Source organism: Balaenoptera acutorostrata, chromosome 1 (assembly GCF_949987535.1).
Source record: "Balaenoptera acutorostrata chromosome 1, mBalAcu1.1, whole genome shotgun sequence".
Taxonomy (NCBI): domain Eukaryota; kingdom Metazoa; phylum Chordata; class Mammalia; order Artiodactyla; family Balaenopteridae; genus Balaenoptera; species Balaenoptera acutorostrata.
Genome location: NC_080064.1, coordinates 164,847,399 through 164,991,577, shown reverse-complemented (window position 1 = coordinate 164,991,577; position 144,179 = coordinate 164,847,399). Strand labels below are relative to the sequence as shown.

The 144,179-nt window shown below is 39.8% G+C and overlaps 1 protein-coding gene and 2 pseudogenes across 1 annotated transcript; all 3 read left to right on the top strand.

The window, feature by feature from the left end:
• Nucleotides 1–13,423: 13,423 nt before the first annotated feature.
• Nucleotides 13,424–16,507, top strand: LOC103006141 (exosome RNA helicase MTR4-like; annotated as a pseudogene).
• A 15,612-nt stretch (nt 16,508–32,119) lies between these two features.
• Nucleotides 32,120–32,853, top strand: LOC103006421 (homeobox protein CDX-1-like; annotated as a pseudogene).
• A 35,718-nt stretch (nt 32,854–68,571) lies between these two features.
• On the top strand, nt 68,572–110,016 carry LOC103006613 (homeodomain-interacting protein kinase 3-like). The gene is given in 4 exon segments (XM_057529502.1): nt 68,572–68,688; nt 69,005–69,276; nt 69,612–70,454; nt 109,776–110,016. Coding segments are annotated over 4 exon segments (1,473 nt in total).
• The last annotated feature ends 34,163 nt before the right edge of the window (nt 110,017–144,179 follow it).

The window sequence follows — 144,179 nt, the reverse complement described above, 5'->3', positions numbered from 1 at the left end:
TCACATAAACACTTCAGAAGGTTTTCACTGTCCTCTTCACTCTTCACGTACATGCTTCCCTCTACTCCAACTCCTAGGCTTTGTTGAGATAATTTAGTACTCTTAGCTTAAGACTATTAAGGGAATTTTTCTTGTAGTATGACTCTTCCTCTTAAATAATCTATATTTAGCACTTAGACTACTCACCCTCAACCATTTATTATCCATTTAGATTTAATAATGTACTGAAAGGCTTACCAATATACTGCTCACCACAGTTTCTACTTCTTTTCGTTTTCCTTTATTTTGTGTCTCTATTTTGATATATTTGTACATAGTATAGATCTTACTCAAGCATTTTCCACAGATAGAGAGCATGAATTATATATTATCTAGGTCCTAGCTGATATGCAAATATCCTTCTTTTATCTTGACAAAGTGAATGACATCTTGGCTGCGAATAAGATTCTTGGTATGCAGTCTTAGTCTCCCAGATTCTCTAGATGTTATTCCACTATCTCCTAGCTAGTGACGTAGATGATAAGTCTAAATGTCATCACTGTTCTTATAAAACTTGTCTTCAAAGCTTGGAGTTCAGGAATTTTCCAGCTTATGCCCAAATGTATGTCTTTATCACAACTCTACCTGAATTAGTAAGGATTTTCAATCTGTAAACTCAAATCTTTAATTAGTTAAGAGACAATAAAATAGATTTCTTCTTAGTTTGTTTTTTCCATCTATTCAATTTCCTCCTCAGGAATTCATATCACTTGAATGTTAGGGGTTCCCTTTAAATACCTTCTTAATTTTTGCCTTATGATTTCCATCTTATTGTAGCTTTCTTCCTATGCTCTGAGTTATTGCTTCTATTTGATTTTTCTAGCCATTAACTCAAGTCTCAACCATGACCATTTTTTCCTTCAATTCTTCTACCTCTTTTTTTTTTTTTGGCTGTGTCAGGTCTTAGTTGCAGCACGCAGGGTCTTTGTTTTCATTGAGGTGTGCGGGATCATTTGTTGTGGCGCAGGCTCTTTGTTGTGGCACATGGGCTTCTCTTTAGTTATGGCACACGGGCTTCTCTCTAGCTGTGGCATGTGGACTCCAGGGCACGTGGACTCCAGGGTGTGTGGGTTCTGTAGCTGTGGCGTGTGGGTTTTAGTTGCCCTGTGGCATGTGGGATCTTAGTTCCCTGACCAGGGATTGAACCCACATCCCTGGCATTGGAAGATGGATTCTTTACCACTGGACCACCAGGGAAGTCTCTACCTCATTTTTTTTTTAAGTTCAAAAATCACGGTGTGTGTATACAACTACAATTTGTTGATGAGAATACATGGAGACTATGCACTAATTAACACCTCTTGCCACGTGTGTGTAAATGAGTCACGCCAAAACACAGTGATGCTGGCCCTTTTTGTGTGATAATACATAATCTTTGGAGATAGTTTATAGTCATAAACTGAGCTAATAAGACAAAAATAAAAATTCCATAATTTGGAAAAAGGCAAAACACATTATCTTTTCAATGTCCTACTGAAACATTGTCTAACATGCTCATTTAAGGATTATTAAATACGTCAGGAGTATCTACTTTTGTTTTGACTTACTATTTACTATTGATTAGAGCACTTTACAACTCTGTGAGAGTATATGCTAACTTATGGAAAACTTTTAGCCCTGTATCTGTTTCTTTCTGATAACAATGCAAATGAAATTTTGTCCTGTAGAAATACAAATGGTTTCTGGCTCATAAAGAAAATTACAACCCAAATGTTACAATTTTATTGCTTGTAGGGCATTTACCAGTTTTATATGTAATTTGGTAATCATATTTCATTACAATATCTTTCAGTAACTATAAATATTTCTGTTCTCTTATACTTTTTAAAAAATAAATTTATTTATTTTATTTATTTTTGGCTGTGTTGGGTCTTTATTGCTGCATGTGGGCTTTCTCTAGTTGGGTGAGCAGAGGCTACTCTTTATTGCAGTGTGTGGGCTTATTGCAGTGGCTTCTCTTGTTGCGGAGCACGGGCTCTAGGCACGTGGGCTTCAGTAGTTGTGGCACGCGGGCTCAGTAGTTGTGGCTCACAGGCTCTAGAGCGCAGGCTCAGTAGTTGTGGCACAGGGGCTTAATTACTCCACGGCATGTGGGATCTTCCCAGACCAGGGCTCCAACCCGTGTCTCCTGCATTGGCAGGCAGATTCTTAACCATTGCACCACTAGGAAGTCCCTCTCCTATACTTAAAAAAATCAGTTTAACCATCCTGCTGGTTCTTTTATCAATGAGTTAAAAAAATATTTGACAAGTGCTCATTTAAAAAAAGTGTGTGTGTAAAATGTGTATGTGCATGAGCATTTGTATCCTTATGGGCTCTTATAATTTTCTATTTCTTGTGTTCTTTCTCTCTTTGTCTATGGGATTTTGTTAGATATGTTATTTTTCCTGGTCTTGTCTTTGGAGCTTAGGTCCAGGTTTGGGGGAGCTTTCAGTGGTGATAGCCTTACATATGGTGGAAAATATATTGATGTTTAGTCCTATGGGTTGGTAGATAGCAACAGTCAGATTGTCAGTCCCCTGAGGAAACTCTCCAAGTTGCCTGACAATAAGCTGGCTGGGCCTGGAACTCCCCCTAGTGGGAGGAGCTGTGTCCAAACTCAACTCACTGAACCAGAAGTTCCTACTTCCTTAATGAGAGGGCTGTGCATGAATCCAATTTCCCACAGTTTCAAGGTGCTAGCATTTGGAATTTCTAGACAACTCCCTGAACATCAGGTACCAAAACTCAGACATCTTGGCACCAAGGCAGTCTCTTTCCCACTGGCAATGATGCTCTCACATTTGCCACATTAAAGGGGAGAACAAAGGAGGGGAAGGGTATTTCTTTTGGAGAGCAGTGCCATGATGTAACCAGCTGCTTCTGGCTTAATGAATCCTCTCTGCCAAATGCCAAAAGGAGAGCAGCATCCTGTGAATTCCAGCCTGCACCAAGTGATGCTGCTGGTATTCACCCAAGCTCTTTGCATGACAAAATACCCTGCCATCACCTGGCCATTCATAATCCTCCATTTATTATTTCCCTTGCAGATGGTTTAGTATATATTGAAAAAAATATATACTATAAATATATGTGCAAAAATGAGATCATACTATACATGTTCTGTTATAACCCAATTTTAGTAATCAATCTTGTAAATGTGACTAACTTCTTCTATATCAATAATAACAGGAATTCTTTAAAGGCTTTTGAAATATATTATCAAATTGTCTTCTGGCAAGTTAGGAAAAATTAAATTCTCTATAGCAGTATGAGATAGTGCCTGTTTCTCTGCATTTTTTAAATTTATTTTTTTTAATAGTTATTTATTTAATTTATTTAATTTTTTTGCCTGCATTGGGTCTTCCTTACGGCATGTGCGGGCTTCTCTCTAGTTGTGGTGTGCGGGTTTTCTCTTCTCTAGTTCTGGTGCACGGGCTCCAGGACGTGTGGGCTCTGTAGTATGCAGCATGCAGGCTCTCTTGCTGAGGTTCACAAGTTCAGCAGTTGTGGCACTAAGGCTTAGTTGCCCCACAGCACGTGGGATCTTAGTTCCCCCACAGCATGTGGGATCTTAGTTCCCTGACCAGGCAACAAACCCGCATCCCCTGCATTGGGAGGTGGATTCTTTACCACTGGACCACCAGGGAAGTCCCTATTTCTCTGCACTTTTGTTTATTTTAACCACTGTGGTAGTGAAAGGTGGTATCTCATTGGGGTTTTAATCAACATTTCCTTGGTGATTGTATTTGGCAGTGTTCTCCAGAGAAACCGAACCAATAGGCTGTATATACATATAGAAAGAGCTTTATTATAAGGACTTGGCTCACACAATTGTAGAGGCTGACAGATCTCAAGATCTGCAGTTGGCAGTGGGAAATCCAGGAGAGCTAGTGGTGTAGCTCTAGTCTGAAGGCCAGCAGGCTCGAGACCCAGGAAGAACCAATGTTTCAGTTCAAGTCCAAAGGCAGGAAAAAAGACCAGTATCTCAGTTCAAAGGCAGTCAGGCAAAAGGATCTCCCTTTTTGTTCTATTTGGTTCTTCAACTGATTGGATGAGGCCCACCCAGTTTAGGGAGAGCAGTCTGCTTTACTCAGTCTACTGATTTAAATACGAATCTCATCCAAAATCACCCTCACAGACACACTCAGAATAATGTTTGACCAAATATCTGGGGATCTTGTGGCCCAGTCAAGTTGACACATAAAATTAACCATCACAATAACTGATGAAGTTGAGCAAGTTTTCACAATCTTATTGCCTTTTTGTATTTATATTGTGAATTGCTTATATTATAACCATTTGTCTAATACATGGTGCAAGTATTTCCTCCTCAGTATATCATTTGCCTTTGCTTAAGCTTTGAATAAGGTTTGGACAGACGTGTGCTTGAGCTCATGTTCCTTGACAAATACCCAGAATGCAGCTGTTTCATGTTATGTTCTGGTTACGTGCAGAAGCACATACTCTGATAGGCAGTGTGGCTTGCAGTGAGTATGACAGCCCCTTGTGAAAACTGAAAAGCATAACGCACACGTAGGAGAGATGGAAGGGTACCCATCTAGGGTGGGTCTAGGAGATAGACACCCAGAGGCAGAATCAAGATTTTCCTCAGAAAGTTTCTTTTGGATCTGCCCTTACATGTAACTGAGTGGGTAATCAAGGCAATGTTCTGCACTGAGAGCACCACTGCAAGAAAATTAACCTGGTAAAAATTTAAGCAGGTGCTACCCATGTTTCCTTTAGCAATAAAGAAAACACCCTGCTATGGAGAAAAGATAACCCTCCTCCACTGTTGGTGGGAATATAAATTGGTGCAGCCACTATGGAGAATGGTATGGAGGTTCCTCAAAAAGCCATATGATCCAGCAATCTCACTCCTGGGCATATATCCGGACAATGTTAGAATTTGAAAAGATGTGTGTACCCCTATGTTCATAGCAGCACTATTTACAATAGCCAATGACAAGTGAATGGATAAAAAAGATGTGGTATATACGCACAGTGGAATACTTCAGTCATAAAAAGAATGAAATAATGCCATTTGCAGCTACATGGATGGACCTAGAGATTATCATACTAAGCAAAGTAAGTCAGACAGAGAAAGACAAATACCATATGGTATCACTTATATGTGAAACCTAAAATATGACACAAATGAACTTATCTACAAAACAGAAACAGACTCACAGACATAGAGAACAGGCTTGTGGTTGCCAAGAGTCGGGGGCAGGGGAGGGCTGGATTGGGAGTCTGGAACTAGCAGATGCAAACTATTATATATAAAATGGATAAACAACAAGGTCCTATTGTATAGCACAGGGAACTATATTCAATATCTGGTGATAAACCGTAATGGAAAAGAATATGAAAAAGAATAGTATATATAACTGAATCATTGTGCTGTACACCAGAAACTAATACAACATTGTAAATCAATTATACTTCAATTAAAAAAAAACAGCCTGCAATATTAAACACAAATAGAGGGTTCTATATAGAGAAGAGTGAAGAAAGGCTCTTAAGCTAAAGTTTTTCCCCTACAATGGGTCAATGTAATCTTTCTTGCTTTAAATGAATAAGTAAAAACAACAAACACTTTTGTGGTGATTTATATGTATCAGACACTGTTCTAAGTGCTTTGCCTCTATTGACTAGTCTGACTCTTATAATGCCCTTTGGCCTAGGTACTTTTTTGGCCAAGGAAACTAAGACCCAGAGAGGTTAATAAGCTTGCTCAATGGCTTTTAAATCCTTGTTCAGCTACAAGCGGAGGAGCTGTAATTTGATTCCCGAAAAGAGGCCTTCCAAGTCCATGCTTTAAATGTTAGCCAGCCCTTATTGCCGAGTTACAGAGTTCATTATCTTAGAACCATGAAAAACACTTAGTATTTGTGTAGATACACACTAGGCTTTTCTGTATCTTATTGTTATTTATTTGTTGTTATTATTGTTTAAGGTACCACACTTACCTCCAAGTCTGAAGAACTAAACGTGTATGCAAAATTCCAGCCCAACATTCCATAAATTTTTCTTTCATTGATCAGAGCATTGAAGAAACATAAGCTGAATAAAAGTTTTTTCCACCATGGTCCACAGTCTGGTTTTTCAAATATCTCCTCTGTTACCTCTCCACTCCCACTATATCCAAATGTCTGAAGTAAATTACTTTTCAACCCCTGGGGATTTTCCACTGCAATCTTTAAAACAGATGTGAGTAAAAATAACATGTGAGGACAGATACAGGCACTAGGACTAGGGGGGACTCTTCTTTGCATAGAGAACTACCTAAGAATATAACTGTTTTTAAGATTCAATGGCAAATCGAAAATCCTGTGTTATTCTTTTCCCATTTGAAAACTTCTGTAAAAGGATTGTATCAGATTTCCTATTGCTCCAATTCATACCTTAAAATAAGTACAACATTGTCATTAAAAGCACTCCTGTTTGCTGTGGAAGCCCAGCATTTTAGAAAGTTTGACAGTGAAGAGTTATTATATTCTAAATGCTCAATGGCAGCTAAATGGCTGTAACAGAATCAGGGTTGCATGGCCTCAGCAAGGCAGCAGATAGAGGGGGCTCCAAATTATAGGAAACGGAGAACTCATGGAACCAACAAAAGTATCTAATCATAACAGATAATTTGGTGTGTTACTAAAGTGTTCTGCTTGAATTGAAAATCACTTTGATTGATTTTTTAACTAGGAAAGTTGAAGTGAGGAGGTACAGGAGGTGAACTGGGGAGAGAATCACTTGGAGGGCTCTTTTTTTAAGAGTGTGGCTGTAAGTCCGATCTGGCACACATTCTGCCTATGCCATTGGTGGGTTTTCTTTGCTATTGACTCCATTTTTTGGTCAGCTGGACACTTGTTTAACAGAATCGACCAAGTCTTAGTATTTATTCAAATTTAATGGTGGATATGATTAGAAGTCACAGATAATTTTTAATTAGGACTTTTTAGTCAATAGTTTCAACCTGCTTTTTTGCCAGACCTTTTTCAGAGAATTAATAACAAATTATGAAACAGTTAGGGGGGGTCAGAGACAGGAAAAAGCTAGAGAAGCAAAGGGCAAGGAAAGGACACAAATTCTATACTCTGTACTCTGGTTTATAAGAGTTGGAAGCCTAAGCATCCTTGTTTGAGAAAACAAACATCTAAACTGTGAATCACTTGAAAGCAAGGACCTTGTCTATACTTTTGCATCCTTCCTGGTCCACAGTGCAGGGCTGAGCACAGCAGAAATTTAGCATACTACAATTAGCACTCTCTTCTTAATTCAGAATTATGAATGCAAGATAATTTACATTCAAATAGTGTTTCTGAGTCAATATTAAAATCTGTTATACCTTTTCCTTAGCTTTAAATTCTTTCGAAGAATAGGAATTGGGAAAGAACTGTCTGATTTTGAGCTTAACCATAGCCTAAACCCAGGCTCTATTGTCACATTTGGACTATTAAATCTGCAAAATAAAAAATTCATAACTATTTTAATGTGAAAAATTTAAATGAAACCAACATGTTCTAAGAATCATAGTTATTTTAATGTTTGAAGTGGTCTTAGATACGCTTTTAATAATCAAACCATAAGAACTTTCATGTTGCATAAGAATTTGCATAAGACCCATTAATTCCCATTTTGAAAAAGTAGTTTTCCCTCCCTTAGGTACAAAAATGATATAGGCTTATTGCAAAAAAACTTGGAAAAAATTACAAATTAAGGACAAAATGACGAGTTCTACTGGTTAAATCTGGCACAATTGAACATCATAATAAACAATGATGGTAAAAGTTTATAATCCATTGAATACAATAGAAATCCATGAGTCCATGCTGTTATAAATAAACAAATAAATAAATGGGGAGAAAGAAAATTCCCTTATAGTAGAACATAATTTAATAAATTTAGAAGGAATTGTGGAGTTAGAAAGTTACCATTTGGCAAATAATTCAGTAATAATTCAGTCAAAAATTATCAATGGAAGTGAAAAGTAGTGGGTGAAAGTTTGAGATGTACAGATCATCTGAAAGTCCCTACAGTTGGTAGATACCACTTTAATTAAATGATCAAAATTAATATTCTATACTTCTATAAACCAGAGTATAGAGTATAGAATTTGTGTCCTTTCCTTGCTCTTTGCTTCTCTAGCTTTTACCTATCTCTGGCCCCCCTAACTCTGTCCAGAAGTGGGACAGATTGACGTCTTGTGCCTCTTGCTATGATGTACCAAGAAGGATACAACTTCACTTCTGTGGTATTCCTGCAACACTGCATAACCTAACTCTAACCATGAGAAAATAGCAGACAAATCCAAACTGATGGACACTTTACAAAATAACCAGCTTGTACTTTTCACAAAACGTTAAAGTTGTGGAAGACAAAAACAGACTGAGGAACTATTCTAGAGCAAAGGAGATTTAAGAGACATGACAGCCGAATGCAATGAGAAATCCTGAATTGGAACCTGGACCTAACTTTTTCTTCTTTTGCAATAAAAGATATTATTGAGACAATAGGCTAGACATGATTAATTTCTGTTGATTAATCAGTATACACGCTGCAGTACTTAGAGGTCAAGTGGCATTATGTCTGCAACTTACTTTCAAATGATTCAGAAAAAATTACATATACATGTATGTACATATGAAAGAAATGAGAGGTCAAACGTTAACAATCATTAACTCATTTAAAGGAAGAGAGGTTAAGGGTATAGTTTGTGTATCATTCTTGCAATTTTTCTGCAAGTGTGAAATTATTTTTTTAATTTAAAAAACAAACCAAAAACAACAAAAGCAAAAAAACACTTAACAAAAAATTAAACAGAAAAACAAAAACTAATCTGAAATTCAACAGAGTAGGTGTAAGTATACTTTTCTCTTTTTTCCCTCTCTGTCTGCATCTCTCTCTCTTTCTGTCATTTTTAAAATAAAAATACACTTTACATACATGTACTTTACAGGCTACATATTTGTAGCCTGCTATTTTCCTCTAATACCTATAAGGTATAATTTTCAGCACTATTAGTAGTGGATTGAACATTAAAACAACATTACATTTCAAATGTTATTAAAAATCAAAACAAAATATATACTATTTAATCTGCAAGCAAAATATTTCCTTTTAATAACCACTCCATCATGAGAGTGGGAAAGAGAACTCTGTGTCATGGTCTGTTACATCACTACTCAATGTTGGGATTATATATCAACATCTTACAACCCTTTTAGAATTTGGATTCCATGAGAGGGGGTTTCAGGTCTCTTCATTTTCAATTACATATGTGAGCAACCACATCCAAAGATCTTACCTAAGCATGATTCTGACTACTCTATTCATTGTTTTCTATACCCAGCCCATTTTCTACCTTTACCCCAATTTAATGGAGGCCACCATGAGGCCATCTGAAACAACAGATTTGGTGGCAAGGCAACACCTCAATCTGATTACCTTTGTTGTTGACCTGGCTCCTATCTAGAAGAAAGCATTTAATGTGAAGCTCCTGAGAAAAACCTAAGGCCACGGTCTTATCTTCTGATGTTTGGGAGAAAGAAATAGCTAACATTTTTAAAACTGTGAGAGCCCAATTTAGTGGACTCTCAATTTAGATTGTAGGCTTAAAGTAGAGGGAACCTCCTTTACCAGAGTGATTATTTTTCACCTTTGCTTACAAACTAGTTTTGTTTTTTTTTAATCACAGTTCATCTCTCTCTTATAGGACTTCAGTAAAAGTGGCAAAAAATCCACACCAAATTTCTGGCCACATTTCCTAGAGCTACATGCTTGGTAAGCATGTGGTCTGCTTCCAAGATATCACAGGTAACAGTTTTGCCAAGTGGTTAGCCATGGCATAACAAGGGTCATCAGCATTCAAGTCTTTAACTTGAGTCCTTACTGCCATCATCTGACTTTTAAGTCGGTGTCAGGTATTTTAGGATTTTTTTCATGTCACTGCCTTATTTATAGGTACTAAAATCTATATTAATTATGATACAAGTTCTGTCTGCTCTAGCAAAGATACAAATATAACAATGGCTTTTAAAAGGTGGAATTTTATTCTTCTCTTACGTAACAGTCCAGGGCTTATATGTAAGCTCCACAGTATTAGGAACCTAGGCTTGGCTTCTTTTATCTTTTTTCCTGCTATCCTCAACACGCACTTTCCATATCTAGGCCCCAGATGGTTATTTTAGGTCCCTGGGACTCCCTGAGCCTCAGTCCCACCTACCAGCAGGCCTAAATACCAGCTCCAGGAACCCTGGGCCCTGTTAAGCCAGAGACCTCGAGTTCTGGCATTGCCCACCAGAGGGCCAGCATGTGACCAGCCTCACACACCAGTTGGCTGGCATCAGAGCCAGGACCACTGCAGTCCCACAGCCTGCCATGGCAGGACCCAGACAACCCGCCAGTGGGCCAACACCAGCCCTAAGACACATTGGGCCCCTCAGCCAGCTGTGTCAGGTACCAACCCTGCCTGCCAGCAGGCCAACACCAGCTCTGGGACACTTTGGGCCCTTCAGCCAGCAGCCCCAGGATCCAGTCCCACCTACCATCAGGCTGACACCAGCTTCAAGTCCCCCAGGACTCTACAGCCAGCCACCTTGTGACCCCAACCCACCAACAAGTGGCCAGCAACCTCTACACAAGGCAGGGACTGCCTGGCAACCAACCAGGCCAGCGGCCAGCCACGCCTACTAGACCACCCACAGTAGTCAGCTCATCACAACATAAGGATTCATGCCGCCCACATAGGGGGCACCCCTAGACAATACAGCTCTGGTGACTAGGGGCAGGCTCTGCTGGGATACACAGGACATCTCCTACAAAAGGCCACTTCTCCAAAGTCAGGAAATGTAACAAACCTACCAAACACGTGAAAATAAGAGCAGCAAGTTAGGCAAAATGAGGAAACAGAGAAACATGTTCCAAACAAAGGAACAAGATAAAACCCCAGAAGAAGAACTAAATGAAGTGGAGACAGGCAATCTACTCGAGAAAGAGTTCAGGATAGTGATCGTAAAGATGATCAAAGAACTCAGGAGGATTTTGGATGAGCAGAGTGAGAAGTTAGAAGTTTTTAACAAAGAGTTGTAAAATATAAAGAAGGACCAAACAGAGATGAATAATACAATAACTGAAATGAAAAATACACTAAAAAGAATCAACAGTAGACTAAATGATACAGAGGAACAGATCAGTGAGCTGAAAGACAGAGCAGTGGAAATAACTGAAAAGGAACAGAAAAAGAAAGAAAAGAGGACAGTTTAAGAGACCTCTGGGACAACTTCAAGCATACTAACATTCACATTGCAGAGGTCCCAGAAGGAGAAGAGAGAAAAAGACAGAGAACATATTTGAAGACATAATAGCTGAAAATTTCCCTAACTTGGGAAAGGAAACAGATATCCAGGTCCAGGAAGCAGAGAGAGTCCCAAACAGGATGAACACAAATAGGACCACATCAAGACACATGTAATAAAAATAGTAAAAATTAAAGATAAAGAGACTATTAAAAGCAGCAAGGGAAAAGCAACACGTTACATACAAGGCTACAAGGCTATCAGCTAATTTTCAGCAGAAACTCTGCAGGCCAGAAGGTAGTGGCATGATATAATTAAAGTGATAAAAGGGAAAAACAGGAATAATCTACTTGGTAAGGCTTTCATTCAAATTTGATGGACAGATCATAAGTTTTACATACAAGCAAAAGCTAAAAGAGTTCACTACTACCAAACCAGCTTTACAAGAAACATTAAAGAGACTTCTCTAAGTGACAAAGACCACAACTAGAAACATGAAAATTACAAAAGACAACATGTCAAATCAGTGGGAAAAACTGATCTAGAAAAAAAAAAGATCACATGGGAATAAAATGAAATTGAATATTTCCTGATTCACACCAAATATACAAACAAAACAAAAAAAATTTTAACTCCAGTGTAATTAAGTACTTAAATGTCAAAATTAAAACTTTAAAATATATTCGAGTATTTTTCTGGTTTGGGGGTAAGGAAAGATTTATAAACAAGAGCACAATATAAAAGTCTATAAACTGAATTGCATTAAAATACTTTTTTGCTAAAACCTCACATTTAATGAAGACAAGCTGTATACTGCGAGATATCTGAAAAATATATGTGGTACATAGTCTCCAAAGATAACCACCATTAATTCCTTCCCTCCTTGTACATGCATGCCTCTCTACTCATCACAAAATGGAGTCTATTTCTCCTCCTCTTGAATCTGAGTTGATCTTAGTGACTTCTTTTGACCAACAGAATGCTGTCAAAATAACTTTATGCCAGTTCCAAGCCCAGCCCTTAAGAGCTGTCAACTACAAATTGGCACTTGCCATCTACCTCTACAAGGATTAAATCAGGTGCCACTGCAGCTGCTGGCCTTCAACACCCCCTGAAAGGGATTCAGGGTGGAGATCAGGAATGAGGCACTCTGTGTTCGAGAAAAACTGGCAGAGCAGGTCTTCACATAGACATTTTCAGGAGCTGATTTTAGGAGCCCAATTCTTGCATCTCCTCATATCTAGAAAAGCACTAAACTCCTTCATGGTGACGACTGCACCTCGTGACTAGCAGAAATCTTCTGCAAAAAAATATGTGCTTGATTGCATATACTCCCCCCTCACCAAAATCACATGTATACTGACCTTCCCCCCTGCTTCTCTGGAACAGTTTCTCAGAGCTATCTGAAATGCTGCCTCCCTGGCTATAGTCTTCATTTTGCCCCAAATAAAATTTAACTCGTAACTGTCACATTGTACATTTTTTTACATCGACAGAGCCCTGCCAGCTTCCACTTTCCCCCTTGAAGCCAACAACTGTGTAAGAAATCCAACTACCCTGCTGAGACAACCATGCTCCAAGTCAGCCACGTGGAAAAGCTCTGAAGCGCCAGACATGAGTGAAGACATTTTGAACCTTCCAGCCGAGCCCAGCCATCAAATAAATGTAGTCAAATGAGTGACCCAGGGCCCCATGAAGCAGCAAAAACACCCAGCTCAGCCTAGAGCCTAGAGAAATAATAAATCATTCTTGATTTAAGCCACTGCATTTTAGAGTGGTTTGTTAAACAGCAATAGATAACTGAAGTGACGTCTAACATACATATCACAAAGGATTAGTCTCAAGAGCCTGAAAAGAACTCCAGCTGCCTGCTGGGAACCCTCACTGCACTCTGTCTTCAGCCAAGGAGCTGCTCATCCGCCAGTGATTGGGAAGGTAAAAGAAAGGTCGGAGGAGGAAGAGGAGGCAGGGAAGAAGTCTCAGCGGCTGTGTGACTCCAAAAATTTTGTCTCCCACAGGCCCCTGTTGAGGCTTCACTTGGCGGCACTGTCAGTGCGGTCGTGGAGCATCGTGGGTGGGAGGGAGATTTGGTCTCGCAACTCCGAAGGATGGAGGACGGTTTCCGGGATAAGCTCTTCAGCATGTTTGGGGACGACTCGACCACTGCGCCAGCAGCCAAAAAAGACAAGGAAAAGGAGAAGGGGAAATGGAAGGGGTTGCCAGGGGCTGCGGAAAAGGCTGGAAAACGTTTTGATAGTAAAGTACAATGAGTCAACTAATATTGGAAAAAAAAGAGAGATGCAGACTTCGAGGGCACAGATGAACCCATTTTCGGAAAGAAGCCCAGGGTAGAAGAGTCAATAACTGAAGACTTAAGTTTGTCAGACTTGATGCCAAGAGTCAAGGTACAATCAGTTGAAACTGTAGAAGGGTGTACACATGAGGTTGCACTTCCTGCAGATGAAGATTATCTACCACTTAAACCTCGAGTTGTTAAATCTGTAAAGGAATACCCATCCATTCTTGATGCTTTTCAAAGAGAAGCCATTCAGTGTGTTGATAATAATCAGTCTGTTTTAATATCTGCACATGCATCAGCAGGAAAAACTGTAGGCACTGAATATGCCATTGCATTGGCCTTAAGGGAGAAACAGCGTGTAATATTTACTAGCCCAATTAAGGCCCTGAGTAAGAAATACAGTGAAATGTATGAAGAATTTCAAGATGTTGGTCTGATGACTGGAGGTGTTACTATTAATCCTATGGCATCTTGTCTTGCTGTGACCACAGAGATTTTGAGATGTTTGCTGTACAGACGTTCTGAAGTTATGCGAGAAGTTGCTTGGGTCATATTTGATGAAATTCATTACATAAGAGATTCAGAATGTGGTGTCATATGGGAAGAAACTATTATTTTGCTTCCTGATGATGTTCACTATGTCTTTTTTTTGGCTACTATTCCAAATGCCCGACAGTTTGCTGAGTGGATTTGCCACTTACATAAACAGCCTGGACATGTAATTTACACAGATTATCTGCCTACTCCATTACAGCACTACATTTTTCCAGCAGGGGGAGATGGTCTGCACCTTGTAGTTGATGAAAATGGTGACTTCACAGAAGATGATGCAAATACTTCGAGATGCTGGTGATTTGGCAAAAGGAGATCAGATGGGGCGAAAAACAGGAACAAAAGGACCATCAAATGTGTTCAAAATTGTGAAGATCATTATGGAAAGAAATTTTCAACCTGTAATTATTTACAGTTTTAGTAAGAAAGATTATGAACCGTATGCACTTCAAATGACCAAATTAGATTTCAACCCAGATGAAGAAAAGAAGGTGGGTGAAGAAGTATTCAGTAATGCAACTGACTGCTTGTCAGCTGAAGATAAAAAGCTCCCTCAGGTTGAACATGTACTTCCTCTCTTGAAGTGAGAGATTGGTATTCACCACGGTGGTTTACTTCCTATTTTGAAAGAAACTATAGAAATTCTCTTTTCCGAAGGATTGATAAAGGCCTTTTTTGCCACTGAAACTTTTGCTATGGATATTAACATGCCAGCAAGAACTGTTTTATTTATGAATGCCCAAAAATTTGATCGGAAGGATTTCTGATGGATTTCCTCTGGTGAATACATTCAGATGTCTGGTTGTGCTGGAAGGAGGGTAATGGATGATAGAGGAATTGTAATTCTTATGGTAGATGATTGGAAAACAACTACTTAAGGGCTCAGCTGATCCTCTAAATAGTGCTTTCCGTTTGACCTACAACATGGTTTTTGAACTTACTACGAGTAGAAGAAATTAATCCTGAATACATGTTGGAAAAATCCTTCTACCAGTTTCAGCACTATAGAGCAATTCCAGGAGTAGTAGAGAAGGTAAAGAACTCAGAAGAACACTAGAATAAAACAGTAATACCAGATGAAGAAAGTGTAGTCATCTATTACAAGATTAGACAACAGCTTGCCAAATTGGGTAAATTGAAGAATATATTCACAAACCAAAATATTGTTTACCATTTCTATGACCAGGTCGTTTGGTAAAGGTAAAGAATGAAGGAGATGATTTTGGCTGGAGTGTAGTGGTGAATTTCTCAAAAAAATCAAATGCTAAGCCTAATTCTGGTGAACTGGATCCTTTATATGTAGTAGAAGTACTTCTGCACTGTAGCAAAGAGAGCTTGAAAAATTCAGCTACTGAGACTGCAAAACCAGCTAAACCTGATGTGAAAGGAGAGATGCAGGTTGTTCCAGTTTTGGTGCATCTCCTGTCTGCTATCAGCAGTGTTAGGCTTTACATTCCTAAAGACCTTCGACCATTGGACAACAGACAGTGTTTTAAAATCAATACTGGAAGTTCAGAAACGTTTTCCTGATAGTGTTCCCTTATTAGATTCTATTGATGACATGGGCATTCAAGATCAAGGACTGAAAAAAAGTCATCCAGAAAGTAGAGGCTTTTGAGTGTAGAATGTATCCACTTCACAATGATCCAAATTCGGAAACTATGTATACACTTCGTGAAAAAAAAGCACAGATTGCAATAGACTTCAAATCTGCAAAGTGAGAACTAAAGAAAGCAAGAACTGTCCTACAAATCGATGAATTCAAATGTCGCAAACGTGTTTTAAGGAGGTTGGGATTTGCTATGTACATCTTCTGATGTCACAGAGATGAAAGGATGAGTGGCTTGTGAAATAAGCAGTGCTGATGAGCTCCTTCTAACTGAGATGATGTTTAATGGCCTTTTCAATGACGTATCTGCAGAACAGGCAACCTAAGCTGCTTTGTGTTTCAAGAGAATTCTAGTGATATGCCCAAATTAATAGAGCAGTTAGCAGGACCACTTTGTCAAATGCAGGAATGTGCTAAAAGAATTGCAAAAGTTTCAGCAGAAGCCAAATTGGAAATTGATGAGGAGACTTACCTAAGCTCATTTAAACCTCACTTAATGGATGTAGTATATACCTGAGCAGCTGGAACTACATTTGCCCATATCTGCAAAATGACGGATGTCTTTGAAGGCAGCATAATTCATTGCATGAGGCACCTGGAAGAACTACTTCGACAAACGTGTCAAGCAGCAAAAGCCATTGGAAACACTGAGCTGGAAAATAACTTTGTAGAAGGAATCACCAAAATCAAGAGGGATATTGTGTTTGCTGCCAGCCTCTACTTATAAAGAGTCAGCTAAAGGAACGTGGGATTTTAAATTGTTCACCACCTGTCTGATTACAGTTGACTACAAATGCAAAAAGTAAAAAAAATAAAATAAAAATAACTCCAAAGAGTAAATCCACTAAAAAAGGACTAAAACAATTACACAGATAGGCAAATGACATGTACAGGCATTTCACAGAGGAAGAAATAAACATAAGAAGAGATGTTCAATATCATTACTAATCAGAATCATGCAAATTAAGATCACAAGTTAACCATTCTGTAATTCAACTGGCAAAAGATAAGAAGTCTGACAGCATCAAGCAGAGAGGAGGTACATCAGTAATATCTCTTTTATTGCTGGTAGGAGTGTATAACCACTCCAGAAAAGTTTGCCATCTTCTTTAAAAACTGAACATTAGCGTACCCTATAAATAAGCAACTACATTTGGATATACCTACATACACAAAAAAACTTTTCCACATGTGCAATAGAAGAGACACGCATAAGACCTTCCACAGTAGCCTTGTGCGTAATATCTAAAAGCTGGAAACAACACTAAAAGCCCATCACTAAGAGAGTAAACAAATTATGATCTAGTAATACAATGAAATTTTATACTACACTGAATATACAAGATTAATCTTGGTAAAATATCATTGAGGGGAATTATTAGAAAACTCATTCAGAATATTATTCTTTTTTGTAAACTTCAAAAACAATTAAGCTTAACAATATACTGTGTAGACATACATATGCGTGATTTAAAAATTTTTTTAATACTGCAAGATAATTTGAAAGGAACTGGGGGGCTGGGAGAAGATGGCGGAAGAGTAAGACGCGGAGATCACCTTCCTTCCCACAGATACAGTAGAAATACATCTACACGTGGAACTGCTCCTACAGAACACCCACTGAACGCTGGCAGAAAACGTCCGACCTCCAAAAAGGCAAGAAACTCCCCCCGTACTTGGGTAGAGCAAAAGAAAAAAGAAATAACAGAGACAAAAGAATAGGGACGGCACCTGCACCAGTGGGAGGGAGCTGTGAAGGAGGAAAGGTTTCCACGCACTAGGAAGCCCCTTCGCGGGCGGAGACTGCGGGTGGCGGAGGGGGGAAGCTTTGGAGCCACGGAGGAGAGCGCAGCCACAGGGGTGCGGAGGGCAAAGCGGAGAGGTTCCCGCACAGAGGCTCGGCGCCGAGCAGCACTCACCAGCCCGAGAGGCTTGTCTGCTTCCCCGCCGGGGCGGGCGGGGCTGGGAGCTGAGGCTCGGGCTTCGGTCAGATCGCAGGGAGAGGACTGGGGCTGGCAGCGTGAACACAGCCTGAAGGGGTTAGTGCACCACAGCTAGCCGGGAGGGAGTCCGGGGAAAAAGACTGCAGCTGCCGAAGAGGCAAGAGACTTTTTCTTCCCTCTGTGTTTCCTGGTGCGCGAGGAGAGGGGATTCAGAGCACCGCCTAAACGAACTTCAGAGACTGGCGCGAGCCGCAGCTATCAGCGCAGATCCCACAGTAACAGGGGCACAGAGGAAAAAACGGAGAGATTCCCGCACACAGGCTCGGCGCCGAGTAGCACTCAGCAGCCCGAGAGGCTTGTCTGCTCCCCCGCCGGGGCGGGCGGGGCTGGGAGCTGAGGCTCGGCTTCAGTGGGATCGCAGGGAGAGGACTGGGGCTGGCAGCGTGAACACAGCCTGAAGGGTTTAGTGCACCACAGGTAGCCGGAAGTGAGTCCGGGAAAAAGTCTGCAGCTGCCGAAGAGGCAAGAGACTTTTTCTTGCCTCTTAGTTTCGCTGCGTGCAAGGAGAGGGGATTCAGAGCGCCGCCTAAATGAACTCCAGAGAAGAGCGCGAGCCGCGGCGATCAGCGCGGACCCCAGAGACGGGCGTGAGACGCTGGGGCTGCTGCTGCCGCCTCCAAAAAGCCTGTGTGCGAGCACAGGTCACTCTCCACACCGCCCCTCCCGGTAGCCTGTGCAGCCCGCCACTGCCAGGGTCCCGGGATCCGGGGACAACATCCCCGGGAGAACGCACTGCGCGCCTCGAGCTGGTGCAACGTCACGCCGGCCTCTGACGCTGCAGGCTCGCCCCGCCTCCTCTGTACCCCTCCCTCCCCGCGGCCTGGGTGAGCCAGAGCCCCCGAAGCAGCTGCTCCTTTAACCCCGTCCTGTCTGGGCGGGGAACAGATGCCCTCAGGCGACCTACACGCAGAGGCGGGTCCAAATCCAAAGCTGAACCCCAGGAGCTGTGCGAACAGGGAAGAGAAGGGGAAATCTCTCCCAGCAGCCTCAGAAGCAGCGGATTAAAACTCCACAAACAACGTGATGTGCCTGCATCTGCTGAACACCTGAATAGACAACGAATCAGCCCAAAGTCAGGAGGGGGACTCTGGGAGCAGGAGATATTAATTCTTCCCCTTTTCCTTTTTTTTGTGAGTGTATATGTATATGCTTCTGGGTGAGATTTTGTCTGTATAGCTTTGCTTTACAATAGCTTTATTTTACTTCACTATATTATAGCCTCTTTCTTTCTTTCTTTCTTTCTTTCTATTTTTTCTCCCTTTTACTCTGAGCTGTGTGGACGAAAGGCTCTTGGTGCTCCAGCCAGGCATCAGGGCCGTGCCTCTGAGGTGGGAGAGCCAACTTCAGAACACTGGTCCACAAGAGACCTCCCAGCTCCACGTAATACCAAACGGCAAAAATCTCCCAGAGATCTCCATCTCAACATCAAGACCCAGCTTCACCCAACGACCAGCAAGCTACAGTGCTGGACACCCTATGCCAAACAACTAGCTAGACAGGAACACAACCTCATCCATTAGCAGAGAGGCTGCCTAAAATCATAATAAGGCCACAGACACACCAAAATACACCACCAGACGTGGACGTGCCCACCAGAAAGACAAGATCTAGCCTCATCCACCAGAACTCAGGCACTAATTCCCTCCACCAGGAAGCCTACACAACCCACTGAACCAACCTTAGCCACTGGGGACAGATACCAAAAACAACGGGAACTACGAACCTGCAGCCTGTGAAAAGGAGACCCCAAACACAGTAAGATAGGCAAAATGAGACAACAGAAAAACACACAGCAGATGAAGGAGCAGGCTCAAAACACACTGGACTTAACAAATGAAGAGGAAATAGGTAGTCTACCTGAAAAAGAATTCAGAATAATGATAGTAAGGATGATCCAAAATCTTGGAAATAGAATAGACAAAATGCAAGAAACATTTAACAAGGATGTAGAAGAACTAAAGAGGAACCAAGCAATGATGAAGAACACAATAAATGAAATTAAAAATACTCTAGATGGGATCAATTGTAGAATAACTGAGGCAGAAGAAAGGATAAGTGACCTGGAAGATAAAATGGTGGAAATAACTACTACAGAGCAGGATAAAGAAAAAAGAATGAAAAGAACTGAGGACAGTCTCAGGGACCTCTGGGACAACATTAAACGCTCCAACATTCGAATTATAGGGGTACCAGAAGAAGAAGAGAAAAAGAAAGGGACTGAGAAAATTTTTGAAGAGATTATAGTTGAAAACTTCCCTAATATGGGAAAGGAAATAGTTAATCAAGTCCTGGAAGCACAGAGAGTCCCATACAGGATAAACCCAAGGAGGAACACGCCAAGACACATATTAATCAAACTGTCAAAAATTAAATATAAGGAAAACATATTAAAGGCAGCAAGGGAAAAAAAACAAATAACACACAAGGGAATCCCCATAAGGTTAACATCTGATCTATCAGCAGAAACTCTGCAAGCCAGAAGGGAGTGGCAGGATATACTTAAAGTGATGAAGGAGAAAAACCTACAACCAAGATTACTCTACCCAGCAAGGATCTCATTCAGATTTGATGGAGAAATTAAAACCTTTACAGACAAGCAAAAGCTGAGAGAGTTCAGCACCACCAAACCAGCTTTACAACAAATGCTAAAGGAACTTCTCTAGGCAAGAAACACAAGAGAAGGAAAACACCTACAATAACAAACCCAATACATTTAAGAAAATGGGAATAGGAACATACATATCGATAATTACCTTGAATGTAAATGGATTAAATGCTCCCACCAAAAGACACAGGCTGGCTGAATGGATACAAAAACAAGACCCATATATATGCTGTCTACAAGAGACCCACTTCAGACCTAGAGACACATACAGATTGAAAGTGAGGGGATGGAAAAAGATATTCCATGCAAATGGAAATCTAAAGAAAGCTGGAGTAGCAATTCTCATATCAGACAAAATAGACTTTAAAATAAAGACTATTACAAGAGACAAAGAAGGACACTATATAATGATCAAGGGATCGATCCAAGAGGAAGGTATAACAATTGTAAATATTTATGCACCCAACATAGGAGCACCTCAATATATAAGGCAAATACTAACAGCCATAAAAGGGGAAATTGACAGCAACACAATCATAGTAGGGGACTTTAACACCCCACTTTCACCAATGGACAGATCATCCAAAATGAAAATAAATAAGGAAACACAAGCTTTAAATGATACATTAAACAAGATGGACTTAATTGATATTTATAGGACATTCCACCCAAAAACAACAGAATACACATTTTTCTCAAGTGCTCATGGAACATTCTCCAGGATAGATCATATCTTGGGTCACAAATCAAGCCTTGGTAAATTTAAGAAAATTGAAATCGTATCAAGTATCTTTTCCGACCACAACGCTATGAGACTAGATATCAATTACAGGAAAAGATCTGTAAAAAATACAAACACATGGAGGCTACACAATACATTACTTAATAACGAAGTGATTACTGAAGAAATCAAAGGGGAAATCAAAAAATACCTAGAAACAAATGACAACGGAGACACGACGACCCAAAACCTATGGGACGCAGCAAAAGCAGTGCTAAGAGGGAAGTTTATAGCAATACAAGCCTACCTCAAGAAACAGGAAACATCTCGAATAAACAACCTAACCTTGCACCTAAAGCAATTAGAGAAAGAAGAACAAAAAAACCCCAAAGCCAGCAGAAGGAAAGAAATTATAAAGATCAGGTCAGAAATAAATGAAAAAGAAATGAAGGAAACAATAGCAAAAATCAATGAAACTAAAAGCTGGTTCTTTGAAAAGATAAACAAAATTGATAAACCATTAGCCAGACTCATCAAGAAAAAAAGGGAGAAGACCCAGATCAATAGAATTAGAAATGAAAAAGGAGAAGTAACCACTGACACTGCAGAAATACAAAAGATCATGAGAGATTACTACAAGCAACTCTATGCCAATAAAATGGACAACCTGGAAGAAATGGACAGATTCTTAGAAATGCACAAACTGCCAAGACTGAACCAGGAAGAAATAGAAAATATGAACAGACCAATCACAAGCACTGAAATTGAGTCTGTGATTAAAAACCTTCCAACAAACAAAAGCCCAGGACCAGATGGCTTCACAGGTGAATTCTATCAAACACTTAGAGAAGAGCTAACACCTATCCTTCTCAAACTCTTCCAAAATATTGCAGAGGGAGGAACACTCCCAAACTCATTCTACGAGGCCACCATCACCCTGATACCAAAACCAGACAAAGATGTCACAAAGAAAGAAAACTACAGGCCAATATCACTGATGAACAGAGATGCAAAAATCCTCAACAAAATACTAGCAAACAGAATCCAACAGCACATTAAAAAGATCATACACCATGATCAAGTGGGGTTTATCCCAGGAATGCAAGGATTCTTCAATATACGCAAATCAATCAATGTGATACACCATATTAACAAATTGAAGGAGAAAAACCATATGATCATCTCAATAGATGCAGAGAAAGCTTTCGACAAAATTCAACACCCATTTATGATAAAAGCCCTGCAGAAAGTAGGCATAGAGGGAACTTTCCTCAACATAATAAAGGCCATATATGACAAACCCACAGCCAACATTGTCCTCAATGGTGAAAAACTGAAACCATTTCCACTAAGATCAGGAACAAGACAAGGTTGCCCACTCTCACCACTATTATTCAACATAGTTCTGGAAGTCCTAGCCACAGCAATCAGAGAAGACAAAGAAATAAAAGGAATCCAAATCGGAAAAGAAGAAGTAAAGCTGTCACTATTTGCAGATGACATGATACTATACATAGAGAATCCTAAAGATGCTATCAGAAAACTCCTAGAGCTAATCAATGAATTTGGTAAAGTAGCAGGATACAAAATTAATGCACAGAAATCTCTTGCATTTCTATACACTAATGACGAAAAATCTGAAAGTGAAATTAAGAAAACACTCCCATTTACCATTGCAACAAAAAGAATAAAATATCTAGGAATAAACCTACCTAAGGAGACAAAAGACCTGTATGCAGAAAATTATAAGACACTGATGAAAGAAATTAAAGATGATACAAATAGATGGAGAGATATACCATGTTCCTGGATTGGAAGAATCAACATTGTGAAAATGTCTCTACTACCCAAAGCAATCTACAGATTCAATGCAATCCCTATCAAACTACCACTGGCATTTTTCACAGAACTAGAACAAAAAATTTCACAATTTGTATGGAAACACAAAAGACCCCGAATAGCCAAAGCCATCTTGAGAACGAAAAATGGAGCTGGGGGAATCAGGCTCCCTGACTTCAGACTATATTACAAAGCTTCAGTAATCAAGACAGTTTGGTACTGGCACAAAAACAGAAATATAGATCAATGGAACAGGATAGAAAGCCCAGAGATAAACCCACACACATATGGTCAACTTATCTTTGATAAAGGAGGCAAGCATATACAGTGGAGAAAAGACAGCCTCTTCAATAAGTGGTGCTGGGAAAATTGGACAGGAACATGTAAAAGTATGAAATTAGAACACTCCCTGACACCATGCTCAAAAATAAACTCAAAATGGATTAAAGACCTAAGTGTAAGGGCAGACACTATCAAACTCTTAGAGGAAAACATAGGCAGAACACTCTATGACATACATCACAGCAAGATTCTTTTTGACCTAGCTCCCAGAGAAATGGAAATAAGAACACAAATAAACAAATGGGACCTAATGAAACTGAAAAGCTTTTGCACAGCAAAGGAAACCATAAACAAGACCAAAAGACAACCCTCAGAATGGGAGAAAATATTTGCAAATGAAGCAACTGACAAAGGATTAATCTCCAAGATTTACAAGCAGCTCATGCAGCTCAATAACAAAAAAACGAACAACCCAATCCAAAAATGGGCAGAAGATCTAAATAGACATTTCTCCAAAGAAGATATACAGATGGCCTACAGACACATGAAAGAATGCTCAACATCATTAATCATTAGAGAAATGCAAATCAAAACTACAATGAGATATCATCTCACACCGGTCAGAATGGCCATCATCAAAAAATCTAGAAACAATAAATGCTGGAGAGGGTGTGGAGGAAAGGGAACACTCTTGCACTGTTGGTGGGAATGTAAATTGATACAGCCACTATGGAGAACAGTATGGAGGTTCCTTAAAAAACTACAAATAGAACTACCATATGACCCAGCAATCCCACTACTGGGCATATACCCTGAGAAAACCATAGGTCAAAAAGAGTCATGTACCAAAATGTTCATTGCAGCTCTATTTACAATAGCCAGGACATGGAAGCAACCTAAATGTCCATCGACAGATGAATGGATGAAGAAGATGTGGCACATATATACAATGGAATATTACTCAGCCATAAAAAGAAATGAAATGGAGGTATTTGTAATGAGGTGGATGGAGTTAGAGTCTGTCATACAGAGTGAAGTAAGTCAGAAAGAGAAAAACAAATACAGTATGCTAACACATATATACGGAATCTAAGGGAAAAAAAAAAAAAAAAAGGCCATGAAGAACCTAGTGGCAAGACGGGAATAAAGACACAGACCTACTAGAGAATGGACTTGAGGATATGGGGAGGGGGTGGGGTGAGATGTGACAGGGTAAGAGAGTGTCATGGACATATATACACTACCAAATGTAAAATAGATAGCTAGTGGGAAGCAGCCGCATAGCACAGGGAGATCAGCTCGGTGCTTTGTGACCACCTAGAGGGGTGGGATGGGGAGGGTGGGAGGGAGGGAGATGCAAGAGGGAAGAGAAATGGGAACATATTGTATATGTATAACTGATTCACTTTGTTATAAAGCAGAAGCTAACACACTATTGTAAGGCAATTATAGTTCAATAAAGATGTTTAAAAAAATAATAATAATAATAATAATTTGAAAGGAACTAAATCAGGAATGATGGAGACCTGAGGACCTCCATGTTCGCTGCCCTTGCTGAACTCTTGCTGAACACTCTAAAATAAAACTGCTGAACAGTTGCTGAGTTGCCAAAATAATGCTGAGAACTGGACTTCTTCTGAACTAAAGAAAACATACCTTTCCCTAGTAACAGATGAGATATGCTCAATAACCCAATCGTATATATAGAACAGATGGGTCTTCCAATTCAAATTGTTGGTAAACAATTTGTTTAAACATGCAAGAACTTCCCCTTTTTTCCCATAAAAATCCCTACCCATTTTCCTCCAGTGGGACACTCTTCTGGCTTCCTCCAAGTCTGTGATCCCCCAATTGCAATTCTAAGACTCCCAAATAAACTGCCTTTTTGCCTCTTGATAGTTTGTGGTCCTTCCGGCTGACAATAATAAACACAAAATTCATGAGGAGGTATAGGAGGCAAGGAGATAAAATAAGGGAGATATTTGTAGACAAAAGTTGCTAATATCCTAATTCTTGTCTTACGTGGTGAATTTGCAGGTGTTTGTTTTATAATTTGAACATATAATTTATTAGTTTTAAAAGGCCCATGCAAGGATCAATGATGACAGGGTGTCATCAATACAGTACAATACAATACAATCTGGTGCATATGAAAGTCCTACCCATTCTGTCAAAAAAGAGGCCACAAGTTTATCAGTTTACTGGTTTGTTAGAAAAGTTGCCAGAAGACAATAGATTAATATCTTAAAAATGCTGAGAAAAAAAAAACTGCCCCTCAAGAAGTTTAAAGTATTGTTCAACATATAAAAAGATTGAGATTATCATCCACAGACCCTCAATAATAGAACAACTAAGGATGTACTTCAGTACAAAGAAAAGTGACACAGAGATGAGGTATGAAATAATACTAATAATAGTGTAGACTTATACAGGGTGGTAGACTAAACAATGGCCTCCCCAAAGATGTCCACATCCTAACCCCCAGAACCTGTGAATATGTTACCTTACATGGTAAGAGGGACTTTGCAAATGTGATTAAATTAAAATCTCAAAATGGGGAGATTATCCTGGATTATCCAGTGGGCCCAACATAATCAGAAGGATCCACCTAAGAGGGTGACAGGAGGATCAAAGTCAGAGAAAGAAGACGTGAGGATGGAAGCCGGGGTCAGAGGAGAGAAGATGCAATGCTGCTGGCTTTAAAGATAAGAGAAAGGACTACAAGCCAAGGAATGAAGGCAACCTCTGGGAGGTGAAAAAGGTCGGGAAATGGATTCTCCCCGAGAGCCTCCAAAAGGAACGCAGCACACACATTTTAGACTTCTGACCTCCAGAACTGTAAGATAATAAAATTTGTGTTGCTTTGAACCACTAAATCTGTGGTAATTCCAGTAACAATAGGAAACAAATACATAGTTACATATATCCACTTATTAAATCCTCACAAAGTCTGAGTTAGGCACTAGTCTTAAACCCACTTTACATGAGTAAACTGGTATTATACTCACTCCACATGGGGAAATCAAAGTACAGAATAAATGGTGGACATGGGTGCAAATCCAGGGTCCACACCTTTAACCATCATAAAAGTGGTCTTTTAAAAGAAATAATGCTGTATTAGAAAAGATTACAAAAAAAAATTTTTTTAAATATGTATTATGTCAGTAAACATAATGAACAATTACATTTTAAAAGTTAAAATTAAAATACTAAAACAATAACAGGATTGGGCGGGAAGAAGTTCAATGAGTATTGTACATAAGATCCTTGTTACAGGCAACAGAAACAAATACTAAAAAAAGTACTGACTTAGAAAAATTTATGGACAAATATGTATTAAGGGTACACAGTAAAATAACATAATCTATGGGGCCTAAACAGAGGTGGAAAAATAAATAATACATAGAATGATTGACTGATAGATAGACAGGAGGGGTACAGATGACACAGAAAATTGTATCAATCCAACAGAAGACAGGGAAGTGTGGTATACAGAAAACACAAAAGAGAAGTAAATTTGGCCTGTTTCTTCAGTAATCACAATAATACAAGTGGATTCATCCCATTTATTTAAAGACAGATTGAACAATCAAACTAGATGATGTAGCTATATACGCTGCTTACAAAATACATCCATAAAACAAAACCATATCAAAAAGTTAAAAATAAAGAAATGGATGCTGGTGAGAATAGAAAATGGTGCAGTTGCTATGGAAAAGAGTCACAGCAATTCCTCAAGAAATTAAACAGAGAATTACCACATGATCCAGCAATTCCACTTCTAGGTATATATACCAAAAGAATCAAAAGCAGTGATTCAAACAGATATTTGTACACCAATGGTCACAGCAGCATTATTCATAAAAGCCAACAGGTAAAAACAACTCAAATGTCCATGCACAGATAAATGGTTAAAGAAAATGTGGTATATACATACAATGGAATATTATTCAGTCTTAAAAATGATATTCTGACACATACTACAACATGGATGAACCTGGAAGACATCATGCTAGGTAAAATAACCCAAACACAAAGGACAAATATTGTATAATTCCACTTGAATGAGGTTCCTAGAATAGTCAAATTCATGGATACAGAGTAGAATAGTGGTTATCAGGAGCTGGAGGGAGGCAGTAATGAGGAGTTATTGTTTAATAAGCACGGAATTTCAGTTTCAGATGATGAAAGTTGTGGAGATAGATTGTGGTAATGGTAACACAACAATGTGAATGTACTTAATGCCACTGAAATGTACACTTAAAAATGTTATGTTATGCATATTTTACCACAATTTAAAAAAAAAAAAAACAAGAAACAGAAAACACTATACCATGCCAATAGTAATCAAAAGAAAACTGGTGTAACAATATTCTATCAGACAAAATAGAGTTTAAAGGAAAAGCATTAATAAGGAGAAATTGAGACTCAACATAATAGAGGGGACAATCCATCAAAAAGCTACAATACTTGTAACTTTCATGCACCTAAGATTGCCTCAAAATATACAAAGCAAAACCTGACAGAATTACAGAAAACTTGACATTTCACAAAAACAGTCATAGTGAGATATTTTAACACACTTATCTCAGTGATTTATAGATCAAGTGAACAAATAAAGTAGAATGTATGCACAAGATTTGACCCTCAAAATGAATAGGCTTGACCTAATAGATATATAGAGAGCCCTGTACATCATAAATAAGGAATTTACTTTCTTTTCGAATCACATAAAATATTTATAAAAATCGACCACATCCTAGGTAACCAAAGACAACACATTTCAAAGAAACAATATTATGCAGACCACATTTTGTAATATAGTGCAAATAAATAAGTCAACAATAAAAATACATTTTTTAAAACCGCCTTGTTTGGAAAGTTGAAATAGCACTCCTAAATAAACCATAGATTAAAAATGGAAATTACTCTCCAGTTAGAACCATCCGAAAATTAAAATATCACGTATTCAAAGTCAGTGCACTTACTTCACTCTGTATAACACACTCTAGGTCCATCCACATCTCTACAAATGACCCAATTTCACTTCTTCTTATGGCTGAGTAATATTCTATTTATATATATGAACCAGATTCATTCATCTGTCGATGGACATTTAGGTTGTCATACAGAGTGAAGTAAGTCAGAAAGAGAAAAGCAAATATCGTATATTAACGCATATATGTGGAATCTAGCAAAATGGTACAGATGAACCTATCTGCAGGGCAGGAATAGAAATGCAGACATAGAGAATGGACGTGTGGACACTGTGGGAGGGAAGGGGAGGGTGGGATGAATTGGGAGATTAGGTTTGACATAAATACACTACCATGTGTAAAACAGATAGCTAGTGGAAACCTGCTGTATAGCACAGGGAGCTCAGCTCAGCTCTCTGTGATGACCTAGATGGGTGGGATGGGGTGGGGAGGGAGGTCCAAGAGGGAGGAGATAAAGGTATACATATAGCTGATTCACTTCATTGTACAGCAGAAACTAACACAACATTGTAAAGCAATTATAGTCCAATAAAAAAAAAAAAGTTGGTGGTTGCAGCTTTAGCAGTTCTTAGAACTTAGAAATTAAAATTTAGAAGAGCATTAAATGCATTTAGTATTTTAAAGACTGAAAATAAAGTATTCAATAAAGAAGCCAGAAAATGAACAAGCTCAAAGGAGGAGAAATTAATAGAAAACAATCAAGATCAATAAAACTGCTGAAAGCCGATGAAGGAAAAAAAAGAAACAGTACACAGAAGGCTCTCACTTACCCCCAAAAAGTAAAATACACCAGGCCAAAAGAGTTTTACAGGTGAGTTTTATCAAACATGCAAAGAACAGAAAATCCTTATAATATACAAACTCTTCAGAAATAAAGAAGGAAAGCCACTGAACTCTTTTCTTGAAACTACAATAGCAATGATTCCCGAAGCACACGAGTACCGTATACTGCACAAAAAAAATTATAGACAATAATACTTATGAACATAAACACAAATATCCTAAATAAATTATTAGCTAATCAAATCCAACGTGTCAATGTGCATATGTGATGCATACACATATATATGTACATATCTTAGTGGAGTTTATCCCATGAATGCAAATTCAATATCTATGTATGTTAGTAATGTAATTCAATATATTAACTTCTTCGAAGATAACAGCTACTTACATAAGATCACATATCTACTCATCTATATTTGTGTCGTGTGTCTACACATATGTGTTATGTATATTTTATGCAATAAATGGTGTCAACTAAGGAGTTCATCACTCACTTACTGGGGAAAAAAACGCCAAACTCTCATTGAGGTGGGAATAGAAGAGAGCTCACTGACAAAGAGCCACCAACAAGCCCTGCGCCAGGAAGGCAAGCTCCTGGAGGGCAGGGACAGCTGTCCGACTCGTGCCTGGGCAGCGCGGTGCTCAACCACTACCTGCGGCGCGAATACTGAAGGCGGTATTCAGAGGATCGGAGCTGGGGAACTTCGAGGCCCTCCGTTTCCAGGCAGCCCAGCAAACCAATGGTCAGCGGCCCTCTCGGCCCCTCGCCCGCCGGTGCGTAAGGGGGGGGGGGTCCCCGTGTGAGGGGGGGGGATCCCCGAGGCCCTTACCTGCTGCGCTGTGGTCCGATGGCCACCTGGGCCCGTCTTAGGGCTCAGCGGCGAAGGTTCGGCCTGCACACGCTGGAAAGCGACAGGCGAGGACGACCCTGAGGGACGGAGGAGGGACGGCCACACTGCGCCCGGCCCATTCCCTTCCCTGCTGTAACCACCCCACCAAGCCCCCAAGCCGCCCGAGCCGCCTCAACCCCGGCCTGCAAACTCTAGGCCCGCTCGGCCAACAGCTTCCGGGGGCGGGGTTTCATGGCCCGCGCAATGGATGCTGGGGGCCTGGGGCGGGGCCAGGGCACGAATTGAATCCGCAGACGAGGAGGTGGCCGGCCCTTTCAGTAGGGCGTCGCCAAAGCCCCAAAGGGTATCGTGACACTGACCGTACAGGAAGAGGGGTGGGGACAGAAATGTGCACCAAAGGCAGATCTGATATCTTGCACAAGTTAAAGACCCCAGTCTAACATAGCTACCACTTGCACAAGAAAAACAGGGACTTTGCAGAAAGAGTGCCTCTGGGGGCCTTTGAAAGGAACGACTTATGTTTAATCTTTTCACAACCTGTGGGCATAAACTTATCATTTAAAAGTCTCAGTTATGAGTAAAAGGTTATATATGGAAATATAATATGAATCTAAGAGTTCGTGGACTGAAAGAAATGCACAAACTGAGAGTTGTGATTTAAGTTTTACTTGGGGCCTTATGAGGACTGTAGCCCAGGACACAGCCTCTCAGATGGCTCTGAGAAACTGCTTGGCGGATTATGGGGGTCTGGGGGAGGGCATATATATGTGATTTTGCTAAAGGTGGATACTTGCAGTCAAGCACACATTTTGGCAGAGGCTTGCTGCTAGTCACGAGAAGGTTGCTGCTAGTCACGAGGAGCAGATGTCTCTGTTAATGATTTTAGTGCTTTTCTAGATGTGAGAAGATGCAAGAAATTGGGCTCATAAAATCTCCTGAAAATATCCAACTATCTGAAGGCCTCTTCTGCCAGTTTGTCCCAGCGCACAGAGTGCCTCATTCCTGATCTCCGCCCTGAACTCCTTTCAGGGGGTGTTGAAGGTCAGCGACTGCTCCATTCTTGTAGAACCAGAGGGTGAGCAACAATTTTTAGTTGGCAAGCTATAGGAATTCTAAGAAATAATTGTATGTTTGTGTGTCTATGTAAAAATACCTCGTTTCTTTTTAAATGTCTTAGTAGGTGAATGTCCTATTATGTTACTCACTCAACAACTATTTATCGAGCACTTACTATGTGCCAGGCACTGAGCTAGGCACACAGGACACATGGGTCCCTTCTTTACATTTCTTGGTAGGGGCCGCAGAAGAGAAGTAATATAGAGTTTTGCTGGATTCTACTATAGCTAAAACTGTGTTTAATTTAAGAATAAACTTCCCACTTTTTATATTAATAAGCTTGAATATATAATCATTCAGCATGTCACAATAAAATTTGAGTATGAATTTGAGTCTGAGAAGCTGTTTGTTAAGAGTTTGAGTGTCAAGGGTGAGGAAAGATATCACTTTAAAAGGGAAAATCATTTTGGAAATAATGTTACCTTATGTGCCAATAATCATTTCTATTTGATAAACTTAGCCAAAAAGTTGAGAGTTATAACTCAATAAAATACCAGTCAACAAACTGTCTAAAACAAAATAAGATAAACAAAAAAACTATGAGGCTATTTTCTCCACCTGTCTTCTCTGTCTCAACAAATAGCAGCTGGACTGTGGAGTCTTCCTTGACACTTCCCTCTCCCTTACTCTCTACCCTAATTCAATTTATTATCAAGTTATGTGGATTCTATCCCCAAACTATGTTTTGTCCGTCACTTTGCTCCACCTCTACTGTTTTGCCTATAGACAAAGAAATGGTCTTCAAACCAGAACCCCCAGAAGAAGCACAGACTTTCAGGAGTGTGAGGCTAGTGATGGTTTTAAAGGAATCCATTTATAGATCCAGATCTTTATATATACCCTTTGCTAATCGTCATGAAGATTTGCCTTTCCTAACCTTTCTTTCGAAATCTTTCTTCACCCACTTTACAAGAAAAGACAAGCCCTCTCCCATCTGGAATCCCACTGTGGTGCTTTCCAGGTGTAAAAACTCTCGAGAACACCGCAGGGCCAATGCAAAAAAAAAAAAAAAAAGAAAAAAAAATTTAAAGGAAGGAGCACTTCTTTCAATGATTAAAGCATGTATAAGGGCCGGAAGTTCACGTGCGCAGTGGCTCGTGGGCTCCAGGACCCAGCGTGCGCACGGGGGCAGGGCGCGCACACCATGTACGCGGGCGATGTGCTGGACGAGGATCCCCCCGTGTACCCCGGCCCCGCCAGAGCCACCAGTCTCGGCCTGGGCCCTCAAGCCTACGGCCTCCCGCCCCCACCCCCGGGGCCCCCGCAGTACCCCGACTTTACCCGCTACTCACGTGGAGCGCGCCCTTCTCTGCGCCGAAGGACGAATAAGCCCCAGCCGCCAGCCTGGCCCTGCTGGCATTCGGGCCCCCTCCGGACTTCAGCGCAGTGCCCGCGCCCCCCGGGGCCTGACCCTGGTCTCCTGGCGCAGCCCCTCGGCTGCCCAGGCACACCGTCCTCACCCAGAGTGCAAAGCCGGACACCCTGTGAGGGGATGCGGTGCAGCCTGGCGGCCAGAGGCGGCGTTGGCAGCGGTAAGACCTGGACCAAAGACAAATACCGCGTGGTCTGCACTGACCACCACTGCCAGGAGCTGGAGAAGGAATTCCACTACAGCCCAGCCGTTACATCACCATGCGGCAGAAATCAGAGCTGGCCGCCAACCTGGGGCTTACTGAACGCCAAGGGAAGCTCTGGTTCCAACGTCGGCGGGCAAAGGAGCGCCAAGTCAACAAGAAGCAGCAGCAGTCACCCCTGCCAACCCATGATGTCACCCCCACTCCAGCTGGGCCGCCCCTGGGGGGCCTGTGCCCCTGCTCCGCCAGCCTCCTGGGCGCCTCCTCCCCAAAAGTGCCTGTCAAGGAGGAGCACCTGCCGTAGCTCCCTGACCAGCCTTGTGGGCTGGGGACCTTGGGGACTCAGGTGCTGGGAATGTGGTTCATGTTGGGGCCCAGGAGGCCTTGTCTAAGTCCCAGCCCTGCCACTGACCTTCTGAGTGACCTTGGACAAATCACCCACCCAGCCCCCGCATCCCCTGGGCCCATCAGTGCAGTAAGCCTTCTGGATAAGGACCTTTTCCAGCTCTGGTGTTCTAGGCCTCAGGGGGATTAGGGAGCCTGGGGTGGGAGGTCTTAATCCCTAGGGGGCTAGGGCCACCCAGCTCCTCTTCCATAGGCTCAAAGATGGGAGGCCCCTGTAGGGACTAGACCCCTGGAGAAAGGAGATGGAACCCAGAGAAGATGGAAGGCTTGCAGACCATGACCTGAGGTGGAGGGGGAGGCGGTAGTGTGAGCTTACACCTGCCTTTTCCTGCAGCCTCACCTCTACCTGCCCCCATTGTAACATGCCTTGAACCCTCTCCAGGATGCAAAGCACAAAGCCCGCAGGATGGGCCTGAGCAAGAGGCTCTGATGACCGTCCTTTCCGCATTGCAGAGCCATATCCCCTCACTTGCATTCTCAGTGGGGTCTCCATATTGCAGGGGAGGCCCCTGAAGGGGGACACAGGGGCAGAATCCACCCTGCCAAGTTTCTGCTACCTCACCAGGCTGTCACACAGGGCCCAGGCCCCAAGGAACCCCCAGAGGACTTTCTCTGGATCGAGCAGACCTCACAGCTGGGCAAGCATTCCACAAAGAGTGGAATCTCTGGGATGCAGCTTCAAGAATAAATTTTTTCCTCTTTTTTTAAAAATAGATTTTTTAGCTTCATATGCTGTTCTCTCTTATTAAATTCAGGGATTATTTTGACCTTGATGTATATGACATGAACAGAACTATTTCTGAAGTAGTGTCTATGATTCTTACTTTATAGCAAAAGCTGACAACCAGCTTTCAATACTAAGGAAATATCATGCTTTTAATCACACACCTTCCTTCATATACAATTTATATTTTAACTACATATTACATTTCATCATTACAATTTAAGTAATGAGAAATGTATATAGGTTTATTCTTATTTAACTTATTAAAATGAATAAATTATATCTACATTATTTATCATGATTTGACTGGTTTTATTAATCCATTTTAAAAATGCCTTCATAATTTCTTTCCCAGTGCTTTCTATAGCTTCTGTAATGTTTATTAATGAATTTATTTGAATTGAAAGACGAAGTCAGATTTTATGATCAGAAGTCAGTCTGATTTAGCTAATTGATTTGGCAATGCTAATTACTCAGCTGACAGAATTTCCATTAGGATTCAGTGAGCTAAATCCACAGATACATGGTTTGACAAAAAATATTATTGAAAGACATGAAAATAGCAAGAGTCTTTAAAATTGTATTGGCAAATGTGTATTAAAACTTTAAAAAATACTTCCATTTTCCTAATCCTTTCTGAGAACACTGAGGTGAATAAGGTGCCTATTAGTGGGAAAAAAAGGTCTAATTAAGTAATTTGATAAAAAATCTTGGTAATATTTTGGGGAGAATACTTCTCAAAAATTGAGAAAATGAACAATTCTAATGACTAGGTGATCAGCACCATCTTTATATCTCCCTCTTCCACTGCACTGCTCGCCAAGGAGCAGGGAGTCCATAGGGCCAAGCTTGTGCCCTTCTCTTTTAGACTGGCCAAGCTGAATGGACTCTTTTCCTGCCACACTCTTGTATAGAACTCCAAAGAGTCTGAGAATTTTAAATTTAAATCTAGCCTTCCATGTCATTATGAAAGTAGATATAGCTATCGATAGATAAATTGACAGATATCAATAGAACATATTTTATTTAACTATGTATTAACTTGATTTACAGTCAATCCTCATTCATGGATTTCATATATATGAATTTTCTCACTAACTTAAATATATTTGTACCCCCCAAATCAATACTTGTGGTGCTTTTGAGGTCATTCATGGACATGCCCAGAGTGGTGAAAAATTTGAGCACATTCCCAGCTGAGGTTGAACAAGGAGACTATCTGCCTTCTCATTTCAGCTCTCATATGGTAAACAAGTAATCTTTCATGGTATATTTAGTGCCATGTTTTTCTCAATTTTATGCTTTCTGGTGGTGATTTTGTTGCTTGAATTGGTCCCCAAACGTCGTGCTGAAGTGCTGTCTAGTGTTCTGAGTGCAAGAAGGCTGTCATGTGCCTTATGGAAAAAATAGATGTGTTAGAAAAGCTTAGTTCAAGGCATATGTTGTGGTGCTCTTGACTGTGAGTTCAGTGTTAATGAATCAAAATATATATTAAAAGGTATCTTTAAACAGAAGTGCACATAAAACAATTTTATGTATTGATCAGTTGATGAAAATGTTGTGAGTAAAGGCTCACAGGGATCTAACCCTATATTTCCTCTAGGAGCAATGGTTCAGTATTCACCAAGTCAGTGTTTGTGATGACCTTGTAGAACTTAACTACTGCAAATAGCAAGAATCAACTGTTTATTTTCAACAGAGTGAAATATGTAGTATTGAGCCTTCTTCAGTTCTCTTGCCCCAGCCCTGCAAATGTTAGGGCCTCTATGGTTTAAATCAATCTTTTTCAATTCTTTGCTTTCAAAAATAATTGAAGGAAGATCTAATAGAATTGTTATCTGATAGGTTAAAAAAATAATTTTTATGATAGATTACTATTTGGATTTTTGCATGTAACTCAGAGGTTCAAACAATTATGACAACAAAACTCCTTTCATTCTTACCTGTTGTATTTATCTGAACATGATGTCACCCCTTTCACTGACAAAAATGAAAAAAGGGACCAGAATTGTTGCTGACCCGTCTCATTCCATCAATAATTCATATAAATCATATTTATCTATGGAGATGTGAAGTGCTTTAAAAAAAAAAAAGAACCCCATTTATCTCCTTAAAAGTTGATTTCCAAAACAATTTTATCTTGTTTAATAATTATTTATAAAAGTCTCTATTGGACCTAGAAACAAATGACAATGAAAACACGATGACCCAAAACCTATGGGATGCAGAAAAAGCTCTTCTAAGAGGGAAGTTTATAGTAATACAATCCTACCTCAAGAAACAAGAAAAATCTCAAACAACCTAACCTTACAACTAAAGCAATTATAGAAGGAAGAACAAAAATACCCCAAAGTTAGCAGAAGGAAAGAAATCATAAGGGGCCAGATGGCTTCACAGGTGAACTCTATCAAACATTTAGAGAAGAGCTAATGCCTATCCTTCTCAAACTCTTCCAAAATATAGCAGAGGGAGAAACACTCCTAAACTCATTTACGAGGCCACCATCACCCTGATACCAAAACCAGACAAAGATGTCACAAAGAAAGAAAACTGCAGACCAATACCACTGATGAAAAAAGATGCAAAAATCCTCAACAAAATACTAGCAAACAGAATCCAACAACACATTAAAAGGATCATACACCATGATCAAGTGGGGTTTATCCCAGGAATGCAAAGATTCTTCAGTATACACGAATCAATCAATGTGATACACCATATTAACAAACTGAATGATAAAAACCATATGATAATCTCAATAGGTGCAGAAAAAGCTTTTGACAAAATTCAACACCTATTTACGATAAAAACTCTCCAGAAGGTGGGCAAAGAGGGAACCTACCTCAACATAATAAAAGCCATATATGACAAACCCACAGCCAACATCATTCTCAATGATGAAAAACTGAAAGCATTTCCTGTAAGATCAGGAACAAGACAAGAGTGCCCACTCTCACCACTATTATTCAACATAGTTTTGGAAGTTTTAGCCACAGCAATCAGAGAAGAGAAAGAAATAAAAGGAATCCAAATTGGAAAAGAAGAAGTAAAACGGTCACTGTTTGCAGATGACATGATACTGTACATAGAAAATCTTAAAGATGCCACCAGAAAACTACTAGAGCTCATCAATGAATTTGGTAAAGTAACAGGACACAAAATTAATGCACAGAAATCTCCTGCATTCCTATACACTAACAATGAAAAATCAGAAAGAGAAATTAAGGAAACACTCCCATTCACCACTGCAACAAAAAGAATAAAATACCTAGGAATAAACCTACCTAAGGAGACAAAAGACCTGTATGCAGAAGACTATAAGACACTGATGAAAGAAATCAAAGATGGTACAAACAGATGGAGAGACATACCATGTTCTTGGATTGGAGGTATCAACATTGTGAAAATGACTATACTACCCAAAGCAGTCTACAGATTCAATGCAATCCTTATCAAATTACCAATGGCATTTTTCACAGAACTAGAACAAGAAATTTTAAAATTTGATTGGAAACACAAAAGACTCGAAATAGCCAAAGCAATCTTGGGAAAGAAAAACAGAGCTGGAGGAATCAGGCTCCCAGACTTCAGACTATACTACAAAGCAGTAATCAAGACAGTATGGTACTGGCACAAAAACAGACATATAGATCAATGGAACAGGATAGAAAGCCCAGAGATAAACCCACACATATATGTCACCTTATCGTTGACAAAGGAGGTAAGAATATACAATGGAGAAAAGACAGCCTCTTCAATAAGTGGTGCTGGGAAAACTGGACATCTACATGTAAAAGAATGAGATTAGGACACTTCCTAACACCATACACAGAAATAAACTCAAAATGGATTAAAGACCTAAATGTAAGGCCAGACACTATCAAACTCTTAGAGGAAAACATGGGCGGAAAACTCTATGACATAAATCACAGCAAGATCCTTTTTGACCCACCTCCTAGAGTAATGGAAATAAAAACAAAAATAAACAAATGGGACCTAATGAAACTTTAAAGGTTTCGCACAGCAAAGGAAACTATAAACAAGACAAAAAGACAAGCCTCAGAATGGGAGAAAATATTTGCAAACGAAACAACCGACAAAGGATTAATCTCCAAAATATACAAGCAGCTCATGCAGCTCAATATCAAAAAAAAAGACCCAATCCCAAAATGGGCAGAAGACCTAAATAGACATTTCTCCAAAGAAGACATACAGATTGCCAACAAACACATGAAAGGATGCTCAACATCACTAATCATTAGAGAAATGCAACTCAAAACCACAATGAGGTGTCACCTCACACCCGTCAGAATGGCCATGATAAGAAAATCTACAAACAATAAATGCTGGAGAGGGTGTGGAGAAAAGGGAACCCTCTTACACTGTTGGTGGGAATGTAAACTGGTACAGCTACTATGGGGAACAGTATGGAGGTTCCTTAAAAAACTACAAATAGAACTACCATATTACCCAGCAATCCCATTCCTGGGCATATACCCTGTGAAAACCATAATTCAAAAAGAGTCATGTACCACAATGTTCATTGCAGCACTATTTACAATAGCCAGGACATGGAAGCAACCTAAATGTCCATCAATAGATGAATGGATAAAGAAGATGTGGCACATATGTACAATGGAATATTACTCAGCCATAAAAAGGAATGAAGTTGAGTTATTTGTAGTGAGGTGGATGGACCTAGAGTCTCTCATACAGAGTGAAGCAAGTCAGAAAGAGAAAAACAAATACCATATGCTAATGCATATATATGGAATCTAAAAAAATGGTACTGATGAACCTAGTGGCAGGGCAGGAATAAAGATGCAGATGTAGAGAACGGACTTGAGGACATGGGTGGGGGGCGGATGGGGAAGCTGGGATGAAGTGAGTGAGCAGCATTGACATGTATACACTACCAAATGTAAAAATAGATGGCTAGTGGGAAGCTGCTGCATAGCACAGGGAGATCAACTCGATGCTTTGTGATGACCTAAAGGGGTGGGATGGGGGGGTGGGAGGGAAGCTCAAGAGGGAGAGGATATGGGGATATATGTATACATATAGCTGATTCACTTTGTTGTACAGCAGAAACTAACACAACATTGTAAAGCAATTATGCTCCAACAAAGATGTGAGATATATATATACATATATGCCTATACTAGAAAAGAAAAAAGTCTCCATTGGATTTGTGTTGTTTTGATCAATTGTGTACTGGTGATAATTGTAATTACTCAATCCTTATTGAACTTATAGCCTTTTGATAATTTACATGCATATTTTTGTTACAGAGACACATAATAGGTGACTCAGTGAAAGATCTCAAGCATAATAATATAGTAAATTAGGATAGAATTTTGTGGGGAATTTGGAATGGAATTGGAAAAGAAAAGGAATGATATAAAATTTCCACTGTTAAAGAAAAGCTACTTCCTGGAATTTTTAAATGGATATTGGTGAGCATCAAATAATGACAGTTTTTAGATTCTCATTGAACCCATTTAAATAGAGATGTACCATCAACAGAGTGAAAAGACAACCTATAGAATAGGAAAAAATATTTGCAAACCCCATATCTGATATGGGGTTAATATCTAAAATATATAACTCAATAGCAAAAAACAACTAACCCAATTAAAAAATGGGCAAAGGACCTGAATAGAAATCTCTCCAAAGAAGACATACAAAAGGCCAACAAGAACATGAAAAGATGCTCAACATCGGTAGTCATTAGGGAAATGCAAATCAAAACTACAATGACATATCACCTCATGCCTGTTAGGATGTCCATCATCAAAAAGACAAGAGATTGGGGCTTCCCTGGTGGCGCAGTGGTTGAGAATCTGCCTGCCAATGCAGGGGACACGGGTTCGGGCCCTGGTCTGGGAAGATCCCACATGCCGCGGAGCGACTGGGCCCGTGAGCCACAGTTACTGAGCCTGCGCGTCTGGAGCTTGCGCTCCGCAACGGGAGGGGCCGCAATAGTGAGAGGCCCGCGCACCGCGATGAGGAGTGGCCCCCACTTGCCGCAGCTGGAGAAAGCCCTCGCACAGAAGCGAAGACCCAACACAGCCATAAATTAATTAATTAATTAATTAAAAAAAAAAAAAAGACAAGAGATAACAAATGCTGATGTGGATGTGGAGAAAAGGGAACCCTGTGCACTGTTGGGATTGTAAATTGGTACAGTCACTATAGAGAACATTTTTTCCTCAAAAAATTAAAAATAAAACCACCATGTGATCCAGCAATTCCCCTCCTGGAAATATATCCAAAGGAAATGAAAACACTAACTTGGAAAGATATTTGCATCCTCATATTCATAGCAGCATTATTTATAATAGCCAAGACATGGAAACAACCTAAGTGTACATCTATGGATGAATAAATAAAGAAGTGGTGGTATGTATGTATGTATGTATTTATATGTTATTCACCCTTGAGAAAGAAGAAAATCCTGACAATGGAAGGACATTGACAGCATTATGCTCAGTGAAATAAGTCTGACAGAGAAATACAAATACTATATGGTATTACTTACATGTGGAATCTAAAAAATAAATAAATAAACTCATTAAAAATAGATCAGAATTTCAGAGGTGATTTTCAGAGGTGGAGTTTGGAGGGGAAGGGAAATTGCAGAAAGGTGGTCAAAAGGTACAAATTTCCAGTTATGAGATAAATAAGTACTAGGGATGTTATATACAACATCATGACTATAGGTAACACTGCTGTATGATATACAGGAAAGCTGTTAAGAGAGTACATCTTGTGAGTTCTCATCACAAGGAGAAATTTTTTTCTTTTTTCTTGCTTTTTTATTGTATCTATATGAGAAGATGGATGTTAGCTGAATCTATTGTGGTAATCATTTCACAGTATAGGTAAATCAAACTATCATGCTATATAACTTAAACTCATACAGTGACAGATGTCAATTATTTCTCAATAAAACTGGAGAAAATAACAAAATTTAAAAATAAACAAAATAAAATGAAATTGTAACTTTCACATTAGAAAATAAAATAAATTAGATGTAACAATTCTATTTTAAACTATCAATAATTAAAATACAGCAGAAACATATTCTTTGTAACTATTAAACATGATGAAAAATGTAAATGTTATCTTAAAAATATGTGCGAGGACACATCATTTTTCCAATAATTTGGGGGAGACATGAGAGAAAAGTTGGAAGATGACTGGGTCATTATCCCTTATCTTGGTCTACTGAAACATCCTTCTGATTTGTTCTCCTGTGTCCACCTTTGCCCTCCTCCTGCCCATTCTACCCGTAATTCCAGAGTAAATAGAATCATGTCCCTCCTCTGCTTATAAATCTTTGAGTGCTTTCTATTTAAGCTATCTTAGGTAAAATCCACAATCCTAGGGGTGCCCTAAGCCCAGTGTGGTCAGACCTGAGCCTTTCTCTCCAACATCTTCTTGGTCCACTCTCCCTCTCTCAGCTAATCACAGTGACCTTCTTTAGGCTTCTCACATGGGAAGTAAGTTTCTTGCTACCTCAGCCTCCGTGCATGCTGTTCTCTCTGCCTGAGATGCTCTTACCCTTAGCCTTCACCTCTTTATTTCAATTGCCCTTCAGGGGACAACTGAAATGTCATTTCCTTAAAGAAGCCTTCCTTGGTACCCCAATGTAAATTAGGTCCGTTGGCAAATTCTCTCATTAACCCCCTGTAATTTTCCTTTATGGTGCTCATCACAACTTATAATTATACATTAATTGGTATAATTATTGGTTTAATGTCGGTCACCCTCATTAGACTATGCTCCATGAGGGCCTGTTCTCTGTCTTATTCAACCCGGTATTCTCAGCACAGTGCCTAACACATAGTTGGTTCTCAACAAATATTTATTAAAGAAATGAAATAAGATAGCTAAATAAATTAGCATTTTTTTTCTGGCAAAGATATCAGAACCCATGTTGGTCTCATACTTTTCTTCCATTTTTTAGCTCTAATTTTTAAGACCAAAATTCATCTATTTTTGAAAAGTTCTCCTTATTCTTCTTTGTTAATTCCTACTTCACCACAATCTGAACACACCTCAAAACTCACCTTTTTGTTTAAATCCACAGCAGTGGATTACATTTGTAAGTGCGCTCATTTGTTTATTTATTTATTTATTTTATTTTTGACTGTGTTGGGTCTTCGGTTCGTGCGAGGGCTTTCTCCAGTTGCGGCAAGCGGGGGCCACTCTTCATCGCGGTGCGGGGACCGCTCTTCATCGCGGTGCGCGGGCCTTTCTCTATCGCGGCCCCTCCCGTCGCGGGGCACAGGCTCCAGACGCGCAGGCTCAGCAATTGTGGCTCACGGGCCCAGCTGCTCCGTGGCATGTGGGATCTTCCCAGACCAGGGCTCGAACCCGTGTCCCCTGCATTAGCAGGCAGATTCTCAACCACTGCGCCACCAGGGAAGCCCAAGTGCGCTCATTTGAATTATGTTTTGTAGATGTTAACTCTTTTAAGTGTTACTGTTGTGGGTCTTTTAGATAAAGTGCTTGTCAGTTACGCTGTAATCTGCAGTATGAATATTTGCATATGCTCAGTTAGGCCCTGGATTGAGACAACCATTCTCTGTAACTTGAGCCATTTGCTCCAACACTAAATCTGTGTTTTTAGAGCCAAAAGAGCTCTTAAAGGTCATCTGGCTTTTCCTTTCCATTTTCCAAACGAGAGTGATTTTACATTTTTGCATGTATTATTCTTACATTCCACAAATAATTTTATTTTACTTTCCTAAATTAAAAATTAATCAATATTAAAATTATTTCCCCAAAGGAAATAATCTTCAACTCATGAGCTTAAAAGTTAAAAGTATTGCTCTGCTCCTTTACACATTTACTTCTGGCTCATTCGCCACTTTACAAAAAAAGTATTATGGACTAAAATTTAGTTATTTTAGGTTATCTAAATACCCACATTGCTAAAAATCTGATGGGTATCCGTAAGTCTGCTTTTAATGACTAATCTATTCTTGGTTAATCCTAATTTGAATTTTTTAAAAATGTGAGTGATGACCAATCTTTGATTTTCTTTAATATTAATTGCTTAAATCCAAATTTAGGGACTTCCCTGTTGGCGCAGTGGATAAGACTCTGTGCTCCCAATGCAGGGGGCCAGTGTTCGATCCCTGGTCAGGGAACTAGATCCCACATGCATGCCACAACTAAGGAGCCCACATGCTGCAACTAAGGAGCTGGTGAGCTGCAGCTAAGGAGCCTGCCTGCCGCAACTAAGACCCAGTGCAACAAAACAAACAAGTCAATAAATAGTTTTTAAAAATCCAAATTTGGAATGAAGTTCATTGGCAGATTTCATGTAAAATGGTCTTGATACCGACCAGGGTTCTTGGCCTTTCCCAATCAATAGAATTGACTAGAGGCCAGACAAGAAATTCAGACAAGGCTTTACTGGGGCCCCTGTGACCACAGAAGGGAGCAAAAACAAGTAACAGTTTCCCTTGCTCACTTCCTGAGGAGGGGACGAGCTGGTTCCTTATACGGGGTGAGGGTAGGGGTGTGTCCAGGGGCCAGGCCAGAGGGGTGGCTTAGGTGTTCTGCCCACCCCTTTGTGGTGTTGAGTGCAGGGGACATGCACAGTACCCTGCTTTTGCTCCCAACACCCGGTTTTTCCTCCCGGTTCTTCAGAAGTGGCAGTTGGGTTTTTTGGTCTTTTTGTATCTTTTGGTCCAGAATTTGCCCCAACTGTGTATGCACACAGTTATTTTTAGTCGCATGTAATTTCTTTGTATTTTGTTGCTCAAGGAGAGGTTTGTCCAGGTGCAAGCATTGCAGCACTGTAGCAAAGGGTCCCAGCCTGTCTCACTCTGACTGGCTGAGTGGGGCCAGTGTTCAGCCAATACTGAGATATCATACTGGACCTCACAAACACTCACCTTTTTTATGCTCAGACATTGGTTTATTTTCCAGTCCATGTTTCAGTGTCAATGCTTCCTTCTGTTAACCCTGATGTAGTTCCCTTAGAGGCAAAAATATCACTCAAAAACGTTACTCTTTTTTTCTCTACTTCAAGAAAACTACTAGATATTTTAATTCTGTAACAAAAAGTGAAATTCTGGGAATTTTTTCACTCATTTCCTTTTTGGCAAGTTTACTAGACTGCTGGATTCCTTGAATAAGTATAAAAGACTTAAATTTTGTAAAGCAACTTAACATATAAGAAAACGCAAATAATGGTACTTTTAAATGTAAACTGTGTAAATGGGTAAAGAGGAAGTCACTCACATGGTACTACTTGGATTTTTAGAAAGGCATTTGATAAAGTTTCTTATGATATCCTTATGGACACGGTGGTGATACTACGCTTAGGTGTATTTGTAATTAGTGGGAAAAGGTTTCCAACATCGTGTTCCTGGGCTCTTCTTAGCCCAATCTCATTCAAAGTTTTTTCAAAGACTTAGACATTGATATCTATGGCATGCTGATTTAAGTGTGTACTGCATAAAACTGGGATGGGGCACATAACATGACTGAGCCAGGATCCAAGAGAATCTCACGAAGCTGGAACAACAGACCACATCTATCATGATCCAATTTCACAGGAATGTATGCAAAACATATCTAGATCTTATCAGCTAACTTTCTCAAAACATAAGGGGATAGGTGTGTTTAGTAATAGTAATCATGAAAAAATCTTAACCTTTTTAGTCAATTGTGAATTCATTTAACATGAATTAAATTGAATTGGCTGATGGAAAAGCTAATCCTCAAGTATCCTGAGGAAGTGGGAGTAGATACATTCTTTGTGCCCCAGAGCATATTACTATAGCTTATGCATAGAGACTGCAGGGAGGCAGATTGACATTAAATATGAAGGAAAAATTTCTGATGAGTCAAGCTATCTAATCACCTTGAAAAATAGTGAAGCCCCTGGCACTGGAAGAAAATTAAGCACAGGCCCGACAAGCATTTGAAGAGAGTGTTAAATGGGAGATTAATGCACTAGATAGGAGTTTTGAGCCAGTGATTTGTAAGGTCCCTTCTAGAGGCACAATTAGATGGAGTGCCAGGATGCTGATGAGCCATGCATGCCTATAGCATATACTCTACCGACCCCTCCACCACTGAACCAGGATGTATGGAAACCACCAACAGTGTAGAATTGATTCTAGATGCCTGTATTAGTTACCTGTGGCTACTGTAACAGATTTCCACAAACTTGGTGGCTTAAAACAAGAAAAAGTTATTTCTACAGTGCAGGAGACCAGAAGTCTGAAAAGAGTTTCACTAGCCCAAAATCAATGTGCCTTCTGGGCCATGTTCTTGGCAGAGGCTCTAGGGAAGAATCTATTCCTTGCTTCTTCCAGTGTCAGGTGGCTGCCAGCATTCCTTAGCTTGTGGCCGTATCATTCCAGTCTCTGCCATTATGGTCACATAACCGTCTCCTCTTCTGTGTGTCAAATCTTCCTCTGTTCCCTCTTATAAGGTTAGATGTGATTTACATATAGCACCCACCCAGATAATCCAGGATAATCTCCCATCTCAGGATCCTTAACTCAATCACATCTGCAAAGCCCTTTCACCATATAATATAACATTCACAGGTTCCAGGGATTATGACATGTATCTTTTCAGGGTTGATTATTGCCTACCACAAAGCTTATACACTATTCCCAAGAAAAATAAAATAAAAATTCATGGAATTAAAATGCAAAATAATATAGCAGTATAACAGAGAACATGTACTTCACAGTTATATTAACTTGTATTTGAATTCTGACAACTAATTGCATAACTTTGGGTAATTTAATAAAATGTGCAAACTTTAGTTCCTTGCCTATGAAATGAAGATAATACTGCATCTCATAGTATTGTATTAAAAATGAATGAGAAATGCATGGCAACTGCCATATGGCAAGCACTTATTACATGGTATCTACAATTATTATTATTATTGTTACTTATCCTTTGAAGAAGTGATAGAAAGATGCCAAATTGTAGATTCACAATTTAGTAAAATGGCATGCTACTTGCCCCTAATATTCCTTTTCTCAACTTCCCAGTAAAATATTTGAAAGGATACATAAAATCACAAAAACTAACTGCAGCTCTGGGAATGAAATATATTGCAATATATTACTGATAGTGGAATGTATGGCAATTGGCTGAGAAATACATTCCTGGACTCTACATATCCCACCTTTTAAAACAAAAGAGCAAATATAATTCCACAAAGAAAGTAGGAAAAGGTTTGTTCTCCAGCATTGCACTGACTAGAAAACCATAGAGTTAACGCATTTACTGCACCAAAATCCTTTTCTGCTTCAGGTAGACTGATGACCTCTTTCCCTGTCCCCACATTCCCATTCAGAGACTGTAACTTCTATGATACCACGGAAGCAGCAGTGTCAAGCATAGAAAAGGATGTACAGTGATGTATTACATCCTGGAAGCACTGTGGGCAGGGCCAAGAAGGGATGGATCCAGGCAGCAAGGCATGTTAGGAAATGGTGTCTTTGATTTTGTACCCCCCAAAATCCTATGTATTGCATTGGCTTCTGATAATCAGGGAAATCAGCTATAAGGGTAGGGAAGGAGGTCCAATTAGATAAATGCCTATGAAGACAAAAATTGGGCTAAGGGTTGTCTATATTAACCTTAACACTGATTCTACATATGAGAGTATCTCTTAGTTCTCAAATTAAAGCTGAGAAAAGCTAAAGACATTCAGTACAACTGGCCTCTTGGCCCACAACAGGCTTGATAGCTGTTTCCTTATTCAAAGATTACTAAACAAAGAAAAGAACGCAATAATAATAGCATACGCTATCTTCAGCAATGGCATATTTACTGAGCCAGGCACAGTTTTGAGTTCCGTGTCAGTTACCAATATATCATCTCTAGCGCTGAATCACCTTTTCAGTATATGTTCTGTGATAAACAAGAATTCCTTTGAGTATTTCTCCTTTAAATTGAATACAATGTTCAGTTTTCTCAGTAGAGAGCACTGGAGAATCATTGATGGAAGAAGAGGATCTCCTGCCCTTTGCTACAGAAACGGGAGTCAATGGTCTAGGTGTGAGTTCATTCAGCAGAGCCTGCCTCAACCACAGGGCCTGAACAGGTCCATCTGCGACATTGCAGCCTCGGCTAGGCAAAGCCTTTCTACAGCTCTCTCAGCACAACCCATGTGCTCTGAAAGGCTCCTGTCCCTGCAAATGCCCACATTCCCATTGCATGCCCACATCACTGGCTGCTGATTGCCAGATTGCATTCCCAAGGGTACCTATTGCTTGCCCATCAGCTCCAGTCTGGCTAAACCAGTGAACTTCTCTGCTACTCAGTGAGCTGAACCACATCTTCTCCAGTAGAGGTCTGAGCCCTTTCCACGTTTGTCTTTCCTGCCTCCTTCAGCCCTAGGGAACCATATACAGTTTCCTTATATCATACAGTTAGTTACTCTTTGATCATAGTTATTCCTTTTTTATATCAACGTCCCCAGTTTAGTATACTGTGTGGTCTCTATCTCCTGAATGGACCCAGACCTCTACCAGCACTTTACATGTATCAACTCATTTACTTTTTGTACCAATCTTGTGGGGGGAGTACTATTATTAACCTTGTTTATCAGATGAAGAAATTTTGTGAGATTAGATAACTCACACAACAACTGAGATTTAATTTTAAAGTTTTTTAAATCTAAAAACTCAGAAGCAAATGTTCTCTTAAAAAATATTTTATGTAGGATAAGGAAGAAAATTTTAGAAACCTTCTGCTTGGTTTTCTCAAGGAAACAAGAAAATACAGCCTTTAAATAGGAGCGATGAACCACAAAAAGTGAACCATCTACACTAGAGGCAGTAAAGAGCAAAATTAATACAGCAGAAAAGTGAGTAAGTGATGTGGCAGTCTAACCAAAACAGCCCCCCATGAATGAAGAAGAAAAGGTGAAAATGAGAGAACATGATAGAAATCCAAGTCAAAGAAGTGAAGGCAAACCTACGAAAGTTATATCCTCCCAGGGAAATAACTAAAATCAAGGGATCAAAAGTACTCAGCAGAGATTCTACTAAGAAGAAATTGAGACTCATGTATTACTTTTTGGAAAAAATTTTGGAATTATTATTATATGGCCTCCTTCGAACTCCCATAGCATTTTCTTTGCACTGTAGCATTTGCTGTATTCTGTCTTGAATATGGAAAGGGCTCTAGAACTGCACTGAAAGAATCATGTTTCAAACCTAGGTCCTTTCACTTATTGCCTGTGTGACTCTAACAAGTCTCCACCCCTGTGTCTCAGTTTTATATCTATCTTATAATATACCTTATATCTACCTAAAGTAGTTTCTCTATCTTAAAAAGTTACTGGATTATGCAAATAAGAACAAACATACATGGAACTATCTAGAAAATGACCCCTAAACCCGAACCTTTATATCGCTTTGTGAACCTAAATATTTAAGGACAAAAATCACGTCTATTTTCTTTGTCTTCTTCAGTACCTAGAAATTGTAGGCACTCTATCAATATTTATTAAGCATGTTTAATTTAAAACAAGGCTAGGGCAATAATATCTAAATCTATCCAACTGTCACAAAAGGAACATTGTGTTCCATTCAGAACAAAAATGTATAGATGAGCAGAATTGATTGTGTTTATAAGCAGAAGCAAAATTTATTTATTATTGCTACTTGTTTTAAGTTCAATGTTTATAAAAGAGTGAACATTAAGCTGTTTTCATATGGATAGTAAATTTTGATAATTTTCTCCAATCTGTTACAACTGAAACATTTTAGATCAATATGCTGTAAGTTACAACTAACAGTAATGCAGAATGTGATTTGTAACAGTTTGTTTTCACAAAGAAAAATTGATTCAAAAAGGCAAAAGAAAATTACAGCAATTAGCATAACCATCCAAAGCAATACTTTCTAAGCATATGACTAGTATATTCAGCAGAAATATGCAATAATTTGGATTCACAAACATGTCAACTTTAATCAAGAAGCTTAAATTCCTAAATTAAACTGAGCTATAAAAATCAGTTTTGGGCTTCCCTAGTGTTGCAGTGGTTAAGAATCCGCCTGCAAATGCAGGGGACATGGGTTCGAGCCCTGGTCCGGGAAGATCCCACATGGCAGAGCAACTAAGCATGTGTGCCACAACTACTGAGCCTGTGCTCTGCAGCCCGCGAACCACAACTACTGAGCCCGTGTGCCTAGAACCCATGCTCTGCAACAAGAGAAACCACCGCAATGAGAAGCCCATGCACCGCAATGAAGAGTAGCCCCAACTCGCTGCAACTAGAGAAAGCCCGCACACAGCAAAGAAGACTCAATGCAGCCAAAAATAAATAAATAAAATAAATAAATTTATTTTAAAAATCAGTTTTATCTAAGTGAGAAACAATGATTTCTCTAAGCCAGCTATAGGAATAGGTTTAAACCATATTGAAAGTCAATGTTATCCAAATAAAGAGTTTTCTTAGGCTCTTGTCTGGTAACATGCTACTGTTGTTGGTAACATGCTACTGTTGTTGGTAACAGAGGTCACCCCCAGAAAATTCATCCAAGTCCAGAATGTCCCCAAAGTTTGAATTTGTATCCACCTGTGTAGGGGTGTCCTCTCAAGTCACTAGACAGATTATCTTCTGAATTGAATTCATAAATATTTCCCAGATTCACCTGTTCAACCATGAATCTCATAGACTTGGAGATTAAGTCTGGGGAAAGCCTTTTGACAAACTAAACCCTGGGAGTCATCCCAAGGTTTGCATTTCACAGTCCACAGTAGGGCTGATCTCTGTTTCTCCAGTTTTGCAACTCCCTCATTCTTTCTACACTGGATTAAATGTTCAGGGCTCCTGTGTTTCTCAAATCCATCTGTGTTAGTGGTTCTTTCTCTGCTTTCACACACGGTTCATTTACACAATTAGGTCTCATTGGGAACATGTCTTTCTTGGCAGTACACAAATAGGAAGTGTGTTCAAATTGAGAAGAACCAAGAGAAAAGGGCAGAATTTGAAAAAGTTTTTTCTCAGACTCATTACACTGATCTTGCCTTAGGGAATTGCTGATTCAAATGGTTTCTGCTCTCTGATCTATGCTCTATGTTTTAGCTAAAATAATCAGTTTGCTACAGCACTAGAAAGAGGTAGGCAGGAATTTATGTGACTTGAGTTTTGAAAAAAAACCCCTTCTGTAGTCTCTTTCCAATTAGAGATAATTTACTCTCAAACAGATATGCTGCTTAATTTTCTGTTCTTTGAACCAGTGTTGTTAATTTGCATCAAATTACTTAAGATAACAGATTAACCTTCTTGCTTTCAACAACTTTCACAACCTAGTCCCTGACTGTAACTTACTGTGAATTACTATGTTGACTTTCTTTCCCTGTAAAGAGATCAGAAGTGGATTTTCAAAGGACATATATGATTAAATTTGAATTATGCATTAGTTTATCTGATTACAATCTTTCCTGACAACTAACCAATTTTGATTATGGGTGTGGGAGTATATGAGTGAAGCAAGTTGTGGAAAATAAAGAGCCACAATCCTGGGGTTTAGGCCACTGCCTTGGGAAAGCAGCTGTGAGGTCCTAGGATACCACATGGGAAGAGAATATAGAAAAGGGAAGTGGGAGAAATCTGGAAGCCCAACTTTACTTAATCTGAAGGACTCAGAAAAAGTCATAGTCAACAGAGCCATCTATTGACTCGTATACCTTTTAGCATTTCAAGTACTACCATCGTCTTCAGCCACCTTGGACAAACCACTATGAATATAGTGCCAAGTCTCTCTGCTGTACCAGACTTCTGTCACTTCTTTTTATGGTCACCACAAAGCAGAAAACAAGTAGCTTTACTTTAAAATTAGAGCTCACCTTATAGTGCTTTGCTCGTTAAGAATATTAAAACAGAATATCTACCATATTTCCTGCTGTGTAGTAGGGGATTTAGCCTTATACAAAGAGAGAACTAGCCTTTATCTTTGGCTCCCAGGAAGTAACTGCTAAACACTTGGAATTTCCTAATAAGAGTGTCTTCTTTTTATTCATGGTGGGCCCCTTGGACAACATCTGATAGTTTATGCTAATGAGATGACTCAGGGTGGGGTGGACCACACCTAATAATCTTAGGGTGGGACTGGCCATCCCCAAAAGACTAACCATGTTATTAGAGGGTTGGGGCCTTGGGGCAGTGGTATTAGCCTGACCTCCGAGGAGGGGAGCTGGGGATTGAGTACCAACATGTGGGCAATCAACCAATCAATCATGCCTAGGTAATGAAGTCTCAGTAAAATCTCTGGACAGCAAAGCTTGGATGAGCTTCTGGGATTGGCAATACTCCCTACATATGCATTGTCACACATCAATGCTGAGAGAATAACACCTGAGGACAGTGGAATTTTCACATTTGTAATCTTCCTAGACCCTGTCCTATGAGTGTCTTCCTTTGGCTTGTTCTAATGTGTGTCCTTTTCCTATAAAACATGTGATCATTGGTATAACAACTTTCAGTGAGTTCTGTGAGACTTTATAGTGAATTCTAGAACCTAATGGTAGTTTCGGGAAAACTGTGAACTTGCAGTTGGTGTCAGAAATCTTGGACAGACTTGACAGTCTGGAGGACTCTGCCCCTAAGCTTGAGTTTGGCTACCTCCAGATAGCTGCCTTTTCTAAATGTAAAAACTGGACATGTCCAGCCTTAGCATCATTGCCCTCTTGAAGTTTTCAGGGATCATTCTTTCTCTGAGAATGGCTCCCATTCATTCTATGTGGTCTTTCCCTCCTAACTGAAAATGTGTTAAGGAAACCTAACTCAAAATTGGAGTCAAGAAGCCATGTTGGAAGGGCCATCATTCATGTACCACTCATTCCAGCAGAAAGGAAGTTTTCCTCTCCATCCAGCAATAGCAAGCTCTCCTGCCTGCAGCCAATGAGAAGCTGCCACCATTTTGGATTCTCATTTCCTCCAAGGAACTTTTGTTCAAAACTACCTCCCAACTTCCCCCTTTCCTCTATAAAAGAATGCTCTCCTCATTTGTTCTCCACACTTGCCTATGGTTTGTCACTGTTTGTTTGTCCTGAATTGCAATTCCTCTGATATTCCCAAATAAAGTCGATTTTTCTGGCTGAATTGCTTAGCCTTTTCTTTTAAAGTGTCTCCATTTTGTAGTGTCAGAAGTGTGATTCGAAGCAGAAAAACCCCTGAGGAACTCATGACCCACAGAATCGTGTATGGTACCCACTTGAACCCCTTGTGCACTCTGCTCCCATGAGTCGAATTCTTCCTTCCAGTTTGGTTAGTCTCCTCTTGAATTCAAACTCCCTCTTTTTGGTCGAGCCCTCAGATTTTACTCAGGATCTGTTTTCTTGAAGGCATCATCCTTTTGGTGAGTACCCATTTGGTTTTTTGTTTTGTTTTGTTTTATTTTGTTTTGTTTAATCCCTGGTTTTGAAATAGGGGATCCCAATCCTCTAAATTCTCTCAGAAGGGCCCTCCTTCTGGGACCTTTGCTGGTTTTATGTTAAAGAACTATGGTCCCTCCTCATGCACATTCTTAACTAAATGGATCAACTTAACCAAAGATAATTTAGAACACTAATGGCCATTATGGGGAAATTTCAAGATCCCCAAACCTGTTTTTCTCAGAACCAAATTAGAAGACTGCTGCTCTGAAATTAAACATACTGAATGGGATGCCTATTTAATTGGTACCTGGAAGCTTCCAAACATACCCAAGATTCTAAAATTGCCTATTTACAAAATACCATTCCTAAATTATTCAAGGTGAACAGATGATTAAACGAAGACAGAAATGCTTCTGAGGTCTCTTTTCCCCTCCCCCTGTTCTCTGTGTCTCTGGTACCACCTTTCTCTTCTCCTTCTGCACAATACCCATCTCCTCTATACCCTCCACTTCCTCATTCTAATAGCCTCACTGAACTTCCCTTTTTCTCTGAACCTCTCCCTGCTTTCTCCTCCCTTAAACGTACTAAAACCTGCCCCTTCAAAATCAGACCCTCTGAAAATCCAAATGCTAAACCCCTAATATCTTATGTTCCCTGAACTAAAGCTGAACTACAAGCAGTAGTCAAAGATTTTCCCCAAGTAACTGAGGGTCTCCACAGATTTGCTGAGGAATTTAATATAGTCATCCAAACTTGTCAACCTGGCTTCTCTGACTTGTATCAGTCAGTACATATGCTTGTTGCTGAAGGTCAGGCCCAACACTGGATGAAAACTGCCAGTTGGGATGATCCTGAGAAGTCTTTAGAATTACAGCTTGGGGACAAAGAAAAACCCTTACTGCCTTATTCTATGATCAAGTTCAGGAAATTGCCTGGCAAGTCCATTTGGCAGTTCCTAGGGCTTTCCCAAAGGCACTCAATGGGAATAAGATCCAGGATTGTACCCAGGAGCCCAGTGAGTGTGTGAACAATTATTTCAGCTCCATATCATGTTTAAAGAAGACTCTGGTCTTCCTTTGGATGTTGAATCCACTCAGGTAGCTTTCAACTTTATGTTCATTGTGCTTAATTGGGATCTTTCTCTTGTAATTAAAAGAACCAGGATAAAATGGAAAATTATGTCCACTCCAGATTTAGCAAATTTAGCAAGCCAGCTCACCCATACGCTAGACGATTCAACTAAAAGGAAGACCACTAAAATCCTTAGTCTTCTACTCCAACAAATGAAGACCGCTAAAAAAAACCAGGGGCTTCCCTGGTGGCACAGTGGTTAAGAATCTGCCTGCCAATGCAGGGGACACTGGTTCGAGCCCTGGTCCAGGAAGATCCCACATGCTGCAGAGCAACTAAGCCCATGTGCCACAACTACTGAGCCTGCACGCTACAACTACTGAAGCCTGCATGCCTAGAGCCCATGCTCCGCAACAAGAGAAGTCACCACAATGAGAAGCCTGCTCACGGCAACAAAGAGTAGCCCCCGCTCTCCACAACTAGAGAAAGCCCGCACGCAGCAACGAAGACCCAACGCAGCCAAAAATAAATAAATTAAAAAAAAAAAAACCCTCCTGTTCTCTGCCATTATTGCAAAAAGCCAAGACATTGAAAGAAAGACTGCTACAAGCTTAAGTGTTCCAGGCACCTTCAGTCCTCTAACCAGCCTTTCCAGTGTCCTCCTAATCCCCAGTGACAGGACTCCAAGGAACTACTAGGTTCTTTTTCCAGTCCCTCCCTTTGATTGACTTGGAGAAACTTCTCTCCAGATTTGGAATAAGTCTCTTTTTGTCCTTATTGACACTGGAGTTACACTCTCAGTGCTCAGCCCTAGTACCGTTAAATAGCTCCTGCCTCAAAGTACTAAAACAGTTCAAAGAGTTGAGGTTTGTAATAAACCTCAGGAGATTCCTATCTCTAAACCTATCCCCTTTTACTTAGGCCTTCTAAGAGATACCCACCCTTTTCTTCTGAATTCTTCTGCTCCTATTTATGTATTGGACTGAGGATCTCTTAGGAAAATATTATGGTGGAATTTCTTTCTCCCAAAAGGGGCAAATTATTCTAGAATTTGACAGGAGCAACCAAAATAGCCGACCAGGTGAATCAAATGGCCCTTCGACTTCTTTTATTTGCTCGTTGATGGCACAAGACCTAATTCCAAAGACACTAATCATTTATCCCTATTAAATCAGCTGCCACCTCTTTATGAGCAATATACTGATATTGGCAGAATCCACAGTGCAACTCTTAATATGACCCAAATAGATCTCTCAAAACCTCTCTCCAGAGTTAATCAATACCCTTAAAAAAAAAAAAAAAGGCCCCTCAAAGCACTAAGCCAATAATAGAAGACTATAAGTCTCAGGACTCTATTATCCCCTGCACCAGTCCCTGCCATTTTCCTATTTCACCTGTGAAAAAATCAAATGTCCATGGATGAAGGCTTGGATTTACAGACTATTGTCACAGTTGGATCTGAAACTTTTCCCTTATGGCCCAACATTTATATGACTTGTTAAAAACTACTAAACCTGACTCTATTTTCTTGGAAGATACAGATGACATGACTTTTCAAATCTTAAAGGAAAGTTTAATAAACTCCCCTGCCCTTGGACACTCCATTTATCAACTTTCTTCCTTCCTTTTCTGTATATAAAAAACAAAGGAATGCCCTTAGGGTACTCACCCAAAAGCATGGGCATCACCACCAACCCATAGGATTTTACAGCTAACACCTAGATCCCATAGTCAAGGAATAGTGCTCCTGCATCACTAGCTGTCCTGCTACTGCCCTCTAGCGAAAGGCCACTAGGGAAATAGTCATTGAATTCCCTTTATCCATCTTTGTGCCACATGCTGTCAAAGCTTTTCTAAAGCCATTTCAATTCCTATGAAATTCTCCTGTTAACTGTCCCTTACACCACTCTTGCTCACTATAATAACTTTAGCCCTGCTACTCTTCTCTCCTCTACTGACAACCCCTCCTCTTCCCCCTCCCACTGTGACTGGATAATACTGACAGGTCACATTCTGACACCCTATGATGACTTACAGGAAATACCTTTGCATAACATTGTCTTCTCATGGTTCAGTGATGGTTCTTATTTGAAAGATTTAAATTGTAAAAATTGTGCTGGATATACAATATCAACTCCTTTTGAAGTAATTGAAGCAACACCTTTGCTTTTGGCTACTGCCACCCAACAAGCCAAATTATGCTCACTCACATGGGCCTGTATGCTACCTGAGGGCAAAAACCTTTGGAGTGGTTCATGATTTTGGAATGGAGATAAGATTTTACATGGCCCTTAAATTCAGGATTTATTAGATGCTGTACTCTTACTGCTGCTGTTTTGGCTATTATTAAGGTCCTGGGGGCATTCTAAGCTTGACTCTTTGGAAGTGAAAAGAAATAACTCACCGATATTTCTGCAAAAAAATGCTGCCCTTGAAGACTTCAAAAGTCAAAACTCTGTCATGGTCCAAAGGAATTCACCTCCAGATGATAAGTTAGAGAAATTCACTAAAGATACCCAATAATCAGTACCAGAAAAGGAAAAACAATATTATAAATCTAATTGCTCTTGGTATGATAAGAAAGAGACCTCTGGTTTGGACTAAATAAAAACCAAGTTCTGCCAGAAATTCTAAAATTCCCACTATTGACCACTGTACATATATTAAACCATTGGGTTTCAAATAAGATGATAATATTTATGAATCAATAATGGTTGGGAAATATTACTGAGGCCTCAAAGAGTGCCTACTTTTCTTCACCACCTATCCAAAATACAATCCAGGGAAACCCGTTAGCATTTTTCCCAGGCATTTTAAGTTGCCTAAGGGACCATTTGAGGTTTGGAAATGGACTTCAGTCAGCTAATCCCATCTCATGGATACAAATATGTCTTGGTAATGACTTGTATGCTTTCCCGCTGAGTCAAAGCCCTCCCATGTAGACAAGTTACTGCCTTGTTACTAAAATCTTATTGAAAAAATATATATCCCTACCTGGGAAATCCCTCTTAAGCTCCATAGCAAACAGGGAACCTATTTTACTGGTCAAATATTACAGTTAAGTCTGTGCTGTTTGGCCAGTTTTACATAATTTTCACTATGTTTATAATCCTCAGTCTTCAGAAGTAGTCGAACAAACTAACAGCATCGTCAAAACTTAATTGACAAAATTTGCAGAAACCCTCCAAATATTTTGTCCAAAAGTATGCCATTGGTCCTTCTAAATCTCAGATCCACCACTTTTGGAGCTAATAAACTCTCACCCTTTGAGATAATTACTGGGCACCCCATGCATCTAGCTTCTACCTCTTTTGACCCATAGCCAGTGCAAGAAAATATACTTCAGTATTGCAAAGGTCTAATTACATCCCTTGAAAACAACCCTGCTCTGGTAGAGCAATACTTTTATAGTGTACTCCAGGGAGACAACGACCTCACACACCACACTCTGCAACCTGAGGAATTCATCTGTTGGAAAAGACATCTTCAAAAAGACTCTCTTCAACCACATTGGAAAGGCCCTTATCAAGGGTTACTGACAAATACTTGTGCCAACAAACTCCAAGGAGTTGACTCCTGGTTCCATGTGTTCCATCTAAAAGCCTGACTGGACCTGCATACCAACTGTGACCTCATATTAAAGATTTCCAGAAACTGAAGCAGACAACACCTGAAGCAGACAGCTTTCCCAAGATGACAGGATAAGGCCTGAATGATCTCTCCTTTATGCTTTTTTGCACCTTGTTTTCCCCTTCTGTATCCTGGAGAGATAATGCCATCGTTCACATTTCCCAATCCCTTGCAAGAGGGGAAACCTTTCCTGGTTGTTGGATCTGTCTTCAGAAACCTTGATCTATCCATGACAGCCATGACCCTTTAGTCTTCCTCTGTAGCAAACTCCTTCATATCCAGTGAGACAGCTAACTATACCCACACCCCTCCAGATATTTCTTATCAACTCAAACTTCTACAATGTGGTTTTCCTATACGTTGCTTTGACCTCTCCCCTGTCATAACTTTCAGCTCAACTAATCATACCTATTCCACCTATATGGTTCCCCATTCTCACTACTACCTTAGGTCTGCTTGACATAACAGAACAAAAACAAACAAAAAAAACCTTCTGTATGGCCTTTGACAACAATGTCCACAGAACAAGATGGTTCCTCTCTAATTGTTCCCCAAACGTCACTGACACTTGGCTTGAAAAGGCCAACTAAATAATCCCAATTAATGGCACTATTACTAATCAAACCATAGCAGGAGTCTTATGCACACCACCTGGTTTTATCTTTATCTGTGAGAAAATGGTCTCTTGATAGGTGTATAAATGTTTAAAAAGATGGCGGATTGAAAGCCAATGATTAATAGGTTTTCTAACTGTTCCTGTGGACGTCTACAATTGGTTGTCCCACTGGTCTTCCCCATTAAACTTTTACCACTGCCTTAAAAGGGAACTCTCAGGAGGTATACATGACTCTAGATCTGCTTCCATCAGAAAGGCACTTATCCCTTTTGTGAGTATTTATGCTAATGAATGAATGACTAGAAATCTCTCTCTGGAATTGGGAAAACTTACTGATTCCATTGCTAAGGCAATATGAACCCAACAACAATCACTTGACTCATTGGTTAAAGTAATTTTAGACAATTGCATAGCCCTTTATTACCTACTTGCTGAACAAGGAGGCATCTGTACAATAGCAAACACTGCCTGTGGATATGGAGAAATTTCCCTGGAGAAGCAGAAATCCAATTATGTAAAATTAGGGAACAAGTACATTGACTACAACAAATTTCATCTGATGATCCATGCTCCTTTGATCTTTTTTAGTTACTTTAAGTTTTGGGCTTCTGCTTTAGGACTATTATGCAAACCACAGTCATTATTCTGCTCCTCATCTTACTTTGTATAATCTTTTTTTAAAGCTTTATATCTGTTGCCTGTCAAACATTTGTAGAAATGATATACTCAATAGGGCGATATTGGCTCAATATTTCAAGATGATCTCCAATGTTTACAACATTGATAAGATATAGATTTAAGATGGAAAATGCCTGAGAGTTCTCCTGCCTATCCATGTTACTCAAATGTGGCCTCAGCGGTTTCCAATCTGTGCACTTCCCTCTGACATGGGACATGACATCGAGGAAATGTTCTTATTGGTACAGAGGGACAAAAATAATTCTAATCAGGAACAGATGACCCAACTCTTGATCAGCAATGCTTTCAGAGAAAGATCTTGATTAGAAGGGGGAAATATGAAAATGTTTTATGAAACTCTAACTCAAAATTGGAGTCAGAAAGTCATGAAGGAGGGGCTCTCACACATTAACCAGTCATCACAGCTTACATAGTCCAGCAGGAAGAAGGAAGATTTCCTATCAGCCCAGCAAGAGCAAACTGCCCTCACCTGTAGCCAATGAGAAGCCACCACTACTTCAAACTCTCATTTCCCTCCAGTGAACTTTTGTTCAAAACAACCTCTCCCAAATTCCTCCTTTCCTCCATAAAAGATCACTCTCCTCCTTTGTTTGCTGGACTTACCTATGGTTTGCCATAGTTTACTTGTTCCAAATTGTAATCATTCTACTCTTCTATTCACCTCTACAAAGTTGAATAAACTCAACTTTGCTTGGTGAATTGCTTATTTTTTTTCTTTTAAAATGTTGACATAACCATAGTTGGCTGGATAAGGGGTCAATACTTGATTGAAACTGGCCAATCAGACTCTCCTCCTACCCCCTGTAGAGTAAGGATTGAGATTGAAAGATAGGCAACCTCTGTGTGGGGCTGCATGATGCAACATAGACTGAAATGACAGGAAAGTAAGTCTGCAGATAAAGAAGAACAAGACAAACACACAGGGAAAGGCGGAAATGAGAAACAGAGACTTCTCATGTCTTGTTTTCCAGGTACCTTCCCGAGTTTCAGGTGCTTCTTAAAAGCTTAAACTGATTCATGTTACTTGTAACAAAATGTCCTCATACCCGAGTTTCCCTTCAAACTAGTCTAATTCTTGGGCTTAGCTCCCCCTGTTGTGTTCTATCCATGATCATCTCTATGTTGCCATGACATCCACCATGAAAAGGACCTTCTGGAGCAGTAACTTTTGGATACAGATAAATTTTTATTATATAAAATAATTACTCTAGAGATGCAAGGTTTTCTAAGGATATGAAAACTTTAAAATGTGGTACACTTTAAAACTGTGAGGCAGCATAAAGTAGAAAAAGAAAAGTTGCTGAGAAGCAAGAGACTAACCAGAAAGAGCAGAAAAATAAAAGTGTATGGAGAAGTCCATATGCCTGGCACATGGAAATAAATACTTGTTAGATAAATTCACAAGAAGTAGAAAAAAACAGAAGGGGGAGGGATCATCCTACATACTCCAAATGATTAGAGAATAAATCTCATATTTAATTTGAGATTCAGATAATGTGTTCAGTCTCCTATGTCAAATCTTTCAGAGGCCTTTGTTTCCCTCATTCACCACTAGGAAGATATCTAAAAGACATTCTTAAGGTTAAGACAATCACTAGGGTTTGAATTTGGAAGTTTGAGACAATTCAGTGTCTACACACAGAATTTCACTCACCTGCCCTCACTCCCCCATTCTGTTTCTTGTATTATTTGTCACACATTCAGGTTCATGATAGATTGAAATTTTGATAGATTGAATGTAAAAGCCATTCCAGATTCAACTTTATATCTCCATGGTAGGATGTTTTACATATAGTAAATGTTCATGTTGACTAAATATTTGACAAATATATATTAAGGACCCACTTTCCTTTCAAGCTGAAAAAAATGTATGAATCACCAGTGGCCCTACTTGATAGATGTTCTTCCCATAACTGCACATAACAAAGCCTCTTCTTTTCCTTGGATATAACTATGCATGCTTCCAGGACCTAAAGACATTGCTTTGTGGAAGAAACAGAGATCCTGATGTCTTAGAAATATGGTGTGACAGGTCAAATAGTGGCCTCCCACTGATGTCCATGTCTTAATTATCAGAATATATAACTACGTTACATAACATGGCAAAGGAGAATTAAGGTAGCAAATGGAATTTGAATTGCTAATTGGGTGACCTTAAAATATGGAGATTATCCTATATTATCTGGGTGGGACCAAGGTAATCACAAAGGTTCTTAAAAGTGGAAGAGAGAGGCAAAAAAGTAAGTCAGAAAGATGCCATGTGAGAAAGACTCCACTGGTCATTGCTGGTTTTGAAGATGAAAGTGGGCCACTAGTCAAAGAATGAGTTTACCTCTGGAAGATGGAAAAGGCAAGAAAACTAATTTTCCCATAGAGCCTCCAGAAAAGAACACGGCCCTGTCAACACCTTAATTTTAGCCCAGTGAAATTCATTTTGGAATTCTGATCTCCAGAACTGTAAAATAACATAGACACTGGTGTTCCAGAGCCCAGGACATGAAGTTCTCCAACAGGAGATGGCTCTCTGGCAAAGGCTGACTGGAAGGAACTGAGACTAGATAGGGAGGGGCTGTTTAATGGGAGCTGGAATCACAGAGGAATGCAGCCATTGACAGGGAGAAATGCCCTGGCATTTCCCCTCCTGCCCTTTCATCTTTGGTAACATCAAACCTACCCAGGAAGCCAGAGTACCAGAGCCTGGAAAATATATTTTCTGTCCAAAAGCAGAGTAGAAATACAGGATTTGAGAGCAGATAGTTCAATGACTAGAATGCCTTCCAGCAGTTCCTAACTAGGACTAAGTGAAACATTCCATGACTGTGAGAAGGGAAATATCGCTGTCCTTGTCCTCTCCTGTCTTCTGTTTCCTGCCGACTGCGTCCCAAATAAGTCTGTACTGGCAGGGTCAATCCTTTATATCAGTACCTTTGATACTAAAGATTGATAACTTCCAGTAGGAAATGTCTCAAAATTCAGGCTTTAACATTACTACAAAACAGACCTTACAAGAAATGTTAAGGGCACTTCTTTAAACATAAAAGAAAAGGCCATAACTAGAAATGTGAAAATTATGAAAGAAAAAATCCACTGGTAAAGGCAAATATATAGCAAAGATAGTCGATCAAACACCTATATAACTAGTATGAAATTTAAAAGACAAAAGTAGTAAAGTCATCTATACTACCAAAATTAGTAAAGAGATCCACAAAATAAAACGATGTAAAATATGATGTCAAAATAATAAAACAAGAGGGTGGTTAAAAATGTACTACTTTTACAAATCCAAGAACATTTTCAAATTGAAGCAACCATTAACTTAAAATAGACTACTATGTACATAGGTTGTTATATAAGAACATCACAGCAACCACAAATCAAAAACTAATAATAGATACACACAAAAAATAAAGAGAAATATATACAAACATAACACTAAAGAAAGTCATCAAATCACAAGAAAGAGAGAAAGAGAAGAAAGGAACAGAGAAGATCAACAAAAATAGTCAGAAAACAATTAACAAAATGGCAATAAGCACATACATATCAATAATTACTTTAAATGTAAATGTACTAAATTATCCAATCAAAAGACAGAAGGTGACTGAATGAATGAAAAAACGAGACCCATATGTATGCTGCCTACAAGAGACTCACTTCCGATCTTAAAAAACACAGAGACTGAAAGCAAATGGATGGAAAAAGATATTCCATGTAAACAGAAATGTAAAGAAAGCTGAGCTAGCAGGACTTATACCAGACAAAATAGACTTTAAAACAAAGCCTGTAACAAGAAACAAAAAAGGACATTATATAATGATTAAAAAATCAATACAACAAGAAGATATACAACTTGTAAATATATATACAGCCAATATAGGAGCAACTAAGTACAGAAAGCAAAAATTAACAAACATAAAGGGAGACATTGACAGTAACACATAATGGTAGGGGACTTTAACACCTTATTTGCATTAATGGACACAACATCCAGACAGAAAATCAATAAGGAAACACTGGCTTTAAATGACACATTAGGTCAGATGGACTAAATAGATATATATATATAGGAAACATTCCATCCAAAAGCAGCAGAAAACACATTCTTTTCAAGAGCACATGGAACATTCTCCACAGGTTAGGTCACAAAAAAATCCTCAATAAATTTAAGATGAAATCACATCAACCATATTTTCCTACCACAGAGACTTGGGACTAAAAATCAGCTACAGGGAAAAATTGGAAAAACACAAAACACATGGAGTCTAAACAACATGCTATTAAACAACCAATGGGTAAATGAAGAAATCAAAGAGGGAATTTAAACACACCTTGAGACAAATGAAAAATGGAAACACTACTGTGGTGGCCCCCAAGCTGTAAGCTTATTCAGCTTTCTGCTTTCCGGAGAACTGCTTGTCTCTCTCTTGGTATGCACTCCTGACGCTGCGGTATTGAGCGTAAAAAAGGAAAATGGCTTGCGGCCAGTTTCGTTCCAGGTGCCTGCTCTGGATCTAAGAGCCCCTGGTTGTTCCCCAGAAGAAGGACGTGCTGCCCTGAAGGGGAAGTCTGTATCTCCAAAGAATGGCCCATAAGGCATGCTGACGCATAGATAGTGGCACATAGATAGTGGCGACAGAATTATGTGGAAATACAAGGTTTACTGATTTATTGTCTAATATTCGTTCCGTACTAAACCTATATATACATTCATGCTCTTTGAATAAACTTGCCTTGCAACCATCAGTTGTCTTGGCCCTTCTGACCCCATACTGGTGCTTTTCAGTTCCTTACCCCTCACCGCCAGGAACTTCTAGCTTTCTGCAGCCAGTCTGCGGCACACTACCTTCCCAAATCTATGGGCTGCAGCAAAGGCAGCTCTAAGAGAGAAGTTTATAGTGATAGAAGCATGCCTCAAGAAACAGGAAAAATCTCAAATAAACAATCTAACTTTACACATAAAGGAAACAGAAAAGAAGAACAAACAAAACCCAAAGTCAGGGGCTTCCTTGGTGGCACGGTGGTTAAGAATCTGCCTGCCAATGCAGGGGACACTGGTTCGAGCCCTGGTCCAGGAAGATCTCACATGCCGCAGAGCAACTAAGCCCATGTGCCACAACTACTGAGACCACATGCCACAACTACTGAAGCCCGTGCACCTGGAGCCCATGCTCTGCAACAAAAGAAGCCACCACAATGAGAAGCCCGCACACCACAACGAAGAGTAGCCCCAGCTCACCGCAACCAGAGAAAGCCTATGTGCAGCAACGAAGACCCAATGCAGCCATAAATAAATAAATAAAATAAATTAAAAAACAAAAACAAAAAAACCCAAAGTGAGTAGAAGGAAGGAATAATAAAGATAAGAGTGGAAATAAATGAAATAGATACTTTTAAAAAATAGAAAAGACCAATGAAATTAAGAGCTGGTTCTTTGAAAAGATAAAACCTTTAGCCATACTCATCAAGAAAAAAAGGGAGAGGGCCCAAACAAACAAAAAAAATCAGAAATGAAAAAACAGTTACAACCAACACCACAGAAATACAAAAGATAATATGAGATTATATGCCAACAATTATTCACCAACAAATTGGAAATCTAGAAGAAATGGATAAGTTCCTAGAAACAATCTTCCAAGACTGAATCAGAAAAAAATAGAAAATCTGAACAGATCAATTACTAGTAATAAAATTGAATCAGTAATCAAAAAAGTCTTAACAAACAAAAGTCCAGGATCAGATGGTTTTACAAGTGACTTCTTCCAAACATATGAAGAAGAGTTAATACCTATTCTTCTCAAACGTATTCAAAAACTGAAGAGGAAGTAAAGCTTCCAAACTCATTCAATAAGTCTGGCCTCACTCCTCTGATAAAAAAAACAGAGAAGGACACTACAAGAAAAAAAATTACATGCCAATATCCCTGATGAATATTGATGCAAGTATCCTCAACAAAATATTAGTGAACTGAATTCAATAGTGTATTAAAAGGATCATATACCATGATCAAGTGGCTTTATGTGAGGAATGCAAGGATGATTCAACATACACCAATGAATCAGTGTGATACACCAGATTAACAAAATGAAGGAAAAATGATCTCTCTATAGATGCAAAAAAGAGCATTTGACAAAATTCAACATCCATTCATGATATTAAAAAAAAAAAACTCAACAAACTGGGTACAGAGGGAATGTACAACACAATAAAGGGCATACATGACAAGCCTACAGCTAACATTATACTCAATGGGAGAAAGCTGGAAGCTTTTCCTCTTAGGATCAGGAACAATCCAAGGATGCCCACTCTTACCACTTCCAATCAATATAGTACTGAAGCCCTAGTCAGAAAATTTAAGCAAAAAAGAGAAATAAAAGGCATCCAAATCAGAAAGAAAGAAGTAAAACTGTCACTATTTGCAGATGACATGATATTATGCATAGAAAACCCTAAAGACTCCACACAAAAACTGTTAGTACTAATAAAAGTCTTCAGTAAAGTTGAAGGATGCAAAATCAATACACAAAAATCAGTTGTATTTCTATACACTTACAACAAACTATCAGAAAGAATAATTAAGAAAACAATCCCATTTATAATTGAATCAAAAATGCTTCAGAATAAATTTAACCCAGAAGGTGAAAGATCTGTACACTGAAAACTACAACACATTGATGAAACTGAAGAAGATGCAAATAAATGGAAAGCTATTCCATGCTCAAGGATTGGAAGAATTAATGTTAAAATGTCCTTACTACCCAAAATAATCCACAGATTCAATGCAATATCTATCAAAATACTAGTAACAGTTTTCACAAAACTGGAACAAATAGTCCTAAAATGTGTATGGAAACACAAAAGACCTCAAATAGCTAAAGCAATCTTAAGAAAGAACAAAGCTGGGGGGTGGGTAATATGCTTCTTTTTTTATGATTCATTGTGGAGTCAGCTGAAAAATGTAAATGGGATTTGTGGATTAAGCAATAGTGTATCAATGTTGGTTTCCTGAATTGAATGGTAGTGTGGTTGTTATGTAAGCTACTGTCTTTTTGATGGAAAAATCACACTAGAGGATTTAGAAGTCGTGTAAAACAAGTCAGGCACTTGCTCTCAGGTGGTTCAGAAAAACACTTTGATAATGGGATTATACGTAGAGAAAAAGTTGATGGAATAAATGAGATAAAATGTTATTAGGAATCTGTGTAAGACACACATAGGACCACTTAATACTCTTCTTGCCTTATTTCTATATATTTGAAACTATTTCAAACCCATTATTTACAAGTCAACAATGATGTATTGTCTATACATTTCTTTTTTAATGGTTATATATTGCTAAATATATTTTTACTATTGGCTTTTCATAAATTTGAATCATCTACTTATGGCATCCATCCAATTTTCATTGTGGTGTTAGGTGTTTATATAACAGCTTATTACCTTTTCATAACATAAAGAACTTGTCCAACATGTTGCAAAAAGACAAATAAAATTAAGATATTTTAAGATAAATAGAAGTAGAGATGTTATCAATAGCAGGTCTGCTGATGGTAAAAACATAAGGAAGTATTTTTGCTCTGAAAGTACTGATACTGGAAGTGAACAGATTTATAAAAAGATTATGAGCACCACAAATGGCAACATTTTAACATATGTGTAGGTTATATTTTAATTCTTAATTTCTGTATAAAAAACTGATTCATGAAAGCAATGAAATAGAATGATTTGTGGGTTATAACTTATATAGAATTAAAATATAGAAAAAAGCAGCATAAAGCATGTGAAAAGATATATGGAATTATATTTTTTTAAGGTTCTTGCATATTCTATGAAGTGGTAAACAATAGTTTTAATTAGAATTTAATTGTTAGGGATACATAATTTGATGAATACCTCAATCACTAATAAAAATTGTTATAATAACATTTGTAAATATTTATGAACTCATATTGGAGGACATAAATGGATGAAGCAAATATTAACAGACTAATGGGAGAAAGAGACAGCAATTCAATCAGAGTGGGGACTGCAATACTCTTGCTCTCATCAATGGACAGATAATCTGGACAGAAGGTCAATATGAAAATGGGTGGAACTACACTTTTTTTCTAATTAAACTATGGTTGATTTGCAATGTTGTGTTATATATATATATATATATATATATATATATATATTCTTTTTCAGGTTTTTTCCATTATAGGTTATTACAAGATATTGAATATAGTTCCCTGTGCTATACAATAGGTCCTTGCTGTTTATCTATTTTATATATAGTAGTGTCTATCTGTTAATCCTAAACTCCTAATTTATCCCTCTACCTACCCCCTTTCCCCTTTGGTAACCATAAGTTTGTTTTCTATGTCTGTGGGTCTATTTCTGTTTTGTATATAAGTTCATTTGCATCATTTTTTAGATTCTACATATAAGTGATATGATATATTTGTCTTTCTCTGTCTAACTTACTTAACTTAGTATGATAATTTCTAGGTCCATCCATGTTGCTGCAAATGGCATTATTTCATTCTTTTCTATGGCTGAGTAGTTTTCCATTGTATATACATACCACATCTTCTTTATTCATTCATCTGTCGATGGACACTTAGGTTGCTTCCATGTCTTGGCTATTGTACATAGTGCTGCAATGAATATTGAGGTGCATGCATCTTTTCGAATTAGAGTTTTTGTCTTTTCCAAATATATGCCCAAGAGTTGGATTGCTGGATCATATGGTAACTCTATTTTTAGTTTTTTAAGGAACCTCCATATTGTTCTCCATAGAGACTGAACCAATTTACATTCCCACCAACAATGTAGGAGGGTTCCCTTTTCTCCACACCATCTTCAGTATTTTTTATTTGTAGACTTTTTGATGATAGCCGTTTTGACTGGTGTGTGGTGATACCTCATTGTAGTTTTGATTTGCATTTCTCTAATAATTAGCAATGTTGAGCATCTTTTTATGTGCCTGTTGGCCATCTGTATGTCTTCTTTGGAGAAATGTCTATTTAAATCTTCTGCCCACTTTCTGATTGGATTGTTTGTTTTTTGATATAGAGCTATATAAGCTGTTTGTATATTTTGGAAATTAATCCCTTGTCGGTCACATTATTTGCAAATATTTTCTCTCAGTCTGTAGGTTGTCTTTTCGTTTTGTTTATGGTTTCCTTCATTGTGCAGATGCTTTTAAGTTTAATTAGGTCCCTTTGTTTATTTTTGGTTTGATTTCCATTACTCTAGGAGATGAATCCAAAAAAAAACATTGCCGTGATTTATGCCAGAGTGTTCTGCCTGTTTTCCTCTAGAAATTTTTTAGTATCTGGTCTTCCGTTTAGGTCTTTAATCCTAGTTTAATACCCTTCTCGATTTCAAACTATACTATCAAGCTATAGTAATCAAAGTTGTATAGTACTGGTACAAAAACAGACACATAGATCACTGAACAGAATAGAGAGGCTAGAAATGAACCCACACACATATAGTCAATTAATCTATGACAAAAGAGGCAAGAATGTACAATGGGAAAAGAACAGTCTCTTTAATAAGTGGTGTTGGTAAAACTGGACCATTCAAGAGAATGAAACTGGACCACTTTAATTCACCATATACACAAATAGTCTCAAAATGGATTAAAGACTTAAACATAAGACCTGAAACCATAAAAGTCCTAAAAGAAAATATAAGCAGTAAACTCTTTCACGTTGGCCTTCGTAATACTTTTTTGGATCTGCCTCCTAGGCAAGGGCAATAACAGCAAAAATAAACAAATGAGACCACATTAAACTAAAAAGCCTTTGCACAGTAAAGAAAACCTTCAAGAAAATGAAAAGGCAGCCTGCTGAATGGGAGAAGATATTTGGAAATGCTATATCCAATAACAGGTTAATATGCAAAATATATTAAAAGCTCATTATTATTCAGTGTAAAAAAAACCTAAACAATCCAACTTAAAAATGGACAGAGGACCTGAATAGACATTTTTCCAAAGAAGACATGCAAATTTCCAACAGACACATGAAAAGATACTCAACATCGGGGAAAGGCAAATAAAATCACAGTGAGAGATCAATTCACACTTATGAGAATGGCTATCATCCAAAAGACAAGAAATAGCAAGTGTCGGTGAGGATGTGGAAAAAAGGGAACCCTTGTGCACTGTTGGTGGGGTAGTAAATTGGTGCAGCCATTATGGAAAGCAGCACGGAGATTCCTCAAAAAATTAAGAATAGATGTACCATACAATCCAGCAATTCCACATCTGGGCATTTCCCTGAAGAAAACAAAAACAGTAATTAGAAAAGATATATGCACCTCTACATTTATTGCAGCATTTTTCAAAACAGCAAAGACATGGAAGCAACCTAAGTGTTCATCAATAGATGGATGAATGGATAAAGAAGATGTGAGACAGATAACCTATATCTCTCTATATAATGGAATATTACTCAGCCATCTAGAAGAAAGAAATCTTGCCATTTGTGACAACATGAATGGATCTACAGGGAATGATGCTGAATGAAACAGGTCACACAGGAGGAGGCGCCCAAGACTGGGGCGGCCAGCGATCAGAGGAGCCCGAGCCGCAGGACCCGCACTGCGCGCCGCCCGTAGGCCCCGGCAGTGGGGCCACCCCTTGGCCTAGCCAAGCTGTCCCCACCCCAAATCCCCGGGAAGGAAGATGAGGGACATGGGCCTGGCACTCAGCCGCCAGAGCAGCTGCAGCAGCGGTCGGGGGAGGGTGTTTTGCCCTTTCCTCTCAGCCGCCAGGACAAGATGGCAGCAGCCGCGTTGAGAGGCTGAGCCCCGGCCGGGTGGTGCCGCCTGCTGAAGCGCCTGGCTTCCTGTCCCCGACACGGCCCCGCACCCACCCCGGACACGCTCAGGGCTGCGGCCGCCGGAAGAGGGGAGAGCGCAGGCCTCTAGGAAGGTACGGCCTCACGAGTCTTGGTCTACCCACCGTATATTTATCAAACTCAGTCAAGTGTCTTTTGTAGTGTGAAGAAACTCAAAGTAGAGCCAAGCAATTGTGTATTCCAGGAAAGGAACTATCCATGGACCTATGTGAATGGTAGAAACGTTGGAAATTCTCATCCTCCCACGAAGGGCAGTGCTTTTCAGACAAAGATACCATTTAAGAGACCTGGAGGACACAACCTTCCATTGCAGACAAGTGCTGTTGTTTTAAAAAGCACGGCGTCACTACAAATAACTCAATTTTGTTTCTTTTTATGGCTGAGTAATATTCCATTGTATATATGTGCCACATCTTCTTTATCCATTCATCTGTCGATGGACACTTAGGTTGCTTCCATGTCCTGGCTATTGCAAATAGAGCTGCAATGAACAACAGGGAGATCAGCTCGGTGCTTTGTGACCACCTAGAGGGGTGGGATAGGGAGGATGGGAGGGAGATGCAAAAGGGAGGAGATATGGGGATATATGTATAGCTGATTCACTTTGTTATAAAGCAGAAACTAACACACCACTGTAAAGCGATTATACTCCAATAAAGATGTTTTAAAAAAAAAAGCACTGCGGGTGCTACAAAGGTTATAGCAGCTCAGGAACAGCAAACTCAAGTGGAGGCATCTCAGACTGAGACGTGGCGATGCAGGTTAAATTTCCTAGAAGGCCCCCAGCGATGTGGATTGAAGCGCAAGAGTGAGGAGTTGGATAATCATAGCGCAATGCAGATTGTCAGTGAGTCGTCCATACTTCCTGCAATGTTGCAAACCAACATGGGAAATCCAGTGACAGTTGTGACAACTACCACAGGAACAAAACAGAATTGTACCACTGGAGAAGGGGACTATCAATTAGTACAGCATGAAGTTTTATGCTCCATGAAAAATACTTATGAAGTCCTTGATTCTCTTGGTGGAGGCGCTTTTGGCCAGGTAGTGAAATGCTGGAAAAAAGGGACAAATGAAATTGCAGCAATCAAAATTTTGAAGGACCGCCCTTCTTATGCACGTCAAGGTTAGATAGAAGTGAACATATTAGCAAGGCTCAGTACTGAAAATGCTGATGAATATAACTTTGTACGAGCTTATGAATGCTTTCAGCACCGTAACCATACTTGTTTAGTCTTTGAGATGCTGGAACAAAACTTGTATGACTTTCTGAAACAAAATAAGTTCAGTCCTCTGCCACTAAAAGTAATTCGACCCATTCTTCAGCAAGTGGCCACTGCGCTGAAAAAATGGAAAAGTCTTGCTTTAATTCACGCAGACCTCAAACCAGAGAATATTATGTTGGTGGATCCTGTTCGACAGCCGTACAGGGTTAAAGTAATAGACTTTGGGTCGGCCAGTCACGTATCAAAGACTGTTTGTTCAACATATCTGTGATCTCCGCACTACAAGGGACATGGGTTCGAGCCCTGGTCTGGGAAGATCCAACATGCCGCAGAGCAACTAAGCCCGTGCGCCATGACTACTGAGCCCATGTGCCACAACTACTGAAACCCACGCACGTAGAGCCCATGCTCTGCAACAAGAGAAGCCACTGCAATGAGAAGCCCGCGCACCACAATGGAGAGCAGCCCTCATTCGCCGCAACTAGAGAAAGCCTGCGCCCAGCAAGGAAGACCCAACATAGCCAAAAATAAATAAATAAATAAATTTATTTAAAAAAACAAAGAGAATCCGCTTGCCAATGCAGGGGACACGGGTTTGAGCCCTGGTCTGGGAAGATCCCACGTGCCGCAGAGCAACTAAGCCCGTGCACCACAACTACTGAGCCTGTGCTCTAGAGCCCGTGAGCCACAACTACTGAGCCCACGTGCCACAACGACTGAACTACTGAAACCCACGCACCTAGACCCTGTGCTCCACAACAAGAGAAGCCACTGCAATGAGAAGCCCTTGCACCGCAACGAAGAGTAGCCCCCGCTTGCCACAACTAGAGAAAGCCCCTGCGCAGTAACGAAGACCCAACGCAGCCAAAAATAAATAAATTAGAAAAAAAATCTTAAACTATTAGAATGAAGTGTATTAGTATCTTGCTTAGAGGACTGTCCTTGGGCTCTCTGTGCCAAGGGACTATATTTTAGATAAGGTATCTTTAAGTACCTAAGGAAATAACCTACTTCAAGAGAGGAAAGAGAATACGACTACTTTGCCTTGTACTAAATTCTGTCCATTTGGAAACAGCTTTGGAATTAATCTAGATATTCTAAGTATTAAATCCTCTAGAGGTTATTTACGACCCCCTTCAGTTCTATGAGCCTAGGCACTTGTAACTTCTAATTTCATTTCTTCCCAATTTTCTCCTTATTTCCCTTCATCCTTCCTGAAATGAAATGACAAATAATATGGCATTTCCCATATAATCATTTCCTGTATTTTGAAGAGTCCATACTTTATTCTCCCTAATAAACTCTTCTAAGATAATCCCTTACTTAATTCTTTTATATAATGGCAGATCAGTGCTTATGATTTCACAAATGATTTCAGTAATATGAAAAAGAACCAACATGAAAAATATCATAGGATTTGGGTAGAACTAGCAGACTAAGAATTCTGAATTTTAATCCTAACTCTAGTACTGATTTACTTAGTACATGTGACTTGTGAGGAGGCTACTTAACTTTATATGTTTCCACATTAATGGTTTAAAGCTGTAATATGATCCTCTTGCTGTATAGGTGTGATGTTAAGTTATAAGATAACAGTACATAAATGCTAAGTAATACTAGTCAGGCATAGGACAAAATCATTTTGTAAAAGCTTGGTCACAAAGTGAGTTTGTTAATTCTGTTGATTATAGATTTAAAATATGTAATAAATGTAATGCCATATAAACAGCTAATCATTAAAAAAAAAGAAATACGTCCTACAGAGAAAGATGAATACCATATGATTTCACGTATATGTGGAATCTAAAAAACTAAACAAACAAAACAGAACAGATACAGACTTATAGACAGAGATCAAACTGGTTGCCAGATGGGAGGGGTTTGGGGGGTTGAGTGAATAGGTGAAGGAGATTAAGAGGTATAAACTTCAAGGTATAAAATAAATATGTTACAGAGATTAAATATAAAGCATAAGGAATATTGTCAATAATACTCTAGTGATTTTGTATGGTGACAAATAGTTACTAGACTTATCATGGTGACCATCCTTAATGTATTTAAATGTTGAATCACTATGTTGTCCACCTGACACTAACATAATAGTGTACATCAGCTATACATCAATTTAAAAAGTTACGCTTTCAATACTGTCACAGATGTTGGATGCTATGCTCCGTATTCCCTCAGCCCACACCTCTGCTTCTCTGTGGAGGCTTCCTCAGGCAACACTGTAGCTTCCTGGTTCAGGATAAGGCACCCCCCAAGGACTGAGATTTAATGCCTTCAGGGGCATCCCTCAGTCAGCCTGGAATTGCTCCCAGTGGATAAATACTCCAAATTTCTGGTCCTTTGATGGGACACTCCTGAGGTGCATCTACATGGCTCTTTAGATGGTCTCTAGTAGGATCGACTCGAGTTACCTATAGTGGTAAACTATGCAATGATGTACCCCTGAGAAAAATGTAAGATCAGACATAAAATCTTGTTAAAAGGTTGGCTGTCCCTTTTACCTAGGAAATGGTGTCTTTCTTTTACACTGTAATTCTATCTCCTGGTGCTTTAGAACAATTTGTGGCATAAACCCAACTGAAAAAAAAAGTGCTACCTTATCTTTTCAGGAGTCCTTGGATTCTGGAATACTATTTGTGTATGAATATAAAACCCCTCCTTTGGTACAGTTGCTGCATAACTTGCATCACTGTTAAGTAGGCCATTGTTTTCCAATCCTGGCTTTCATTAAAAACAAAACCTGGGAAGCTTTAAAAATCCAAATTTCTAGGCCCCTACTTTGAATTACAAAATTCATCTCTCTGTGAGTTTGTGTGTCTGTACTCATGTGTGTGTGTGTGTAAATCTCTCACGTGATTCTAATGCACAGTTCAGTTTGGGAACTGCACAAAAGTTTGGTGTAATTCTTCCAACTCTTGCCCTTAGGGAGGGGGATTACAGAAGACAGGGTGGAAAGAAAGTGTGTGAGTGGAGGTTTGTAATATGTGGTAATTGAGACATTAGAATTTTACAGCTACATAATGAAGATGATTTCATGACAGTGTCAAAAGCCTGTATCCAGCATCACTGAGATGTCTCTCAGATTAGTCCTTCTTTATTACAGCTTGTAGTTTAAATGCCAAGGGCACAAGCTGCTTTGGTGATAAAGTGTTGTCCTTGAGTATCTTTTATGTAAATGTAACCTTTAGGTGAGGAAGGAGGAGAGACAATATAATTAGTGAATCAAATGCAGATAATCAGCACCTTGTGTAGTATTGGCATATAATTACAAGGCTGGAATTCTTGAAACTTGATATTTGGGCAAGGAAATAAGGAAAACACCTGCAACTCATTCTGCAAGGTTAAAATGGGGTTCTCTCGAGTCTATTTTCAACACAACATTAAACAGCAGATACTAAACCAACCAAAAAAAAAAAAAAATCTTGTGAAACTGTAAAACTAGAAAGCATGTGCAAAAAAAAAAAAATCTCTCCTCACTTGGTATCTATTTCATGAAATCATTTTTAAAAATGAGATTTTTACAATCTTTCATTGAACTTTAAAGAATATATTAAATTTTCTAGTGCCATAAAACACCCTTGCAATTTAATCAGTCAACCTGCCCAATTTCCATCAACCCCTTCATACACAACAATGTTGAACAAAGTGCTTTGGTGGGACAATTTGTTTCTAGGAGTCTTTTGTCTTCAAGCCCTTTGTGAAGCTTCTGTAAACATGCGGCACACTGCAGCACCTGGGACATGATTAATCAACAAATACATAAACAAGTGAATGAATGCATGCATGATGCACAGACCTTACACACTGATACTCCAAACTGGCCTTGCCAACATGTCCTCACATTCCACAATAAGCTGTCAAATATTTATCAAACACAGCCTATGCTAGGGTGTCAAAGGCAAACAAAACTGGACATTAGTTAAGGTGGTGAAAACAGATTCTATTCAGTAACTACTCTCAGTAGGGGAAAGAACTGAGCTCTATTCCAATATGTGCAGAAATGACTGGGAGTTTTAAAGGGAGAATGAAGGAGTAAGGAGGGAGAGTGAGTGGGGGATCAGGTAGAGTCAAAGAAGTGAAATATTACAGAGACTACCTCAGTGTAATTGTGATGAGGCCAGCTGTGTCTACTAGCGGACCTACCTCAGTGTAATTGTGATTAGGCCAGCTGTGTCTACTAGCAGACAATTATCAAAGTTAGGATTCTATACTCCTACAGAGACAGAAGACAGAGACTCTATCCTTCCTGATGGTTTTCAGGTGCCTGAGAAAGACATTCCTGAGTTGTAGAAGATACACATACATTTCAAAGGGACAAAGAAAGGATTCACAATTGTAAGCCCTTTTTAGTAAATGCTCTAAGTAAGGGAGGTAAGGGGCCTGTTTTCATGTGTTAAGCAGAACAAACAGTAAATTCTTTTGGCAGCTCTGAGCCTTTCCAGATTGGGACTCAAAACGGGGCTGTGTTTTCCCAGGGACATTGACCTTAGGCTGCTAGAAACCACGTTAAAGTTTGGTCAAGTCTCTTAGTGCAGGGTTATAGAGCCATTTATGTGCTGAGAGTTCTTTGCATTTCTTAGGGACTGTGACACAAATGACAATGAGTAAGACCAATTCCTTATCTTCAAAGTCTTTACAAATGAGAAAAGATAGGCAGACCAAAAAATTAATATAGGACATAGTATTATACACATAGAAGGAGCTTTTTTTACAAAGTACAAGGAAAGGACTCACAGATGTTGTCATGGAATATAGAGAAATGTTATGGATTAGCAATTAGGGAATGCTAGGAAATAAATCAGACAATCTCTAAGCAGAGTCTCGAGTACATTAGAAGTTAGGGAGTCTGAATTGTGGGCTATCCTGCAGCCCTGAAAGAGAAAGGGAAAGTAGAGAAGGATGAAGATTCTTATGTAGGCGAGGAAAAAAATAATGTTCCTTTTACCCTTCTAAGGGGCTGGGGCTCGTGTAACAAAAGACAGATTAACAAGAGAAAAACAAACGGAAGTTATTAACATGTATACCAGGGGAAACTCTCAAAGAGGTGGCTCAGAATTCAGACTTAAATACAATCCTCTTTAGCTAAATTGAAGAAATAAAAGGTGTGGAGGAAAACAGTTATGGGGAGGTGACCAGGAAACACACGGTCAACAAGAGTAAGGTTAGTTATGCAGATTTAAGTCAGTGCCTTCTCCACGGATGAGTGTTTCTTGTGATCCTTCTCTTCCTGGTAAAGAGAGAGAGACACGCTTACAAACTGAGATTTCTTTTATAAATGTAAATTTCCTTACAAAAGGGTAACCTCCACTCTTTGTTCAGAGCATCTCCTGTGGCTGATCTTCCTCAAAATAATCCATATGCCAAAGGCATGTTTTGCCACATTTTATTCACTCTGAGTCTGGATCAGCAGAAAAGTAAACATATGAGAGGCCCCAGGGCAGGAAGGGCAAGCAATTTCATGTTTTGTGCCAGTACTGACAGACTGGAAGTGGTAACCCCAGCACACCTGGAGAAAAATTCTTAGACCGAATCTGAACTATGGCTGCCCAGGCATAGGAAAGAAGAGTGACCACATAGGTGCCACCCCAAAGATCACATCACGTACTTCAGAGGCTAATGTCTGAGTTCAAGCTCAGCAAGGATTAAAGCAAATGCACTGAGTGAACTGGGGGATGGGAAAGAGGTCATAAATAAAATTTTTGATAAAGTAAGATGATGGTATCAAGCCCACCAACAGAGGCAGCCAGCAAACCTATAAATAAGTTTCACAACAAAAATGCCTCATGTTAAACTCTCCAGCTCTGTGGGAAAAAATTAATACGCTGTGTTCTCCTTGACCACTCCATTAAGATTGAATTAAATAAAGCAAATACACTTAAGAAAGGATCCCTGTGTTTATATTCATAGGTCTATTTTAACATATTTTTTTTCAGTTTATCCCTAAATTATGAGCACTTTCCACGTCTGAACTTCCCCTATGTTGTATCAAATTCCCACAGTTTTTGCAAAAGAATGCTCAAGTGAAGGTGGGATCAAGATGGCAGAGTAGGAAGACCCCGAGTTTACCTCCTCCATGGACATACCAAACTACAAGTACATATAGAACGACTCTCTGAGAATGACCTGAAGACCAGCAGAACAGCTTTCCTACAACTACAGTTATAAAGAAAAAACTACATCAAGATGGGTAGGAGAGCCAGAGATGTGGTCTAGTCAGAATACATATCTCTGTACAGTGTCCCACAAGCAGGAGGGGATCACAAACTCAGAGGTCCTCCTTAAGGAATGAGGGGTTCAAGCCCCACAACAGGCACCCCAGCCCTATGGTGCAAGACCTGCACCAGGAAGGTGAGCTCTCATAACTTCTGGCTTTGAAAACCAGCAGGGCTTATGTCTGGGAAAGCTGGAGGGCTATAGGAAACCAAGACTTTGCTCTTAAAGGGCTCACACAAAACTCACTTGCTTAAACTCCTATTGCAGAGACAGCAACTTGAAAAGCACTTGGGCCATATGTGAAAGAGATTCACTGACTAATTTTAGGGCAAGTGCTTAGGGGCCGGGATCTGTTGGAACTTTCTCAAAGCACTAGTGGGCACCCTTTTCTTTTTATTCTCCCTCTACCTAGCTGGCCTAGTGAAGGTAGGCACCACTTCTAACATTTGCCATCTACCTTGCTAGCACTGCTCACCCCACCTCAGTGTTCCCCTGCAGACCCACCCCATGCAAACTACCCACCTCAACTGGTACCCCCAAAAGTGGCTGCCTTGGTGATGCCCCTCCAAGGCAGGTCCCAAGCCACCACATACAACAGGTGGCTTCAGCCTGGACCAGCACTGCCCTCCCAAAGTGGTTCCTGTCCCAGGATCTCAGACCTGATCACCAGCGCACAGTTGGGCCCTATAGCCAGTCACACTGGGGCCAGCCTCCTCCACCAATGTACCTGCAGCTCCTGTGGTACTATCACAATAAGAAGGTACATGCAGCCCACAGGGGACGCCCATGGATCACCTGGCTCTGGTGACCAGAAGAGATTACTCTTCTGAGCCCCACAGGAAACCTTCTACATAAGGCCACTCCTTCAAGATCAGGATCTGTAACTGATCTACCTAATACACAGAAACAAGCACAAAGAATTTGGGCAAAATGAAGAGAGGAATGGATAAACATAGTGAGAACTTCAAAAAGACACAGAAAATATAAAAAGAACCAATCAGAGCTGAAGAATACAAGAACTGAAATGAAAAATACTCTAGATGGAATCAACAGAAGATTAGGTGATGCAGAAGAACAGCTCAGTGATCTGGAAGACAAGGTAGTAGAAATCACCCAATTGGAAGACAAAAAAAAAAAAAAAAGAATTTAACAAAATGAGGATAATACAAGGGATCTTTTGGACAACATCAAGCAGAATAATATTTGCATTATAGGGGTCTCAGAAGGAGGAGAGAGAGAGAAAGAGACAGACAATGTATTTGAGGAAATAATGGTTGAAAACTATTCTAACCTGGCAAAGAAAACAGACATCCAAGTCTAGGAAGCACAGAGTCCCAAACAAGATGAGCTCAAAGAGACCCATACAAAGGCACATTATAATTAAAATGCCAAAAGTTAAAGATAAAGAGAGACTCTTAAAGGCAGCAATATGAAAACAACCAGTTACATACAACAGAACTCTCATAAGATTATCAGTTGATTTTTCAGCAGAAACTTTATAGACCAGAAAGGAGTGGCATGACATATCAAAATGCTGAAAGGAAAAAAATTACATCCGATATTACTCTGCCCAGTAAGGTTATCACTCACATTTGAGGAGAGATAAAGAGTTTCCCAGATGAGCAAAAGCTAAAGGACTCTATCACTGCTAACCTGGCCTTATGAGAAATGTTAAAGGGACTTCTTTTAGAGGAAAAGAAAAGGCCATAACTAGAAATAAGAAAACACATTAAAGGAAAAATCTCACTGATAAAAGCAAACATAATAAAGGTAGTCGATCAGCCACTTACAAAGCTATCATGAAGGTTAAAAGACAAAGTAATAAAATAAACTAAAATACTATAAAAATTAGTTAAGGGATACACAAAAAGATATAAAATATGATATCAAAAACATGAAAGTTAGTGAGGGAGTAAAAATGTGTTTTTAGAATGAGTTTGAACTTAAGTGACCATCAAATGAAATAGACATGCATAAGTTGTTACACATGAACCTCATGGTAATCACAAACCAAAACCTTTAATAGGTGTACAAAAAATAACAATAAAGGAATCCAAACATAATACTAAAGAAAATCATCAGATCACAAAAGAAGAGAGTGAGAGAAGAAGAAAGGAACAGAGAATAACTGCAAAAAAACTTGAAAACAATTCACAAAATAGCAATAAGTACACACCTATCAATAATTAAGTATAAATGGACTAAATTCTCCAATCAAAAGTCAAGGGTGGCTGAATGGATAAAAACAAGAACCATCTAAATGTTGCCTACAAAAGACTCCCTTCAGATCTAAAAACATACAGAGACTGAAAGTGAAAGGATGAAAAAAGATATATTCCATGAAAATGGAAATGAAAAGAAAGCTGAGATAGCAGTACTTATACAGGACAAAATAGACTTCAAAACAAAGCCTGTAACAAGAGACAAAGAAGACCATTATATAATGATAAAGGGATCAATTCAATGCAAAGATATAATGCTTGTAAATATTTATGTGCCCAATATAGGAGCACCTAAATATATAAGCAAATATTAACAGATGTAAAGGGATAAATTGACAGTAATACAATAGTATTAGGGGACCTTAATATCCCACTTACTGCAACAAATATATCATCAAGAAAGAAAATCAGTATGGAAACACTGGCCTTAAATGACATTTTGGACCAGATGAAAGTAATAGATTTATAGAGAACATTTCATCCAAAAACAGCAGAATGCACATTCTTTTCAAATGCACATGGAACATTCTCCAGGATAGATCACATGATGGGTCACAAAGCAAGCCTCAATAAATTTAGGAAGATTGAAATCATATCCAGCATCTTTTCTGACCACAATAGTATAAATCTAAATCAACTATAAGAAGAAAACTGGAAAAAATACAAACATGTGGAGAATAAACAACATGCTACCAAACTCCACAAAACACTATTAGAACTAATAAATGAATTAAGTATAGTTAGTTAGTTAATTTAGAAAACACTTACTTTTTAGCAGTCACTCCTCATTTCTCCCCAGGCCTCCAGCCATAGAAAGCTATTAAAGAGTATGTGGTTTCTTTTTGGTGTGATGAAAATATTCTAATATTGACTGTGGTGATGGTTGCACAACTCAGTGAATATACTAAAAACCATTCAATTGTACATTTTAATTGGGTGAATTGTGTAGTATGTGAATTACATCTGGATAAAAGAGGTATAAAAACAGGTGACATATTGTAGCACCATTTCATTTGGCTGTTGAACAACCCTTCTGATAAACAAACATTAGATAAAATTTAGAGCTTTAAGAAGAACATACATCTTACTTCATCATTATCATAGCCATACACACAGGGAGCTCAGTATTAACAGATTTGGTGAAAGCAAAGTATATGAGGGAGACTTCCATGGAATACGAATTGGTTGGACTATATATATATTTCCTGTAAGTTTCTAGTGTGTGTGTCCATCTTTTTATTCACTAAGTCAGAATTTTTTGACCATCTGTTATCTATTAAATACCTCTTTTTTGTTGTCTTTTTAAATATCTTTATTGGAGTATAATTGCTTTACAATGGTGTGCTGGTTTCTGCTTTATAACAAAGTGAATCAGCTATACATATACATATATCCCCATTTCTCCTCCCTCTTTCTCCTTCCCGTCCTCCCTATCCCACCCCTCTAGGTGGTCACAGAGCACCTAGCTGATCTCACTGTGCTATATGGCTGCTTCCCACTAGCTATCTATTTTACATTTAGTAGTGTATATATGTCCATGCCGCTCTCTCACTTTGTCCCAGCTTACCCTTCCCCCTCCCCATGTCCTCAAGTCCATTCTCTACGTATGCGTCTTTATTCCTGTCCAGGCCCTAGGTTTTTCAGACCTTTTTTTTTTTTTAGATTCCATATATGCGTGTTAGCATATGGTATTTGTTTTTCTCTTTCTGACTTACTTCACTCTGTATGTCAGACTCTAGGTCCATCCACCTCACTACAAATAGCTCCATTGCATTTCTTTTTATGGCTGAGTAGTATTCCATTGTATATATGTGCCACATCTTCTTTATCCATTCATCCGATGATGGACACTTAGGTTGCTTCCATGTCCTGGCTATTGTATATAGAGCTGCAATGAACATTGTGGTACATGACTCTTTTTGAATTATGGTTTTCTCAGGGTATATGCCCAGTAGTGGGATTGCTGGGTCTTATGGTGGTTCTATTTTTACTTTTTTAAGGAATCTCTAAAGTTTTCTCTGCAGTGGCTGTATCAATTTACATTCCCACCAACAGTGCAAGAGGGTTCCCTTTTCTCCACACCCTCTCCAGCATTTATTGTTTGTAGATTTTTCGATGATGGTCATTCTGAATGGTGTGAGATGATATCTCATTGTAGTTTTGCTTTGCATTTCTCTAATGATTAATGATGTTGAGCATTCTTTCATGTGTTTGTTGGCAATCTGTATATCTTCTTTGGAGAAATGTCTATTTAGGTCTTCTGCCCATTTTTGGATTAGGTTATTTGTTTTTTTGATATTGAGCTGCATGAGCTGCTTGTAAATTTTGGAGATTAATCCTTTGTCAGTTGCTTCATTTGCAAATATTTTCTCCCATTCTGAGGGCTGTCTTTTTGTCTTGTTTATGGTTTCCTTTGCTGTGCAAAAGCTTTTAAGTTTCATTAGGTTCCATTTGTTTATTTTTGTTTTTATTTCCATTTCTCTAGGAGGTGGGTCAAAAGGGATCTTGCTGTGATATGTGTTAAAGAGTATTCTGCTTATGTTTTCCTCGAAGAATTTGATAGTGTCTGGTCTTACATTTAGCTCTTTAATCCATTTTGAGTTTATTTTTGTGTATGGTGTTAGGAAGTGTTCTAATTTCATTCTTTTACATGTAGCTGTCCAGTTTTCCCAGCACCACTTATTGAAGAGGCTGTCTTTTCTCCATTGTATATTCTTGCCTCCTTTATCAAAAATAAGGTGACCGTATGTGTGTGGGTTTATCTCTGGGCTTTCTATCCTGTTCCATTGATCTATATGTCTGTTTTTGTGCCAGTACCATACTGTCTTGATTACTGCTTTGTAGTATAGTCTGAAGTCTGGGAGCCTGATTCCTCCAGCTCCGTTTTTCTTTCTCAAGATTGCTTTGGCTATTCAGGGTCTTTTGTGTTTCCATACAAATAGTGAAATTTTTTGTTCTAGTTCTGTGAAAAATGCCATTGGTAGTTGGATAGGGATTGCATTGAATCTGTAGATTGCTTTGGGTAGTATAGTCATCTTCACATTGTTGATTCTTCCAATCCAAGAACATGGTATATCTGTCCATCTGTTTGTATCATCTTTAATTTCTTTCATCAGTGTCTTATAGTTTTCTGCATACAGGTCTTTTGTCTCCTTAGGTAGGTTTACTCCTAGGTATCAAATACCATTTTTGGTGCTGGGGAATAAATAAATAAATGAATATTTATAATTAATATATATAATGTGTATATAAATAAATTTATATGTAGACTCTAGGACTTTGCATTCATATATATACATTTAGATATATTAATATTTGTATGCATATAAATATGATATATGTTTATAAACATTATATATGTGTGCATATATAAATATAAAGTCCTAGAGTATATACTCCATGCTGTGGGGCACGTAAAAGCAAATGTTACCTGCTGTCAAGGAAAGCTTCCAATTCAAGAACCAAAAACATAGTCACATAATCCTATTGATTAACAAATAGGATTATTTGGTGGCAAGTTACAGAAGTCAACTTGACATACTTTAAGCAAAAAGGTTTTTCTAAGGGTAGAAATGCAGCTGGGTTTCAGGAAGGAATGGAACTGGAAACCAGAAAATTTCAGCCCCCAGGTAGTATTCTCTCCCTGTATCTTGTTTGTGCATCTCTCTGCATGCTTCTTCTCTTTCTCAATAGTCTTCTGCTGATTTAGCCACTAGAACAAGTCTGGTTTCTCAGAGTTCGTAGATCCAGTCACAGAGACAAAGTCTGCTTTCTTTTTTGTCTCTTTTCTCATATTCAGTTTCAAATTACTTCCATAACCAAAAGCACCCTACTTTTCTTTCACCCTAAGTTTTCAGAAAGTAGCAGAATGTCCAACTGTGTGTGGCTTAAATCTTTGTTACTGCAACTGAGATTTATGGACCAGCATCACCGGTGTCATTCAGGGGCTTCCTAAAAAAGCATGCTCTCTGGGTGACAAAATCAGAACCTGTACTTAACAAGATCTCCAGGTGGTTGGAATGCATATTAAAGTCTAAGAATTGGCTTAAACAATAAGGGAGGTGTGTTCCCTCATGTAACAACAAAGCCCAAGACTGGCAGTTCCAGGGTGGGCTGATTGATTCAGAGGCTCAACAATGTTACCAATGTCATCCTTCTGCCCTGCTGTCCTCTTAGCCCAGCTCTTCTCAGGCTCCTAAGAAGGTTGCAGCTTTTGCAGGATTCCCATCCGTGCATAACAATGTCCTTAGAGGAGAGGGTATTCTTTCTTTGTGCTCTTTTTTAAATGAGAGAAAAATCTTCCCAGTATCCCCTTAGCAGATTTCCCCTCACATATCACTGGCTGGATTGTGTCACACACCTATTTCTAAATCAGTCACTGGTAAAGGAACAGAAATACCATGATTGAAAGACTAATTAAGATTCACCCCTACTTTCATGTAGTCTATTTGTTTATTTTTGGTTTTTCTGCCCTTGCCTGGAAAAACAGATACAAAAAAAAAAAAAAATTGCTAAGATCAATGTCAAAGAGCTGAATGCCTATGATTTCTTCTAGGAGTTTTATGGCTTCAGGTCTTATATTCAAGTCTTTAATCTATTTTATTTTTGTACATTGTGTAAAATAGTGGCTTTTGCATGTAACTGTCCAGTTTTCTCAACACAATTTATTGAAGAAACTTTTTCCTATTGTATATTTTTGCCTCTTTTGTTGTAGATTAATTGACCATATAAGTGTGGGTTCATTTTTGGGCTCTCTCTTCTGTTCCATTGATCTATCTGTCTGTTTTTGTGCCAGTACCATATAATTTTGATTACTATAGCTTGGTAGTATAGTTTGAAATTAGGAAGGATGATGCCTCCAGCTTTGTTCTTTCTTAAGACTGCTTTTGCTATTCAGGGTTTTTTTTTGTAGTTCCATACAAATTTTAAGATTATTTGTTCTAGTTGTGTGAAAAATACCATTGGTATTTTGATAGGAATGATATTGCATCTGTGTATTTCTTTGGGTAGTATAGACATTTTAATATTAATTCTTCCAATCCATGAGATTTATCTTTGTCTTCTTTAATTTCTTTCCTCAATGTCTTACAGTTTTCAGTGTACAGGTCTTTCACCTGCTTAGTTAAATTTACCAGACAGAAGTCATACTTTCTGTCTCTATAGATTTGCCTGTTCTGGACATTTTATATCAATGGAATCAACAATATGTGGTCTCCAGTAAATGACTTCTTTCACTTAGGATAATGTTTTCAAGGTTCATCCATGTTGTAACACTAGTACTTCATCCCTTTTCGTGCCTGAATTACATAACATACCATATGAATATATCATATTTTGTCTGTTCATCTGTTGATGAGCATTGGGTTGTTTCCACTTTTTGGCTATTACAAATAATGTTTCTATGAATATTCATATGCAAGTTATTATATGAATTATGTTTTCATTTCTCTTGAGTATATATCTAAGAGTGGAATTTCTGGGTCAGATAGTAACTCCATGTTTAACCTTCTGAGGAAATGCCAAACTCTTTTCCAAAGTAGCAATACCATTTTACATTCCCACCAACAGTACATGATGGTTCCAATCTCTCTACATTGCCTCCAACACTTATTATCTCTTTTTTATTTTAGCCATCCTAGTGGGTATAAAGTGGTATTTCAGTGTGGTTTTGTTTTGCACTTCCCTGAGGCCTAGGGAATACATCATCTTTTGATAAAAATTAGAGCAGATGAGCTTTTTCTAGATAATTAACCATTTCTTGGTTTCAGAGACTGTTTCTTTCAGAAAGACTTCTTTTCATTGGAACAATTTTTCATAATTTCCAATTTACTTAAAACTTAGGGCAATCCACTCATCACGATTTTTATCTAGGTGTTTCACATACATATGCCCACTGATGGGCATACATATTTATACTGTCACAGCCCCTTTTGCAGTAGTTCTTTATCCCATGTAGGTATTTTTTAAATGCATAATTAATAACAAAGTAATAATAGTTCAAAGAAAAGCTGTTCTCATGAGAATAGCAAGCAGCAATTCTCAGAGGTTGAACCTTCTCAGAATGGCTAGATTTTTGTCATTTAATCTTTGCCTACCCATTTACAATATATATTGCACTGTGAATAACAAAAGCAACACTCTTCCCTAAATTCCCAAAATATGTAAATCAGAAGTTGTAGTTCATGAGAGAAAATGTGGGTTCTGAGGGAATGGAGAAAGTACATGGATTGAAACAGGTGAAAGACAATATACAAATGGACAATGGCCAGACCACATATAAAAACAGAATTCTGACCACAATGTGCAGCAACAAGCCCAGGAAGCCAACACATTATCTACATTGACCAGCCCAGGAAGCCAGTCTACCATCTACAAGTCAGACCTGTAAGAAGTCAGACCACTATCTCTAAGAAGCAAAGTTCTCTAAGAAGCCAAACAATAGTCCCTGTAACAATTGGCCCAACATGACCAGGAGCTGGTTAATGATCGACAGCTCCTTTAATTTTTGTCTCCATCTCCAATTTAAGACCAGCCAGAGACATCTCTAAGCAATCATATAGGATACACCCTTTCTAGTTAGTCCTCCTAACCCTCCTACCACTTCCCCATGCTAACAGCCTCCAATCAAGGCATACCTGAAGCCTTCCTTTTTCTACTATAAAGTTTTATCACTCCTCTGTCTACCTTTGAATCTCTGCCAAAACACAAGTGATGGTGTCTGACTGCCTTGCTACAGTAAGCTCTGAATGTGTAGCCCTTGCCTGTTCTCATTTTGTTCGTCTTCATTTATTTCCACATAGGCTATTTGGATTTAATATTCTAGCCCAATTTAGAATCTGCTTAACTATTTTCTGGATCCGACAGAAGAAAGTAGGACTCCTGTGACATTGACCTTACTCTGAATCAATCCTATGGAGTGGAAAGAGCATGAGGTTTGGAGTTGAGAGACAATGATTGTAGTTCAAGTCTGCTGCTAACAACTGTGTGACTCTGGTCCTGCTACTGCTCTAGACCTCAGTTGCCCTACCTATAAAGGGGAATGGCTGGGGTGGGAGGAGAGGAGTGTACTGTATCTCTAAAATAACTTCCGTTTCTTAATCACAGGATGTTAGAATTGGTTTATAATATTCTGTGATTAATTGCCTCCCCCAAACTTCTAACTTCATTCTCATCTAATTAGAGCAAATTTCCTACACATGGAAGCATGGTGTTCCTTTACACCAAGTGTTTCACAGTATAGTCTTCAAACCAACTTCATCAGACACCTGGGAGTATTTGTTAAAAACACAGTTTCCTGGTCCCTACCCGAATTAATGAATCTGGATCCCTGGTAAAGGGCCCCAGAATCAACACTTCTAACAAGCTCCCAGGTGATTTGTATACTATTAATAATTAATGTTTATTACTATGTTCCTGGATTGTTTCAAATGCTTTATATTCACTGATTCCTGTAAGCCTCACAGCAACTCTAAATGGTCAAGTTGGGGAGCTTCAAGATGGTGGAAGAGTAAGAAGAGGAGATCACCTTCCTCCCACAAATACATCAATAATACATCGACATGTGGAACAACTCCTACAGAACACCTACTGAATGCTGGCAGAAGACCTCAGACTTCCCAAAAGGCAAGAAACTCCCCCACGTACCTGGGTACGGCAAAAGAAAAAAGAAAAGAGACAAAAGAATAGGGATGGGACCTGCACCAGTGGTAGGGAGCTGTGACGGAGGAAAGGTTTCCACATACTAGGAGCCCCTTTGTGGGGAGAGACTGCGGGTGGCGGAGGGGGAAGCTTCGGAGCCACGGAGGAGAGCGCAGCAACAGGGGTGCAGAGGGCAAAGCGGAGAGATTCCCGCACGGAGGATCGGTGCTGACCAGCACTCACCAGTCCCAGAGGCTTGTCTGCTCCCCCACCGGGGCGGGCGGGGGCTGGGAGCTGAGGCTTGGGCTTCGGAGGTCGGATCCCAGGGAGAGGACTGGGGTTGGCTGCGTGAACACAGCCTGAAGGGGGCTAGTGCACCACAGCCCGAAAAGGTCTGGAACTGCCGAAGAGGCAAGAGACTTTTTCTTGCCTCTTTGTTTGGTGGTGTGCGAGGAGAGGGGATTCACAGTGCCGCCTAAACGAGTCCAGAGATGGGCGTGAGCCACGGCTATCAGCGCGGACCCCAGAGACGGGCATGAGACGCTAAGGCTGCTACTGCCGCCACCAAGAAGCCTGTGTGCGAGCACAGGTCACTATCCACACACCCCCTCCCGGGAGCTGGTGCAGCTCGCCACTGCCAGGGTCCCAAGATCCAGGGACAACTTACCCGGGAGAACACACGGAGCGCCTCAGGCTGTTGCAATGTCATGCTGGCCTCTGCGGCCTCAGGCTCATCCTGCGTTCCACACCCCTCCCTCCCCCTTGCCTGAGGGAGCCAGAGCCCCCGAATCAGCTGCGTCTTTAGCCCCGTCCTGTCTGAGCGAAGAACGGACACCTGAGGGCAACCTACACGCAGAGGCGGGGCCATATCCAAAGCTGAAACCCAGGAGCTGTGCGAACAAAGAAGAGAAAGGGAAATCTCTGCCAGCAGCCTCAGGAGCAGTGGATTAAATCTCCACAATCAACTTGAGGTACCTGCATCTGTGGAATACCTGAATAGACAACGAATCATCCCAAATTGAGGAGGTGGACTTTGGGAGCAACGATATATATATTTTTTTCCTTTTTCTCTTTTGTGAGTGTGTATGTGTATGCTTCTGTGTGTGATTTTTTTCTGTATAGCTTTGCTTTTACCATTTGTCCTAGGGGTCTGTCTGTCCGTTATTTTTTGTTTTTTTGGGTTTTTTTTGTATAGTTTTTAGCGCTTGTTATCATTGGTGGATTTGCTTTTTGGTTTGGTTGCTCTCTTCTTTCTTTCTTTCTTTTTTTTTATTATTACTTAAAAATTTTTTTATTTTCAATAATTATTTTTTATTTTAATAACTTTATTTTATTTTTTCTTTCTTTCTTTCTTTTTTTCTCCCTTTTATTCTGAGCCATGTGGATGACAGGATCTTGGTGCTCCGGCCGGGTGTCAGGCCTGTGCCTCTGAGGTGGGAGAGCTGAGTTCAGGACATTGGTCCACCAGAGACCTTCCAGCTCCACGTAATATCAAATGGTGAAAATCTCCCAGAGATCTCCATCTCAGCGCCAAGACACAGCTCCACTCAACGACCAGCAAGCTACAGTAATGGATACTCTATGCCAAACAACTAGCAAGACAGGACCACAACCCAACACATTAGCACAGAGGCTGCCTAAAATCAGAATAAGGTCACAGACACCCCAAAACACACCACCGGATGCGGACCTGCCCACCATAAAGACAAGATCCAGCCTCATCCACCAAAACACAGGCACCACTCCCCTCCACCAGGAAGCCTACACAACCCACTGAACCAACCTTACGCACTGGAGGCAGACACCCAAAACAACAGGAACTATGAACCTGCAGCCTGTGAAAGGGAGACCCCAAAAATAGTAAGTTAAGCAAAATGAGAAGACAGAGAAACATACAGCAGATGAAAGAGCAAGGTAAAAGCCCACCAGACCTAACAAATGAAGAGGAAATAGGCAGTCTACCTGAAAAAGAATACAGAATAATGATAGTAAAGATGATCCAAATTCTTGGAAATAGAATGGAGAAAATATGAGAAATGTTTAACAAGGACCTAGAAGAACTAAAGAGCAAAGAAACAATGATGAACAACACAATAAGTGAAATTAAAAATTCTCTAGAAGGAATCAATAGCAGAATAACTGAGGCAGAAGAATGTAAGTGACCTGGAAGATAAAATAGTGGAAATAACTCCTGCAGGGCAGAATAAACAGAAAAGAATGAAAAGAATTGAGGACAGTCTCAGAGACCTCTGGGACAACATTAAACCCACAAACATTCGAAATATAGGGGTCCCAGAAGAAGAAGAGAAAAAGAAAGGCACTGAGAAAATATTTGAAGAGATTATAGTTGAAAACTTCCCTAATATGGGAAAGGAAATAGTTAATCAAACCAGGAAGTGCAGAGAGTCCAATACAGGATAAATCCAAGGAGAAACATGCCAAGAAACATATTAATCAAACTATCACACATTAGATACCAAAAAAATTATTAAAAGCAGCAAGGGAAAAACAACAAAAACATACAAGGGAATCCCCATAAGGTTAACAGCTGATCTTTCAGCAGAAACTCTGCAAGCCGGAAGGGAGTGGCAGGACATATTTAAGTGATGAAAGGGAAAAACCTACAACCAAGATTACTCTACCCAGCAAGGATCTCATTCAGATTCGACAGAGAAATTAAAACCTTTACAGACAAGCAAAAGCTAAGAGAATTCAGCAAAACCAAACCAGCTCTATAACAAATGCTAAAGGAACTTCTCTAGGCAGGAAATACAAGAGAAGGAAAAGACCTACAATAACAAATGCAAAACAATTAAGAAAATGGTAATAGGAACATACATATCGATAATTACCTAACATGTTAATGGATTAACTGCCCCAACCAAAAGACATTGACTGAATGGATACAAAAACAAGACCCATATATATGCTGTCTACAAGAGACCCACTTCAGACCTAGGGACACATACAGACTGAAAGTGAGGGGATGGAAAAAGATATTCCATGCAAATGGAAATCAAAAGAAAGCTGGAGTAGCAATTCTCATATCAGACAAAACAGACTTTAAAAGAAATACTATTACAAGAGACAAAGAAGGACACTACATAATGATCAAGGGATCAATCCAAGAAGAAGATATTACAATTGTAAATATTTATGTACCCAACATAGGTGCACCTCAATACATAAAGCAAATGCTAACAGTGATAAAAGTGGAAATTGACAGTAACAAAATCGTAGTAGGGGACTTTAATGCCCCAATTTCACCAATGGACAGACCATCCAAAATGAAAATAAATAAGGAAACACAAGCTTTAAATGACACATTAAACAAGATGGACTTAATTGATATTTATAGGACATTCCATCCAAAAACAACAGCATACACTTTCTTCTCAAGTGCTCAGGGAACATTCTCCAGGACACATCATATCTTGGGTCACAAATCAAGCCTTGGTAAATTTAAGAAAATTGAAATCATATCAAGTGTCTTTTCTGACCACAATGCTATGAGACTAGATATAAATTACAGGAAAAAATCTGTAAAAAATACAAACACATGGAGGCTAAACAATACACTATTTAATAACCAAGAGCACACTGAAGAAATCAAAGAGGAAATCAAAAAATACCTAGAAACAAATGACAATGAAAACATGACGACCCAAAACCTATGGGATGCAGCAAAAGCAGTTCTAAGAGGGAAGTTTATAGCAATACAATCCTACCTCAAGAAACAAGAAACATCTCAAATAAACAATATAACCTTACACCTAAAGGAACTAGAGAAAGAAGAACAAAAAACCCCAAAGTTAGCAGAAGGAAAGAGTTCATAAAGATCAGATGAGAAATAAATGAAAAAGAAATGAAGGAAACAATAGCAAAGATCAATAAAAGTAAAAGCTGGTTCTTTGATAAGATAAACAAAATTGATAAACCATTAGCCAGACTCATCATGAAAAAAAGGGACAAGACTCAAATCAATAGAATTAGAAATGTAAAAGGAGAAGTAACAACTGAAACTGCAGAAATACAAAGGATCATGAGAGATTACTACAAGCAACTATATGCCAATAAAATGGACAACCTGGAAGAAATGGACAAATTCTTAGAAGAGCACTATCTTCTGAGACTGAACAAGGAAGAAATAGAAAATATAAACAGACCATTCACAAGCACTGAAATTGAGTCTGTGATTTAAAATCTTCCAACAAAAAAAAGCCCAGTACCAGATGGCTTCACAAGCGAATTCTATCAAACATTTAGAGAAGAGTTAACACCTATTCCTCTCAAACTCTTCCAAAATATAGCAGAGGGAGGAACACTCCCCAACTCATTCTACAAGGCCACCATCACCCTGATACCAAAACCAGACAAAGATGTCACAAAGAAAGAAAACTACAGGCCAATATGACTGATGAACATAGATGCAAAAATCCTCAACAGAATACTAGCAAACAGAATCCAACAGCACATTAAAAGGATCATACACCATGATCAAGTGGGGTTTATTCCAGGAATGCAAGGATTCTTCAATATACGCAAATCAATCAACGTGATATATCATATTAACAAATTGAAGGAGAAAAACCATAAGATCATCTCAATAGATGCAGAAAAAGCTTTTGACAAAATTTAATACCCATTTGTGTTAAAAAATCTCCAGAAATTAGGCATAGAGGGAACTTACGTCCATATAATAAAGGCCATATATGACAAACCCACAGCCAACATCGTCCTCAGTGGTGAAAAACTGACACCATTTCCACTAACATCAGGAACAAGATAAGGTTGCCCATTCTCACCACTATTATTCAACATAGTTTTGGAAGTTTTAGCCACAGCAATGTGAGAAAAAAAAGAAATGAAAGGAATCCAAATTGGAAAAGAAGAAGCGAAACTGTCACTGTTTGCAGATGACATGATACTATTCATAAAGAATCCTAAAGATGCTACCAGAAAACTACTAGAACTAATCAATGAATTTGGTAAAGTAGCAGGATACAAAATTAATGCACAGAAATCTCTTGCATTCCTATACACTAACAATGAAAGATCAGAAAAAGAAATTAAGGAAACAATCCCATTCACCATTGCAACAAAAAGAATAAAATACCTAGGAATAAACCTACCTAAGGAGACAAAAGACCTGTATGCAGAAAACTATAAGACACTGATGAAAGAAATTAAAGATGATACAAACAGATGGACAGATATACCATGTTCTTGGATTGGAAGAACCAACATTGTGAAAATGACTATACTACCCAAAGCAATCTACAGATTCAATGCAATCCCTATCCAACTACCAATGGCATTTTTCACAGAACTAGAACAAAAAATTTCACAATTTACATGAAAACACAAAACACCCCAAATAGCCAAAGCAATCATCAGAAAGAAAAAATAGCTGGAGGAATCAGGCTCCCGGACTTCAGATTATATTACAAAGCTACAGTAATCTAGATAGTATGGTACTGGCACAAAAAATAGAAATATAGATCAATGGAACAGGATAGAAAGCCCAGAGATAAACCCACACACATACGGTCACCTTATTTTTGATAAAGGAGGCAAGAATATACAATGGAGAAAAGACAGCCTCTTCAATAAGTGGTGCTGGGAAAACTGGACAGCTACATGTAAAAGAATGAAATTAGAACACTCCCTAACACCATACACAAAAATAAACTCAAAATGGATTAAAGAGCTAAATGTAAGACCAGACACTATCAAATTCTTCGAGGAAAACATAAGCAGAATACTCTTTAACACATATCACAGCAAGATCCCTTTTGACCCACCTCCTAGAGAAATGGAAATAAAAACAAAAATAAACAAATGGAACCTAATGAAACTTAAAAGCTTTTGCACAGCAAAGGAAACCATAAACAAGACAAAAAGACAGCCCTCAGAATGGGAGAAAATATTTGCAAATGAAGCAACTGACAAAGGATTAATCTCCAAAATTTACAAGCAGCTCATGCAGCTCAATATCAAAAAAACAAATAACCTAATCCAAAAATGGGCAGAAGACCTAAATAGACATTTCTCCAAAGAAGCTATACAGATTGCCAACAAACACATGAAAGGATGCTCAACATCACTAATCATTAGAGAGATTCAAATGAAAACTACAATGAAATATCACTTCACACCAGTCAGAATGGCCATCATCAAAAAATCTACAAACAGTAAATGCTGGAGAGGGTGTGGAGAAAAGGGAACCCTCATACACTGTTGGTGGGAATGTAAATTAATACAGCCACTATGGAGAACAGTATGGAGGTGACTTAGAAAACTAAAAATAGAACTACCATATGACTCAGCAATCCCACTACTGGGCATATACCCTGAGAAAACCATAATTCAAAAAGAGTCATGTACCACAACGTTCATTGCAGCACTATTTACTATAGCCAGGACATGGAAGCAACCTAAGTGTCCATTGACAGATGAATGGATAAAGAAGATGTGGCACATATATACAATGGAATATTACTCAGCCATAAAAAGAAATGAAATTGAGTTATTTGCAGTGGGGTAGTTGGACCTAGAGGCTGTCATACAGAGTGAAGTAAGTCAGAAAGAGAAAAACAAATACCGTATGCTAACACATATATATGGAATCTAAGAAAAAAAAATGGTCATGAAGAACCTAGGGGCAGGATGGGAATAAAGACCCAGACCTACTAGAGAATGGACTGAGGACATGGGGTGGGGGAAGGGTAAGCTGGGACAAAGTGAGAGAGTGGCATGTACATATATATACTACCAAATGTAAAACTGATAGCTAGTGGGAAGCAGCATTATTGCACAGGGAGATCAGCTGGGAGCTTTGTGACCACCTAGAGGGGGGGATAGGGAGGGTGGGAGGGAGGGAGACGCAAGAGGGAAGAGATATGGGGATATATGTATATGTATAGCTGATTCACTTTGTTATAAAGCAGAAACTAATGTACCATTGTAAAGCAATTATACTCCAATAAAGATGTTAAACATAAATAAATAAATAAATGGTCAAGTTATCCCTATTTCACAGATGGGAAACAGAGGCATAATTTCTCTTGGCCAGGATCACAAAGCTAGTTTAGGGGAGTAAAAATTCATTTCCTTCAACCCTCGTAGGGTCCTTGGCTGGATCTGAACATTAAATTGAAAGATCAACAGGAGGAAAGCAAACAAATTTGTTTAATACAAATTTTATGTGGCACGGGAGTCTTCATAAGGAAATGAGGATCAAAGAAACAGTTAAAATTGAATGGTTTTATGCTACGTTTTCTGAAGAGCGAAAAGTTGTGGAAAGATACGATAGGGCAAGGAGTATGAGCTAAGTGTAGTAAGCTGGGGAAAGAGCAAGCTCGTTTGCTTTCTTCTCAGTGTCCCTCCATCTTTGAGATAAGTACTCCTTTCCTCCAGGTATAGGGAGAGCAGCTCTCACATGAGGGTTTCATGACCTGCTTCAGGGGAGAAGGATGGGGGAAGGTCAGAGAGACCTTACTTCTTTTGCCGTCTTCTCAAGCTCCTTCAGCTTAAATTATTAATATGCCAAGGTGCAATATTTGGGGGTAGCATGTCCTGAACCCCATCACTAGTAAGTGGTGAACAAGCATGCAAACCCAGAAATCTTACTCAGACTCTGAGCTCCAACCATTATTCTATGGCCATGTCACCAATTTATTGGATGACAAGAGGCTAAATCAGGAGGTCACTTTGTTGCTCACCAGGGCACTTCTACACAAGCCCTGAAGCTGTGTTTCCCCCTGGATGCAGCCTGGGGCAGATGGATTGGTATTTTGGTTACGCTCAGGTAATAAGCAGTTTCTTTTTCTTAGTATTGAAACATCTAAGCCAGGATAATATCAGGACTCTAGACTCACCCAGTTTACATTGTCTCCCTTTCCCAGTTTGGTCCAACCTCAAGCTACAAGGTCTGCAGTCAGGCAGGGGTGGGAGTGATGGAGAAGTGGTAGAGGGGACAGATGCAGTGCTTTCTTGTTGGGTACTGTAATCTGGACCTGGGACCTTTTGTGTGACTGATGCCCCATCACTGGCTCTTTGTCCCATGATGTTTGTTTCTTTGTCATCCCCCCCACCCCCTCCCCCCCACACACACTGGGAACCTCCAACTGCAGTTTCCTGGTGGAGCTGAACCCTGCTCCCACTGCCACTCAGTGTTCCCTCCTCCCTCTAGTTTCTGTATTCTTTGGCATAGCTCTAGCCTCTTTCCACTGAGGTGTCCTCACACTTGGCAGGACACCCTCTTGGGCCAGATTCTTTATAGAGGGCTCATAGCCAGTTTCCCCAAGAACCATTTATCTTTGCCCCTCCACTAGGGAAAGTGCAGCTCAGTCTGCACAGCTCTCTTCCCTCTAGCTGCAACCTCTCAACTTTATACTTTTTCTAGGTATGGATCCCATAAAAGTCCCCGCATATTCCAGGGGATAGGACTGAGCTCTCCAAGCGATCCTTTAGAGCTTCCATCAGTTCTCTAAAGAAATCATTCTCCAGGCTCTTCAACCTTCTCTTAACCTAGTTAGGCTGGGAGGTGGGCTAACATGGACAGAACGATTTTCACAAGAATTTAGCCTGACCTGTAAAAGTGGTCTAGAACAGTGCTACCTAAAACTGCTACCAGTCTGTGAAGATCTCAGTACAGAAATTGAGAGTGTTTGAAACATTTTTGGCAATCTGACATTGTTACAATATCCAAGGGCATGATTTTGTATTTTACAAAAGTATCCATCCACAATGGACGGAATGGTTCTTCGCCATATATAATAGATTGAGCAATTACAACATATCTTAGGATATGGGATACTTTTTCCCCATTGGTTTGTTTTTAGCCTTTATGGCCTCTGCTGAAACTAAAAATCTAGGGAAGAGTCTTATTTTAATATCCTGTTACAATAAAGATTAAAAATAATTGTTCTATTCAGTTTGGATATTACTAATATACCTAATCAATCTCCAAACTGTAAATACTTAATCTTCCTCATCAACCATAATAAAAGGGAATTCTAAAAGTCCAGGCTACCCTGACAAGTCTCCCCCTGTCCTGTTTATGGGTCCAGGGGTGCCCAGTGCTTCTAAGTCATCATTGGATGCCAGTATAACTTGGTCTCATCTGGCTGTGTGCCTGCTGAGGAGATGCGTAGCTTCTGATAAAAAGCTGCCTTGCAAGCTGTATGGTTGTGTATCCCAGCTACTAAGTGGACGAATGTGAACCTTCAGCTTTGGGCTGTCTGTTTTCCCTCCCTGAACATGCTCATGGAGGCTGCAGACATCTAGAGTAGAAGCTGGCTGGGGCTGCTCAGAAGTGCTGGGGAGGTGTGTAATGGTGCTTAGGGCCAACTCAGCGACTGAGTCTCTCCAACTTGACATGTGCGTTATGAAGAGGTAAGGTAATGCCCATTCCTGCAGAGCAATGTCCAGGCTGGGTCCACTTCTCCACCAGCTACTAAGAAGCAGTCCCTCCAGGAAAGGCTGATCCCCACCAGTCCTTAGACCCCACAGGCTTATTTCAGAGTGGCTGTCAAGAACTCCAGCAATTAGTTTGTCTAATGCATATACACAGCCACATCCCAGAGCACAAGCCAGCCCTGCATGCACAGAGTCAGCACTGGTACCAGCAGCTGACACCTCATGGCCCAGGACCACCATCATTGCCTCCTAATCCTCCCACCCTGTCCAGGATATTATGTGGAGCTGCCATCAGAGATTCTCCGGGAGTTTTGGAAACCTGCTATCATTGTGCTATCATTGGCTTCAAGTTGGAATTCTCGGAGGCATTTCAGAAAATGTTCATGCCTGGTTCCCATCTCTAGATCTTCTGATTTAATTGGTCTGGTGTACAGCTTGGACGTCAAGAGCTTTCAGAACTCCCTAGGCGATTCCAATATGCAGCAGGGTTTGAATGCAACCAGTAGAGCTGGTAACCCCTCTCAGTGAAGAAGAGAAGAAAATTACACAAGTGTGGCCTTTCGTGGGACATTCCCTTTGGAAGGGTTCCTACCAAACACACAGTTCTTCCTAAGGTTGTTCCTAGCCATAGTTTTGGAGCTTAGCTCAGATGAAGGCAACACAGAGCCCCTCCTGGCAGCCTAGCATTGCTGTACTGCCAGCATTTCACATGGATAAACTGGGGGCTTGGATCATTGCATTCCCCTACCGTGGCTAAGAAAGCAATAACAATACTAATTACAATTGTCATTGTTTTTAAAAGATAAAATGATGTTCTCTGGAGAGTGTTCCAGCTCAGTAAAAATGCCAGCAGCATAGAATACAAACTGTGAAGACTGTAAATCTAAGAACAGCCAGAAGTTTTATTTCCATAGTTCTTGAAAACTGCTTAGCATTTGCAAAATCTGAAATGATACCCAAGAATCACACGCATTTAATTATTTGAAGTTAACTCTGGCTACTTTGCCAATTACTTTTAAGGGGGGAAAAACTAGAAAGAACATGTATTAAGGAAAAATGTGTTATTATAATTCAGTAGCTAAAAGGGCCTATCAGTACAGAGAATATTTGAAATGAAGGGCAGACACAAGTTTAAATTCTGGAATTACCCCTAAAAAAAACTCACGCAAAAGCTATATTCAAAAAGAACTTATTTTGTGCCATTGCAAGGTCTACCCCACCATCTTTCTTCCCTCTCACCAAAACATATATATGGATATACCTATTACACATTCATACACATGCATGGCAATGAAAAGGTGATTTGGGTAATGTTTAAATTTATGGAAAGCAGCATGGTGCTCTAGAAAAGGCCTGAGGTTTTGGCGTCCTACAGAACTGGCTTTGAATTCTGTCCTTCCTACAATCTAAGTGTGACTTGGGACAACTTATTTAAACTCGGAATCTCCATTTCCTGTAAAACAGGAATATTCTCACTTTTCTCACAGCACCATGCATGGCTGGGGGAAGTGGAGAGAGAAATACAATTGAGGAACATCTGTGACATTAGACAAATCTTGGTTCCGTCCCATTCCTTCCCTTCAATTCATTCAACTGAAAACCAAAGCTACCCATCTCCCCTTCTCCTGGTACTGTCTACATTAACATAACTTTACTCTTTTATTGCTTTCATTAGCACAAGTTTACTCTTTCAGGATGTTCTTGCCCAAGCAAATATCCTGATTGTTTGTTATAGGAACTTCCCAAAAGACACATCAACTCTTCAATAGGAAGCATCAACAGATGGTTTGTGGCCTAAGATTTCCTTGCTTCAAAATCTTTGCCTTGCTATTTCCACCAATTCTAAACCATGAGAGACTCAATACAAATGGAGAATGGCCAGACCTCATACAAAAGTAGAACTCTGACCCATAATCTGTGGCAGCCAGCCCAGGAAACCAACTCGTTATCAATAATAACCAGCCCAGGAGGCCAACCTACTATCTACAAGTCAAACTTATAAGAAGTCATATCACTATCTCTAACAAACAGTCCAGGCAGCCAAACCATAACTCCTGCAACAATTGGCCTCAAACAGCCAGGACTTGATTGATAACTGCCAGCTTCCAAGTTTCTGTGCCCACTTCCAACTTAGGACTAACTGGAGAAGAAAGCCAAACATGGCTAAGCAGTCACTTCGGATGCCTTGCATCCAGTCGTCCTGCCTGTAACTTCCTCATGTCCATAGCCTCCAATCAGGGCACACACAAATTTCCTCTTTTCCACTGTAAAGCTTGACCACTCCTCTGCTTTCCTTTGAGTCTGTGCCAAATCCAAGTAACGGTGGCTGATTCCCTTGCTCTGAATAAATAGTCTTTGCCTCTTCTCATTTGGATGGTCTTCATTTATTTCCACAACTGTTACATTGTGATCCTTACCGAAATCTAATTAAGGCCATGTCAGGAAATGAACATTTTCATATTTCTGCACAGTTAGGGATCTTTGAGCAAATTTTACTGGGATCTGGGTTAAAAGACAAGTCTTGGAAGTTAAAGGGAAGTTGGATGCCAGAGAACTCCGGAAAGATTTACCTCTCTGGAGACGCATGTTTACATTTCAAGGGAGGATAAAACACGGACATGGAGATATTCCAGTGTTGTAAGCCCCAAGAGGCTTGTCTAGGTGTCCCCTGGAGACATTTATTTGCGTTGCAGAAGGATCTTCCTCTTCTCCTCCCAAGGAGATTTTGTTTATAGTAGGGAGATTAAGTTTATTTGCCTCTCTCAGAAAGGGGGTCAAGTTGCTGTGCATGTTGTCCTATGGAAACTGCCAGATTGATGACTTTGGGGTTCCTCTCCTGTGGAGTAAGAATCCCCTTTGTACACACAGGCCCAACCATCTGGTTCTCACTGCATTACCCTAGAAGAGGGAAGAATTAAGGCTGAGGAGCTAATATAGTTATTTCTGTAAGTAAATAATAATAATCTGCCCTGATCCAGAAACCTCATGCTTTCAGGATAACATAAATAAATAAAAATATTAAAACTTATCAGGACCCCCCTTCCCGTACTGAAAGACTTGCCTTGCCTTAAACCAAAGTTCAAATTCTCAGTAAATTCCAATCTTTCTTTCCCTCTCAGAGACTCTACTGTCAAGGCTGTGTTCTCCCTTAGCACAGCAAGCAATAAACTCAGCTTTGTCTTATCAATGAGTAGTGTTGGTCATAGATAGGTAGCCAGCATTTGATACAAACGATATTTGTTAAGCACCTACCGTATGTCAGGAACTGCTCTAGGCACTTGGACGACAACAGTCCACAAAACGAATAAAAAGCCCACCCCTCATGAGCTTACATTCCAGTGGGGTGAGATACACAACAAACATAACAAGGCATGCAAACAAGAGGAAAGAGAATTCCTCTCATTATCCAAGTCTACAAAGATTAACCCGCTGCAGTGGCTGACCGACAGTGCACTCGGTGCTTCAGAGAGAGGAAATTAAAGACAATAACAGGATGCTCTGTGGTTTGGACAAACAGGTCCTCAGGTAGTTCTATGCATTTCAGGAAGAATTTTAAAGAACCCCGCTTCTTGCATCTTCCCATACATAGGAAAGCACCATAATCATTCACTTGAGATATCTGTTCTTTTTGACTAGCATCTAAGATGCATGCTTGACTTCATGTTGTTCCCTAACAAAAATCACATACAAACTAGTCTCCTCCTTACCTCTTTGGACCAGTTCCTCACAGCCATCTGAGAGTCTTTCTCCCAGGCAACAGTCCTCAGTAAGACCCTGAATAAAACTTAACTCACAGCTCTCACATTGTGCATTTTTCTTTCAGTTGACAGGTGAATTATATAGACTATGGAAGGTGATAAAGTGGTATAGTGTCATAACAGGGCATCAGGAGTACCTGAGGAGGAGGAGGATGAGGAAGAAGAGGAGGTAGGATGAAATAATGTGAGACTGAGCAAAAGTTTTGTAGTGGAAGAAAAATAATTTTCCCTTTACCCTTCTAGGTTCTTGGCTAATACCTCCCTGTAATAAAAGACAAATTAGCAGGAGAAAAAAAACCCAAAAGTTTAATAACATGTGTACCTCTTGTATACATGGTAAGTAACCAGAAAAACTGAGTAACTCTCTGAAATGGCCCAAGCCATCACCTTAAATACCACTTCCAGCTAAAGACAAAAGAAGATGTTGGGACAGTTATGAGAAAACCAGTTATCAGGCAAAGCACATAATCAAAGGTATGGTTGTTATAGATTTAAGTCACTGCCTTCTTCACTGAAAAGACTTTCTAAAGATTTAGTCATCCTCCTCTTCCCAGTACAGAGAGGGACACCCTTAACAAATGGAGATTTGCCTTATTAATGTGTGTCGTACAAAAGTGTAACTTCTACTCAGTTTTCAGAGCTTTTCCTGTATCTGCTGTTTCTTAAAAATTGCCAGCTCAGGATAATCCTTATGCCAAAGAAATATAATTTGGGGTGACATACTGCCCTTCAGCTTGAAGGAAGTAAGAGAGCTAGCCAGGTGGACATCTAGGAGGAGAGCTTCCAGGCAGAGGGAATAGCTAAAGCCCCTGAGAGCTGAAATCATCCAGTGTACCTGACCTCACAAAGCATTCACTTGCTTGCTAGAGTTGCAAGTGATTCTAAAATGCTTCTTTTAACTCTACCTTGAAAGAGATTTGTCTATTTCCATATCTCCATTGCATTTGCAATTCAGTTCCCATTTCTGATGCAAAGTTACAGCTTTGCCTCAGAACTGCAAAGCTTTAACTATCCACACCCAAGAAAAAGGAGTTAGTAAATTATGCCTGACATTTCCAGACGGAAGGTTCTTTACAAGGATTAAACTTCAAGGTGCTTAGGAAACTGAATATTTTATAAGATTTGTAGCAAAAAAAAAGTCACAAAAGGCTGAAGTTTTAATAGCAAAAAACAAAGGTGTTGAAAATGTCTTTGCATTTGTAAGTCTTTTACAACACATGAAAAAATCAGACTGCAGTCTTTAAAAGACAGTAAAAGATTGTTGCTGAATGTTAAAATGTCTTTTCTTTGGTGGTTTTTATTTTATTAAATTAATAAAAACTAAGTCATGGTCATAACATAAACAGGCAGAGGGCACATACCCAGACCAATGCCAAGTAATAAATAAGACCAGTCCTGCCCCTGGGCAATTCACAGCCTCCAGAGAAAGACATACAGATAAATAATTGCAATACATATGGTAGGAAAAAACCAGAAGGGCCATTCATCAGAGTGTTGATGAAGCTCACAGAGGAAGGGGTATTGGAGCTAAGATTTGAAAAATGACAATAGCAAACATAGAGCTGGCTGTGTGCTGGGCATATCTCTAAGTGCTTTTCAACTAGTAGCTCCCTTTATCTGAACCATACTGCCATGAGATAGAATTGTTGTGTCCATTCCCATCTATGCAGTCTGTTTCAACCTCGGACTGGAGAATCCTGCTGCTAGAGTGCATGGGGCAGCAGACACCAAGCAGCCACTGGAGTAGTGACGGGGTAATACAAGGTGTGTTGTTGAGCTGGATGCTTTGGCAAAACAAACAATTAACTGTGATCTCACAAAGGGATCTCAAAATTTCTACTATGGATTTCTTTGGGTCATGGCCATGTCTTCAAATCCGCCTCCCGCAAAGGTCCCCGTGGACTTCCCAACACAGAAAGGGCAGGAGCAGGCCAACAGGGATAAAAATTCCTCACACTCGTGTAACTCTTCCATATACCACAACATCTGGATGACTGCAACAGGGTTCTCTGTCTTCAAATTTTTGATATATAACATTGCATTAGTTTTAGGTATACAACATAATGATTTGATAGATGTATACATTGTGAAATGATCACCACAATAAATCTAATTAGCATCCATCCCCACACATCGCTACAAATGTTATTTTTTGTCACTAGAACTTTTAAGATCTACTCTCTTAGCAACTTTCAAATATACAATACAGTGTTGTTAACTGTAGTCACCATACTGTACAATACATTCCCAGGACTTACTCCTCTTATAACTGGAAGTTTGTACCATTTAACTACCTTCACTCCTTTCACAGTCGCCCCACCACCCCGCCCCACCTCTCACCTCTGGCAACCACCAATCTGTTCTCTGTATCTATGAGTTCAGGTTTTTTTTTTTTTTTAATTCCACATATAAGTGGTATTATACAGTATTTGTCTTTCTCAGTCTGGCTTATTTCACTTAGCATAATGCTCTCAAGGTCTGTACATGTTGTTGCAAATGACAAAATTTTCTTCCTTTTTATGGATGAATAATATTCCATTGTATTTTCTTTATCCATTCATCCATCCATGAACATTTAGGTGATTTCCATGTCTTGGCTATTTTATATAATGCTGCAATGAATGTGAGAGTACATATATGTTTTTCAGACAGTGATTTTGTTTCCTTCAGATAAATACCCAGATCATATGCTAGATCATATGGTAGTTCTATTTTAATTTTTTTGAGAACCCTTCATACTGTTTTCCACAGTGACTGCACCAATTTTCCTTCCCACCAACAGTGTATGAGGGTTCCCTTTTCTCCACACCCTCTCCAGCACTTGTTATTTATTGTCTTTTTGATAATAGCTATTCTGACAGGCATGAGGTGGTATCTCATTGTGGTTTTGATTTGCGATTCCCTGATGATTAGTGATGTTGAGCCCCTTTCCATGTACCTGTTAGCCATCTGTATATCTTCTTTGGAAAAATGTCTATCCAGTTCCTTTGCCCATTTTTAATTGGATTTTTTCTATTGAATAGTATGAGTTCTTTATATATTTTTGGATATTAACCACTTATCAGATATATGATTTGCAAATATTTTCTCCCATTCTACAGGTTGCCTTTTCATTTTGTTGATGATTTCCTTTGCTATGCAAAGGAAAATTTTATGTAGTCTCATTTATTTGTTTTTGCCTTTGTTGCCCTTGCCTGAGGAGACCGATCCAAAAAAAAAAATATTGCTAAGACCAATGTCCAATAGTGTAATGCCTATGTTTTCTTCTAGGAGTTTTATGGCTTCGGGTTTTACATTCAAGTATTTTATCCATTTAATTCATTTTTGTGTATGTTGTAAGATACTAGTCCAGTTTTATTCTTTTACATGTAGCTGTCCAGGTTTCCAAATACCATTTATTAAAGAGATTATTCTTTCCCCATTGTACTTTCTTGGCTCCTTTGCCATAGATTAATTGACCATATATGCATGGGTTTAATTCTGGGCTCTCTATTCTGTTCCATTGATCCCTGTGTCTGTTTTTATGCCAATATTGTACTGTTTTGATTACTATAGCTTTGTAATACAGTTTGAAATCAGGGAACGTGATGCCTCCAGATTTATTCTTCTTCCTTAAGGTTGCTTTGGCTATTCTGATAGTTCATTGTTAGTATATAGAAATGCAACTGGTTTTTGTATATTGATTTTGTGGTTCCATACAAATTTTAGGTTTGTTCTATTTCTGTGAAAAATGCCATTGGAATTTTGATAGGGATTGCATTGAATCTATAGATTGCTTTAGGTGGCATGGGCATTTTAACAATATTCATTCTTCCAGCCAATGAGCATGAAATTTTTGTATATTGATTTTGTATCTTCCAACTTTACTGAATTTATTAGTTCTAACTCTTTCTTGGTGGAGTCTTTAGGGAGATATAAATGTGTATATATATATATATATATATATATATATATATATATATATATATTATTGTCCTCTGTAAATAGAGGTAGTTTTACTTCTTCCTTTGCAATTTGCATGCCTTTTATTTCTTTTTGTTGCCTGATTGCTGTGTCTAGGATTGAGTAAGTGGCAAGAGTGGGCATCCTGTCTTGTTCCTAATCTTAGAAGAAAAGCTTTCAGCTTTTCATTGTTAAGTATGATGTTATATGTGGACTTGTCATATAAGGTCTTTATTATGTTGAGGTATGTTCCCTCTATACCCCTGTTGAGCATTTTCATTGTAAATTCTTTTTTGTCAAAAAGTCTTCCTTCACCTTAGAGTCCCTGACTGGGTCTGAAAATTAAACTGACAAAGACAGATTTACAGGAGAAAAAGCACATAAATTTTATTAAATTTTTACAAGTACAATTTTATTAAATTTTTACATTTTCACAAGAGAATGATGACCCAAAGATGTGACCAGACCAAGAAGCTTTTATATCTTTTAGACCCAGAAACAATTAATTTGTGATGAATCAGCAAGATAAATGGATTTGAGCTAGGGGTAGTAAATGGTGAAGAAGTAACTAGAAAGATAGGGTTGCTTTAATAACATTTGTTTGTACAGATTTCTTGGCCCCAAATTCACTGTCTCTAGTGATAAGAATGTCTTCCCACCTCCTGGTACAGGGAGAGTACCTTTCCTATGGGGTTTTATGACCTGTTTCAGGGAAGAAGGGTGAGGAGTGGGAAAGGTCAGAGTGACCTTCCTGCTTCTGTTATTTAAAAAATTCCCTCAGCTTAAGATATTTAATTTGCCAAGGTGCCATATTTTGGGGTAGTATGTCCTGAACCCCATTAATATAAATATGAAAACCCCCATAAACTCCCCATTGCCTTCATGATAGCACAGCACTCCTGTTCCTCTGTCATTATGCCTTCACTTACACCTCTAATTCGTCTCCTGAACCAGAGCAAATGCATCCTGGGCTTCAGCCACTCCAAACTTCAAGGTCAAGTGTGCACTGCCTTTGTTCATTGGGTTTCCTCTGCTGGCAAACTCTCATCTGTCCTTCAAGACCTACTCCACATCTGTGAAGCCCCTTCCATTTACTTAGTGTCTTACCTCCACTGGGACACTTCTCAGTACGCTTACAACAGCAGTCCTTAGCCCGGAGCTCACCTGGGGATTTTGTAAAAGATATCAGTGCTTGGACCCCACTCCCAGACATCTGGATCCAATTGGTCTTGGGTGTGCCCTGGACAGGGGTGTTTCAAATTCCTCAAGGTCTGGGGCCCTGGTATTCATCTTTAGCACTTTCCCCAGTGCCTGGCACAAAGTAGGACTTCAATCACAAATCAAGAATTTGTGAATGAATAAGATAAGCAGCATTCACAACGGCTCTGTGAGTCAGATACTATTGTTATCCCACTTTGCAGTTAAGAATCAAGGAGTGTCATGGACATATATACACTACCAAATGTAAAATAGATAACTAGTGGGAAGCAGCCGCATAGCACAGGGAGATCAGCTCGGTGCTTTGTGACCACCTAGAGGGGTGGGATGGGGAGGGTGGGAGGGAGGGAGATGCAAGAGGGAAGAGAAATGGGAACATATTGTATATGTATAACTGATTCACTTTGTTATAAAGCAGAAGCTAACACACTATTGTAAGGCAATTATACTTCAATAAAGATGTTAAAAAAAATTAAAAAAAATAAACAATCTATTAAAAAATGGGCAAAAAAAAAAGAATCAACGACACTACATGATTTGCCCAAGATTACTAGGAGTAATCTGAATTTAATTCTTCTGATTCCAAGTCCAGTATTCTGCCTGCATCTGAGGAGGAAGGTCACCTACAGAGGAAGGATAGCACCCAGCAATGTGCCTACAGCAGATGGGCTGGAAGAATCAACCCCCTCTGAAGCAAAATGCCCCCTTTTTGTTAGTTCGATCCACATTTGGAGAGGGACTTGTGCTGTTCTGGTCCTCTGTGACTTTTCTTGAATTTGGAAGGTTCTCCTTAAAACTCATGTTTCCTTAAAACTTTCCCCATCTTCTTGTTTTTAATGAATTATGAGCCATCCTTTATTTATAACCCATCTACAGCTGCCTTTAGGGAGCAGAAAATGAACTATTTGCCAAAGTAATTACCCTTTTCATAGACTTAGAACAAATGCTCACAGCCCATTCCTTTCTAAATGGCTGTTGTGCTAGGTTTCTGCCATCTTGTTTGACCTGCATGAGTCTCTACACTTATTGTGGATCCTCCTTAGGATTATTTTTCTAACTAACTCACAGAAAACGGACTTCTTTGTGTAACAGATCAACATTTTTAGTAAATGCCTCTTCCTTCCCCAACAGTAAACAGATGCCTTAAAACTGACACAGCCTTCTCTGGGCATACAGGCTCATAATCTGCTTTTCACAGGTAATGTCACTTAGGTATATAGATCTATCACCCAGCCAGGCAGCAAGAGGCGGGTCTTGCCATTTATTCAGCTGAGGGCAGGAAACATTAGGGTCTTATTGTGTCAATAGAAAAATCACTACAAACATAATTACTAGTTATTAATTTGATTCAATAGTTGTATTTAATAGTTACATTCCATATTAATATTTGTAAATGTATATAAATGTATACACATAGAGCAACACACTATTCATTCAGTAACCATTTCTAAAATGAACTGAGCACTGTCAAATTGCTGTTACCAGTTACTTCATTTATAAATATCCTGGTACTTCAATTTTTGCTGAATATTATTATATTAGAAGTCTAAAGATCTCCAAACGCTGAATATAATTTTTAAAGGTTATAGTACACCAATATTTTAAATAGTGAAGCTAAGAAATCTAGTAGAATTGCAAGTTTATTATAGATAGAATTTCAGTGGTCTGGTTTAGCTAAGAAAAAGGATTTTAAAATAAAGCCACATTAGGCCTATTAGTCAACATTATGTTCATATTTTGGTCTTTGACCATAGCTCAGAAATTGCTAGGTCTGGCCTCTCATTTCTTCTTTCCATGGTTACAAGGAAGACTTTGAACTCAGCTCCAGAATTTGCCTAAAGATTGACCAGTAAATGGACTGAAGGAAGACTTAAGATGCCATTTAGCCTATGATGTGGTGACTTTTAAGTTTTATTCAAAGATGGTGGTTATGCCATAAATAGCTGTGTGATTTTAGGTGGGTCATTGAGCCCTTTCTTGGCTCAGGTTTCCTGATTGTGAAATGAGGCATCTGTGAATCTATAAGAGACTAGAAAGGGTGGAGTAATCTGTAGGCAGAAATAAGGAGTTACGGATCACCTGAAAGATTTGGCACCATATAGAGAAAGTGGTGTGCATGTCCTACTAGGTCCAGTGCACATCTGGGCATCTGATCCTGCCTGCCCCCATCAGAGAAGGGGAGGAGGAAAGACTTGGTGAAAGCAACGGGAGAGAATGGGAGAAGAGAGGGAGTAAGGACGGAGGGGGAAATAGAAAACAAATGAACAAGTGAATGAATGAATGAATGATTCAGGCAGGTCAGTGAGTAAAGGCAAGCCTGATGATGGTGATGATCCTCGGCAGAAACCACAGCTGACTGAGTCCCTGAAGCCTCTGTCCTTTCACAATCTTCTGACCACTTCTTGGTGAAGCCGCCCGCCTCTGCTCTACAGCCTCACAGCCTTTTGGCAGCTGGAGAAAGTGCCCAGTCTGAAGAAGCCTGGTCAGAGTGTCCAACACTGCCAGTTGCCCGTAGTAGCTGTTTTTCTTGAAAACTTTTAATGATGATTATAATTTCAAAAATGTGTGTTTGAATTACAGCACTTTAGACAGAAAAGAACTCAAAGCTGATTCTATTCCACCCTTCAATTTTATGGGTGAAGGAAACACAGGTCATATTTTATTGCAGCATCTTTGGAATAATGCTTAAAGTATCTGAGGACTTCATAAACACGAACATTCAGTAACAATGACACAATTTGTAGAGTGAAATAGAAGGTGGCCTGTTGATGTCCATGCTATTTCACTGCTGCTTCTATATTAAATCTCCACATCTGGATTGCAGACGTATCAAGGACAGATTGTGATGAGCTTCTTCTTACTTTTGCACCAAACACATTACGCATAAACATGAGTATAACACCCCGGCCATGCAAGGCACACACATGCACACACACAGGGAACTTAGTCACGTTTTTAGATCTGGACATCAGATACCTGTTCTGAGGGAAGGACAGACACCTCCTTCCTCTAGGCAAGAGAGATACAAAAGAATAAGAGTAATAATAATAAAAACAATGAGCAACCTATATTCCATCAACTCCCTCCCCCGCAAAGTGATGCTTTTTTCTGAAGTGTAGTTGATTTACAATATTATATTAGTTTCAGGTGTACAGCATAGTGACCCAATATTTTTACAGATTATACTCCACTAAAAGTTATTACAAGATAATGGCTATATTTCCCTGTGCTATACAATATACTCTTGTTGCTTATCTATTTTATATATATTAGTTTTATCTGTTAATCCCATACCCCTAATTTGTCCCTCCCCCTTTCCTCTTCCCCTTTGGTAACTACTAGTCTGTTTTCTATATCTGTGAGTCTTGTTTCTGTTTTGTATACACATTCATTTGTGTTATAAACTGAAGCTTTTAAAACCTAAGTCAGGTGAAATCACTGGTCTGCTGGAAACCTTCCAATGGCTTCCCCTCTCACTCACAGTCAAACCTAAATTCCAAACAACAGCCTTCAAGGCCCTGCATGATCTGGTCTCCATGACTCCTCTGCCCTCATTTCCCACGACTCTCCCGGCCTCCTCAGCTCAGCCCCCTGATTCCTTCCTATTCTTGCACATAAGAAGGCCCCACCCTAGGACCTTTGCAGTTGCTGTTGCCTCTGCCTAGAACACCTTTCCCCAAAGCAGGCACACAGCTCACTTCCTCTATTCTTTCAGTCTCTGCCCAAATGTGACCGTTCTCTATAAACTAGCATAGCCTCACCCCTCACTCTCTATCCCTTTACCCTGCTTTATGCTTCCCATAGTCCTTTTCACAACCTGTAATGCAATATCTTCGTTTGTCTCCCCTCCCTATACTGTAACCTCAGTGAGAGCAGGGGTTGTTTCATTCCCTCCAGCATCCCCAGGACCCAGCACAGTGCCATTGAGTAGTCAATGTCAATAAGTCTATGTTGAATGAAAAAATGAATTTATTAAACATTTACTATGTGTCAGGTGCTTTTCTAAGTGCTTTACATGCTTTACCTCATTTAGTACTCACTTCACGAGTATTGTCCTTATCCTACAAATAAAGAAACTGAGGGTCAGAGAGCTCAAGTAATATGTCCAAGATGACACCACAAAATAAAGATACATATTCATTCACAAATTCCCTCCTCCCTGAGCTCCCCATATATTTTAATAATCATAATGGCTCTTCCATTTATGGAGTTCTTATTGTGTGCTGGGCACAGTGTGAAGTACTTTACATGTATTACTTCACTTGATCCTCACATGTACTAGATCCCATAATTATTCCCATTTCACAGTTGAGAAAACTGAAGCACAGAGAAGTTAAGCAGCTTAACCAACATCTCACAGCTAGCAAATGCCAGAGTCAGGTTTGAACCCACGCAGTCTGACTACAGATTTCACAAGCTTTATGACCTCACTCTTCATATACTCATTAGAATATGTCACATTCAGTCCATGTTAGGAAGTCTATACCTTTCTTATCTTTACTCGGCATATCTAAGGTGAAAATATCTACTTTATTTTAACATTACTTCCACTTTTACTTCAAAAGAGTCATTACACATTGTGAAGAATCCAAGAACTGAGTAAGACATAGTTTCTGACCTCCAAGAGCTCACAGTTTATGGAAAAGATAAACACAAGTGCATCTGAACCAAAGCAGAGTAGGGGACAAATTCCATAATAAAGATCTAAATTTTTATGCATATTATTTATTATAAACCTGTATCTCCAGAGGGATGCCATGTCTGAGAGTTATATAAATATGTCTGTTTTCTAATGTATGTGCTTGTGTGTGTATGTGTGTGTGTGTAAAATTAAAATATTAGATTGATACCAAAATTAATTTAGTATTTGTTGATTCAAAAAGCACTAAGGAAATCTTGCAGTTTCTTGTCCTAAAACTGTGAAAGGTAGAAGAAGTTGACCTGAATTTGATGATCCCAAGAAAATGTGTCCTAGAAAATGTGTGTTCTCATGTGTATCTGAATATTGATAAAAGCTTCTCTGTTTGTCTTTATTTCCCCTGCAGAGTGAAAAAAAAAAAATCCAATTATCTGAACTTTCAGATAGCTCAGAATTTGGAAAAGCAGAAGTTTGTTCTATAATATGCTTATGAGCACAATGCCTGGAATGCAGAATACTGAATAAATGTGTGTTATCCTTTGTATTCATCTAGTTCTCGCTCCTCTGTTCAACTAAGTTTAGAATATCGCCCAACAGTCTCTTTTGAAATGGAGATCCTTAAAGCTAGATCTGAATGGCCTGATGAGCTAAATAGGAAAGAGGGTTCTGTAGCTCCTGCTCCTGTAAAGGCCCTCAGCAGCACTGCCAAGTACTGGGTAACCATGCAGGTGGCAGGCTGTGGGGCCTTAGGGCACTGTGATACCATGGAGAGGGCACAGGCTTTGAGATCATAAAGGCACAGGTTAAAAGTCTGCCACAGTAGATATTTACCTTTGAGCATGCAGTTTAACTTGAGCTTCTTCGCCTTTAATATAGGAATATTGCTAACACGAAGTTGTCTAGTAACAGTGAAATGGGTGGATATATGTAAATGCATATGTAAATGCTTAGGACATGGTGCCACCAAAAAGAGACAGAAGAAGAGCAGGAGGGGGAAGCAGAGGAGAAGGAGCAAGGGAACACTTAGTTTATTTCTGCAAAATAAATTACCCCAACAGTTAGCATCTTAAAACAACAAATATTTATTATCTTATGCAGTTTCTGTGGGTCAGGATTTAGGAGCAGCTTAGAGGGATGGTTATGACTCAGGCTCTCTCATGAGTTTGCATATAAGCTGTCAGCTGCTGCTGAGGTCATCTGAAAGCTCAACTGGGGCCAGGGCATCCAATTCCAAGCTCACTAGCATGGCTGCTGGGAGGCCTCAGAAGACTTGCTTCCAGGCTGATTCACATGGTTGCTAAGAGACCTTCCTTCCTTGCCATGTTCTGCCTCTCCATAAGCTACCTGAGTGTCCCCATGACATGGCATGTTGACCCAAAAGAGAGAAAGCCAGAGAGTGCCCGAGATGGAAACCACAGTCTTTTTATAAGTTAATCTTGGGATGACATCTAATTGCTTCTGCCTTGTTCTATTTGTTGAAGCAAATCAGTAAGTCTAGCCCACACTCAAGGGGAGGAGACTGATTACACAAGGACATGAATACCAGGAGATGGGGATCCTGGGGGCTATCTTAGAGAATGTGTATCACACCACTCTGTTTTTTCTCCATCAAACTAGCTCTCTAAAGAATCAGGAATAAAGTGCTTACTCTTGGAAGGTGTAGAGAAATATAATTCTGCATCTCCAAGAGTGATTCTTAATCTGAGTTTCATGATATTCTGATGCACATGTCTTTTAAAATCTTTTGTTACCTTGATATTTTAAATTAAGATCTAGTGCAATTTTTTTTTTTTTTTTTTTTTTTTTTTTAAATTATTTTATTTATTTATTTATTTATGGCTGTGTTGGGTCTTCGTTTCTGTGCGAGGGCTCTCTCTAGTTGCGGCAAGCGGGGGCCACTCTTCATCGCGGTGCGCGGGCCTCTCACTGTCGCGGCCTCTCTTCTTGCGGAGCACAGGCTCCAGACGCGCAGGCTCAGTAGTTGTGGCTCACGGGCCTAGTCGCTCCGCGGCATGTGGGATCTTCCCAGACCGGGGCTCGAACCCGTGTCCCCTGCATTGGCAGGCAGATTCTCAACCACTGCGCCACCAGGGAAGCCCAAGATCTAGTGCAATTTTTTAAGTCACAAAGATTAAATTAAATTACCTTCCAATATTTTAGTATGAAAAAATTTCTAACAAAAAGCAAAATTAAAAGGATTTTACAGCAAACATTTATATACTCATCACTTAAATACTACCATTAATATTTAGTACACTTGCTTCATCACATATCTCTTTATCTAGCCATCCATCTATTCAGCCTTCAATCCATCTTATTGTTCAATACATTTCAAAGTAAAGTGAAGATATCAGTAAACTTCTCCTTAAATACTGCATTACACATATCATCAACTAAACTTTAATATTTATTTGCAGTATTTTATGTAAAATTTACATACACTAAATTTATATACATTGAAAAGGTACATCCACTGAGTCTTAATGCATACACCTTTGTAACCCAAACCCCTATCAAGATATAAGCCATTACCATCACCTCAGAAATTTCCCTCATGCCCCTTCACAACCCCTGTTCCCATCCTCAGAGACAATCACTATTCTAATTTTTTTCCACCACAGATTAATTTTGCCTACTCTAGAATTGCATATAAATGGGGTAATATAGTATGGACTCTTTTCTGTAAGGCTTCTGTCACTTAGCATAATGTTTTCAAGACATCTATGTTGTTGTGTATATCAGTAGCTCATTCCTTTCTATTGCTAAGTAATATTCCATTATAAAATTATAATATTATACAGTTTGTTTACCTACACTCCTGTTGATGGATCCCTGGGCTATTTCCAGTTATTGTAAATAAAGCTACTGCAAACTTTTGTGCTTTTGTAACTCTTGGATAAATATACTTTTCACTTTTGAAAAGATACACATCTTTGGGACTTCCCTGGTGGTCCAGTGATTAAGACCTTGCCTCCCAATGCAGGGGGTGCAGGTTCGATCCCTGGTCAGGGAGCTAAGATCCCACATGACTTGTGGCTAAAAAACCAAAACATAAAACAGAAGCAATATTGCAATAAATTCAATAAAGACTTTAAAAATGGTCCACATCAAAAAAAAATCTTAAAAAAAAAAAAAAAAAGATACACATTCTTGTCCTTTTATTCCAAGTAATCCAGCAAGGTGAAAAAAATGAAAAGAAATAGATTGTGGTGTTTTAGCCCCTGGAGGTGAAGAATGAGCAAAAAGTCTAGACAAAAACAACATGCATCTGAGACAGTGTATCTTTTACACCTGAGAGGCATGCCCACAATCTAGTGTTGGTACTCCCGAGGAAAGACCTTTGGATGAGCCAATTCTGTTCATAGTACCAGTCCTGGACTCTGTCCTCTACTAGTTCCCACTTCTGCTCCTGAGCTTTCTCCATCCCTACTGCCTCTCCACGTGCTCACCTCCCACGGGTTCCCAGATTCCCCTTTCTGTCTATTTCCCATGGCCAGCCCTGTAATCAGCTCTTAGACCTTGCATGAAAGTTGGCTTCCCTTCATTTGAACCTCACCACTTTACTTTTAAAACAAACACTTCAATGTTATTTGTTTCAGATCATAAAAGTGACACATTCAACCATCAAATGATCAGTTAGATGTTCATTTCTCATCCAATTAGACACAGGGCTTAAAGTCCAGGACCCTGTGACCTACTTCAGGCTCAGATATAGTTCCTCTCAAGTCACAGGACACCTATGAACTAAAATGACAAGTTATCTGGCCCCCATACTTCCAATTCATAATGGTAGAATCGGATAGCTGCAATAAACCTCTCCCAGTTAAAAAGGAGAACAGGAGAAGGCATGACACCTAGTCATTGGTCCAAGCAATTCTGAAATCCTGTTGGGCAAATCCTGAGGGCTGTAGGGAAAACTGTGTGCTTCAGTGGAAAAGTATGCAATGTTTAGACGATACTCCTCTACTTTATGTATCTGATTCTGAGTTTATGCGTGTTCTCTGTTTTTCATTGCCTTTGAGCTATCTTACAATTGTAAATTTTAGATAACTAATAATAATACAGAATAATTCTTGTCTATGGACATGCAAAAAATTCTGTCTAGTGGAAGTTCACTTGACTTTCCTCTTCCACTATGGAAGAAGCAAGTTTTTTCCTCCATTTGCACATTTCTGATCTATAAATATGTCTGCTCTTTGGACTCTTTTTTGAGGATCTCCTTTGCAACATATGCCTGGTTCCCTCATTAATAATGAGCTTAAAAAAATTTTTTTTAAACATGTGTTCATTTTACGTCTGTATGAGCGTCATGATTTTACCCTTTTAAAAAAATCATCCTTAAATAGATAATGAATGTTCCCTGATTGGGCCCTGACTCTGATTCCTGGAAGTAGATCTCCAGTCATTTTTCTCCAAAGCTCTCAGCTCTGTCCTTTGGGATTTCCTTCCTTTTCCATTATCCTCTTTGGCCATGTCTGAAAAGATTGCTGGAGAATATGCCCTGCCTGGCAGTTGAGCAGCTTTCTTGGCCTGCTCCTTGCCTATGGAAAGTTGAGGGTCCAAAGGTAGTTTTACCTCTTGAACTGTGACCAGCTGTATTAATGCAGGGTGGTAGCATTTTTGACAAAGTATTTCTCTTAGAACTTTCTTGGTTTTCTGTCTATTTGATTTCTGTTGCCTTTGTGTTCCAATAGGCATATACACAGTGCTTTTTGAGACCTAACTCTCTCTATTAATTATAGAAACTTTGGCTTATCATGCTTCTGTGGGACCATGCCCTTGGTCTTTTTCCATGAGGCACTTTGTTCAATTGAAAAGATTTGTTGGAGGACACTTTAGACCATACCTTTGATTTGGTCTTTGCCCCCAGGTTGTGTCTTAATTCGAGACTCTTTAGCAGTTGTCTCTTTCAACCCTGAAAATCTCAGAATATCTGAATTTTCTTGTTTTCTTCCCTTTAACCCATGCTTTCAAACAGACCTATTTGACTTTATCAAAATTAAGAAGCATTGTTTAAAGAATGAAAAGACAAGCTACTGACTGGGAGAAAATATTTGTAAATCACATCTGTGGTAGTGGATTTGTATTTAGAATATATAAAGAATTCTCAAAAACTCAGTAATTAAAAAACAAATAACAAAATTTTTTTTTTAATGGGTAAAAGATTTGAACAGACACTTCATCAAAAAGACATGTTTGGCAAATAAACACAGGAAAAGATGTTCAACATAATTAGTCATTAGGAAAATGCAAACTTAGACCACAGTTAGATACTATTACTTACCTGTTGGGATGGCTAAAACTGAAAAGAATGACAATACCAAGTGCCACAGAGAATGCAGAGCAACAGGAACTCTCACACTCTGGAAATGTAAAATGTACAACCATTCTAGAGATAGGTTAGCAGTGTCTTATAAAGTTAAACATGTACTTATCATTAGACCCAGCAATCTTACTTCCAGGTATTTCTCAAAAGAAAGAGAAACATAAGTTCACACAAAAAACAGTATGCAAACATTTATAGTAGCTTTATTTGTAATTGCCCCGAATTGGAAAAAACCCAAATGTCCTTCAACAAGTGAACTGCTAAAACGTGGTACAGCTATACAGTGAAATAATACTCAGAAATAAAAAGAACTAAGCTACTGACATATGCAACAACATGGATGAATCTCAAATGCATATACCAAGTGAAAGAAGCCAGACTCATAGGCTGCATACTGTATGATTCCATTTAGTGGACTTTCTGCAAAAGGCAAAACTACAGAGACAGAAAACAAATTAGTAGTTCTAAGGGCTAGAGCTGGGGGCAGAGGGTTGACTCCAAAGGGGTCTATATCATGATTTTGGTGGTAGTCATATGACTGTATATATTTGTCCAAACTCCCAGACCATTTACTAAAAAGGACAGATTTTTTATTGTATTGATAAATTATACCTGAAAACAAATAGGCTGATTATTTTCTTAGTATCTTTCTTTTAGTGCCTTATCTAATACAGGTAGTTACAACTAATACTCATACTGTAAACATTCTGCCTTGAAATCTCTCTTTCTTTTTTTTTAAATCAATGCTTTAACTTTTTTTTATGAATGGCTGGATTTTATTTATTTATTTATTTATTTAATTTTTTTGGCTGTGTTGGATCTTCGTTTCTATGCGAGGGCTTTCTCCAGTTGTGGCAAGTGGGGGCCACTCTTCATCACGGTGCGTGGGCTTTTCACTGTCACAGCCTCTCTTGTTGTGGGACACAGGCTCCAGACGCGCAGGCTCAGTAGTTGTGGCTCACGAGCTTAGTTGCTCCGCGGCATGTGGGATCTTCCCAGACCAGGGCTTGAACCCGTGTCCCCTGCATTGGCAGGCAGATTCTCAACCACTGCGCCACCAGGGAATCCCGAAATCTCTTTACCCTAAGCCACAAGAGCATTCAGTACATTTTTGACAGCTTACCAAATGATCTGCATGACAAAGATTGCCACAATGGCAGTCTCCTGAGGCCAAAGCCATATTTTGGGGGTTTTATTATGGCAGCAGCTTATTCTTAGGTACCTATTCCTATAATTGTTAGCTTTTACTGCAGCAACCAATATTTTCAAATTCCAGTGGATTATAACATTGAACAATTGTCTTCCTAGTGAAACATGAAGATTGGCTATCGTTCCACTGGACTTGGCTGGGCTCAGCTGGGCCTGGCTGGATTTGGCTGGGCTTGGTTTGGTTCCATGTATCTTCTCATGCTGGCTCTTACACTAAAGGAGCAGCCACTATCTGGGACATGTTGTTTCATAACAGAGGGCAGAACCTCAAGGGAAGCAGAGCCAAATCACACAAATACATTGAAATATTTTTCTCAGATATGGCATATGGTCCATTGGCCAAAGCAAGGCACACAGCCAAGTGCAAAGTCAATGCAGTAAGAAAGAATAAGCTGACTGTAGGGAAGCTTAGCAAGGCCTGAGGAAATAAATAATTGTGAACAAAAAATACAGCCATTGTCAGGAAATCTGTACGAGGATACAGATTGCTGCATTGTTTGCATTAGGAAAAAGGTAGAAACAAATCTAAAAATCCATCAGAGGGAAATGGATAAATAAAATATGATAGAGTCACACAATGAACTGTCATACAGCAGTTAAAAGGGAATGGATTCTCTTTATATCCATCATCTATGTCATCTATCTATGTCATAGACCTCAAAAATATGACATTGAGTGAAGAAATTGAATTGCTGATTTGGTTTGTGTTGAGAGTTTAGCTAAGTTACTCCATGATATTGCTTCCTCAGCATCCATTTTGTTTGGCCAAGCAGCCTGCAGAGCCTTTAACTGATACTAGCCCCCTCTTGAAAGCACATGCCCTAGATTGCAGCCCACAGAGTCACAAGCAAATGTAAGTTCCTGTTATGACTTCCCAACAGCCCTGTGATCAACAGTCTCCCCTGCCTTCTAGCTCTTTACCCTTTACCTGGCCCTTGGATAAGACTCCCGTGGAGCTTACTAAAATCCCACTCTTCTGGGTTTAATTAAGTAATCTGACTTTAGCCCAGGAACTTCAAAACTCTCCACCCACAGACCCTAATAAAGGCATGTGCCCCAGGTCCTGCTGTGCTTTCTGCCTGCACTCTGCCTTGACGTCTCCAGGTGGCCCCTCAGGTGTGACATGTACTTCCTCCAGGACCTGTAAGTAACACACTTCTCTGCTTCAACTCCTTTGTGGTCTTCTATTGAACTGTGGCTCACATCTGGTACCCAGAGGCTTTATCTAACCAATGTTAATGTAACAAAGTCGCAACAGTTGTTTACTGCAACATTTCAGTGACTTATAAATAGGTGGGAAGTGGGGAGACAAAAAGAGACAGACAGACAGAGAGGTTAGACTAAATTCTCAGTTTATTTTTAAAAGGACACAATTCAGCTGACACGGCAGCAGTCCCGCAGAGCAGTAGATGAAACCTGTCTTGATGGTACGTCTTTGGTCCCCAAATTCCCTAACAAGTGTGCAGTCCACGGAAGGAATCTTGCTGGATCAGAGAAGCCTAATCTCTAGCCATGTCCTTTTTCTACTTTGGGTTCACATTACTACTTCAGAAATGTTATAGCTTACAGAAAAACCTGAACAAACTTTTTGGCCCACCCAATACAAACAGATGTACATCCACTGAAGGGAATTCTGGAATCTCCTAATTCTTGAACAAAACTCAGCATCATTGAAGCCATATCCACATTCAGGGACAAGCAGAGCTAACGGCTAGGCATTCTTGACCTGCTTGTCTCTGCTTTTCCTTCCAGGGAAATTGAGAGCCTATTTTTCCAGATACGCTTTGACAGTTGGGGTCCCTTACCGTATATAATTAAGTGCTCCGCATGTGGAAGGAAAGGTAAGCGCACATCTATATGAGGTGGACTAGGGGTGGTAGCTGGGTCTTAAAAAATGACTAAGATTTTAAAGGCAAAAATTTAAAATTTTAAGGGCTAGGAAATTACAGATGAAAGGGAACAGTTTGGGTAAAAGTATAGAGAGACATTCCCGATAAGTCACTTAACCTTCAGGTCGCATTGCACAGAAAGTGTGTCTAAGGAAAAGTTGATTCACAGAAATGGGCAGGATGCTACCTTGAATAGACACGGTTCTGTAAGGGATGACATTGTAGTTGTAATGTCACTGGGTCCACTCAATTCAGTCACCTCTTCCTGAGAATAACTGGAGGGTATTCTCAAATGCAACAGAAGTATGAAATCAAAATCACTCTTTGCAAATGACTCATATGCAATGTTCTAAAAGTTAGCAAAATACATTTGGCAAATGGACTTTTGGAGCCCTTAAAAAAGAGAAGCTGGAGTGGTGTTTCTGTCATTGCCTGGAGCCCCTTCTTTTGTCAACCCAGTCCTCCAGTCTAAGTCCCCTGTCTGGATCTCCACCAGGTCTCCAGTCTGGATCTGCCATTGGTGTCCATGTGATCCAGTCATTTGTCCTGACCTGGCATGCTAACCAGAATGCCACTTTTCCACATGCTCTCCTTAAACAGGTATTTTACTTCAACTACTGAGAGCTCAACTAAGGTGTTGCCATTGTGCTTGCTATTTTTGTTTCTGTCCCTAATTGCTATTGGAAAAAGCAGTGCCATGCTGGTACTGCAGGAGTTGTGAATTAAATTTCCATATCCTCTGGGCTACTGCAGTGGGAAAGGGTTTGAGTTTTTCTGCAACAGTAGGTGAGATAAAAAATATTCTCTGGTCTGAGTTTACCTATAAGACCTTCCCCATTATTAAAACTACTCTCTCTTACGGCAATATCATGGTCCAGCAGAAAAACAAGTTTAAAAGTAAGGAGAACCTTCAAGATGGCAGAGGAGTAAGACGTGGAGATCACCTTCCTCCCCACAAATACATCAGAAATACATCTACATGTGGAACAACTACAGAACACCTATTGAATGCTGTCAGAAGACCTCAGACTTCCCAAAAGGCAAGAAACTCCCCACGTACCTGGGTAGGGCAAAAGAAAAAAGAAACAACAGAGACAAAAGAATAGGGATGGGACCTGCACCTCTGGGAGGGAGCTGTGAAGGAGGAAAGCTTTCCACACACTAGGAAGCCCCTTCACTGGCAGAGATGGGGGGTGGGCGGGGGGGAAGCTTCAGAGCCATGGAGGAGAGCACAGCAACAGGGGTGCAGAGGGCAAAGTGGAGAGATCCCCACACAGAGGATCAGTGCCGACCAGCACTCACCAGCCCGAGAGGCTTGTCTGCTCACCCACCGGGACGGGTGGGGGCTGGGAGCTGAGGCTCGGGCTTCGGAGGTCAGATCCCAGGGAGAGGACAGGGGTTGGCTGCGTGAACACAGCCTGAAGGGGGCTAGTGCACCACAGCTAGCCGGGAGGGAGTCTGAGAAAAAGTCTGGACCTGCATAAGAGGCAAGAGACAATTGTTTCGGGGTGTGCGAGGAGAGGTGATTCAGAGCACCGCCTAAATGAGCTCCAGAGACGGGCGCGAGCCATGGCTATCAGCGCGGACCCCAGAGATGGGCATGAAATGCTAAGGCTGCTGCTGCAGCCACCAAGAAGCCTGTATGCAAGCACAGGTCACTATCCACACCTCCCTTCCTGGGAACCTGTGCAGCCCACCACTGCCAGGGTCCCGTGATCCAGGGACAACTTCCCCAGGAGAACACATGGCGTGCCTCAGGCTGTTGCAAAATCATGTTGGCCTCTGCTGCCGCAGGCTTGCCCCACATTCCATACCCTGCATTCCATACCCTTCCCTCCCCCCGGCCTGAGTGAGCCAGAGCCCCCGACTCAGCTGCTCCTTTAACCCCATCCTGTCTGAGCGAAGAGCAGATTTCCTCAGGGGATCTACACGCAAAGGAAAGGCCAAATCCAAAGCTGAACCCCAGGAGCCGTGTGAACAGAGAAAGGGAAATCCCTCCCAGCAACCTCAGGAGCAGCAGATTAAATCTCCACAATCACCTTGATGTACCCTGCATCTGTGGAATACCTGAATAGACAACAAATCATCCCAAAATTGAGGCAGGGGACTTTGGGAGCAACTGTAGACTTGGGGTTTGCTTTCTGCATCTAATTTGTTTCTGGCTTTTTGTTTATTTTAGTTTAGTATTTAGAGTTTATTATCACTGGTATATTCGTCTATTGATTTGGTTGCTCTCTTCCTCTTTATTTTCTATTTAATATATATATTTTTTCCTTTTTCTCTCTTTCTGAGTATGTATATGTATGCATCTTTGTGTGATTTTGTCTGTATAGCTTTGATTTTACCATTTGTCCTGGGGTTCTGTCTGTCCGTTTTGTGTGTGTGTGTGTGTTTTGTATAGTTTTTAGCACTTGTTATCATTTGTGGATTTCCTTTTTGGTTTGGTTGTTCTCTTCTTTAAATGATACATTAAACAAGATGGACTTAATTGATATTTATAGGACATTCCATCCAAAAACAACAGAATACACTTTCTTCTCAAGTGCTCATGGAACATTCTCCAGGATAGATCATATCTTGGGTCACAAATCAAGCCTTGGTAAATTTAAGAAAATTGAAATTGTATCAAGTATCTTTGCTGGCTACAATGCTATGAGACTACCTATAAATTACAGGAAAAAATCTGTAAAAAATACAAACACATGGAGGCTATAAAATACACTACTTAATAACCAAGAGATCACTGAAGAAATCAAAGAGGAAATCAAAACATACCTAGAAACAAATGACAATGAAAACACGACGACCCAAAACCTATGGGATGCAGCAAAAGCAGTTCTAACAGGGAAGTTTATAGCAGTACAATCCCACCTCAAGAAACAAGAAACATCTCAAATAAACAACCTAACCTTACACCTAAAGCAATTAGAAGAACAAAAAAACCCCAGAGTTAGCAAAAGGAAAGAAATCATAAAGATCAGATCAGAAATGAATGAAAAAGAAGTGAAGGAAATGATAGCAAAGATCAATAAAACTAAAAGCTGTTTCTTTGAGAAGATAAACAAAATTGATAAACCATTAGCCAGACTCATCATGAATAAAAAGGAGAGGACAAATCAGTAGAAATAGAAATGAAAAGGAAAGTAACAACTGACACTGCAGAAATACAAAGGATCATGAGAGACTACTACAAGCAACTCTATGCCAATAAAATGGACAACCTGGAAGAAATGGACAAATTCTTAGAAAAGAACAACTTTCCGAGACTGAACCAGGAAGAAATAGAAAATATAAACAGACCAATCACAAGCACTGAAATTGAAACTGTGATTAAAAATCTTCCAAGAAACAAAAGTGCAGGACCAGATGGCTTCACAGGTGAATTCTATCAAACATTTAGAGAAGAGTTAACACCTATCCTTCTCAAACTCTTCCAAAATATAGCAGAGAGAGGAACACTCCCAAACTCATTCTACAAGGCCACCATCACCCTGATACCAAAACCAGACAAAGATGTCACAAAAAAAGAAAACTACAGGCCAATATCACTGATGAACATAGATTCAAAAATCATCAACAAATACCAGCAAACAGAACCCAACAGCACATTAAAGGGATCATACAACATGATCAAGTGGGGTTTATCCCAGGAATGCAAGGATTCTTCAATATACGGAAATCAATCAATCAAAGCTACAGTAATCAAATCAGTATGATACTGGCACAAAAACAGAAATGTAGATCAATGGAACAAGATAGAAACCCAGAGAGAAACCCACGCACATATGGTCACCTTATCTTTAATAAAGGAAGCAAGAATATACAATGGAGAAAAGACAGTCTCTTCAATAAGTGGTGCTGGGAAAACTGGACAGCTACATGTGAAAGAATGAAATTAGAACACTCCCTAACACCATACACAAAAATAAACTCAAAATGGATTAAAGACCTAAATGTAATGCCAGACACTATCAAACTCTTAGAGGAAAACATAGGCAGAACACTCTATGATATAAATCACAGCAAGATCCTTTTTGACCCACCTCTGAGAGAAATGGAAATAAAAACAAAAATAAACAAATGGGACCTAATGAAACTTAAAAGCTTTTGCACAGCAAAGGAAACTATAAACAAAATGAAAAGACAACCCTCAGAATGGGAGAAAATATTTGCAAATGAAGCAACTGACAAAGGATTAATCTCCAGAATATACAAGTAGCTCATGCAGCTCAATTTCAAAATAACAAACAACCCAATCAAAACATGGGCAGAAGACCTAAATAGACATTTCTCTAAAGAAGATATACAGATTGCCAACAAACACATGAAAGGGTGCTCAACATAACTAATCATTAGAGAAATGCAAATCAAAACTACAATGAGATATCACCTCACACCATTCAGAATGGCCATGATCAAAAAGCCTACAAACAATAAATGCTGGCGAGGGTGTGGAGAAAAGGGAACCTTCTTGCACTATTTGTGGGAATGTAAGTTGATACAGCCGCTGTGGAGAACAGTATGGAGGTTCCTAGAAAACTAAAAATAGAACTACCGTATGACCCAGCAATCCCACTACTGGGCATATACCCTGAGAAAACCATAATTCAAAAAGAGTCATGTACCACAATGTTCATTGCAGCACTATTTACAATAGTCAGGACATGGAAGCAACATAAGTGTCCATCTACAGATGAATGGATAAAGAAGATGTGGCACATATATTCAATGGAATATTACTCAGCCATAAAAAGAAATGAAATTGAATTATTTTTAGTGAGGTGGATGGACCTAGAGTCTGTCATACAGAGTGAAGTAAGTCAGAAAGAGAAAAACAAATACTGTATGCTAACACATATATATGGAATCTCAAAAAAGAAGAAAAAAATGGTTCTGAAGAATCTAGGGGCAGGACAGGAATAAAGATATAGACGTAGAGATGGACTGGAGGACATGGGGAGGGGGAAGGGTAAGCTGGGACGAAATGAGAGAGTGGCATGGGCTTACATATACTACCAAAAGTAAAATAGATAGCTAGTGGGTAGCAGCCGCACAGCATAGGGAGATCAGCTCGGTGCTTTGTGTCCACCTAGAGGGGTGGGATAGGGAGGGTGGGAGGGAGACACAAGAGGGAGGAGATATATGGATATATGTATACGTATAGCTGATTCACTTTGTTATAAAGCAGAAACTAACACACCATTGTAAAGCAATTATACTCCAATAAAGATGTTTAAAAAATAAATAAATAAAATAATAAATAAATAAAAATAAAAAAATAAAATAAAAGTAAGGAGAAAAAAACTAAGTTTTGGCTGAACTCTAACAGTGTGACCATAAGAACATTATTAACCTCTCTGATATTCCAGTCATTAATCTAAAAATGGAGAAGATCTAATAATGTATATCTCAGAGCCGTGAAGATTAAACGAGGTACGTACATCAATGTACCTAGTGTCCAGCTTAAAGAAGACATGAGATTATTCCTCCCTTTCTCCTCTCACTAAACCTGCCCTCATAGCAAAGGAACCCCACCTCCCAGTGCAGCAGTCAGCAGGCTAAACAACAGCAGGCTTTGCTAGTTATATTCCTCTTTGCTGGTAAAAGAGAGACTTACCTGTAACGCTGCTGGTTGAAATGATAAAAAGAAAACCAACAACAAAATCCCAGAAAATTTCATCCTAAATTCAATAGTACTTTAAAATTTTATTTATTTATTTTTGACAGATTGTATATACATAGGGTGTGCACCATGATATTTTGATACATTGTATACATTTTGAAATGATTACCACAATCTAACTAGTTAACATATTCATCACTACCCATGGTTACCATTTTTTTGAGTTTGGTGAGAACACTTGAGATCTACTCTCTAAGCAAATTTCAGGTATACGATACATTATTATTAACTATAGTCACCATGCTGTACATTAGGTCTCCAAAAGTTTATACATCTTATAACTGAAAATTTGTACCCTTTGATCAGTATCTTCCCTTTCCTTCACTCCTGGACCTGTAGTAACTGTCATTCTACTCTCTGTTACTATGAGTTTCACTTTTTTTTTTTTTTTTAGATTCCACATATAAGTGAGATCATGCAATATTTGTATTTCTGTGTCTGACTTATCTTACTTAGCAAAATTTCCTCTAGATTCATCCATGTTGTCATAAGTGGCAGGATTTCCTCCTTTTTTAAGACTAAATAATATTCTATTGTGTGTGTGTGTATACACATATGTTTATTATATACGTATATAATATGATGTATATAAAATGTGATACATATCACATTTTCTTTATCCATTAATCTGTTGACAGACACATAGGTTGCTTCCATATCTTGGCTACTGTGAATAATGCTGCTGTGAACATAAGAATGCAGATATCTCTTTGATATACTGACCTTATTTCCTTTGGCTATAAAGCAAGAAGTGGGATTGCTAGATCATATGGTAGTTCTATTTTTAATTTTTTGAGGAAACTCCATACTATTTTTCATAATGGCTGTACCAAGTTACATTCCCACCAACAGTTCACAAGTGTTTTCTTTTCTCCAATTCCTCACCAACACTTATCTCTTGTCTTTTTGATAATAGCGATTCTAACAGATGATATCTCCCTCTCTTCTTCTGGGACTCCAATAATTCATAGATTTCTTTTTCTTGATGGTGTCCTATAATTCACATATGCTTTCTTCACACTTCTTCATTTTTCTTTTTCTTTTTGCTCCTCTGACTGGATAATTTCAAATGATCTGTCTTTAAGTTCACTGATTCCTCTTCTGCTTGGTTGAGTCTGCTAACAAAGATCTCTATTGAATCCTTCAGTTCAGTCATTATTTTTCAGCTCTAGGATTTCTATGGGTTTTCTTTAATGGTTTCTATTTCTTTGTTGAAATATTCATTTTGTGTATGCTTTGTTTTCCTAATCTAGTTTAGTTGTCTATCTGTGTTTTCTTGTAATTCACTGAATTTCTTTACAAGGATTATTCTGGGGCTTCCCTGGTGGCGCAGTGGTTGAGAATCTGCCTGCCAATGCAGGGGACACGGGTTCGAGCCCTGGTCTGGGAAGATCCCACATGCCACGGAGCAACTGGGCCCGTGAGCCACAATTGCTGAGCTTGCGCGTCTGGAGCCTGTGCTCTGCAACAAGAGAGGCCGCGATGGTGATAGGCCCGCACACCGCGATGAAGAGTGGTTCCCACTTGCCGCAACTAGAGAAAGCCCTCGCGCAGAAACGAAGACTCAACACAGTCATAAATAAATAAATAAATAAATAAATAAAAGAACGTGAATTTCAAAAAAAAAAGGGGGAAAAGAGGGGTGAACAAATTGGAAAAAAAAAAAGGATTATTCTGAATTCATTATCAGACTGTTCATAGATCTCCATTTCCTTAGGGTCAGTTATTGGATATATTCGTTTTTTTTGGTGGTGTCACGTTTACCTGATTCTTGGTGATCCTTATATACTTATGTTGCCATCTGTGCATTTGAGGAAGTGGTCTCCTCCTTCTGCCTTTCTCAGCAGTTGGGCAGGGCTGCTGACTTGCTTCCTTGGGCTGTAGGATGTGCTCCACTGCTGCCCACTGTCTGGCCAGGCTTCCTCATTTGGCAGGGCTGGAGGCTATGCTCAGCTGGTGGGCTGGGTTGATGACTTGCCTTCCTATCCAGGCAGGGCTCTAGGACGGACTCCATGGCCTGGTCAGGCTGCTGGCTGGAGACCCAAATCAGGCAGAACTGCCAACTGAGCTCTGCAACTAGATGGGGCCACCAGTTTGGCTCTGAAGTTGTGCGGAGCCACTGATGGGGATCTCTACTCAGGTGCCTCTGCTAGCAGAAACACAGTCTACCAAGATCTATTCATGAGAATCCTTGATTTTTTCCAATACTGTTTCTTACCCTCCCTGTACAAGGGTGCCTGGTGGGTACTAATCTACTATGCCCACATCTTGGGGCATACACTGAAAAATGAAGTTTATTTCTCTGACTCTGGTAACAAATAGTCCAAAGTGCATTCAAGCTGGTATTAACTTACATTGTAGCCCTTTCTCATAAATATGACATAAAGTTGTGGCCGAATTTCTCACTGAAAAAAGTCATCATTTTTTCCCTAAGATTGATTATTTAATTCCCAACAGAAAAAAAGGTATATAGCATAAGGCCCCAGCAAAATTATCAAGCCTTGAAGCTAATCTCCAGAATCCTATTCAAGCCCAAAGCATCCCTTCTTTCCATATCCCAAGAAAAAAATCTAGATAGTGTAGGATTGAAGGTCTCAGACAGGCCTGGGTTTGAAACTAGCTCTGAATGGTTGAATGCATGGCCTCTGAAGTTAGGCTACCTAGTTAAATCCGGTCTCAGATAATTACAGTTCTGAGACGATAGGGAAGATATTTAAAGTCTCCACCCCTCGGTTCTTCTGAATACATAGATAAATGAGGATAATAATGGGGTTGTCCTGAAGATTAAATGAGATTGCTCACATGGAATCATTAGGAAAATGACTGAAATAGTACAGTGTTTATCTTTCAAAGCTTTACTCACAACTTACAAAAATGAAACAGAACTGTTGACGTAACTAGGCAGGTTTTTTTCCCAGCATTTTGAATATATCATCCTACTCACTCTCCTGGCCTGCAAGGTTTCTGCTGAGAAGTCCCCTGATAACCTTATGACGGTTCCATTGTATGCAATGAACTTCTTTTCTCCTGCTGTTTCCAAGATTCTCTCTTTCTCTTTGATTGTTGATAGTTTTGGTTGGGGAACTAGATCCTACATGCATACCACAACTAAAGATTCCCACATGCCACAGCGAAGATCCCGCCAGCCGCAACTAAGACCCGTCACAGCCAAAATAAATGAAATAAATAAATATTTTTAAAAAATATATCTCAATAAAGTCTTTTTTGGGTTGACACTGATTGGGGAGCTTTAACCCTCACGTACCTGGATGTCCATATCTCTCCCCAGATTTAGGAAATTCTCAGCCATCATTTCTTTAAATAGCTTTCTGCTCTTTTCTCTCTCTTCTTCTTCTGGGACTCCTGTAATGCAAATGTGGTCTCACTTGATGGTGTCCCCTAAGTCTCAGAGGCTTTCTTCATCCCTTTTCATTCTTTTTGCTTTTTTCTCTTCTGATTGGATAATTTCAGGTGATATGTCCTAGAGTTCATTGAATCTGTCTTCTGCCTGATCAGTTCTATAGTTGAAGCTTTCCACTCCTTTTTTTTAGTTCAGTCATTGTATTCTTCAGTGCCACACTTTCTGTTTGGTTCTTTTTTGTTTACTATCTCTTTGTTGAACTCTTCATTTAATTCTTGTGTTGTTTTCCTGATTTTGTTAAATTTTTTATCTGTGTTTTCTCATAGCTCCCTGAGCTTCTTTTGAATTGTTCTAAATTCTTTGTCAGGCAATTTGTGGATCTTCATTTCTTTGGGGTCAGTTACTAGTTTGTTGTGCTCCTTTGGTGGTGTTATATTTCCTTGATTCTTCATGACTCAATAACCTACCATAGGTGTTTGTGCATTTGAAGATGCAGTCACCTCTTCCAGATGTTATGGACTGATTTCAGTAAGGAAAGAACTTTACTTGCAGGGTAAAGGGTAGGGACATGCTGGAGTGTGTATTGGCCCCAGGTTTAGTGGTGACGGGTGCCAAGCGTGGGGGCATGTGATGGCTCCAGGTCTATGGAGGGGCATGGTATCTTGTCAGCTCAGGCAGCTGTTGTCCATGACATTGTAACCTTTGGCATGGTCCTTGGTGGCAAGAACTATGGGGAGTCCACAGTGGCTACAAAGGCTGTTGGAGTCTTTGGTGGTACCTCCAGGTCCAGTGGCAAGGGACCAGGGCAATTGACGGTGGTGGCTGAAGCCAGAGGCATGCACGTTTGGCTGCAAGGGCTGGTTGTCTGTGTATTGATAGTGGCTGGCTGCAAGCACATGTGCAGTGGCAAAGGCCAGGGTCTCAATAATACTTTTCACTCCTGGTTTGATCAACTTATCCCCACCTAGACTCTACCAAATCAATCATCATTGTGGGAAGTAATCACAGCCAGAGAGGCAGTCTGACGTGGGTTCCATTCTCAGGACAGAGTTTATCTCACTGCCCATGTCTATTATACACCCACAGGGCACATTTACGTAACACAGCCCTTTCACAAGCCCTTCAGAAGAAAACAAGTATCTCTTTCCACACTTACTCATTTGTTATCTCCTGGGCTCATGGCATGTTATTAACACTGCTCTGCTCCTTATTCATCAAACCCAGAATAATTGTTGCCTTTGTCTTCCAAGAAATACTTCATGGCATTAACCCCTGCTATGCTGAAGAACTTTCATTTTCATTGCTGCCTATGGAAATAAACTTTCCCTTTTTTCATTGGCTAGGGTCAGCATACAGAGGTGAGGAAAACAGTGAGAAGCATGGGAGAAGACATGATGGGGTTGAAGAACAGTAGCAGATAGTTTATGACTTACCTTTCCTCTCCTTCCATTTTATCTTTCAAACTCAAACTATTTTAGGAAATATCTTTCAAAGCTTAAGAGTTCCTGGGGATGTTTACAAACTACCACAGTTCCTTGACAATCAAAAGGGCACTTTTCTTCTGAACTATGAAGACAAATTCATAGGAGGAAACATTTTTAGAAACATAATCTCCATACCCCCAGAAATAAAATGAGAATGTATACTTCTTAGCAGTGATTTTTGACAATGTTATTTATTACTCTACAGTTGAAGAAAAAGAAGCATATGTTGCACAAACACCTTTCAGGTCCATGGATGTGAATTTAAGAAGTTGTTTGTGAAAAACATCCCAGTTCTGTACTTAAATGTCTGCAAAACAACTGCCACCACTGCACAATGTGCAATTCTTGGTGGCATTTGGTAGACTGACAACAAAAGAAATTGATACTGGATGTACTACTGACGTCATAGAAATAATTATACTACTGAACAGTTGCTGGAATCTATTTTTAACATAAATCTCAATAATAGACATATAAAAATGAAAGATTTCGTAAACCTGTTATGAGAGGAAAAAGACTGTGGTTTAGAGAATTAAAGTAAGCTAGGAATAGTCTTACTAAAATTGATCTCTTAAAGGTCAAGAATGAGCACTCTCTAAATCCTGTTGCCTGTTATCAGTCCTCGTCTTCCTTAACTTCTCTTTACCCCTCCTCTTTCTTGTAATTCTCTGCCCCCTTCTCTTCTGAATGTCACATTCTCCTGGTTCTCTTTATGTTTCTCTGAGTGTGCTCCTACTCTTCTCTTACTGCCCATGAACAAGTTGAGATAAATGGTTAAGAAAGTGAGCTTGGAGTCACACTTAGGGTTGAATTCCAACCTGATCATTCTTTGAGTAATCTTGGGAAATAACTGAATATCTGTACATCTCAGTGTTCTTGTCTATCTAATCAAGATTATATGTACACTACTACCATGTAAGTTCCCATAAGGACTACCCCTTTGTACAACTTCAGAGGGCCCCATTTCATTCCATGTAAGTGCCTCCCTACCCCCAGAGTTTGTATAATGTAGCAAGCATCCCAGGCTCCCTCACTTGTTTAGGATCTATGAGGGCAGACACTATGTTTTGTTCACCGGGTGCCTAGAACACTCCCTGGAGCATAATAAACACCTAATAGATATGTACTGGACATCAGCTCTGTCATCATCAGTTACTCATGTTCTTTTTACCTTTCTGTGCTACCATCCTGGAGCATAGATTCTGTACTCAATGTCATATCATGGTTCAAGACGGCTGCTGGAGTGCCAGCCATTGCATCTATACTCCAAGCAGCAGAAAGGAGAAAGGGCAAAAAAGTGTACTTCCCAGATAATCAATTCTTCTTAATGATCCTTCCCAGAAGTCCCACAAAATGCTTCCATTCACAACTCTTTGTCCTGAACTTAGATATGGGACCCCACTTAACTGGAAGGGATTGGGAAATATAATTTTTGACCAGGTATATTGCTACCTCATATAGAATCATGGTTCTGTATTTTAAAAAGAAAGGGAGAATGTACATTGGGCAGGCAACTAGCAGTCTCTGCCACAAAAGCACTTGGCACAGCTCAGAGACCACCCTTTCAGGACTCTCCTCTGTGAGGCCCAACCCCCATGCTCTGCTTTCATGACCTCGGCACTGGGGAGGGCATGTCTCTGTGAAGCAGCTTGTCACATTTTTGGAAAAATAAATGTCTGAGTTTTTGCTTGTTTTTTATTTTGTTTTGTGTTTGGCTCTGACAATCATTTTCCTATGACTTTCACCAATTTGTACTAGTTCTGCTCCATGAAAAAAAAATCTACTTTTTTCTTCAACATAACCATGGATGTTTTATTGAGTGGTTGGATAATAGCCCTTCAAATTTTTTAAGAAAGCCATTATGTGATAATGATATCTTGCCTTCTTCAAACTAAATATCTTCAGTTCTTTAAACACTTCTTCGTAAGATCCCACACTATTATTCTTACTCTACATCAGGTTGTCACTGGCCTTTATAAAACATGGCTCCCAGAACAGTGTAGGATATTCCAGATCTGGGCCAGCCAGTGAACTTGGGGAACTAACTGTTCCTGTTCTTCCCAACACCTGAGATTGAATTAGCTTCTTTGTCAACTGCATTATACTATTGGCTCATTTGGAGCTTGGGTCTACTAAACTTTCAGGTATTTTTCACATGAATCTCTATTAAGATAAGTTCTCCCATTTATACTTTATAATATTTTTGACCTAAATAAATTTATATTTGACCTTGTTGTACTTTCTCTTTAGTGTATTTGTTGAGATCTTTTAGAATTTTGACTCTGCCGTCCAGGTATTCTCTATCTCTACCCATCCTTCCCCCAGCTTCATATCCCCTAGAGATCTGAGCAGCTTGCCTTCTAAATCTTTACCTAGGTCAAACCACTTAGCAGAGCACTGTTACAGTGGTAGATGGTAAGAAACCCCCTATCTGGTTAAAACTAACCCATTGTCGTGTAAGTCAGTTTCTTTCAGTCATGTTCCAGAGCTTGGGTGAATTTCATAGTAAGATATAGATAGGGTAAAGAATGGACTTTGCTAGAAATAGGAGGAAACATACAGAATGAGGGTCAGCAAGAAAAAGAAGGTATAGGTCTTTCTTCCTCCCATTGTTCTTATGAGAGGGGGTGGGGTCAGGGCATTACAGGTGACCTCACCATGTGGTTTTGTGTTCCAGGGCAGGGACCTGGCCCCAAACTGCTTTCCCTTCTTTCAGGGAAAGTCTGAAAATAACCTTATTGGTCACCTAGCAGTCTGGATTTGGGTGCCAGCTATTCTTAGGAGCTCCCTGCAGAAGCAGGCGGCCAGCACCTGCAGACCTCAGACCCATGGGATGCTGCAGCCCCATCTCCTCATGGGAGGATGCCAGGAGCACTTCCCACGTACCACTGGAGAAAAGGTGTCCCAAATCCCAGCTGGATTGTTGTCCAGACAAAGTAGAGGGAGTTCCCAAGGTCATTCTTGCCCAATTCTGCCATTTGCATCACACCCATTAATTAAAGATTCTTCGGATTTAGCCTTTATTCAGCTGCAAATTCACCAAACAATATTGACATCCAACCCTAATTAATCACCTTGTCTATAAAGAAATCAGTGAAAACCTTGGTAAATATGTAGCCCTCATCAAAGACTGGCAGCATGAGTTACATAGGCACACATTCAATCTACCCCATTTCCAGAATAGAAGCTCTTTGAAGACAGAGACTGTGCATTATTCTGTCACCCACAGTGTTTCACTTCTGCCCTGAACAGAGTGATAACAGCCACACTTACTGATGGTACCAAGTTAGGCACTGCACTACTTGAATCCATTACTTCATTGACACTTCATGACTCTTCCAGGGTACCCAGGGATAACACCCATTGTACAGGTGAAGAAACCAAGGCTCAGAGAAGTTAAGTGTTATGCACATAGTATGCAGATGGGAGCTAATGGGGCTGGATTTGAGCTAAGACTGACATGCCCAAAGCCTTTTTTTCCTGTTGTATTAACTGCCTATTACAGCGCAGGCTCCCAAAACATCAATGAATAATCAAGTCTGTTCACCTTTACATTTCCAGGCAGGATTGTGCACAACAATTCATGATACATGAAGATTTATGTTATTATAACAGAGTCAGGTCACCATAGTGCTCCTGGGATAAGAGCCAATCCTAAACCCAGAGCAAAGCTAACAAGTCTGGGCTCTGTCTGCTACCAGCTTATCACATGAGCTGGGCTCCGAGGGTACACACTCCCTTTAAACCTGTCTCTAGGAATCCATTAGCCCTACCACCACACCTGTCCCCCGGATTAGCTCTTGGGTTGAGACCAAAGCTTTTTCAGTTACTCTCCAGTAACAATAGGTTTCAGGTAATAATATGCTCAGTCCAGTCTAATATCAAAACTCCACACTCTCATTCAATTTAAAGTTTCTTCTCCCCTCCCAGCCACCCAGGATGCTCTGGGAGTTGGACTTTTCTTTTTCTCACTCTCTACCTCATTCATGAGCTGAATTGTAGGGCCCCTCCAGAGTGATTAAGGGGGTTGGAAGGGAGCTGAGGAACAGAAGGACGCTCTGGGTGTAGCCGGGGACTTTTAGGGGTTCCTCCAAGAGCCCCCTTCCTGGAGACCACAGTCCCCTGGTTACAAACTCTTTGCCCCCATCAGCAGCCCAGGTTCTGTTTCCAACAAAGTATCTCCAGCCTTTTCCTGCTGTAGGTGCCTCATCCTGGCAGAATGTCTTCTTGTGTTTAACATCCTCTTACACAAGTATGACACAAAAGAGATCTTAGTAAAAATTAGCAATTCAGAGGTACAGAAGGGAGGGAAATAAAGTGATCCATGAGGGTGAAAGAAAGGCACTAATAATGATTTTGCTTATTGGGCACCTATTTTGTACCCGGCATTATATACTAGGTTCTCTGCACACGCTACATCATTTAATCTTCATATCAACCCTATGGAGTACGTATTACCCCTGCCTGCACACAGCACCCTCCTGCAATTTTACAAATGAGAAAATTGAAGTTAATACCTTTCTCAAGAACACAAGGTGACTTATCTGATTCCCAAACTCACACATTTAACCCCCCTACCCCACAGCCTTCACAAAAGCAGGGATGAGGGTGACAACTCTATGAGAACCATTAAGAAAAACGCCGGTCAGTTGTCTCTAAGCCCAGAGAGAAAGAATTCAGGTTCATATTGTTTTTGAGAATGTTACTGGGGACCCCACTGACTCGTGCTGCTGATTCAGTAACAGAGAGATTTGCCATCTTAGGAAACCATCGTGTCAGAACTAAACTCTCCTGCCCACTGTTCCAGGTCCCTACGAGTCATGACATTAGCCTTTCCCAGTTGCCCGACAGGGACCTTCCACTCTACCCAGACAACTGTTTTCTTGGCCCAAGAATGCCAAACTTGCTTTCTTCTCAATTCAGAACTTTAGTGTGTGATATATTTCCAGCCTAAAAAATTCATCCAATTCTTCAATCTATATCTGTCATTTTATTTCAAGAGCCAACTAAGAACTCAAATCATGAATTGACTTGGCATATTCATCCTCAGCTCGTCCTCATTCATTTATACTTTACTCATTTTTCCTGAGGACCAAGAACGCAGGGAGAAAAATTTATAGACTTGCAATTGGCTTTTCCTACCACTAGATGGGGATATAATGATGGTAAGATGAAATGCTGACTCCGTTTCCTAAGAGAAACCGGAAAACTGGTAAATTAGAGGCTGAACCTAGAGGCTGAAGCTTATAAATTGGTCAAGTACAATAAGTCTGTAATATATATATTTTAATTCATTTATTAATTTATTTATACTATATATATGCAGAACTAAATAAGTGAATAAGTGAAATGCAAGTTTGCAAGAAGCTGGGACTGCCTACATTAGGTTTGTATTATATGATCTTGTGTGTGGAATCACAGCATGTTGGAGCAATCATGTACTCCCTCATTCTCCTCCTAAAGAAACCAAAACCCAAGAATGTAAAGCAATTTATCAGAGGGTAAAAACAAAATTATTTATGTCATTTTGAAATTGCTTTATTCCATTTCAATGATACCTCTGATTTATTTTTCTATTAAGACTATAGGTAACAGTAAGAAAATTTAAGAATTAAAATTTTCTAACTCATTGGAATCTCCCACATCACTACAAAGTACATAGGAATAGCAATAGCACCAGCCATGGCAATCATTTTTGAGCACCTGATATGTGTTAAACATTTTAGGCGATGCTTTACATACCTAAACTCTTTTGCCTTTGCTGCCCTGGGCTGGACCATTTCCGGCTATGGCCACAGAAAGCAGCGGAGCAGCACCGCTCTGAGGACCCAACCAAGCCTTGTAAATTTTCTGGACTTAGTTGTTTGCTATGGAAACAGCATGGGATGGCATTGAGCCTTTCCATCAAATGTTTATTCAGTACCAGCTATGTCCCAGGCTGGAGAGACTAATAAACATTGTGCCTGCCCTCTGAGGGCCCCATCCAGTGGAGGAGACAAACAGGGCTTGGTGGCAGTGAGCTGAGGGGACTCGGGGGAGGAGCTGGGACTGAGGGGGTGACCCAGCCTGCCGCTCAGAGGATGCTCAGAGCCGTTTCTGCCCTCACCAGCTCCCCGTCACTCCTTTGTTGGATCCAGTGGGATCCCAGAGATCACCTCTGTTGATTGTTTAATTTTTAATTAAATTAAACACGACGTGGTGGCCTGAGAAGGAATCTCGGGAAGTGTCTTGGCCCGCCCTTTCTTACAGACGCCGAGCAGGTGTCCACACCACCAGCAGAGGGCGCTGGGCCTAAGCTGGCTTTTTTCAAGGGACACTGCAGGTAAAACCACATGGTAAGAAAATCCTTGAAGCTGGAACCATGTGATTATAAATCACTGGGCTTTAAGGCTCCTGTCCATAACTTGCTTTGGGACATTTAAATTAAGCAGTCTTTGCAGAAATCGGAATCCAGAATGGGATGAAGGAAATCTAGTTCTCACTTCATTTGGGGTCAGGCTTGTGGGACACCTCAGACGGCCTGTGTTCTGGGGCACAGTCGCCTCCCCCCTTGGTTAATGGCTGCTGTCACTGACCAGCATCCGTCGGTACTAAGCACTCTGCATGTGTGTCATCTCTTCCAACCCCCTCAGCCTCCGCCTCGGTCATCCTGAGGAGAGCGGTCCTCTCAGAGCCACAGGGACGCCTCGTGATGACCCGAGTCCTAGCAGGGGCTGGATTGGTAGTACTCACAGCCTCACTTCTGTAACTACTGCAGGCTCAGAGCATATTCCTTTTGGTCACCAGCTTGTAGTACAGTCAGGAGGAGAGAGGCTACCCCCATCCCAGAGTGGCCAAAGGATCCGAGCTCTGAGAGGAAATCCATGTCTCTCCTCAGCTCCTCCACCAAAGGCCACTTCAGACAAGAGCATCTTGTCAGGACCGCTGTCTTGACCACTAGCCATGGTGCAGGGACCCAAGAGCCTCCCTCGCAAAAGCTGACATTAACATGAGAATGGGCCATTCAGCAAACTTCTCAGCACCCACTCCTCCAGACTCTGGGCTGGGTGCTGGGATGTAGAGATGAAATGGGTCTAGTCCCCATCCTGGATCCCAACCTGAGGTGGAAAGGAGTAACAAACCAACAAAGTAAACACTGATTTGTGTGCATATTTGTTCACTGGGCTGAAAGCCACAAACACTGGGGCTGTTTCTGTTTCTCTCACAATGAATTGACTCTCTCCCTGACATGGTGTCCACACATGGATACCTCTCTGTAAATATTCCCTGAACAAATGAATATTGAACTCAGGAAAGGAGGCAGCACTTGCTGCTTATATCCCCCAGGTTTGTAACCAAAGAAAATTTGCCTTCTCTCCCTTTAAAGTTCTCTCAGAGCACTTAGAGGCAGCGTAGAAGGGGCACTTGTGCAAGTGAAGGTCTGATGATGGTCAAGGCTCAAGACTCATTCACCTTCATGCCAGCGGAATGTCTGTGGTTAGAGGGGCATCACCCCACTGGGAAAGCCCACTACACTGCTGGCCTGATTACTTTTTCCAGTTAACCTAAGCGATCCAAATGCAGTATAGACACTCCACGTGTGAGTTTCAGCTTCCAAGATACACTAGACAGTGGCTCTACCATCTGCCCCCCACCTTGGCTGTGTGTGGGGCATGAAACCGAGCAGGACCCTGTGGGGCTCCTGGGCATGGAAGCCTTTCTGCATCTCCCATTTCTTGTTTGTTGAGAATAGACTACAGCCTCCATGACCTTCCCTGAGTTCCAAAGGACAGATTCGAACAGTTGTTAATCAGGGAAAGGAGGGGATGCAGAGACAAGGGAGTAGCAGTCAAGAAACAATAGTGCAGGCTTGGGGCAGGGTTCTGATTCCCCCTCAAGGGATACACATATCAATATCTTTGAGCTCTTTTACAGAACTAAAATCCCCAACAAATCGAAGATACTAGCATTCTTCATTCCGGAGAAGGTCATAGTTTGATAACCTGGAGAATCGCATCAGGAAACCACCTGAGGCCAGATTAAAGGAGTGCAGGCCCTGTGCACACCCTAATCCTTATTAGCAACTCTGCCCTTGAACCACTGCTATAAAACTCCTCCCCAAATCTTCCCCGGTTTGGACACACAGTTTTTCAGGGCACAAGTCTGCTGTGTCCCCCTTTGCCTGGCAAAGCAGTAAAGCTCTTCCTTTCTATTTCACCCAAAACTCTGTCTCCAAGATTCGATTCAGCACCAGTGCACCAAGGCGGAGTTTTCGGCACCAGGCAGAATAACACAGTGACCCTTCTGTTGTCACATGTGGGCTTTGTCAAGGCAATGACTAGGCAAGCTCTGGAGATAAATGCTACAAAGAAGAACCCCTTCAATCTATCACTAGATTGCAAGTGTGAAGATGATGTCATCACTTTGGAAAATGACCTCGTCAACAAGGTCATTTTGGTTTATGATCTCTATTTTCCAACAATGCTTTTGGTTTATGATCACTGAGTCACTCACTCTGTCTCATTATTTCTTCTTAAGCAGATCCTGACAAAAGCCCACCTGTGCAAAGGTCTCACCTAAGGTAAAAGTCTCTGGTTGTGATTATTTTTTATAATTAGCATGACTAAGGAACAAAGGGCCCGTCCCTCTGAAATGCTCTTCGGAACTAAGACCATGAGTTTAAGCTACCTTATCATAATGTGGCATCTGTGTGAGGCCTAAAGGGAATTCTGCTCTCATGTAGAATTAATCATTCCATCTAACCAGTAATTGGGCACAGTTTAGGGGTCTCATACAACACTCAATTGAGATATGAAGGAAGAACCAACTCATATTTCAAAAATTTTAGCCCCGTGAATGAGCCTGAGTGAACACTATTTTCAGCTCCTTGGCCTCCAGGCCCTCAGCTGTCCACTCCTCATGAAGAGGAGGCGCTTCAGCATTAGCCCAGGTGAGCATTCAAGGAGAAAACCTGATTCCGGTGCCAGGTGAGCCACACCAAGGAATACTATATATAGAAAGATATAATCATGGCTCCTATCTTTAAAAAACTTGACATCGATATGGGGAGCTATGCAAAAAATTGTTTTGTAAAAACATAAATTGAATTATCTAAATACTAGTAATCAACTCATGATTCACTGGCAACTGAACGCTATAAATAAAAGTCCTAAGACCTTAGAAAATAGAGCCAGTGTAAATCAGACTAGCCTGCCACAGCCTCACAGGTGAGGTGGGGCTACAGACGGCCCTTGAAGGTGGGTAGGTTTGGGAACTGAGCAGTATTACTTCTTTTATCCTATGTATTTAGCCACAAAGGCTGATTTTTTAACACCTAGAGTCTGATTGTCCTTGGGAGGTCTGGTGATATTTTTATTGTGACTATGGCCATTTTCCCAGGATAATAGTCAAGCTCCAGCTGATAATTATGTATTTACTGGATTCGTTAGTGCTCCCATCAATTTCAGTAGAGCTGTCTTGACCTGAAGCATCATCGAGGGCTGAGGCTAGTTGAGCCTCCACACTGCTGGGTCCCCTAAGGTCTCACGCTGAGCTCTGACCACTCAGAGCCTTGCTGCACTGTCTCAGCCAGGGATCTCCTGCCATACAGCACCCAGAACTATCGGAATCTCTTCCTCATCAGTCCTGTATAGCAAGCTCTGGGTTGGCACAGGGGCTACAGAGAGGATTAAGATGGGTATTTGTGTACTGGAGGGGCACACAGTCCTCACATAAACTTTAGCTTAATGTTGTGAGTACAGTAACAGTGGCAAACAAAGGGAGCTAAGGGAGCATGGAGGGGGTTCGAGAAGGCTTCCTAGAAGAGGTGGTGCAGGAAATGAGCATTGAGAGAGTAATGAGGCCAAAGAAGAGAGCTGATGGGATAGCATTATAAGATAAGAGAACACCATGAACAAAGACAGGGAGGTGAGAAACTTGGTTGAACTGCAGTGGTATGCGGTGCTGGCTCTTTTGCTAGAGCTGGTTGGAGACGTTCAAGAATTTCCAGTTGTTATATTCAATATCCTGTGATAAACCATAATAAAAAAAAATGAAAAAGAATGTATATATGTATAACCGAATCACTTTTCTGTACAGCAGAAATTGACACAACATTGTAAATCAACTATACTTCAATAAAATAAATTTTTTAAAAAAAGAATTTCCAGTTGTTAAAACTTTGGTAGCTTGAAGTTGGCTATAGTAGGAATATTTATACCATGGAAGTTGGCAAATGCTACAAATAAGGACCTTTTTGTTTATTAGAAAGCCAGTTTACCAGCACACCATTGGATCTTAATGTGAAGAAGTAAAAGCAATTTGTTAATTTTAGAAGTAATGGGACTCTTGGTTAAAAGCAACAGAAGTTTATGCTAAGGATACTAGGCTATCTTGTAGATTCCAAGGAAACTGCAGGCCTTTCAAAATGGATATAAACAAGAACCTGAACACTGGCTTTCAGCTCTGCTTTTTTCTGATATCTCTGTCTCTGTCTCTCCCTCATTTCTCTCTCTCCCTCCTACTCTCTCATTCTCCTCATGGTATCTCTGTGTCTCTGTTCCAGATGTCAGGAAACATCACTAAAATGGTTCTTGAAATTTAAATATTATAGCTTGAACTACTGAAAAACACTTATTTCTCCTTCTCTCTTCCAATCCAAAAATGTTCTAGAGAAGGATTATAATTCACTCACTTTGGCCAGGTGTTCACTTCTGGACTAACCAACTGCAGCAGAGGAGGTGTGATTCAGAGAAGGAACTGAAATGGTCCCTATTTGGTCAAGTACCTATCCCAGAACCTATCAACTGTGGCCAGAGGTGAACACCACCACTTGCAAGGTAACCATGTGGGTGTGTAGGGGTAGCAATTCCCAGAAGAAAGGGAAGAAAAGCAATAGGTTTCAACATGGAGAAGAAGCATAGCAGAAGGTAAGCTTATAAGGTAGGTGGACTTTTGCATAGCAGGCTTGGGCTTCATCCAGTGGATGACTCAGGGGACAGGGCTGGGGCACCTGGGGAAAAGTATAGCGGTCAGATTTCTGTTTTGAATAGGTTGCCATGGCTCTGCTGTGAAGGATGAGTATGTGACAGGTCCAACTGTGGCAGAGAGAGCAATTAGAAAATAACTGCTCTAGCCCAGGCAAGGATTGACTTTTAATTTATTTCATCTCACCTTATGCATAGAACTGTGTTTTGTTTCATCTTTTTCTTTTTGCTGCCTTCATCATATTACTCCTTGTCTTTTTCTTCTCATTAATTTGCAAGTGCTTACTATACTAGTGATTATCTTCTCTCACCCAAAGGTCATGAGCAAACTCATTTTTCCCTCTGATTTATATCAAACAAGATGCAAGATATTTCTACACAATAAGGCCTTGTAATCCCCCGTTGTTGCTTCCCTTGATAAGATGAGACCTTTAAAAGTCATTACGACCCAACTTTTTCCCTTGACCTTCAAAATGCTTTCCTCCAAAGACTTATGATTATGGCTTAGTATAGCTTATTTTATTCCATTTTAATACAGAAGAAGCATAGTGTGGGGTTAAGAATATCAAAGAGGAGGAGGGAGAATGAACTGAAATAGACAAGACTGGAAAAGCAGGGGAGAGTCAGGGGAACAGCCACGAGGGCCTGGAACTCAACGATGAGCTGGAAGGAAAGAAGAGATTGCACTTGAGCAAACAAGAGGCTCTAGAAGAGAGCAGTAGAAGAGGAGAATGGAGAGAAAAGACCAATATACTTTTGAATTACTTTTGCTTGTTAACCTCTATTTCTTTGTTGGACTGTGTTTGTACCAAGACTGATCCATCTGGGGTCCCAGATGTATATAGGTTATAGTTTGCTAAGTCTCTTTGTAAAAGTTATTATTTTGAAAATCCATCCAGTAAGAGTTTTGGATTTTTTCATTGAAATAGAGATACAGAAAAAGACTACTAAGTGAACAGCTTGATGAATTTTCATGGACTGAACAGAATATACCTGTGTACCCAGCACTCAAATTCAAAAGTAAAATATTACATATACCTAGGAAGCCCCTTGTGTGTTGTCTTTTGGTTACTACTAACTAAAAAGATAAGCTTCTTGCTTCTAACAGGACAGATTGGTTTTCATGTATTCTTTGTCTATAAATAGACTCACATGGTATGTTCCCTTTTGGGACCAGCTCCTTTGGTTCAATATTATGCATGTGATATTCATCCATATGGTAGCAAGAAGTTGTAGATCATTCATTCTTATTGACATGTAGAATTCCATTGGGCAAATATACTATAATTGATTTATTCTTCTGCTGATGAGCATATGGGTAGTTTCCAGTTTGAGCTTACTATGAATAGTGCTGCTAAGACCCATCCAGTTAATGTGAAAACTAGTACTAAGTTCCTTATTTTCTAAATTATTAATTTATTTGGCATCAAGGAGTAGATGAAAGTTTTTAACCAGTCCTGAATTTAGCCAATCTAATCTTGGTCAGAGGACTGTGAAAGGCTATGCAGCATGAGACAGGTTGGGGGTGGGGGAGATAGAACAATATAATAAAAGAGAATAACATTTTGCCTCTGGCCAAATGGGACTCATTTGCAAGGCAAGATCCCAAAACTGTAGAACACCTTAATCTCCTTGGGACACTCTGCCTCCTTAAACTCACCCTCTTCTCTTACACACAGCTTCACACAATAATAATAGAACAATGCAATGTTTCATTTGATCCATCATTAACATGCCATGGTCACACTTCCCTCAGTATCTGCTGATATTTCCATTTCTATTGGACAGGCAACAAATCTAAAATTTATTCATTTTGTTGAGAGAGACAATGTCATGTATTAAATTGCTTCCCTCCACCCCTTTTTTCTTTATATCTCCATATGCATTTGCCTTTGAGATTGGAATTGAGCCTATTCATTATGCAGGAAACAAAATTTTAAAAAAATGATCTCTAAATAAAGCAATGCACATGGGTCCTCAGAGTTTGTTAGAAACACACGCACACAGGGTTTTCCACTGTAAGAATTTTCTACCTTATTAGAGTTGACATTTAGCCCAGCCCCACACTGGAATTGTAGAAAATGACTCTTCTAAAATAAATTGGCAGAGTACAGATGACCTTGCCATCTGCATGAATTATTTTAACTTTGGAGTTTAATGAAAGATGTAGTAGCAAATATTGCATTTCCATCTCATGGCTTTGCCCAATAGCCATATTTCCTGTTTCCTACTTGCAATGAAAGGAATGGAAGGAAGTGGGGAATGGAGGAGGGTGAGCCCGGATGGGAGCAGCCCTTATATCTGTCATTGACTGAATTATGACAATGGCATCATATAGATTTCACAGGTGCAGTTAGGAGGCAGGTAGAAATATTTGTAATTTGCAGTAAACACTGTCAGCCTGGCAATTGACAGGCTGTGGTTAGGATGTGAATTTGGGAGGAAAGTTCTGCCAACAAACCTAAACAATTTTTCTACATCATTGATCAGTTCCTCATTTGGAAATGGAAATGTTTGATTTGAAAAACTTTGCATTTTAAAGTAGCTTTCAGTCCAGGAAAGAATGCTAAATCAAGAGCCCAAAGAGCTGGAAGCCAGTCCTCTCCCTACCACGTCTTAGCTGTTCGACCCTGGACAAGTCACAGCCTTTCTAGGCCTCCGTTTCTTTGCTAATGATTTTCAGATAAAGAAGTTGATCGATGTGAAAGTCTTCTCTGCAAATGAGTCAGCCCTGCTCTCAGCCAATGAAATAAGATTGTGACAAGATATTTCCCTTGGGAAAATGTGTCTTATAGCAATAATGTACCAGCTAATAACATAAATGTTTGTATTCTGTCCTTCTGCTAATTTTTCTCTTCTTCCTATGGATTCTGGGCCATATGGAAGGTCCACACGCACATGTAGGTGGGCCATCTTGACACTACAGGAAGTGTGGCCATGGTTTTATTGCTCCCTAACTAGAATGTGTGAGTATGGATGTGATGGCTGGGGATGTGGTACAGAAGGAGGAAGCAAGGTCCCTGGGTCTCCAGATTATCAATAAGCATGTTTTGATCGTAAAGATAAATTGGAAGAGAAAAAAATGAAATTAATCTCTTTGCTCATGGAAAGCTGATGACCCTCTGGGGCACACCCTCCAAGCAGTTTCAGTAGGGAAGGACTCTGCAATGGGATCTGAGGACTCTAGGAAGGTCTCCCAGCTCTAAAAGATCCTGTAATCACTAAGTACCAAAGTTCTACCCTCAGACCTTTTTCGTCAAATGGAATCCAGATGGGATGGGCACTTTTAACATTTAGATGTGATAGGTACACAGGTATCAGATTGTTTTTCCAGCATCGTGAGTGATCTTGGATAGCATCATGAACCTGAGGGTGGGGATGGAGGTGGAATAAACAGAAGAGGAAGGTATCAGCTTTGCAGAGAGCTAGCCCAGCACTGGGTTCTTGGGTAAAAGAAATGGGCTCTGTCCTCAAGGGAGTCAGTCTAGTGATCACCCAAAACATAAGCAGATAATAATGCAAAGTAGAAAATTCAAAGATACAGAAACCCATAAATCATGAGTCTAATATTCTCATTTCAAAGCTGAAAAAACTGAGGCCCAGAGGGAGCATAAGTGACTCATCCAAGGTCACCCAAGATAAGTGACTCATTCAGAGTCACACCAAGGTTCAGATCTCCCACCTCAGAGAAAATTTCTCCTCTCACCAACCCCCTTCCTCTGCCTTCTTCCTTCTTCCCTCTTCCCAGGAGGGCTGCTGCTTATTTAGCACCTCAAAAAATGCCAAGACTATGCTAAGTGTTACGAGGATACTTTGCTTTTAATCCAAATAAATTTCATGAGTAATATATCATTACATGTAATTTTACAAAAGAGTAAACTGAGTTTGGAAGAAATCAAATCTTCTCCTTTATAGATTTGTGTCCAGGAATAGAAAGCTAGATTACACTACACAGAACCCCTTGCAGCTAAGCATGGCCGTCTGACTAAGTTTTCTCTCTTGAAATAAAGGTAGCGATTGCCACTTCCTGGGTACATCTTTAAGATGATGAGGGTGCTTCCTTGACTCTCTGTTTTTTCTTCCACTGACCAGATGTAGATGATATGAAGATCCTTGGGGAGAGCAGAGTCCCAAGAGAGAAGGAACCAGTTCCCTGAGTCACTACATGGAAGAGAACCTCCTGCCCACCTGAACACCTGCCCTAGACTCTTAACAGAGCGAGAAATAAATGTCTGTGATGTTTGAGCCATAATAGAATTGGGTCCTTTTGTACAGTGATTAGCAATCCAAACTAGCACAATGAGGTGTAATCTAGAATGGTTAAGTAACAAACACAAGGCCACACAGTGATGCAGTGATTTGGTCATGATTTTTCCTAAGATTTGATTAAGTCTAAACACTAAAGCATTGATCTCCAAAGTGGGACACAAGATAAATCAATATTCAAAAGGACAGGGTTTAAATAGGAGAAATTCTATTACTATTTTGTGTATTTTTTAAATGTACATACTGTATCAGTACAATTATATATGAATATAATTTATAAATAAAAATATATACATATGTTGGTGGTATGTGTTTGAAATTTTTTACTGACGGGGTAAACTATTTAAACAGCTAGCCTGAGTGGTACTTATAGTAAAGTGGAGGGAAGCACTCAGTGATGGTTTTGCCTCTGTGGTTTGCGCCCTGTTAACATTCAAACTTCAAACCACAGGGACCTTTATAGATGCCACTCGTTTTTCACTGATTGCTGATTAATCTTCACCTTCAGGACTTCTTCTTTTGCAATATAGGAGGAGAATAGAAGAACAATTCTTTTGCTTTTCCTACCTTGTTTAGCCTCCCTGGAGCCCCAATGATTTTTTCGGAATCTGTGGCTGAGGCTTTTTACAAATAGATATTTGTCATCAGGTACTTCTATTCTCCCTGACATTGTGAGCCTTGCTGTCGAGCTTTTGCTTGTACTCATGCATGTGCTTCTCCGTAAGAGGCTTCACCTGCAGTATGGAAGTCTGACTTTCCTGCAAGATTATAGGTT